Raw genomic sequence first — 144179 nt, 5'->3', positions numbered from 1 at the left:
AGTGAAAATGTTACAGTGATTGTTTGACATGGCAAGTGCATCCTTTTTCCACTCGGTTTGCTCCCCAAGTCCCATCTCTGCACTTGCACTCTGAACTGCACGCGTAAACACATCCTTACATGGTACAACACTCATCTAGCTCATTCACTGTCACTCATGTGTATGTTATAAGAGAGAAGTAAGATATGAGTGTGTGTTAGTGCAGGGTAGTGTATGACAGCTGATAGGTGATGGTGAGGCTGTATGAGTGATGAGATTCTCTTGGAAGGCTGGATGAGCTGTGTGATGCTTGGCATTTGGCCTTTGCCAGGTTTGTATTTGAGATGTGTATGCTGCGGTTGCCTGATAAGAAACAAATTAGAAACTGTCATTCAGCCTCTCTGGGTCACACTTGTATAAATGCAAAAGATTTTAGAGGTCAGGGCAGAAACACTATTATGGATACATTAAAATATAAAACAATGTGATCCTCACAAATTTACACTATATGGCCAAAAGTTTGTGGACATCTGACCATGAGCTTGTTGGACATCCTTTACCAAAACCATCATGTCATGTGAAAAAGTTAGGACACCCCATGAGAACCTTTGTCTTTTTGAACATATTTAAACATATGGACATTTGAGCTTCATTTGAACAGTACTGAGAGATGGAGCTTATATAACTAAACAAATAAAACTGAAAAAATTACTTTTAAACTCAAGTTGTAAAATGTAATAAACAAAAATGGAAATTTATTTAGGACACACAATGCCCTAATAGCTGGTATTTCCCCCATATAATAACCTCAATTAGACCTTTTTCTGTAACCATCTACGTCTCTGACATTGACTGGGAGTACGTTTTTCCCACTCCTCCATGCAGAATGTCTTCAGCTGTGTAAGGTTTGAGGGGTTTCTTGCATGCACAGCTTGTTTCACTAATGCACTAATGCTGGACAAGAACATCTGACTTTTAGTTGACACTTATTATTCCACACAAACTTTATAAACCATGTATTCATGGACCTAGCTTTGTGCACAGGGTTGCAGCCATGCTGAAACAGTAAAGAGCTTTTTTTTTCCAAACAAATGTGTGCAACACATTTTAGGGCACATTTTGTATAATTGGCCTAATACATCTGTTAGCAATAGGTATGGTTTGAATTTCTGCATTTCACCTATCCAGGGTGTTTATACTTCAATTATAATACATTGATTTATTGAACTAGTTCTCTAATCATTCTCTTAGTTCACAATATACACTTAATGGACAAAAGTAAGAGACATACTTTTAATTATTGAAAAGGGAAATAAATCAGTTATATAAAGGAAATGATATTCCACTTTTGCATCAGCAGTTTTGGAAATGCAATTTCGTGTTCCGTAATGACTGTGCCCCTGTGCACAAAGCAAGGTCTATAATAACAAAGAAAAGCTTGATTTAAAGAAACTCCAGTGACCTGCACAGAACCACTGAATATATTTAGAATGAACTGGAACATCAATTGAGGCTTTTTTGACCAACATCAGTGCCCAGCCATACGGATGTTTTTTTGGCTGAATGGTCACATATTCCCACAGAAATACTTAAAATTGTGTGAGGAGTCATTTCAGGAGAGTGGCTGTTGTTATCTGAAAGATCACATAGAGGTCTGAAAAGATCACATGGAGGTCTGAAAAGATCACATAGAGGTCATTCTATTTAATACCATTTGTTTATTAAACTGAATGTCTAGCAAACTTATGGTCAGGGGTCCAGTCCCTTTTGGTCATATAGTAAACTTTAATCAAATAATCATTTAAGTATACTAAAACTATTAAAAGGTCTAAAATCAACTTAAAGATGTGGAGAAAATCACAGTGGTAAAGCAGATAGAGTGGATGTGCCACAACCCATCTGTTCAATTACTGGGTCCATTTCTTGCTTTCAGTCACTGTTATTTACTCGCAGTAAGACATTAACACAATGGGTTTATTTGTATTTAATTTAGGCACGTGTGAACTAAGGAAATTTAGCAAAACTACATTTCTTTATTTACAATAAAGCACATAGTGTGTAGAAACCAATAGGTTGTTCCTTATGTAGTGTACAGTGGGGGAAATAAGTATTTGATCCCCTGCTGATTTTGATCCCCTTACAAAGACTTGAACAGTCTATAATTTTTATGGAAGGTTTACTTTAACAGAGAGAGACAGAATATCAACAAAAAATCCAGAAAAAAAAAACATTAAATAAAGGTTATAAATTAATTTGTATTTAATTAAGGGAAATAAGTATTTGATCCCCTACCAACCAGCAAGAATTCTGACCCCCACAGACCGGTTATGTGCCCATGAGGCACACAAATTAGTCCTGTCCCTGTATAAAAGACTCCTGTCACAGAATCAGTTTCTTCCGTTCAAATCTCTCGACCACCATGGACAAGACCAAAGAGCTATCAAAGGACATCATTGACAAGATTGTAGACCTGCACAAGGCTGGAATGGGCTACAAGACCATCAGCAAGAAGCTTGTTGAGAAAGAGACCACTGTTGGTGCGATAATTCGAAAATGGAAGAAATACAAGATCACAGTCAATCACCCTCACTCTGGAGCTCCATGCAAGATCTCACCTGGTGGGGAAAGAATGATTCTGAGAAAGGTGAGGTCAGTCCAGAATTACACGGGAGGAGCTTGTCAATGATCTCAAGGGAGCTGGGAGCACAGTCACCAAGAAAACCATTAGTAACACACTTCGCCGTAATGGATTGAGATCCTGCAGTGCCCGCAAAGTCCCTTTGCTCAAGAAGGCTTATGTACAGGCCCGTCTGAAGTTTGCCAATGAACACCTGAATGATTCAGAGAAAGCTTGGGAGAATGTGATATGGTCAGATGAAACCAAAATTGAGCTCTTTGGCATCAACTCCACTCGCCGTGTTTGGAGACAAAGAAATGCCCAGTGGGAGTGGTGTTCTTGGGGTCATATCCAGCATTTCTCTGCTCCCAGCTCCCTTGAGATCATTGACAAGCTCCTCCCGTGTAATTCTGGACTGACCTCACCTTTCTCAGAATCATTCTTACCCCACCAGGTGAGATCTTGCATGGAGCTCCAGAGTGAGGGTGATTGACTGTGATCTTGTATTTCTTCCATTTTCGAATTATCGCACCAACAGTGGTCTCTTTCTCACCAAGCTTCTTGCTGATGGTCTTGTAGCCCATTCCAGCCTTGTGCAGGTCTACAATCTTGTCCCTGACGTCCTTTGATAGCTTTTTGGTCTTGCCCATGGTGGTCGAGAGACTTGAACGGAAGAAACTGATTCTGTGACAGGAGTCTTTTATACAGGGACAGGACTAATTTGTGTGCCTCATGGGCACATAACCGGTCTGTGGGGGTCAGAATTCTTGCTGGTTGGTAGGGGATCAAATACTTATTTCCCTTAATTAAATACAAATTAATTTATAACTTTTATTTAATGTTTTTTTTCTGGATTTTTTGTTGATATTCTGTCTCTCTCTGTTAAAATAAACCTTCCATAAAAAATATAGACTGTTCAAGTCTTTGTAAGGGAGTAAACTTACAAAATCAGCAGGGGATCAAATACTTATTTCCCCCACTGTATACATGCTAGTGTGAATGTATCTATGTTAGTGTGGATTATGCCTAGTCAAGTCAAGTCAGTCAAATTTATTTATATAGCACTTTTTACAATAAACATTGTCTCAAAGCAACTTTACAGAATCCAGAACCAACAGACCAAAAAACCCCTGTTGAGCAAGCCGAGGGCGACAGTGGCAAGGAAAAACTCCCTTAAAATTACAGGAAGAAATCTTGAGAGGAACCAGACTCACAGACTCAGCAGGAACCCATCCTCTTTGGGTGGCCTGGAGGATACTTTAAATAAATAGGATTTACACAAATCATACAAACACAAAATTAAATTGAACTGAAAACAAAAAATAATTGGAGTTCTTTGTTGTTCAGTCCAGTCTGCGATAAAATCCGTTGTAAGTTCTAGACATTTTTGGTGCAAACACGCCCATCCCATCTAGTAGGAGCAGCATTGTTGGAACTGCAGTCTCGACTTGCAGTCTTTAACCTCGAGAGAGTAAACAGGTTTTCGTCAGAACCAAGCTCGGGGTAACACAACAGAAAATGTAGTTACAATGTGAAATTTTACATAAGTAGGGAAGTTTTACATAGAGTAGCTTTAGACTCCGGCTAATTATTAGAGCATAACTAAAAGGGAGAGCGAGCAGGTAACAAGGTCATCAAGGCTTTTTTATAGGACATCAGCGTCCACCTCCCCCACCGTCATCAAACCTGAGTGATCGGACAAGAGAGATAGAACGACAGTTCTACGAAGTTTCTATGACCATGAACCCCCAAGCTTTGTGCCTTTGTCTATATTTGGGGTGGGCAGCTCCGCTCCTAGATGTGTGAAGCCAGATGCAGCCAGAAGCCAACATGCAGCATCTAGTGTGCTCCTGTCTGCAGGATGCCCTGTCCAGGCTGTATTGTTGCCTTGCATTGAGTGTTTTCTAATTGCACCAGATTCACCTCAAACCTGATTTGAATGAAATGGTTAATAAAATGTGTGAATGACTTGTGTTTGGGTATGTTAACTTTGAGAACTTACTAAGAAGCACAGGATCCTTTTATCTAAACATATCCCCTGCTCACTTTCAGTCCATTGGAGTTACATAAGTATTCTACAATACACTATCTCTGGAGGTCTAAAGCTTTATTAGTATTTTCAGTTGTGAACTGGGTGAAAGGAATGAGATTTTGGTTTGGTGTGTATGAGTGAGAATATGTATGAGTTGTGCTGTGTTACTGTGTGTATGAGTAAGTTTAATTAAGATAAAAATAAAGACTTTATAATGTAAGATATTTCAGACATATGGCAGTTAGACAAACATAATGTTGATTGTTCTGATATTTATCAGCACAGAAAGGAAACTAAAATGGGTGCAAAAGACACACTGCAAGAGATGAGCCAATGTGTCAACAAAGAAGATAAATGAGCATTCTTTAAACATGAATTGCATAAATATATTGTATTGTATTGTATGTAATTTACAAAAAAAAATCACACTTTTGTACAAGGTTTTATAAATGTCTACCTATTCTGTATAGATGTGTTGTATATACAGTAAAGCATGCGTTTATTGCTAGACTGAACAACTGACACTTCTCACTTTTATTGATTTTGGAGTAGGAGCGTTTGTCAATGGAAACAAGGGATAATTGGACTCTAAATCAAGATGCTGAGCACCCTAAACCATCATAGATAACCTTAGTGTTCTATTTATGAGCGAGGGAGAGAGTCATAGGAACTGACAGAAAATCATAAAGAGTATAATTGTGGTGTGGAGTTATTGCAAATAGAAGCCAGTTGAACTTATATGTACAAATAGACTGTTTCATTTAAAATAGACAGTGGGTATTAAAGTGCAGTCATACATATAAAATGTGTTGATTGGTTTGTGCTGGACAAACTGAACAAAGAGTTCTTTTTTTTCCTAGAACAGTGATTCTCAAATTGTGGCATGGGTATGTGAAGCACCTCTAGTTGTTCTTTACTTGATCAAAATCACGTGTGCCACTTCCCAAACCCAAACGAGAATTGTAATGTCTGATGTTAATCTAGACACAAACTAGTACTGCTATTATAAGCATACATCAAAGAAATGTCTGCATGATTGTCTATATAACTTGACATCAAAATCTATCTCATTTATTCAGGTTAAGGTTCTTTCCATTGGAACAGAGAAAGCATTGATTAAACCCTTAAATGAAGTTTTCACTGTATGTACAGTATGTCAATGTTGGGTGTGTTCAAAAACCTACTGAGCTCTCTACATAGACGGCATTTTATGTCATCCTATGCCCACTCTCCCGAGAAGAAGGCTGGTCAAATTCTTAGATGCCTTAAAGTGCTGCCTAGTAAGGCACCTTAAATTTGTCTCTTTCATCAGGCAAGTGTGCAGTATGCTTGCAACATCAAACGTACTACGTCCGCTATCTTACCAACGTCACATGACGCATGACGTCTTATCGCCACAGTTATAACTATTTAAAAATCAGACTAAATTAATTTTGTCATTCTCCACAAAGCTACTCATAACGTTTGTCTTACTCCGCTTTCCACTACGAACGCTTTGCAGCTTCAGTTGAATTATGGGATAGATTATCGGACAGTAAGTGTGGATCATTTGCATACTCAGAGATGGCTGCCCATGCATTAGGTCATCCGGCTACTGTATACTACGTATTCGGACATACTAACCGCTCTCGCATACTGCTTTCGCGTACGGTAGTATGTACGGAAGTATGCGATTTCGGACACAGCCGATGACTTAGAATCCTCTCTACTAGTCAGCTGCCTATATAGGCAGTAGACAGTAAGGTAGCATACTAGGTTTTCGAACAGACCCGTTGTCATGTGTCGTCCATTTGGAGGATTTATATGCAGTACCTAAAAATTTTACTTTGATCAGGTGTGATACTTGATTCAAACAGTTTGAGAACCACTGTTCTAAATTACATTCTAAAGTAATTACAGGATTGCATGTTACTGAGACAGGAAATAAATGAAACAAGAAAATGCTCAAAGGTATGAATAAGCACAGACTCCTTTTAACCCAAGCGGGTAAGGACTTATGAACCAAAAATAGAAAACAAAACAGGAGACCTGCTTCAGGCTGTATTAACAGTGCTTAAGTGGATGAGCTCTGAATGAGCACACACGGACAGATAACGTGGAAATGCACTTCCAATGTTCGATGTACATACCAAAATGTTTATTTTCTAGGTATGTAGATATTAATCATGCTTTCTTATTATTGCAAGTTGTAATTTTATCCAGTATAAAAGTCATTTGTTAAGTGCTCCTAGCCTTGCATCGTATTTATCATGAACTTCCAATGTGATTTGATCAAGGTAATGTGTAAATATATGTGCTTAATATTCATATAAATGTTTTTGCCAATGCCCCATTCCTTCTTGCCCCTTTTCCTCTTCACTACCCACTCCTAATGGTACAAAATACTTTAAGGAAATTGCTGGAAAATAATTACAGATGTTCAAAAAATCATGAATAGAACTGAAACATGTAAAATATTTACTATATATATTTCTTTGGAGAAGACTTCTATTCAATAAAGATACCAGTTTAAGTCAACAAATGTCTTCCTATGTTTGTTTGAAAAACAATACACACTATATTTCAAAAAAACAAAAAAAAACAAATAAAAAAATACCCAGGTGGCGCAGCGGGATATTTAGCTAGCACACCAGCACTAAGTTTCTGAACTCCTCGATTGGAAACTCGGTGTTGCCTCCGGTTCGGCTGGGCGCCATCGAGCGGGCATAATTGGCAGTGCCTGGAGCAGATACTAATTGGCCACCGTATCTGCAGGGCGGGGGCCAGACTATGTGTGGGTGGGTCTTCATACGCTGTATAAGGACCCTGATTGGTGGAAGAGACGCTTGTGCAGGATGCAGAGGTGAGAAGAGGAGGGCGGTGCACGTGTCGGAATTGCTCTCCTTGGATACAATCTGGTATCTCTATCTGGTAGCAGCGGAAGACAAAATTGAGTGCGCTAAATTGGGAGGAAAATGGGGAGAAAATGCATTAAAAATATTTGTAATAATAATAAAAAAATTAATTAATTCGGGTGGCACGGTAGCTCGGTGGGTTGCACTGTTGTCTCACAGCAAGAAGGTCCTGGGTTCGATCCCCAGACGGGGTGGTCCGGGTCCTTTCTGTGCGGAGTTTGCATGTTCTCCCCACGTCTGCGTCGGTTTCCTCCCTCAGTCCAAAAACATGCAGTCAGGTTGGAGACTGGAGACACTAAATTGCTCTATAGGTGAATGGGTGTGTATGTGTCTGCCCTGCGATGGACTGGCGCCCCATCCAGGGTGTTACTGTGTGCCTTGTGCCCATTGAAAAGCTGGGATAGGCTCAAGCACACACCCCCTCCTCCTGCGACCCTGATTGGATAAGCGTTTAAGAAGGTGAGTGAGTAATTAATTAATTCTGCCAGCAACACAAAATATTAAAATAAAGTTTATGGAATATTCAATTTGAGACATTCCACAATAAAAAAGGGTGAATTGCTAACAGGAGAGGGTATTATAATTGGGTATTAATGGAGGATCCACCAAAAGCTTTGCAAGCATCACTCACCACTTTGTGCCAAAATTTATAAAAAAAAATGGTCAATTAATCAGTTTTCAGTCAATCAATTTCCAATCCAAGATGATTTTGGTGTTTCACCATCTGCTGTTCATATATTGTGGAAAAAATTTGGGTATTCAGACAAATTCCACTGCGTTGGACTGGTGCTCCGTCCAGGGTGTTACTGTGTGTGCCGTGCCCCAGCACTAATTACTACCAATCAGACACACCTGCAGGGTGCTGCATAAAAGCTCACACAAACCATTCCTCAGTGCTGCACCTTTGTAGAGGGGCAGACAGTATGGTATGTAGCAAAGTGGTGAAAAGAAAAAGGAAAGCTACAACAAACAAGTAAAAGAAAAGAGAGGAAAAGAACAGAAAGCCAAAACAAAGAAAAAATATAGTAGATTAACTGAGATATAAACTCGGAAAGAAAATCTGTGTGAGCTGAACTTAAAGGGTTCAGCTCACTGTCTAAGTTTATTTCTAAGAAAGCAAAATTTAAGTTAAAGGAATGTTTCCAGCCCTAAGGCTGAGGATAATTTTGTGTTGGATTATTTATTATTGTCTTCCTTTGGTTGAGTATGCCATTTTCGACGTCTCCTTCGTTTGTCGTTTCCCGCCTTTTTCACCACCACCTTTTTGAGTGCTTTTCCCACTCAAAGCACTACTCTTCGGTTCAGAGAGTTGCTGGTTCGAATCCAGCCTCAAGTACTCCACAGTAAAAGCATTTTTTTTTTAAATAAAGTAAAAAAAATGTCTTTGTTCTATCAGTTCACTTTCACGGTTTACCCTAAAATAAATAAACTAGAAGCTCTGCTCTTGGGTCCACCACCCCCCATCCTGTAACAATCATAAAATTTAGTTAGTTAGATATACACCTCAGGGCAAACCTAATATGGACCAAACCTGAAATTGCACTGCCCTTTTAAGAAAAAACAACAACATTTTTAAAACATGCTAGTGACATGTTAGTATATAATATTTTAATGTTTTCAGGAATTTTATTTCCTTACAAGAAGACTCTAAGGGTGTGTTCGAAAACCTAGGGAGCTGCCTTGCTGTCTTACTGTCTACATAGGCAGCTGACTTAGTAGAGAGGATTCTAATAAGTTAGTGACTTAAAAGGCAGGTTATTCGAACGCACTACTTAGACAGCGATTCCATCGGGTTTAGCATTTCGCGTTTAGCATTTAGCATCTCGCCATTAAAACCAATAAACTGAGGTAGCATAGCACGCTAACGTCAATAACATCTCCCTTCATGTACCGATAACAGTTAAATTTCCTGACAAGCCCGAACTTGCAAATAAAAACACTCGGTACAAGTTTATACAAGTTAAAAATCAGTAATATTTTATTTACGTTTGAAAATAACTCCATTCGTTTCTCCGCCCCGTCAGCCATGAATGCTGGGATTGTCTTGATCACTTAAGGCAGCGTTCGATGCTCACTCGTTCTTGAGCCAAAATAACATTGAAATATTAAGATGCCTCAGAAGTGTGGATTTTAAGGCATCTAGGTTTTCGAACAGCCTCCTTCTCGGGAGCGTGCACAGGATGACGTAAAATGCTGCCTATGTAGACAGCACACTAGCTTTTCGAACACACCCTAAGTTTCTATGTTTCCAGCTTTCCCCCCCAGCTCAAACAAATGGTGACGCAGGTTTCCCACACCATAATCCCCCCTCCACCAAACTTTACAGTTGGCACAATACAGTCAGACAAGTACCGTTCTCCTGGCAACCACCAAACATCGGATCGCCAAACGGAGAAGCGTGATTCATCACTCCAGAGAACACGTCTCCACTGCTCTAGAGTCCAGTGGCAGCGTGCTTTACACCACTGCATCCGACACTTTTTTTGGCGACCTCTGCGCACTATGCTCCACCCCGCTCTGTCATTTTATGTGGCCTACCACTACTACATGTGGCAGAGTTGCTGTTGTTCCCATTTGCTTCCACTTTGTTATAATACCACTGACAGTCGACTGTGGAATATTTAGTAGTGAGGAAATTTCACGACTGGACTTGTTGCACAGGTGGCATTCTATCAATGTACCACGCTGGAATTCACTGAGCTCCTGAGAGCGACCCATTCTTTCACTAATGTTTGTAGAAGCAGTCTGCATGTCTAGGTGCTTGGTTTTATACACCCGTGGCCATGGAAGTAATTGGAACACCTGAATTCAATGATTTGGGTGGGTGAGTGAATACTTTTGGCAATCTAGTTTATGTGTGTGTGTGTGTGTATGTATGTATATATACAGTATGTGTATATATATATATATATATATATATATATATATATACAGTATATATTATATATATATATACAGTGTATATATTATATATATATACAGTATATACAGTATATATATATATATATATATACAGTGTATCACAAAAGTGAGTACACCCCTCACATTTCTGCAGATATTTAAGTATATCTTTTCATGGGACAACACTGACAAAATGACACTTTGACACAATGAAAAGTAGTCTGTGTGCAGCTTATATAACAGTGTAAATTTATTCTTCCCTCAAAAAAACTCAATATACAGCCATTAATGTCTAAACCACCAGCAACAAAAGTGAGTACACCCCTTAGTGAAGGTTCCAGAAGTGTCAATATTTTGTGTGGCCACCATTATTTCCCAGAACTGCCTTAACTCTCCTGGGCATGGAGTTTACCAGAGCTTCACAGGTTGCCACTGGAATGCTTTTCCACTCCTCCATGACGACATCACGGAGCTGGCGGATATTCGAGACTTTGCGCTCCTCCACCTTCCGCTTGAGGATGCCCCAAAGATGTTCTATTGGGTTTAGGTCTGGAGACATGCTTGGCCAGTCCATCACCTTTACCCTCAGCCTCTTCAATAAAGCAGTGGTCGTCTTAGAGGTGTGTTTGGGGTCATAATAATGCTGAAACACTGCCCTGCGACCCAGTTTCCGGAGGGAGGGGATCATGCTCTGCTTCAGTATTTCACAGTACATATTGGAGTTCATGGTTCCCTCAATGAAATGTTACTCCCCAACACCTGCTGCACTCATGCAGCCCCAGACCATGGCATTCCCACCACCATGCTTGACTGTAGGCATGACACACTTATCTTTGTACTCCTCACCTGATTGCCGCCACACATGCTTGAGACCATCTGAACCAAATAAATTAATCTTGGTCTCATCAGACCATAGGACATGGTTCCAGTAATCCATGTCCTTTGTTGACATGTCTTCAGCAAACTGTTTGCGGGCTTTTTTGTGTAGAGACTTCAGAAGAGGCTTCCTTCTGGGGTGATAGCCATGCAGACCAATTTGATGTAGTGTGCGGCGTATGGTCTGAGCACTGACAGGCTGACCCCCCACCTTTTCAATCTCTGCAGCAATGCTGACAGCACTCCTGCGCCTATCTTTCAAAGACAGCAGTTGGATGTGATGCTGAGCACGTGCACTCAGCTTCTTTGGACAACCAACGCGAGGTCTGTTTTGAGTGGACCCTGCTCTTTTAAAACGCTGGATGATCTTGGCCACTGTGCTGCAGCTCAGTTTCAGGGTGTTGGCAATCTTCTTGTAGCCTTGGCCATCTTCATGTAGCACAACAATTCGTCTTTTAAGATCCTCAGAGAGTTTTTTGCCATGAGGTGCCATGTTGGAACTTTCAGTGACCAGTATGAGAGAGTTTGAGAGCTGTACTACTAAATTGAACACACCTGCTCCCTATGCACACCTGAGACCTAGTAACACTAACAAATCACATGACATTTTGGAGGGAAAATGACAAGCAGTGCTCAATTTGGACATTTAGGGGTGTAGTCTCTTAGGGGTGTACTCACTTTTGTTGCCGGCTGTTTAGACATTAATGGCTGTATATTGAGTTATTTTGAGGGAAGAATAAATTTACACTGTTATATAAGCTGCACACAGACTACTTTTCATTGTGTCAAAGTGTCATTTTGTCAGTGTTGTCCCATGAAAAGATATACTTAAATATCTGCAGAAATGTGAGGGGTGTACTCACTTTTGTGATACACTGTATATATATATATATATATATATACATATATACAGTGTATCACAAAAGTGAGTACACCCCTCACATTTCTGCAGATATTTAAGTATATCTTTTCATGGGACAACACTGACAAAATGACACTTTGACACAATGAAAAGTAGTCTGTGTGCAGCTTATATAACAGTGTAAATTTATTCTTCCCTCAAAATAACTCAATATACAGCCATTAATGTCTAAACCACCGGCAACAAAAGTGAGTACACCCCTAAGAGACTACACCCCTAAATGTCCAAATTGAGCACTGCTTGTCATTTTCCCTCCAAAATGTCATGTGATTTGTTAGTGTTACTAGGTCTCAGGTGTGCATAGGGAGCAGGTGTGTTCAATTTAGTAGTACAGCTCTCACACTCTCTCATACTGGTCACTGAAAGTTCCAACATGGCACCTCATGGCAAAGAACTCTCTGAGGATCCTAAAAGACGAATTGTTGCGCTACATGAAGATGGCCAAGGCTACAAGAAGATTGCCAACACCCTGAAACTGGGCTGCAGCACAGTGGCCAAGATCATCCAGCGTTTTAAAAGAACAGGGTCCACTCAGAACAGACCTCGAGTTGGTCGTCCAAAGAAGCTGAGTGCACGTGCTCAGCGTCACATCCAACTGCTGTCTTTGAAAGATAGGCGCAGGAGTGCTGTCAGCATTGCTGCAGAGTTTGAAAAGGTGGGGGGTCAGCCTGTCAGTGCTCGGACCATACGCCGCACACTACATCAAATTGGTCTGCATGGCTGTCACCCCAGAAGGAAGCCTCTTCTGAAGTCTCTACACAAGAAAGCCCGCAAACAGTTTGCTGAAGACATGTCAACAAAGGACATGGATTACTGGAACCATGTCCTATGGTCTGATGAGACCAAGATTAATTTGTTTGGTTCAGATGGTCTCAAGCATGTGTGGCGGCAATCAGGTGAGGAGTACAAAGATAAGTGTGTCATGCCTACAGTCAAGCATGGTGGTGGGAATGCCATGGTCTGGGGCTGCATGAGTGCAGCAGGTGTTGGGGAGTTACATTTCATTGAGGGACACATGAACTCCAATATGTACTGTGAAATACTGAAGCAGAGCATGATCCCCTCCCTCCGGAAACTGGGTCGCAGGGCAGTGTTCCAGCATGATAATGACCCCAAACACACCTCTAAGACGACCACTGCTTTATTGAAGAGGCTGAGGGTAAAGGTGATGGACTGGCCAAGCATGTCTCCAAACCTAAACCCAATAGAACATCTTTGGGGCATCCTCAAGTGGAAGGTGGAGGAGCGCAAAGTCTCGAATATCCGCCAGCTCCGTGATGTCGTCATGGAGGAGTGGAAAAGCATTCCAGTGGCAACCTGTGAAGCTCTGGTAAACTCCATGCCCAGGAGAGTTAAGGCAGTTCTGGGAAATAATGATGGCCACACAAAATATTGACACTTCAGGAACTTTCACTAAGGGGTGTACTCACTTTTGTTGCCGGTGGTTTAGACATTAATGGCTGTATATTGAGTTATTTTGAGGGAAGAATAAATTTACACTGTTATATAAGCTGCACACAGACTACTTTTCATTGTGTCAAAGTGTCATTTTGTCAGTGTTGTCCCATGAAAAGATATACTTAAATATCTGCAGAAATGTGAGGGGTGTACTCACTTTTGTGATACACTGTATATGTGTGTGTGTGTATATACTGTATATATGTATATATATATATATATATGCCAAAAAGTATTTAGTCAGCCACTGATTGTCCAAGTTCTCCTACTTAGAAAGATGAGAGGTCTGTAATTTTCATCATAGGTGCACTTCAACTATGAGAGACAAAATGAGAAAAAAAAATCCAGCAAATCACATTGTAGGATTTTTAAATAATTGATTTGTAAATTATGGTGGAAAATAAGTATTTGGTCAATAACAAAAGTTCAACTCAATACTTTGTAACATAACCTTTGTTTGCAATGACAGAGGTCAAACGTTTCCTGTAAGTCTTCACCAGGTTTGCACACACTGTAGCTGGTATTTTGGCCCATTCCTCCATGCAGATCTCCTCTAGAGCAGTGATGTTTTGGGGCTGTCGCTGGGCAACACGGACTTTCAACTCCCTCCTCAAATTTTCTATGGGGTTGAGGTCTGGAGACTGGCTAGGCCACTCCAGGACCTTGAAATGCTTTTTTTGGAGCTCCTTCGTTGCCCGAGCGGTGTGTTTTGGATCATTGTCATGCTGGAAGACCCAGCCACGTTCCATCTTCAATGCTCTCACTGATGGAAGGAGGTTTTGGCTTAAAATCTCACGATACATGGCCCCGTTCATTCTTCCCTTAACACGGATCAGTCGTCCTGTCCCCTTTGCAGAAAAACAGCCCCAAAGCATGATGTTTCCACCCCCATGCTTCACAGTAGGTATGGTGTTCTTGAAATGCAACTCAGCATTCTTCTTCCTCCAAACACGACGAGTTGAGTTTTTACCAAAAAGTTCCATTTTGACCACATGATATTCTCCCAATCCTCTTCTGGATCATCCATATGCTCTCTGGCAAACTTCAGACGGGCCTGGACATGCACTGGCTTAAGCAGGGGGACACGCCTGGCACTGCAGGATTTGAGTCCCTCTCGGCGTAGTGTGTTACTGATGGTAGCCTTTGTTACTTTGGTCCCAGCTCTCTGCAGGTCATTCATCAGGTCCCTCCGTGTAGTTCTGGGATTTTTGCTCACCGTTCTCATGATCATTTTGACCTCACGGGATGAGATCTTGCGTGGGGCCCCAGATCGAGGGAGATTATCAATGGTCTTGTATGTCTTCCATTTTCTTACAATTGCTCCCACAGTTGATTTATTCACACCAACCTGCTTGTCTGTTGTAGATTTACTCTTTCCAGCCTGGTGCAGGTCTACAATTTTCTTCCTGGTGTCCTTCGACAGCTCTTTGGTCTTGGCCATGGTTGAGTTTGGAGTCTGACTGTTTGAGGCTGTGGACAGGTGTCTTTTATACAGATAACGAGGTCAAACAGGTGCCATTAATACAGGTAACGAGTGGAGGACAGAAGAGCTTCTTAAAGAAGAAGTTACAGGTCTGTGAGAGCCAGAAATCTTGCTTGTTTGTGGGTGACCAAATACTTATTTTCCACCATAATTTACAAATAAATTCTTTAAAAATCCTACAATGTGATTTCCTGGATTTTTTTTTCTCATTTTGTCTCTCATAGTTGAAGTGTACCTATGATGAAAATTACAGACCTCTCTCATCTTTCTAAGTAGGAGAACTTGTACAATCAGTGGCTGACTAAATACTTTTTGGCCCCACTGTATATGTTGGTCAGTACTAGAAGCCATAGCCTTTATGTCATTATGCATCAATGAGTCTTGGCTGCCCAAGAACCAGTTAGCAGTTTGTGGCTTTTTCCTCCTTAGACCACTATTTTCTGGTAATTACCGCAGCAGCCTGTAAGCACCTCTTGCTGTTACAGAGATGCACCCACCCAGTCGTCTGGCCATAATGATTTGGCCCTTATCAAAGTCACTCAGGTCTTTATGCCTTATCATATATGCTGCATTCAAAATGTGTACTATGAGTAACTAACATCAGCCCAACATTTAATATATTCACTGTATGTGCTATGCAAATTTTGGAAGGGAATCATAAACAATAGGAACCAAAAGTGGTCTGAAACCACTAGTGAAAATGCTTTTTTTATGTTTCTGGAATGTAATATGTTGATTTTATCACAAATATTATAATCAACATAACAATTTAATCTAAATGTTAACATATTAGAAAATGCATAAATTACAACATTTCCTAGTATCATGTAAAGTCCAGTGTCACAAATGCAGCCCTTCTGCACCCCTCTACAGAGCATGTTCAGTGTGTAGGTGCCTCGCCCCTCTCTCCGGGAGCACTCTCAGTCTTGAGCCAACGCTCCTTTTTTGATTGGCCACCCTGCTAATCACCCACAGGGACTGTTGATGCATGCTCAATAATCCAGGTACACAAATCCACAAAGTTTGTTGTAGAGCTACGTTTCGTCACTCAATCCGAATGACTTCTTCAGTCTGAGCTGGTGTTGAATACCCCAACCTTATATGCAGTTGATTTGCATAACAACTGATCACTGCCCATTGCATAACAATGGAACGGTGATCAGGTCCATATGAAATTCACAATGACCATTAATTACAATGGTCATGTGTGTCTTTCACACATGATTGGGGTAAAGCTCCAATGACGGCGTTGTAAGATGGTGAGAGATGTACTCTCAGGCCCCCTCCCCGGTTCAGAGATGGTCGTTCCCTCTTCACATAGATGGCCTCTTCGACTCCACGTTCAAACCAGCGTTCCTCCTTGTCAAGGATCTGCACATCTTCATCATTAAATGAGTGGCCGCTGGCTTGCAGGTGGGTGTAAACCGCAGAGTCCTGGCCAGAGGAGGTCGATCTTCTATGTTGGACCATCCATTTTGCCAGTGGCTGTTTAGTTTTCCCGATGTACAGTTCCCGACAATCCTCCCGGCACCTAACAGCATACACTATGTTACTCTGTTTGTGTCGAGGAACCCGGTCCTTAGGGTGAACTAATTTCTGGCGTAGCGTGTTCTGGGGTTTGAAAGCAACTGAAACACGGTGTTTGGAGAATATCCGGCTTAATTGTTCCGATACTCCCGCCACATACGGAATCACCACTGGTTTGCGCTTAGACCGCGGTTGTTCTTCTCCTCCCTTTGATCCACTGGAGCTGTGTTTGGGCATTTTCCACGCTTTTACGAATGCCCAGTTGGGATAACCACATTCACCCAGGGTCTTCTTGACATGAGATTTCTCTCTATCCTTGGCCGTAGTGTCTGTGGGGATGCTGTTCGCCCGGTGGTGCAGCGTCCTGATGACTCCTAGTTTGTGCTCCAAAGGATGATGGGAGTAACACCTTAAGTACTGGTCCGTGTGCGTTGGTTTGCGGTAAACATTTACTTTCAACTGTCCCCCATCTTTACTAGCAATTTCACAGTCTACGAAGGCTAAAACGTTGACACCCACAGGGATTTAAGAGGGCAGCTGTGCATACTCCAGTGGGGAGAGTTTTGGTTGGATTTTGGGTTTAGGTTAGTTTAGGTTAATGTGTTTAATGATTAGCGTCAACATAGCATTTAGATTAGCTTTAGCATTGTTCATGTGTTCATGTGTGGGTTAGCTTAGCATAGGTCACGTGTTCATATGTCTTGTCTTGTGTGTTTTGTTATTATTCAAACGTCTTGTTAATACATCTCTGCATGTGTGTCCGCCTTCTCTTGTCCAGTCTAGCCCAACTCGTTACATCCAGATTCCAATCCTTTTCAATAAAGCACATGCTCAGTTGACTTTAAGCAAGTATTTGATTTAAATTTAACCTTTTATATGTATAAGCAAACAAAGATACTAAAAGAAATTTGTTGTCTTGATTTAACTTCTTACTTAAATTGCTAAGCTGATTAAATGATCTGTAATGAGAAATATTGCAAAAAACAAAAAATTTTTGTAGTGGTCTTACACATTTAGTCCCAGATGTATACATTTCAAATTCAGTTAAATGTCTGTGTAAAAACATATTTGCATATTTTCATTTAATGTTGTTACAAACCAAGCCTCTTTGTGCTCCAGGATTGTGTGCCACACCCCTCCCTGGGAGCACATGGTGGAGTGTTTGTTTTCAGTGTTAAGCCAACGTCTCATCATCATCATTGGTCTACTGCTAATTATCCACAGCTGCACCTTGTTGTAGGTGTAATGCTCAGAGCATTTAAGCAAGCAGCTGGAAATTCTACAGCTGAGGCTATTTTGGGTTAGTCATGATTTTGGTTTGTTGATTAGAAGTCTTGTTTAGTCTTGTTTAGTCTTGTTCATGTCTTGTGTTAGTCTAGGTTCATGTTTAGCATTAGCATAGGATTCATGGTTAGTGTTAGCATTGTTCATGTGTGTTTTAGATTAGCATTAACGCTTACCTTAGTGTTTAGCATAAGTCATGTGTTGGTCTGGTCGTGTGTACCCCTGTCTTGTCTTTAGTTATTTTTAAAGCCTTTGTGAATCATCTCTGCATGTGTGTCCGCCCCCTCTTGTCTCATCTAGCCCATTCGTTACAAATGTACTGTACACTGATGAGCTTAGTTTAATCTGTTTTGTTCATTTTCACAAAGACTGTTAGGCATAAGCTTTTTTTACCCAAACTCTCAAAAAATACTGTAAAGGTGGGCTGTGTTTCAGACCATTTACTACGTGCATGAAGTACTATATCAAAATAAATGTCCTTTAAAAAAATACAGTATACAGAATAAAGTGCTAATGCCCATAAATAACAGTAAATCCAGTAAATCCTAAAAACGCAGCATAATTGTAACGTTTTATGTCTACACATGAAATACACTGATCAGCCATAATATTAAAACCACCTCCTTGTTTCTACACTCACTGTCCATTTTATCAGCTCCACTTACCATATAGAAGCATTTTGTAGTTCTACAATTACTGACTGTAGTCTATCTGTTTCTCTACATGCTTTGTTAGCCCCCTTTCATGCTGTCCTTCAATGGTCAGGACCCCCACAGGACAACCATAGAGTAGGTATTATGGTGACATGGTGGTGGTGTGTTAGTGTTTGTTGTGCTGGTATGAGTGGATGAGACACAGCAATGCTGATGGAGTTTTTAAACACCTCACTATCATTGCTGGTCTGAGAATAGTTCACCAACCTAAAATATCCAACCAACAGTGGCAGTGTCCTGTGATTACTGATGAAGGTCTAGAAGATGACCAACTCAAACAGCAACAATAGATGAGTGATCGTCTCAGACTTTACATCTACAAGGTGGACCAACCAGGTAGGAGTGTCTAATAGAGTGGACGTGGACATGGTATTTAAAAACTCCAGCAGCGCTGCTGTGTCTGATCCACTCATACCAGCACAACACACACTAACACACACCACCATGTCAGTGTCACTGCAGTGCTGAGAATAATCCACCACCTAAATAATACCTGCTCTGTGGTGGTCCTGACCATTTAAGAAAAGGGTGAAAGCAGGTAAAAAAGTATGTAGATAAACAGATGGACTACAGTCAGTAATTGTAGAACTACAAAGTGCTTCTATATGGTAAGTGGAGCTGATAAAATGGACAGTGAGTGTAGAAACAAAGAGGTGGTTTTAATGTTATGTCCCTTTAAGGATCTACACTACCTGGCCAAAAGTATGTGGAAAGTATGTATATGATAACAAAAAATGTGTATGTATTAATCAATTACATAAAACAGGGGTGTAAAACTAATTTTCACCAAGGGCCACACCTGCATTATGGTGCCTCTCAAAGGGCCGATTGTAAAGTATCCTGCTGTGATTGCAGTCTGCCTTTTAAGTCTTGGACAATTTGTTGTTTTTCTTGAAGGCTAAATTCTGTGTCAAAATGCTAAATGTATACTGTATATTTATAATGTATATCTACATTCATATTGTACTTCTTTACCACAGACACGGCCTCATAACACAAGAGATGTACCGTTTCTTTCTTTTTGAAGCACAAACTTGTATTCACTTTCCCATCTTTTCATTAAATTATCTTACTTCTGCTTCAATTTTCTCTTCTTGTACATTTTAGGATTATTTGTAAATATTTCTCAACATGGGTGGCTCGGTGGGTAGCACTGTTGCCTTACAGCAAGAAGGTCCTTGGTTCGATCCCCAGGCGGGACGGTCCGGGTCCTTTCTGTGCTGAGTTTGCATGTTCACCCAGTGTCTGCATGGGTTTCCTCCGGGAGCTCTGGTTTCCTCCCACAGTCAAAAAACATGCAGTCAGGTTAATTGGAGACACTGAATTGCCCTGTAGGTGAATGGCTGTGTGTATATTTGTGTGTATGTGTGTCTGCCCTGCGATGGACTGGCGCCCCATCCAGGGTGTTACTGTGTGCCTTGCACCCATTGAAAAGCTGGGATAGGCTTCAGCAAACCGCGACCCTAATTGGATAAGCAGTTAAGGAAGTCGGAGTCAGAGTCAGAGAGGTTTTATTGTCATTTCAGCTACATACAAGTACATATTGAAACAAAACAGCGTTCCTCTAGGATCACGGTGTAACACGGTACAAAAAGTGCAAGACAAAAACAGAGTAAATACAAAACAATGTAAATACAACAATAAATCCAAAAAAAATCCTATAATAAGTAACTACAAAAGATATTCCTAATTATCCCTAATCTAAACAAGTAATTAGAAGACAGGACTAAAGACAAGTGTTAGTACATGATGGTGAATAGATGGTACAATGGTTCATGAGGTAGTGACATGTTGTACATTAGCAGCGTAAAATTGGCAATGGAGATAAGGTGCCTAAAAAGTAAATAAGGTGCAAAAATACAAAAAGACTTTTCAATATTTGAATAAACAGTTAAAAACAGTTTAACATAGTCAATACAATTCAGCAGAAAAATTCCGGAGGAAATTGTTATAGTACTGAGTTGAGGAGTCTGATTGCTTGTGGGATAAAACTGTTACACAGTCTGGTTGTGTTAGTCCGGATGCTGCGGTATCGTCTCCCAGACGGGAGCAAAGTAAAAAGTCCATGTGATGGATGGGTTGGATCGTCCACAATGCTTAGAGCTTTGCGGATGCAGCGGGTGTTAAAAATGTCCGTGAGAGATGGAAGAGCGACCCCAATGATCTTTTCAGCTGTCTTCACTACTCGCTGGAGAGTCCTGCGGTCCGACGCAGTACAATTTCCGAACCAGACAGTGATGCAGCCGCTCAGGATGCTCTCAATTGTTCCTCTGTAGAACGTGGTGAGAATGGGGGGTGGCAGATGAGCTTTCCTCAGTCCTCTCAAAAAGTAGAGACGCTGCTGGGCTTTCTTGGTGATGGAACTGGTGTTGAGGGTCCAGGTGAGATTCTCCTCCAAATGAACACCGAGAAATTTGGTGCTCTTGACGATCTCAACAGATGAGCCGTCGATGTGCAGTGGGGAGTGGTCCCTCTGTCTTTCTAAAGTCAATGACCATCTCTTTGGTTTTATCCACATTCAGAGACAGGTTGTTGACTTGGCACCAGTCCGTTAGATGTTGTATCTCCTCTCTGTACGCCGACTCATCGTTGTTGCTGATGAGTCCCACCACAGTTTTGTCGTCTGCAAACTTAACGATGGAATTCGAGCTGTGCATTGCTGTACAGTCGTGCGTAAGCAGAGTAAACAGCAGTGGACTGAGCACACAGCCTTGGGGAGCGCCGGTGCTCAGTGTGGTGGTGCTGGAGGTGTTCTTACCGATCCGGACGGACTGAGGTCTCTCAGTCAAGAAATCCAGGGATCCAGTTGCAGAGAGAGGTGTTCAGGCCCAGCGTGCTCAGCTTTCCAATTAGATGCTGAGGAATGATGGTGTTGAATGCTGAGCTAAAGTCTATGAACAGCATCCTGACGTAAGTGTGGATGTGTAGAAGCCAGGTGAAATGTAGTGGATATGGCGTCATCCGTTGAGCGGTTAGGACGGTACGCAAACTGCAGTGGGTCCATGGTGGGAGGCAGTAGGGTCTTAATATGCCTCATGACTAGTTTCTCGAAGCACTTCATGATGATAGGCGTGAGTGCTATGGGACAATAGTCGTTGAAGCATGACACAGATGACTTCTTTGGCACGGGTACGATGGTGGTCGTCTTGAGGCACGTTGGAACGATGGCGCTGCTCAGGGAGATGTTGAAGATGTCAGTGAATACATCTGCCAGTTGGTCTGCACATCCTTTGAGCACTCGGCCAGGAATGTTGTCTGGTCCAGAAGCCTTCCGTGGGTTGACTCCGTGCAGAGTTCTCCTCACGTCCGCTGTGGTGAGACGAAGCACCTGGTCGTCACAAGGTGGGATCATCTTCCACGCCAACATGTTGTTCTGAGCCTCGAACCGAGCGTAGAAGTCATTCAGCGTATCTGGAATGGAGGCATCACTGTCACAGATGGGTGGAGTCGTCCTGTAGTTGGTGATGGCCTGGATGCCCTGCCACAAGCACCGTGTGTCACCGCTGTTCTGGAAGTGGCTGTGGATGTTCTGGCCATGTGCGCGCTTTGCTTCTCGGCTCGCCCGGGACAGTCTGGCTCTCGCTGTTCTCAGAGCCGGCTGGTCACCTGCTTTAAAAGCGGAGTCTCGGGCCCTCAGCAGTGCACGCACCTCTGGAGTCATCCACGGCTTCTGGTTGGGTCTGGAAGTGATGGTTCTAGTGGTAGTGACGTCCTCAATGCATTTGCTGATGTAGCAGGTCACTGAAGTTGTGTACTCCTCTAGATCAGTGTAATCGCCGTATGTTGCAGCCTCCCTAAACATGTCCCAGTCAGTGCACTCAAAACAGTCCTTAAGAGCAGAGATGGATCCTTCTGGCCAGGTTTTCACCTGTTTCTGTACAGGTCTGGAGCGCCTGACGAGTGCTCTGTATGCTGGAATTAGCATTACAGAGATGTGGTCTGAGTATCCGAGGTGGGGGCGGGGCTCCGCCTGGTACGCACCGGCAATGTTCGTGTAAACATTATCCAGCGTGTTCGCTCCTCTCGTAGCAAAGTTGACATGCTGATGGAATTTAGGAAGAACAGACTTGAGATTTGCATGATTAAAATCTCCAACGATAATAAACAGTCCGTCTGGATGAATGTTCTGCAGTTCGCTGATGGCTCTGTAAAGTTTGCTCAATGCTTCCTTCGTGTTCGCGCTGGGCGGAAGATACACCGCGACAATAAGCACACTGGTGAATTCCCGTGGTAAATAAAAAGGTCTGCATCTAACAATAGCAAATTTCACCATCGGAGAACAGTACGCCACAACAAGCACAGAGTCCTTGCACCATTCGGTGTGTAAACACAAACGCCTCCTCCTCGTGTTTTACCGGACTGAGCTGCATTTCTATCGGCGCGATACGATGCTAGCCCGTCTAGCTGAATGGCACTGTCTGGAATGTTGTCGCTAAGCCATGTTTCAGTGAAAATTAAAACACAACAGTCCCTGTACTCACATTGGGTAGTTCGTTGAAGTCTGATACAGTCCAGTTTATTCTCCAGAGAGCATGCATTTGCGAGGAATAACGATGGTAGAGCCGGCCGGCTTGGGTTAGCTTTTAGCCTAGCACGGACCCTGGCTCGCTTTCCACGCTTCTGCTTCCTCGAGCACCGCTTGCGGAGCCCCCTTCCCCGGTCACCTGCTTCAGGTAACACCGAGGACTGCAGGCCTGGTTCGCGAAGTAGGAAGAGTTCATGCAGAGTTCGCAGCAGATCATTCTGCAGGTTGGTTTCTGACTGTTTTCTCAATTGTGGCAGTGTATGGCAGTTGTAAACTGAGTCAAAAGTGGTTTCCATACGTTTATAAACAAAACTGTCCTAAACAAACTTACAACCTTTTCTGAAAACAACAAAAAAACACCGTTTTTCGACCCCAGAGCTGCCGCTGCGTGTTAACGCGCCGCCATCTTGGATCGGGAGTGAGTGAGTAATTCTTAATATCACTTGTTGGAAAAATGCCTCAGTTAAACCCTGATGTGGAAACACTGCCTTGTAGTGGTGGGATGCGATCACTTTGTGGGTCACAAATCGGCATGCATTGTGGGAGATGCAGTTTATGTACGATTTTACAGTGTATTTGTAAAATGTATAAAATGATGTGGTGGGCTGGATTTGGCCCATGGGCCTTGAGTTTCACACGTGACATAAAATAACAAATGCTCTCTACTTATAAGCCATAAGGTTCCATCATAACTGTGCCCCTGTGCATAAGTAAGGTCCATAAAGAAATGGTTTAACAAGTTTGTTTGCTTGTTTGTTTGTAAAATCCCTCAACATCTGTATAGCCATTACTTTAGACAGAATCTAGTGTGTTCATACCTACAGAAAAGATGGTTAAATCATTAATGAATTGCAAGTATAACTTTATTTCATGTCAGGCTGAGCAACAGGAATATAAGTTTTATATTTCTAAACATTATAACATTTTGCCATATGTAATATACAGTATCAATATACACTGATTAGCCATAACATTAAAACCACCTCCTTGTTTCTACACTCACTGTCCATTTTATCAGCTCCACTTACCATAAAGAAGCACTTTGTAGTTCTACAATTACTGACTGTCATCCATCTGTTTCTCTACATGCTTTGTTAGCCCCCTTTCATGCTGTCCTTCAATGGCCAGGACTCCCACAGAACCACTACAAAGTAGGTATTATTTGGGTGGTGGATCATTCTCAGCACTGCAGTGACACTGACATGGTGGTGGTCTGTTAGTGTGTGTTGTGCTGGTATGAGTGGATCAGATACAGCAGCGCTGCTGGAGTTTTTAAACACCTCATTGTCACTGCTGGACTGAGAATAGTCCACCAACCAAAAACATCCAGCCAACAGCGCCCTGTGGGCAGCGTGCTGTGAACACTGATGAAGGTCTAGAAGATGACCAACTCAAACAGCAGTAATAGATTAGTGATTGTCTCTGACCTTTCATCTACAAGGTGAAACAACTAGGTAGGAGTGTCTAATAGAGTGGACAATGAGTGGACATGGTATTTAAAAACTCCAGCAGTGCTGCTGTGTCTGATCCATTCATACCAGCACAACACACACTAACACACCACCATGTCAGTGTCACTGCAGTGCTGAGAATGATCCACCACCTAAATAATACCTGCTCCGTGGTGGTCCGGTTGGGGTCTTGACCATTGAAGAACAGGGTGAAAGCAGGCTAAAAAAGTATTTAGATAAACAGATGGATTACAGTCAATAATTGTAGAACTACAAAGTGCTTCTATATGGTAAGTGGAGCTGATGAAATGGACAGTGTGTTTAGAAACCAGGAGGTGGTTTTAATGTTATGGCTGATCGGTGTATAATATACAATGAATTGTGGAAATACTGCTTAACTTATAAACTACTGCATTCACATCTAATTAGACATTTTTCTCGGATCGTCCTGGCTTCATCATTAACATGGGTCACATAAGTATATGTTTTCCTTTAGTACATATCTATTATATTTTCAGAACTAATAGGCATTGCAGTTAATTAAACAGCTCAGTACTATACTATATATTATATAGTACTATATATCCATGGTTAAAAAGGCTAAAATAAGCTACAAGTTCTACCCAAAAGAAACACATCTTTTCTTCTTTGCTCTCCATCCATCCATGTGCTACTACTGCCATCTCTGTTTGTTCCATCAGAGAGCAAAAGGAGGAGGAGGAAGATGACTGCTCTACTCTTTTCCCCTCTAGTCTGATGGGGCTTGCTCTTTCTTCTTCCCGTCGCGCTTTAGCTTCTGCGTGTCTGTGGGGACACACAACACTGCATTAGTCACCGACAATACACACACACAATGAGATCCTGGCACATCTGAAGTGGCAGGACAGAAAAGAGGAATCTGCGTGGCCTACCCAGCGCAGTTAAAGAATGTTATTTTTCAAAGCTTCGGGTTCATTGGATGCAGAAAAAGCACTTTGGTTCCTCTCACAGATGCTTAGAGGAGGTCAAACTGTGTGAATGGGGTGTGAATGATAAAAGTGCAGTAAAAAAAGAATGTGAGGCAGTAAAATAGAGAAGAATAATTGATGTATTCAGCATGACCCATATTTATTTAAATAACCTAAATAAATATTTATTTAATTAGCCATATTTAGTTGTAGCCTAGTGGTTAAGGTACTGGACTAGTAATTGAAAGGTTGCTGGTTCAAGCCCCACCACTGCCAGGTTGTCACTGCTGGGCCCTTGAGCAAGGCCTTTTACCATCAATTGCTTAGACAGTATACTGTGACAGTACTGTAAGTCGCTTTGGATAAAAGCGTCTGCTAAATGCTGAAAATGTAAATGTAAATAATTTTGATGTTTTACTACCACTTTATTTAGGTCAGGGTCACAGTGGGTCCAGTTTCCTCAGAGTCACAGGAAACAATGAAGTAACACACCCCAATCAATCGCAGGGCCTCTGCGACCCTTCTCAGACATAGCCAATAATGTCTGTAATTACACACCTGGCCAGCTGATAGCACTAATAAGGATTCAAACCCTGGATCCCAGCGGTAGTGGACTAGTGTAATTTACTGCTGCACCACCCAAACACCTGCAGTGACCCATATCTGATAGCAAAATATCCAATCAACACCTATTATGTACCTAATCTTCTGCAGGTTCCCACTTGCCTCTAATCTAAAAACTAATTTAAACCTCTGACTTTTGGATCTTTTAATAATTATTATAATTTGTGAAGTTTTATACTTTTAGCATCCTTAACTAAACACAAAAAGACTGTAGGAGTCCTAGAAAATAGCATTTGTAGGAAGAGCCAGAATACCGTAGGTGAACAAATGAAATTAGTTCACCCTAAGGACCGGGTCCCTTCACACAGAGTAATGTAGTGTATGCTGTTAGGTGTCACTCAATTAATGATGACAATGTGCAGATTCTTGACAAGGAGGAACGCTGGTTTGAACGGGAAGTCAAAGAGGCCATCTATGTGAAGAGGGAACGACCATCCCTGAACCGAGAAGGAGGCCTGAGAGTATATCTCTCACCATCTTACAATGCCGTAATAGGAGCTATGCCCCAATCATGTGTGAAAGGCACATATGACCATTGTAATTAATGGTCATTGTGATTTGCATGTAGACCTGATCACCGGTTTCATTGTTAAGCAATGGGTGGTGATCAGTCGTTATGCATATCGGCTGCATATAAGGTTGGGGTATTCACCACCAGCTCAGACTGAAGTCGTCACTTGGATGAGTGACGAAACGTATCTCTACAACAAACTTGTGTCCAGATGAACTGATTCAACTTTGTGCATTCATTTGAACAGTACTGAGAGATGGAGCTTATATAACTAAACAAATAAAACTGAAAATACTTTTAAACTGTTGTAAATGTACAACAAAGTTGTAAAATGTAATGAACAAAAATGAAAACTAATTGTGAGGAAAAAGTTAGGACACCCTATGCTTTAATAGCTGGTATTTTCCTCTTTGGCTGAAATAACCTCAATTAGACGTTTCCTATAACCATCTACCAGTCTCTGACATCGACTGGGAGAAAGTTTTTCCCACTCCTGTATGCAGAATTTCTTCAGCTGTGTGAGGTTTGAGGGGTTTCTTGCATGCACAGCCCATTTCAAATCACCCCACAGCATATCAGTAGGATTAAGATCTGCGCTTTGAGTTGGCCATTCCAGGACTCTCCATTTTTTTCTTTTGAGCCATTCCTTGGTGGATTTACTGGAATGTTTTGGGTCGTTGTCATGTTGCATGGTCCACCTCCGCTTCAGTTTTTGGACAGATGGTCATACATTTTCTTCAAGCAACCTCTGATACAGTGAAGAATTCATCGTGGATTCTATAATGGAGAGCTTGCCAGGAAATCACAAAAAGTAAAATAAGACAAGATGAGCTTAACTTGAATTGCACAATCCCTCACAAACTGGATTTGGTGCTTGTTTGTTGCTATCTCTCTGTATGTCACCAATATGATGTTTATAGACACTTTTATTATGTCCTTACTCTCCATAGTCTAGGTAATGTATTTCATATACTGTATGTGTATAACATATTTCTTGATGATCTGACATAAACCTGCACTGAAAATGCATGAGGTAAGGCACCCAGTACCTCTGACTCACTAAAGGGGGCATGCGTAGGTTAAGTGCACCGCAGTAGTTTGCTATTTATTTTTTTCTAAGAGCAAATAAAGGAAGGTATTACATATATCACACTGGACCTTCCTTTAAAACAGAAGGTAATAAAGACTAAAAAAGATGTACTCATATTTTTGTCACGGACTGTAGATAATTTGATTTTAAATTTAGAACACACGGAGGGTGCAGAACAAATGCACTCTCTCTGAGCCGCTATAAATATAACGTTCTTCCTTGGCCAAGTGTGTACCTTACCTATATGTGTGTGTAAAGAATGCTGATATAGGATATGAAACATATTCAGTTATTAATGTGCAAGCAGCCAATTACATGGTGGATTTAAGCTACTCTAATTAATATACTGTATTTGTGAATCTGGCTCTAAAAGAGTCAGTGCCTCACCAGCCACAAACCTCACCGCAAGTCACTGATCAGGATCACTGTCAATTTGGGAGAAGAAAAAGCTCCAACCAAAAGTATAATGCCTTGCTTAAGGACCTAACAGTGGCAACCTGAGGGTGGTGGGGCTTGACACATTAACTTTATAATTAATATTTCAGTACACTGGCATGTGGACACTTTATTGTTAGCTTGTTAGACATATGATTCCAAAACGAGAGCTACTATGAGCTTTTATATTGGTTTGTATCCTGTCCTCCACTCATCTGGGAAAGCTTTCCACTAGATTGTTGAGTGTCTTAATGAATTTGTGCCTATTAAGACAAAACAGCAATTGTAAAGTCACTGTCAGCATTTGTGAGGCACTGTTTTTGTAGAAGATTTTATTATTATTGTATGACATAATACTGCAATATACGTATCTATAGGTGAATTAACACAGGCATTACTCACACATGTCTGACTGGGCTCAGATTAATGAAACCTGTGGGTGTTTATTTAAAATGAAAATGTTGCTGTGTGGAGCCCACATACATTTTACTATAGCTTTTTCACACTCACATTCACGCATACTTTAGCCATGGAATGGTCACGTCCTTCACGTTGTGTGTCTGTTAAATTTGGTTCTTTTACTTTGCAGTCGCCCCACAACTTTGTAATAATCTCCCTGCCCCTGTATATTATTCAGTCTAAATTTTCAAGTCCGTATTAAAAACATATGTTTTTACTCAGGCTTTTGATTAGTATTTTTGGGTAACTCTGGGTTGTCTGGTGCCCTCGTTTATGTTTATCGTATTTGTTGGCCGCTACGTGTTGGCTGCACCTGGTTTCTAACCCCTAGGACCTGAACTGCCCACCCCAACTATAGACAAGGTGCAGAGCTTGGGGTTCTAGGTTATAAAAAATTTGTGGTGATCAGGATGTTGGGTTGCTGTAGTTCTGCCTCTCTTGTCCAATCACTCAGGTTTGTTGACCGAGGAGGTGGGGGCTGAAGTCCTGTGAAAGGTAATAATCAGAGTCTCATGCTACTCTCTGCAAAACTAACATTTTACTCTTAATGATTTCACATTTTGACTATGCTTTCTGTTGTTTACCCAGAGGTGGTTCAGATGGTAACCCAAGATTGAAGCCTGCAAGTCGAGACTGCTGTGCCAACAATGCAGCTCCTTCTAGATGTGACGAAATGAACTCTGGTTCTTGAATTGATTTTGTTTGGGTGTCTTTGAACCTTGGTGTTTTTCAGAGAACCGGCCCAAGTTTCCACCAGTTTTTGGGAGCAGAGCATGCATCATCAACAGTGGGCATTGAGCAACGAAAGTCTTCTTTTCCTAGGCCTTTGTCCCGTTCGGTTACGGGGTCGGCTCTTGGTGGATCACGGTCCGCACATCAATTTGGCACAATTTTTACGCCGAATGCCCTTCCTGACACAACCCTCCCTATTTTTATCCGGGCTTGGGACTGGCACTACAATGCACTGGTTTTGTGCATCTAGTGGCTAGGTATCTATAGGACAATTCAGTGTTTCCAATTAGCCTGGTGGCATGTTTTTTTTTTTTTTTTGGACTGTGGGAGGAAACCGGAAACCGGAAACCAGAATGGACCCTGTTCTGCATTGGTGAAAAAGGGGTAACTATGGACTTTATCACAGACTGGACTGAAAAATGAAGAACTCCAATTGCTTGTTTATTCTTTTTGCTAATTATAACTTATAGTTTCAATTACTTTTGTGCATGTATTTGTGTAGGTCTAATTAATTTAACTTTAACAAGGAGGATGGGTCCCTGCTGAGTCTGGTTCCTTTCAAGGTTTCTTCCTGTAATTTAAGAGAGTTTTACTGTCACCATGGGCTTGCTCAACAGGGGGTTTTTGGTCTGTTGGTCCTGGATTCTGAAAAGGTGCTTTGAGACAATGTATATTGTAAAAATTTGACTTGACTTAAGTTGTGCGAGCTTAATTATGTGTGAAAACCTAGACTGATTTATTGCAGTTCTGCAAAGTATGTGAAGAAGTGTTGAACTAAGCTTGGTAAATGCATTCATTTTGCTGAAAGTTAGGGTGAATTGTTTATGGTGTATATGTATGGTTTTGTCTTTAGAGGTATATTTGGTGCATTTGCGGGGTATTTGCCTGTTAAGTATTATTATTATTATTATTGAGAGTCATTTGGTTCTGAAGGATATTTATGGTTGAGTGAGATTTATCTGCTTGGCTTGTTGATGGTTGAGGGATATTTAGCTCTGTGTGGTACTTATAACTGAGATGCATTGAGCTGTTGGGGGAGTTTGTTGTTAGGGATGGTTTTATGGTTGAGGGGCATTTGTGTCATATGGTATTAATAATTGAGCAGCATTTGTTTGTTGGGGTATTTATGGTGTTTCCACTCACTATTTGTATAATATAATGTCTTGGTCATCAATCTGGGGTTATTTAGTGAGACAAATATCTAGGCAATCAGAATGAGGCAATTACTGTTACATGTCACTTTATATTCATTATTAAACCGAAATGACTCCCTGGATGTCACAAAGTACACATTTCTTTTATACCCACAAGCAGCCAGCCTATTCAAACATCTTATCATGACTTGAAAGCTCCCAGTAGTTGCTTTTATTCCAGAAACTGCTTTTTTATGAACTTAAAGGCATTCAAATGGTTTAGGGGTCTAATGATCCTGCATCTCAAAAATGTTCATTAGCATGCAGCACCTGTGCTGTGTTAAGCTCTGCATGTCTTAATGGTATTATTCCTTAGCCTTAGGCTGTCCTGCCCCACATCTGTACATGATGATTGTGATTCTCATGACAAATGTAGCCTGCAGCCTGCCAGACTAAAATGGTATGTGCATTGATTTCTTCATGAGGAGTGATGTAGCTATGGGGCAGGTAATGTGGCTCTGAGTGTGAATGTATATGTGTGAGTGTGAACATGCATTTGTTTGCCTGTTTACTGGAACTCTGTTTATCCACCATGGAAGCACCATCCTCTCCCCATCAAATCTTTAGTAATCCTTTCTACTTTTCTCAGCACACAGAGCTTGACACACATCATACAGTGTGTATGCATATCCATGGGCTTGCATTGATATGTTTACTTACGTGCACAGTAATACAACTGTCTGAATGTTTTTATTGACCACAAATGTTTATATATATGGTTACAGGAGGGCCTATTCTGTAGTATTTCATAATTTAACATTTATTTTGTGTGACCAATTTATCATGGTCAAGGAAACACTGTCAGCAGGTCAGATAAAATACCCTGGACATGATGCTAAGCCATTGTGAAGCAACACACACCCACACATTTACTCACACATTCTTTAGTCTTGTGTATGATAATATAGATAATACCAACATGGATGTGGGGAACTCATGCCAAACTTCTTACAGACAGTAACCAAAGGATCATACTGTGGGGCTGCCACTTCATAGAAGTACAAATGCATAAAATAAAATGAATGTTTTTAGGATCAGGACTTTATAAATCTAGTCTAAATGGGCCAGCAGTCATCTCTGGCAACCCTCCTCTCTTTAAACACCAATAGAGTTTGATCTATAACAGCAGATAAACAACTTTTCTAACCTTAGTTAACTAGCTGAATGTTTTACAAATAACCTTACTGTCTGATTCAGTTCTCTTTGTGGTGTTTTACATACACTACTAAACTGTTTTTAAGCATTGGGGTCCACCCTTAAGATTATATTTCAACATTTTAACCAAAATCACTGATCAGTTAGCCCGCACCGGTGGCGCAGCGGTAAAAACACACGCTGGAACCAGATTGGACGCGCTACAAGGGAGAAAATGCATAAACAAACAAACAAAAAAAACAAACAAACAAAAAAAATATATATATATACAGGTCCTTCTCAAAAAATTAGCATATTGTGATAAAGTTCATTATTTTCCATAATGTAATGATAAAAATTAAACTTTCATATATTTTAGATTCATTGCACACCAACTGAAATATTTCAGGTCTTTTATTGTTTTAATACTGATGATTTTGGCATACAGCTCATGAAAACCCAAAATTCTCAAAAAATTAGCATATCATGAAAAGGTTCTCTAAACGAGCAATTAACCTAATCATCTGAATCAACGAATTAACTCTAAACACCTGCAAAAGATTCCTGAGGCTTTTAAAAACTCCCAGCCTGGTTCATTACTCAAAACTGCAATCATGGGTAAGACTGCCGACCTGACTGCTGTCCAGAAGGCCATCATTGACACCTTCAAGCAAGAGGGTAAGACACAGAAAGAAATTTCTGAACGAATAGGCTGTTCCCAGAGTGCTGTATCAAGGCACCTCAGTGGGAAGTCTGTGGGAAGGAAAAAGTGTGGCAGAAAACGCTGCACAACGAGAAGAGGTGACCGGACCCTGAGGAAGATTGTGGAGAAGGGCCGATTCCAGACCTTGGGGGACCTGCGGAAGCAGTGGACTGAGTCTGGAGTAGAAACATCCAGAGCCACCGTGCACAGGCGTGTGCAGGAAATGGGCTACAGGTGCCGCATTCCCCAGGTCAAGCCACTTTTGAACCAGAAACAGCGGCAGAAGCGCCTGACCTGGGCTACAGAGAAGCAGCACTGGACTGTTGCTCAGTGGTCCAAAGTACTGTTTTCGGATGAAAGCAAATTTTGCATGTCATTCGGAAATCAAGGTGCCAGAGTCTGGAGGAAGACTGGGGAGAAGGAAATGCCAAAATGCCTGAAGTCCAGTGTCAAGTACCCACAGTCAGTGATGGTCTGGGGTGCCATGTCAGCTGCTGGTGTTGGTCCACTGTGTTTTATCAAGGGCAGGGTCAATGCAGCTAGCTATCAGGAGATTTTGGAGCACTTCATGCTTCCATCTGCTGAAAAGCTTTATGGAGATGAAGATTTCATTTTTCACTGGTGAATGGTTTATTGACCATGGTATTACTGTGCTCAATTGGCCTGCCAACTCTCCTGACCTGAACCCCATAGAGAATCTGTGGGATATTGTGAAGAGAAAGTTGAGAGACACAAGACCCAACACTCTGGATGAGCTTAAGGCCGCTATCGAAGCATCCTGGGCCTCCATAACACCTCAGCAGTGCCACAGGCTGATTGCCTCCATGCCACGCCGCATTGAAGCAGTCATTTCTGCAAAAGGATTCCCGACCAAGTATTGAGTGCATAACTGAACATAATTATTTGAAGGTTGACTTTTTTTTGTATTAAAAACACTTTTCTTTTATTGGTCGGATGAAATATGCTAATTTTTTGAGATAAAAGACCTGAAATATTTCAGTTGGTGTGCAATGAATCTAAAATATATGAAAGTTTAATTTTTATCATTACATTATGGAAAATAATTAACTTTATCACAATATGCTAATTTTTTTAGAAGGACCTGTATACAGTATCTCACAAAAGTGAGTACACTCCTCACATTTCTGCAAATATTTTATTATATCTTTTCATGGGACAACACTATAGAAATGAAACTTGGATATAACTTAGAGTAGTCAGTGTACAGCTTGTATAGCAGTGTAGATTTACTCTCTTCTGAAAATAACTCAACACACAGCCATTAATGTCTAAATGGCTGGCAACATAAGTGAGTACATCCCACAGTGAACATGTCCAAATTGTGCTCAAAGTGTCTATATTTTGTGTGACCACCATTATTAGCACTGCCTTAACACTCTTGGGCATGGAATTCACCAGAGCTGCACAGGTTGCTACTGGAATCCTCTTCCACTCCTCCATGATGACGTCACGGAGCTGGTGGATGTTAGACACCTTGAACTCCTCCACCTTCCACTTCAGGATGCCCCACAGGTGCTCAATTGGGTTTAGTTCATCGCCTTTACCTTCAGCTTCCTCAGCAAGGCAGTTGTCATCTTGGAGGTTGTGTTTGGGGTCGTTATCGTGTTGGAAAACTGCCATGCGGCCCAGTTTTCGAAGGGAGGGGATCATGCTCTGTTTCAGAATGTCACAGTACATGTTGGAATTCATGTTTCCCTCAATGAACCGCAGCTCCTCAGTGCCGGCAGCACTCATGCAGCCCAAGACCATGATGCTACCACCACCATGCTTGACTGTAAGCAAGAGACAGGTGTCTTGGTACTTCTCACCAGGGCGCCACCACACATGCTGGACACCATCTGAGCCAAACAAGTTTATCTTGGTCTCGTCAAACCACAGGGCATTCCAGTAATCCATGTTCTTGGACTGCTTGTCTTCAGCAAACTGTTTGCTGGCTTTCTTGTGTGTCAGCTTCCTTCTGGGATGACGACCATGCAGACCGAGTTGATGCAGTGTGCGGCATATGGTCTGAGCACTGACAGGCTGACCTCCCATGTCTTCAACCTCTGCAGCAATGCTGGCAGCACTCATGTGTCTATTTCTTTAAAGCCAACCTCTGGATATGATGCTGAACACGTGGACTCAACTTCTTTGGTCGACCCTGGCGAAGCCTGTTTAGAGTGGAACCTGTCCTGAAGAACCGCTGTATGACCTTGGCCACCGTGCTGTAGCTCAGTTTTAGGGTGTTGGCAATCTTCTTATAGCCCAGGTCATCTTTGTGGAGAGCAACAGTTCTATTTCTCACATCCTCAGAGAGTTCTTTGCCATGAGGTGCCATGTTGAATATCCAGTGGTCAGTATGAGAAAATTGTACCCAAAACACCAAATATAACAGCCCTGCTCCCCATTCACACCTGGGACCTTGACACATGACACCAGGGAGGGACAACGACACATTTGGGCACAATATGGACATGTTCACTGTGGGGTGTACTCACTTATGTTGCCAGCTATTTAGACATTAATGGCTGTGTGTTGAGTTATTCTCAGGAGACAAAAAATCTACACTGCTAAACAAGCTGTACACTGACTACTCCAGTTATATCCAAGTTTCATTTCTATAGTGTTGTCCCATGAAAAGATATAATAAAATATTTGCAAAAATGTGAGGGGTGTACTCACTTTTGTGAGATACTGTATGTATATACTGTATATATATATATATATATATATATATATATATATATATATATACATATAAAAGAAATCACTGATCAGTTTCGCTAGACCATCTTGTTGTTTGACTGGACTTTAATGTGGTGCCACACAGGGGTTGTGGGGACCTGGGTTTGGTCCTTACCTAAACAGTGCCGGCAAAGGGTTTAGGATGTTCTGCCTGTGTCTGGATTTTGTCCAATATAAAACGGTATGGAAAATACAAATAAAAAAACAGTGTTTCTTACATTTACTTTGACTTTTATTCCAAAAAAGTTGGGATTATTTTTTTGTAATGTTGCCATTCCTTTTTACATCACTTAAAAGATGTTTTGGCACCAAGGATATGAAGCAATAAAATGTGTTAGGTGTTTTGTTTTCTTCTTCCTATAAACATGTCTTATGGTGTGCAACAGCACAGAGTTGTTGTTGTCACATTTTTCATTAAAAAAAATTTCACACACTTTCTTTCTAGTAATTGTGCCCCCTTCTTCCACTTTGTATAGTGTGCAGTATTTGGTTGAAAAATGCTTGTTGAAAAATGCATGGACGTCCCTGGAAAACATGTCGTCTTGAAGGCAGCATATGTTGCTCTAACATCTCTTTTTCGCCATTAATGCTGCCATCACAGAAGTGTAAATGACCTTTGCCAAGAGCACTGACATAGCCCCATACCATGACAGACCCTGGCTTTTAGACTTGTTGCTAATAACAGTCTGGATGGTTCTTTTCATCTTTGGTCCAGAGATCTTTCAAAAAAGATCTGAAATACGGATTTGTCCGACCCCAATACACGTTCGCACCGAGTGATGGTCCATCTCAAATGCTTCCGAGCACATACATAACATAAGAACATAAGGCTTCTTTTTGCACAGTACTGTCACACTACTGCCAAAGTGTAAGTAACTGCCGTATTGCCAAAGTAATCTCCTGCTCATGTGGTTATATCAGCTAGTAATGAGGGATGGTTCTTGATGCAGTGCTGTCTGAGAGATCAGGGATCATCGATGTTTAGCTTGCCCTTTATGCACTGAAATTCCTTCAGATTCCCAAAATTGTTTGAAGATACATTATATTGCCAAAAGTATTCACTTACCCAACCAAATCATTCCATGGCCACAGGTGTATAAAAACCAAGCACCTAGGCATGCAGACTGCTTCTACAAACATTTGTGAAAGAATGGGTCGCTCTCAGGAGCTCAGTGAATTCCAATGTGGTACCGTGATAGGATGCCACCTGTGCAACAAGTCTAGTCATGAAATTTCATTGCTACTAAATATTCCACAGTCAACTGTCAGTGGTATTATAAAAGTGGAAGCGATTGGGAATGACAGCAACTCAGCCACAAAGTGGTAGCCACGTAAAATGACAGAGCGGGGTCAGCGGATACTGAGGCGTACAGTGCGCAGAGGTCACCAACTTTCTGCAGAGTCAATCTCTACAGACCTCCAAACTTCATGTGGCCTTCAGATTAGCTCAAGAACAGTGCGTAGAGAGCTTCATAGAGCTGCATCCAAGCCTTACATCATCAAGCGCAATGCAAAGCACTGGATGCAGTGGTGTAAAGCATGCCGCCACTGGACTCTAGAGCAGTGGAGACATGTTCTCTGGAGTGACGAATCACGCTTCTCCATCTGGCAACCTGATGGACGAGTCTGAGTTTGGTGGTTGCCAGTAGAACAGTACTGACTGCATTTCCCATACTGTCCCAACTTTTTGGAGTTGTATGCAGAAGGTGGATTGACTCAAGTGTAAATTAGTTAGTGTTAATGTACTGTATATTACCTTGCAATTAATTGCCGCCCTGTCTATAATGATTTAATGTCCTATATTGCAGTTTACTGTAATTACAGTATATAAAGAACATGATATGATTTAACCTTTATATCAATGCCCATCCATACAAATGGGCACAAATTCCCACAGACTTGCGAAAAGTCTTGCTAGAGGCCTTCTTAGAAGAATGGCTTTTGCTATAATTCAGATATCACATAGACATAACTCTATTTTAATACTTATTTAATGTCATGTCCAACAAGCTTATGATCAGGTATCCAAATACTTTCAACCATATACTGGCATATCAGGCATACTACAGAGAGAGGCTGAAATAAAAAAGTACTTTCAACCATATACTGTATGAGGCATACTACAGGGAGAGGCTGAAATAAAAAATAAAATAAAAATTTAATTACCTGAGGTAAAATTCAATACCACTCTGTAGAGAGTCAGGAACAAGTGCTGCTCTACAGCATAACCTGACTGGCGAGGCAACATAAAAAAGAAAATAAGGGCTAAGCCTTTTGAAGTGGTGGACGTGGTTCCTCAAACACACTTATCAGTAAGTGAGAAACTAAAGCACAGTTAATAGATTTATTAGTGAACTAAGAAAGTGAGAGTGCTTGGTTTTAACTGCAATTGAACATGACATGCCAGCTACTAAATCCACCAACATGCCATGACACGATTGCAGACAACCCTAATTGGGGAATTGACTCAGAAGATTCAGATCCTTGATCATTTTTACAATGATAATTCATTTAGATTAATTAAGCTCTCTCTACAATGATTGAAGGCAAACACAACATTGGCCGTCTACCTTACCGGCTGTGTCATGCAAAATCCAAAGCCCGCAGTAATCAGAAATTGCAGGTTTGTAATGCTGAGCTCAGGTGTGATATATTAGCACTAATTGGATGTTTGTCTATTTGGAACTACTGCACATTAATCTGCACTTCCTACTTCCACTGACGTAAACATGCCTCTGTCCCAATGTTTGCCCAATGAGTGCACCACCAACTAAACAGTTACACACTATTTAGCACATAAATGCCCTATAAATTGCAGCCAGGAAGTAACTTTTCTGTGCTGTGTTAACGACATACACCGATCAGCCATAACCTTAAAACCTCCTGGTTTCTACACTCACTGTTCATTTTATCAGCTCCACTCACCATATACAGTGGGGTCAAAAAGTATTTAGTCAGCCACTGATTGTGCAAGTTCTCCTACTTAGAAAGATGAGAGAGGTCTGTAATTTTCATCATAGGTACACTTCAACTATGAGAGACAAAATGAGAAAAAAATCCAGGAAATCACATTGTAGGATTTTTAAAGAATTTATTTGTAAATTATGGTGGAAAATAAGTATTTGGTCACCCACAAACAAGCAAGATTTCTGGCTCTCACAGAGCTGTAACTTCTTCTTTAAGAAGCTCTTCTGTCCTCCACTTGTTACCTGTATTAATGGCACCTGTTTGAGGCTGTGGACAGGTGTCTTTTATACAGATAACGAGGTCAAACAGTCAGACTCCAAACTCAACCATGGCCAAGACCAAAGAGCTGTCGAAGGACACCAGGAAGAAAATTGTAGACCTGCACCAGGCTGGGAAGAGTGAATCTACAATAGGCAAGCAGGTTGGTGTGAATAAATCAACTGTGGGAGCAATTGTAAGAAAATGGAAGACATACAAGACCATTGATAATCTCCCTTGGGGTCAAGATCTCATCCCGTGGGGTCAAAATGACCATGAGAACGGTAAGCAAAAATCCCAGAACTACAAGGAGGGACCTGATGAATGACCTGCAGAGAGCTGGGACCAAAGTAACAAAGGCTACCATCAGTATACACACTACGCCGAGAGGGACTCGAATCCTGCAGTGCCAGGCGTGTCCCCCTGCTTAAGCCAGTACATGTCCAGGCCCGTCTGAAGTTTGCCAGAGAGCATATGGATGATCCAGAAGAGGATTGGGAGAATATCATGTGGTCAGATGAAACCAAAATGAACTCGTCGTGTTTGGAGGAAGAAGAACATCCCAAGAACACCATACCTACTGTGAAGCATGGGGGTGGAAACATCATGCTTTGGGGCTATTTTTCTGCAAAGTGGACAGGACGACTGATCCGGGTTAAGGGAAGAATGAACGGGGCCATGTATCGTGAGATTTTAAGCCAAAACCTCCTTCCATCAGTGAGAGCATTGAAGATGGAACGTGGCTGGGTCTTCCAGCATGACAATGATCCCAAACACATCGCTCGGGCAACGAAGGAGTGGCTTCGTAAAAAGCATTTCAAGGTCCTGGAGTGGCCTAGCCAGTCTCCAGACCTCAACCCCATAGAAAATTTGTGGAGTCCGTGTTGCCCAGCGACAGCCCCAAATCATCACTTCTCTAGAGGAGATCTGCATGGAGGAATGGGCCAAAATACCAGCTACAGTGTGTGCAAACCTGGTGAAGACTTACAGGAAACGTTTGACCTCTGTCATTGCCAACAAAGGTTATGTTACAAAGTATTGAGTTGAACTTTTGTTATTGACCAAATAGTTATTTTTCACCATAATTTACAAAAAAATTCTTTAAAAATCCTACAATGTGATTTCCTGGATTTTTTTTTCTCATTTTGTCTCTCATAGTTGAAGTGTACCTATGATGACAATTACAGACCTCTCTCATCTTTCTAAGTAGGAGAACTTGCACAATCAGTGGCTGACTAAATACTTTTTGACCCCACTGTAGAAGTACTTTGTAGTTCTATAATTACTGACTGTAGTCCATCTGTTTTTCTGCATGCTTTGTTAGCCCTCTTTCATGCTGTTCTTCAATGGTCAAGACTCTCCCAGGACCACCACAGAGTAGGTATTATTTGGGTGATGGATCATTCTCAGCACTGCAGTGACACTGACATGGTGGTGGTGTGTTATTGTGTGTTGTGCTGGTATGAGTGGATCAGACACAGCACCACTGCTAGAGTTTTTAAACACCTCACTGTCACTGCTGGACTAAGAATAGTCCACCAACCAAAAAGATCCGGCCAACAGCGCCCTGTGGGCAGCGTCCTTCCACTGATGAAGGTCTAGAAGATGACCAACTCAAACTGCAGCTATAGATTAGGGATCGTCTCTGACTTTATATCTACAGGGTGGACCAACTAGGTAGGAGTGGAGCTGATAAAATGGACAGTGTGTGTAGAGGTGGTTTTAATGTTATGGCTGATCAGTGTATATACTGTATATAGTGTGTGTGTGTGTGTGTGTGTGTGTGTGTGTGTGTGTGTGTGTTTGTGTGTGTATTTATTTATTTACAAAATTGACCAAGATGTATGTAAAGTTTAGCATACCAGACAGTTGGTAGGATGGTGAGTAATAGCATCTACAGTGATCTGGAGTGGCAGCTTTACAGCATGACAACAGTGAGATTAGATGGTTTAAATAATACAATTGCAGCTGCACCAGTTTAAGTCACAGTGGTGATGAACATTATGTCTCTTACAATAATTTTTGATTACATTTTCCAAATAATCTTCACACGTGCTGCGTTGAGAGATCATGATATAAAAGTAATGTATAATGATGCGTAATTAAACACTTACTACAATTACAATTACAATTATTACTGTTTAGTATAACAGCTACAAAAGACTATGCATATCAACTGAAAATTATGGAGGACTGTAAAGCATGCAAGCCCACTAGTGCATCTTGAGCTTGTGAGTTTGAATCTCAGCTCCTGATCTCAACCCTATTGAGATGATAAAACAAGCCGCTCAGGTGGCGCAGCAGTAAAAACACACACTGGGACTAGAGCTGGGATCTTGAATACATCGTATCGAATCTCAGCTCTGCCTACCGGCTAAGGCTGAGCGGCCACATGAACAACGATTGGCCTGACTGGTGAAATTACGACCTCTGATGGCTGATTGATGGCGCCTGCACAGAGATGAGAAAAGAGTGCTCTCAGGGTGTGTCCTCTCCGTACACAACGCTGAGCTGCACTGCACTCGTCAAAGTGCAGGTGATAAAATGCATACGGCATGCTTCCCACGTGTCGGAGGGGGCATGGGTTAGCTTCGTTCTCCTCAATCAGAGCAGGGATCGGTATTGGTGGAGAGGTTGCATGACACAATCGGGCAACTGGACGCGCTAGAAAGGGAGAAAAAGGGGAGAAAATGCATAAAGAAAATATGTATATAAAAAAAAAAGATAAACAACGACGATGATGATTGTGATTGCAAATCAGGCCTTCTTGTCCGATATTAGGATCTGACCTCACAAATGCTGTTGTGACTGAATTGGTTTACAGCAGGACTCTGATAGTGGAATGGTTTCCCTCAGCTCAGTTCATAGCTTCCCTAGTAGTTGGCTTGACCTTGCTGTTGAGGGGTCTGTAGGCTGTCTTAAGAACTAGGTACAGATTGTCCCAGGCAAGGCAAGGTAAAAACCCTGTTAGCATCTTTAATACTGGTGTGTTGCCTCTTGTGACAGTTAAATGATAACTCTCAGAGCATATAAACGGCACTGCATTTGGGCATTAAATATTTAGTAGTTTTGAATAATTCAGGAATCTGTGAATGAGCCATTATTGAACTCTATAGACTACAAAGATCATTACCTCTTCTCCTAAAGAGCTGTTTGTTTGATTAGGATGATGAACAGAACAGACTGCTACTCAGTGCTTGTTTGTGTTGGGCACTGAGATGTTACTACAAGTTGATAATTTATCACTTTTATTTCTCAGTAATTAGGTCAATGTGCCATTATTTTCAGAATAAGTAGATGGTAAGTGGTTAATTAACTCTAATAACAATGTTGCCAGATTTTAGATTGTTTTCTTCCAAATGTTCAAAACACTTGTGTCATCCTTGAGTAATGTTTCTTCAGTGTAAGCATTAGAACAACTTAGAACAGTGCTAAAACTTTTCAAAAAATCTATCTGCATTATTAAGCAATGTGGTTGATTAATGATAGACTTAATCAACAGCCTTAAATGATTAATGAACAGCCTATATTGTAAGCACTCACAAACACTTCAACCACTATTTTTTTAATATTTTCCGACCTGGCAAAGTGGTTTATCAATAGATGCAGCTTTAATGCAGTTAAATTTGTCATGTTGTAGCAAGTACCCTGCACAATACTGCTGCTAGCATCAGCTGCTAGTTTACTGCAAAACCTTGACAGAGAACTTTTTTCCCACAATTTATTCCCTAATCTAGTTGTATCCAATCCCCCTGATTGCACCTGTCTCCCCTCTACCGATACTACCCTCCACTGCTGAGGAGCGCCACAGCTGACACATGCCCCCTCCGCCACGTGTTCAGTACCGACTGCATCTATTCACCTGCATGAGGCGAGTTCATATGCGGATCAGCTTTGTATACGGAGAGCCACACCCTGATCAACGCATTATTCCTCTACTCTATGCAGGCACCATCAATCAGCCAGTAGAGGCCGTAATTGCATCAGTTATGAGGAGGCTCTGGTCCGACTTTCCACCCTTTATGAACAATTGTTGTTCATGTAGGCGCCCAGCCAGCCGGATGGCAGAGCTGAGATTTGAAACGATGTGTTCGAAATCTCAGCTCTGGTGTTCTAGCATGTTTTACCGCTGCACCATATGAGCGCCCTGGCAGAGAACTTTTAAATTTACTTTCTTTGTGATAGTATAAATCACAATTATTCTGACAACCTGTATGAGTCACTATATGACAAAGATTGACATATACAGGGGTTGGACAAAATAACTGAAACACCTGTCATTTTAGTGTGGGAGGTTTCATGGCTAAATTGGACCAGTCTGGTGGCCAATCTTCATTAATTGCACATTGCACCAGTAAGAGCAGAGTGTGAAGGTTCAATTAGCAGGGTAAGAGCACAGTTTTGCTCAAAATATTGCAATGCACACAACATTATGGGTGACATACCAGAGTTCAAAAGAGGACCAATTGTTGGTGCACGTCTTGCTGGCGCATCTGTGACCAAGACAGCAAGTCTTTGTGATGTATCAAGAGCCACGGTATCCAGGGTAATGTCAGCATACCACCAAGAAGGACAAACCACATCCAACAGGATTAACTGTGGACGCAAGAGGAAGCTGTCTGAAAGGGATGTTCGGGTGCTAACCCGGATTGTATCCAAAAAACATAAAACCACGGCTGCCCAAATCACGGCAGAATTAAATGTGCACCTCAACTCTCCTGTTTCCACCAGAACTGTCCGTCGGGAGCTCCACAGGGTCAATATACACGGCCGGGCTGCTATAGCCAAACCTTTGGTCACTCGTGCCAATGCCAAACGTCGGTTTCAATGGTGCAAGGAGCGCAAATCTTGGGCTGTGGACAATGTGAAACATGTATTGTTCTCTGATGAGTCCACCTTTACTGTTTTCCCCACATCCGGGAGAGTTACGGTGTGGAGAAGCCCCAAAGAAGCGTACCACCCAGACTGTTGCATGCCCAGAGTGAAGCATGGGGTGGATCAGTGATGGTTTGGGCTGCCATATCATGGCATTCCCTTGGCCCAATACTTGTGCTAGATGGGCGCGTCACTGCCAAGGACTACCGAACCATTCTGGAGGACCATGTGCATCCAATGGCGGTGCCGTGTATCAGGATGACAATGCACCAATACACACAGCAAGACTGGTGAAAGATTGGTTTGATGAACATGAAAGTGAAGTTGAACATCTCCCATGGCCTGCACAGTCACCAGATCTAAATATTATTGAGCCACTTTGGGGTGTTTTGGAGAAGCGAGTCAGGAAACGTTTTCCTCCACCAGCATCACGTAGTGACCTGGCCACTATCCTGCAAGAAGAATGGCTTAAAATCCTTCTGACCACTGTGCAGGACTTGTATATGTCATTTCCAAGATGAATTGACGCTGTATTGGCCGCAAAAGGAGGCCCTACACCATACTAATAAATTATTGTGGTCTAAAACCAGGTGTTTCAGTTATTTTGTCCAACCCCTGTATATGTTACATGTAAATAATGCCAATTCATGATATTTAAACTTTCCTTTACAGGTATTGAATTAAAATTGCCATTAATATTATATATTAAAATATATAATATACTACCCCAAATTAGGAAAAGTTGGGACAGTAAAGAAAAATGCAAATAAAATAAGAATGCAGTGTTCCTTACATTTACTTTGACTTTAATTTGATTGCAGACAGTTAGAACCCAAGATATTTCATGTTTTATCTGCTCAACTTCATTTCATTTGTTAATATTCCTCCATTCCTGCATTTCAGGCCTGCAACACATCTGCTAAATAAGTCTTGTGACACACTACAAAAATGTTGGACAATTTATCAAGATAAAATACGGCTGGGGGAGTTGTGAAATTATTAAAAACACATGTTTTGTAGCGCTTGGGTAAAGCAGTGGTATAATGCGCTAACATACCCCTTCTGAGATCTTGAGTTTGAATCTTAGCTGTGCTTTTGCAATTATTAATGTGAGCAAATAATTGAATATGTTCATCAATGCATAGGATCCTCAACTGTAGCCTTATCTGGCCTGTCAAGGTTTAGGGAAGGATGGGAGGTAAAAGATGTAGAAAGAAATGATTTTCAATGTTTTCACTGATCAACTTCATTGTATTTTGTAAATAGAAACACATTTAGAATTTGATGCCTGAAACACACTTTAAAAGCCTTAGACAGAGATAAATAAGAGTGAAAAGTCATATAGTCATATAAAAATAGCCATATAAATATAGCTTGAAAGTACTTCAAAAAACAGTCTACCTCATCAAGAAATGCAACCTGAAACTCTATTACACAAAGACAACGCCATACATCAATTCTATACAAAAAGGCCTATAAGGAGGGCGGCATGGTGGCTCAGTGGGTAGCACTATTACCTCACAGCAAGAAGGTCCTAGGTTTGTTCCCTAGGTGAGGCGGTCCGGGTCCTTTCTGTGTGGAATTTGCATGTTCTCCCTGTGTCCACGTGGGTTTCCTCTAAAAGCTCCGGTTTCCTCCCACAGTCCAAAAACATGCAAGTGAGGTGAATTGGAGATACAAAATTGTCCATGACTGTGTTTGACAGTAAACTTGTGAACTGTTGAATCTTGTGTAACGAGTGACTACAGAGTGTGTAAAACATGACATTAAAATCCTAATAAATAAATAACTAAGTTCTCTAGGCCCAAGCTCATCCCAGACTAATTGAAAGACAGTGGAAACATGTGCTGTGGTCAAATGAGTCTATGGTTCTCCGTGCAAAAGATGAAAGGGACCATCCAGACTGTTATTAGTGAAAGGTGCAAAAGGTAAAAATATGTATTTATACATATATGCATATATAATTATAATTATATAGAATTATATGATTTATTTATCACACCTGTTAGCATATTGTCCATATAGTGTATGGTAGTGTATGGTTCTGTTAGACGGACTACTATCTATGTAGTTTATTAATCAGGCCTTGGCAAGACAGAAGCCAATATTAAGACAGCCCTCTTAGAGGCTAATAAGCTAAACAGCAGCTAAGGAAATGCAATACATTTAAAATTGATGTCTTTGGGCCATGTCTGGCAAAAAAACGGACACTGCACCTGGCTAATACCATCCCTACAGTGAAACATGGTGGTGGTAGCATCATACTGTGGGGCTGCTTCCCAGTGGCATGGATAGGTAAATTAGTAAGAATTGTGGGATCAATTCATGCAGCCAAATATAAGAACATCCTAAAGATTGATGTGTAGATTGATGGGGAAATGTTCAGTTCTATCTATTCAAAATCAGATCCTCAGTACAATTATATGCAAAAGGTCAAGATGCCTGAATACTTTTTTTCCCATTGTATAAAGATTAAGATCCCTTTTATTACAACCACCACCCCAACACACTTACACACACATTGCAGGATGTGAGCACAGTAATGTACAGAAGGGCTGGGAATCACATAATTGGTGCTATTTAAAAGCTGTGGAATTAGCTAACCTCTTAAATGATTATAATTAGACAGAGAGGAGTTAAAAGAGGATTATAGGAAACAGATGCAGAGATTGAAAAGAGACAGAGAGACAAATGTCTACCATCCAGCATGTTTCATTCAGTTCAAAATAATCATAGGACAGCCTTTGTGGGGGAAAAAACTGAATGAATGACCTTTCTGGTATTATAATTGGTATAATTTCTGGCAAAAACCAATTACAGCACACATAGCTCTCTCTTATGTCTAAGACCCTACACACACCTTGTGATCTGCATGATCGTGAAATGACAGTGAGCATGCACATCTTTTTAAGTTTAACCAGTACCATGTTTGAGCATTCCAGCAGCATGACCAGCAGTAACTAGTATTTTATTGTTTGTGTTATTTAATGTACAAAACCAATTTCAAAAAAGTTAGGATGGTACAAATGTCAATAAATTTAGAAATTAACAAGTTTCAAATTATCAACCTGTATTCATTCTCGTGATGTAATGGGGCGGGTTATGACTCATTACTGAACACAAGGTGTAGTCCTGCACCTCAAACTACCAAGGATTTAAATTAACCCAATTTTCAGGATGCTTGACCAAGGTAGATCAATACTATAGCTATAAGAAACAAACAAAAAAGGGATAAAAATAAATGAACAAGGCAAGCAAAGTAACAAAACAAGTGGTAAATGAATGATGCAAAAACAAAAAGGGATAGCGAAGAACTGCCAAGTGGTTGTCACTATATGACAAGTTACTCAGTTTTCAGAAAAAAAGAGAAAGAGGGAACCCTAAAAATGCAAATAAAAAAAAAAACCTGCAATGCTTTCACTGAATAACATAATTGTATTTTGTAAATCTAAACTAATTAATAATTAAAAGCCTGGAAAATATAGAATAGAAGACAGATATACTGTATGGACTGTTACCATTAAATCTGTTTTAATTGTTTACATTTTTAATTGTGTTAAATCTTTAAATGTTGCTGTAAATCCCTTCACATATCTCATATTATGTTGATTATGTACACACCCTCTTTCTGTTTGGAAGCACTGTTGAAACAGTGTGTCTTACCTTATTGCTATAGTAATTTTAAGTGAATTATAACAGCATTATAATTATAACACCTGAGCGTGTAGGTCTTTCCTATAGGGAAATTGTAAAAAGGTCACAGTGTCAGTGAGTACAGTTTCCTATGCCATTAAGCACTTAAAAACTAATGGCACATCTTAACATTGAGCAAAGAAAGCAAGATTCAGTTTCAAATGTATGTAAACTTCAAGCTGGCAGGTTTAGTGGCAGAAAAAAAGCATTGATAAGATACCAAAATGAGAAAATAATACCTGAGTAGGTCATGCATGCAGTTCTGCACTAGTGACAGGTGGACGATGGTCTTATAAACATATTAGGCAAAATGATGAGTAGGCAAAATGATGGTTTCCCAGTGTGTGAAACTAAACTATGAAATGTAGAAGAAGCATGGTAATCTGCAGCTCTTTTGCAAGATCAAGAGTTGGCATCCGGGATACCCACATTGTCTGTCAAGTAGGCCAGCGCATGTTGACAAAGGGTAGTTTTTTTAACTACATTTTAAGAATTCCATGTGCCTTATTAAACATTACATGTTAAACCTAAGTTGTACCAAAGCGCCCTTTTGTTTCATTTTGAGTTTGTTCCTTTGTTTTTGTTTTTCCTGGTGGTTGTGTTTACTATATTTGATTTTGTTTATTTAATTATCTAATTTTAACAAAACATATTTATGATTTCTTTATAACAGACATAAATGTGAGACATTAAAAAAATGGTCTAAAATGATCAGTGGTGTCCTTGAAAATAACTTCATCAAATTATGTATGTACCCCTCAGCATTACTGGTGCCCAGTTATCTATGCGATTGGCACTAACACAAAGAACAAACATCCATTATTTCCAAAAACAATTTCCAACACCACACATTTTCACATTAATTCATCTCAGATAAGCTGGAGCCCAGAGATATGTCTGAATTTGGTTAGAATAAAGCTTCCGCTTCACAAAGTACAGTTTTAAACTGTATTTACTGACATTTTTGAAATATTCTTAAGTCTGTGTGGTTATATTCATGTGCCAGGGAGAAACAGATGATTTGTGTTTATTCCTTTTACTACTAGAAATGCTGCACTCCGGTCATTTGACCTCTGTGACGTCTTACTAAAAGTGCCACTGCTATTTGGTATTCTTATATCCAGAAACGCTAAGCGCTGGTCATTGTCCCCTGCCCCTTGTCAGCATTATTTCCTTCAAGTTGGAGATGTTTCTATTTATCACAGTTTCTTTCTTTTAGATTTGTCAGCTCCTCTGTTGGGAAACCAGTTTTCATAGAACTGTGTTTTCTACTGGTCAGCACACTTTTATTTCTTTCTGGGAATTCAGCTGCTGTTGTGACCATTTTTTGGGTTATTTTGGCCACCCCTTGTATTTTTGTTTGTGATGTTTTAGCCACATTAATAATTTACCTTGGCTAAGCACTGTGCAAATCGGATTCAGTTTCAATTCTTGCAGGTCAACACCTGCTGCCTCAGTGGCAAGGAGCATTCTGCTTCATTGGTCTTTTCAAAACCACAGGTAAAATAAACTCCCACTTGTGTTTATTTTTTAACCACAGGTGCTGGTTGATATTATTGCTATAAATGTACATTTAAAGCAGTAAATAAAAGTGTTGTGTTACCAGTGCCAGTCAATGGTCATGACAGCTTTTATAGGTGATTTTACAATGCTAAAGATCTGTCAAAACCCATTACCAGATCTACAATGTGTTTTTATTTACAGAGAAAGAAACATAGTATAGACATGCTAAACCAATCTTCTAGCTGATACCTTCTTTATTAAATGGCTTCTTTAAGAGCATCTTTGAAAGAAGAGAAAAACAAAAGCGCAATGCTTTCATTCATTGTCCAATTTACCACCGCTTTTTCTTATTCAGGGTCTCAGTGGGTCTAATTCAATGGGCAAACACCCCAGAAAGGTCACCAGTCTGTCATAGGGGGAACACATATACTGTACATTCAGGGCAATTTAAGTAGCTCCAATTAACTTGTTTGCATGTCTTTGAACATGTATGAGGACAATAGAGCACCCGGAGGAAACCCATGCAGACAGATATTGTCTTTCTACCTTGCTTATTCTCTTTTGAATCAGAATACACGTGCTGGTCATAAAATTAGAATATCATGAAAAAGTTTATTTATTTCAGTAATTCCATTCAAAAAGTGAAACTTGTATATTGTATTCATTTATTACACACAGACTGATATATTTCAAATGTTTATTTATTTTAATGTTGATGATTATAACTGACAACTAATGAAAACGCCAAATTCAGTATCTCAGAAAATTAAAATATTAATTAAGACCAATACAAAAAAAGGATTTTTAGAAATGTTGGCCAACTGAAAAGTATGAACATGAAAAGTATGAGCATGTACAGCACTCAATACTTAGCTGGGGCTCCTTTTGCCTGGATTACTGCAACAATGCGGCATGGCATGGAGTCCATCAGTCTGTGGCACTGCTCAGGTGTTATGAGAGCCCAGGTTGCTCTGATAGTGGCCTTCAGCTCTTCTGAATTGTTGGGTCTGGCGTATCGCATCTTCCTCTTCACAATACCCCATAGATTTTCTATGGGGTTAAGGTCAGGCGAGTTTGCTGGCCAATTAAGAACAGGGATACCATGGTCCTTAAACCAGGTACTGGTAGCTTTGGCACTGTGTGCAGGTGCCAAGTCCTGTTGGAAAATGAAATCGGCATCTCCATAAAGTTGGTCAGCAGCAGGAAGCATGAAGTGCTCTAAAACTTCCTGGTAGACGGCTGCATTGACCTTGGACCTCAGAAAACACAGTGGACCAACACCAGCAGATGACATGGCACTCCAAACCATCACTGACTGTGGAAACTTTACACTGGACCTCAAGCAACGTGGATTCTGTGCCTCTCCTCTCTTCCTCCAGACTCTGGGACCTTGATTTCCAAAGGTAATGCAAAATTTACTTTAATCAGAGAACATAACTTTGGACCACTCAGCAGCAGTCCTTTTTGTCTTTAGCCCAGGCGAGACGCTTCTGACGCTGTCTCTTGTTCAAGAGTGGCTTGACACAAGGAATGCGACAGCTGAAACCCATGTCTTGCATACGTCTGTGCGTGGTGGTTCTTGAAGCACTGACTCCAGCTGCAGTCCACTCTTTGTGAATCTCCCCCACATTTTTGAATGGGTTTTGTTTCACAATCCTCTCCAGGGTGCGGTTATCCCTATTGCTTGTACACTTTTTTCTACCACATCTTTTCCTTCCCTTCGCCTCTCTATTAATGTGCTTGGACACAGAGCTCTGTGAACAGCCAGCCTCTTTAGCAATGACCTTTTGTGTCTTGCCCTCCTTGTGCAAGGTGTCAACGGTCGTCTTTTGGACAACTGTCAAGTCAGCAGTCTTCCCCATTGATTAGAGTGTGGCACCAGGTGTCTTCAATATTGTACCTTGTCACAATATTCTAATTTTCTGAGATACTGAATTTGGGGTTTTCATTAGTTGTCAGTTATAATCATCAACATTAAAAGAAATAAACATTTGAAATATATCAGTCTGTGTGTAATGAATGAATATAATATACAAGTTTCACTTTTTGAATGGAATTACTGAAATAAATCAACTTTTTCATGATATTCTAATTTTATGACCAGCACCTGTATAGTGATATACTGTAGATTATGTTGGTATTTAGAGTATTTGATTGTATGTCAGCTTGTGTTAGAAATCAACCTTTACTGACCACAAGTGCTTAATCTTTGTAGTGGGTCAAGGAACAGCATTAGGGATCTAAAGTTACTTCTCATTGACTTCATCCACTGAAAACCACACCTCCCTAATTAGTTAAAAAGGGCAGGACAGTTGTTTTAAATAGTTAAGGGCAGAGTTCAGAGAGTTTAGCTTATGTGAAGCCTTGAGAAGTTCAGACACAAAGTTCCAGTTTTGGAAGGTTTCCAAGTTCACATGTTTCCCATTATTCACAATTATAGTACCTGGTCAAGTTAGTGAGCTGGTTGCATTGAACTAACTAAGTTTGGAGTCGGATAACATAGTCAGCATTTAGACACTACCACTGGCCAGGGTAAAGTTTTTGAATCTACAATTTTGATTTTATTGTGCACAAAGAATCTAACATCTTCACCTGATTGCACATTGTGAGTCTGACCTCTGTGCACCCTGTTCCACCCTGTTCCAACAAACAAAAAGAGAAGAAGAACAAGAGAGCAATCATCTGAGACACATTCTGTCAGATGTCAAGTCACTGCTTGACATTTGGAAACAAGTTAGAAGCTAGCGCACAGTCAGCCGCCACAAACTAAGGGCATTAAGGACCTTGCTCAGGGGCCCAACAGCGGCTAAATTGCAAACCTGGGATTCAAACCCACAACCTGACAATTGATAGCCTAAAGCTCTACCCACTAGGTTACTAGTGTTTCTGTACATTAACATATTATTATTTATAGTAATTGTTGCATTTACACTTATTGAAATGTGTTTGGAGCATTGGTTTATAAGCAGTGTGTGTTTGTGTGTATATATGTGGTTTAAATTACCCTGTTTTTTTATCTTGATCTTGCCACAGGGTTTGGTAGCAATGACAGGTGAGGGGCAGTCAGCGTCTGGGAGGGCACGTTTTAGTGTTCCAGTTCGGTTCTTCAACCCCGTTGCTACATCACACTCGCCCCAGTAATTAAATTCATACTTGCATTCACCTGTACAATGACAATAATTATCATGTGTTAGTAACAGATACACACAACAACTATAAAACATTAAACACATGTAGTTACATTAAATTTACCTGAATTAAATGTGTCCAAAATTTTTACATGAATAAAATACATTTTATTAAAACATACAATGGTTGTTTCCACAATTTATATTACGTTTAAAATATTATAATATTATATGTATAATATTATATTATGTTGTAAATAACTTCAGGATGGATTAGTATATTGTCAAGAATGTAGTCCTGCAATGCACCCATTGTTTCATGGTGGCTCAGACTACAATAGCCCTGATCAGGTTTAGATTGAAGCTTAAAATAAACATAGGAATAATTTGGAGGTCTTTTTGAACCTTTTAACGATTGCCAACCATCTAAATATATATTTTTTAAATATTTAAAATCTTAATCAGAAGTTTTTGTAATTGGTCAGATTTCAAAATATAAAAGTTGATTCTTATTGTAACGCTGGGCAGACAATAGAGTCAGGACACTTGTGCATGAAATCAACAAACTCTTTATTTAGATAAAATCCATACTCAAACTCTATAATCTGGCAAGGGTTGAGACCGGGTAATCAATACAAAAGGTAAACGGTGGCAGGTCTGGAGAGCTGGCTGGAACTGATGATAGGCCAGGAGGGCTGGCTAGGACTGGCAATAGGTGAAGCGATGTCCACAGTGGGCAGAGGAGGCAGCACAATGCCTTTAGCAGGTATAGAGGCAGAGTGATGCTCTATGGGGCATGTTTTTTGAGATCCCTATGCAGCCATTGACTGCCCAGGACTTGGAGCCCTTGTTTTGGGGGTTTATCACATTTAAGGACCCGAAATCTGTTGAAGAGAAGGGTTTTAAAGTCCTCAATCGAGTTAAATCCTGGCTGTCCATCCAGGATTAAACCATCTTGCCAGTAGTGTGGTTTGCCAGTAAGCTGTCATAGTAAAAGACTATAATATGTTACACCAAACTTCACAGTACAAGGAGTGTTGGCAAAATGCCCGGTTGGCCATACAGCATTAAGAGCAGGAAATAAGGCCAGTTGCTGCACAGTTCGCCGACCTGCTGCATCTTTTAGAGGCTGAGTATCCTGTAACACTAGACGGATAGAGGAGAAGAGTGCATGCAATGGGTAAACTCTTTATGTACGCAGAATCCATACTTGAAATCCATAATCTGTGAAGGATCAGTACTGGGAAATCGAAACAGGGCATGAATCAGGACCATGAATCACAGACAGGATAATCAGGACTAGGACCAGAAACATTAACTAGAATTATAACTAGAAACGAAAACAATCAATGAAAAGCAAAATACAGTGAGCAAAGACAAGGCATTGGAAATAAACATTAAAACCATCAGGGTGCTTAAGGAGCATCATCACAGGCATGGCAATGTTGAAGAGAGACCAGGGAGAACATTACACTTGAAACTGGTCTGCATAATTAAGAGAAGTGGTGTTTTTTTGTTGTTGTTTTTTTTACCCTAAATGATGCTTCCAAAACCTTTTTAAGAACATCCAGCTTATTTGCCTTCATGCTGCAACTGCTTTCTATAAATTCTACCAAAAATATTGGGATTTAAATATAGAGACTGAGAAGACCACTCCAGGATATTCCAGGACTGATTACTTGTGTGTTTGAGATCATTGTCTTGTTGAAAAGGCAAATTATCACCAAGGTTTAATCTCACCATAGAGGGCAAAACATTCCCCTTAAAATGCCTTATTTCTGTGAATCCATGATGCCAGTCTCACTGTCAAGGCTGCCAGTTCCTGGAGCAGAATAACATGCTTGACTGACAAAATAACATGCCTCAATGCTTGACTGTGGGGACAATGTTCTTTATCTTATAAGCTTTGACTGTTTGCATTTGACAAAATACTGATCCATACAGCTAAACAGTTCAAGTTTTGATTCTTCACTGCATCGAACCTTTTGGCATTTGTCAGCTGACCCATTACAGACTCATTCTATAATAGATTGAGTTCATTTTTTGTCACAAAATTCTACACAAAATCACCCACAATAACAAAGTGAAAGCAGGTTTTTAGACATTTGTGCTAATTTATTAAAAATCTAATTGTAAAATATCATATGTACACAAGTGTGAAACACCCTTTAATATGAGATATGACACCCAAAAGTGAGCTGAGGTGCATTTTGTTTTCACTGATTCTGCTTGAGATGTTTCTACAGTTTAATTGGAGTCCACCTGTGGTAAATTCAATTGATTGGACATGATTGGGGATTGCCAACACCTGCCTATATAAGGTCTCACAGTTGACAGTGCATATCAGAGCAAACTCCAAGCCATGGGGTCAAAGGAATTATCTGCAGACCTTAAAAACAGGATTGTGCCAAGCCATAGATCTGGAGAAGGGTACAGAAAAATTGCTGCAGCTTTACAGGTTCCAAAGAGCACAGTGGCCACCATCATTCGTAAATGGAAGAAGTTTAGAACCACCAAAAATCTTCCTAGACCTGACCGCCCGGCCAATCTGAGTGATCGGGGACGACGGGCCTTGACCAGGGAGGTGAGAATGAACCCAAGGGTTACTCTGACAGAGCTTCAGCGTATCCTTGTGGAGATGGGAGAACCTATCAGTAGATCAACAATCCAGGCAGCACTCCACAAATCACACCTTTATGGTAGAGAGGCCAGACGGAAGCCACTCCTTAGTAAAAGGCACATGACGGCCCGCTTGGAGTTGGAAACTCTCAAACCATGAGAAATAAGATTCTCTGGTCTGATTAAACCAAAATTTAACATTTTAGCCTGAATACCAAGCGTCACGTCTGGAGGAAACCAGGCACCACTCATCACCTGGCTAAATGCCATCCCTACAGTGAAGCATGGTGGTGGCAGCATCATGATGTTTTACACCAGTGGGACCGGGGCGACTAGTCCTGATAGAGGGAAAGATAAATGCAGCTAAGTACATTGAGATCCTTGAAGAAAACCTGCTCCAGAGCGCTCTGGACCTCAGACTGGGGTGAAGGTTCATCTTCCAACATGACAACCTGAAGCAAAGAAGTGGCTTTGGAGAAAGTCTGTGAATGTCCTTGAGTGGCCCAGCCAGAGCTCAGACCTGAATCCAATCAAACATCTGTGGAAGGATCTGAAAATGGCTGTGTACAGACGCTCCTCATCCAACCTGACGGAGCTTGCAAGGATATGCCAAGAGGAATGGGCAAAAATGTCCAGAAACAAGTGTGCCAAGCTCATAGCTTTTTTCCTGACACGCCTTGAAGCTGTAATTGCTGCCAAAGGTGCATCAACCAAGTATCAGGCTGTGGGTATCAAGGGTGTGTACAGATATGTAATCCCTAAATAAAGGATTTTTGTCAGTAAAACAGAATAGCACATTTTCTAAACCCTGTTTTCACTGTAATTATTGGTAGTTGTGTGTAGATGTTTGAGGCAAAAAAGAACTCAATCTATTATACAGTAGAATGTACTGAGTAGAGTCTGTAGTAGAGTCTGTAATGTAATAAAATGTGGAGAAGGTGAAAGGGGTGTGCAGACTTTCTGTAATGTTGACTGTAATGTTGGCCTAAACTGAAACTGCTTAGTCTGCCATCAAGTTGAGATCAAGTTAAAGAAAAATACAAAATGGTCTCATACTGTTCACAGAAAATGTAGGGTCATCTAGTGTTTGAATGGTGTTATGCATTTGTCTATTGAAAAATTAGACCGGCACAAACCGGTCCACCAAAAAAACCACTTTTTTTTCTCCTCCACTTTCTAAATGATAACGCCCACTGTTGCATCTAACCTTTCACATCACCATTCATTTTGTTTACCTGAGCAAATAGAGCAGTGTACAGTGCAAACAGCATGAAAGCAGCTTCAGGCTTTAACCGCCCACACTCAGTAAGAACCTGCCCAGCCTAAAATTAACCTCTGGTGCAACCTTTCCTTTCCGGTCTCAAACATTCATTTACACTGTACAGACTTCTTGGCAGTGACTGATCTTAACTTGATCTGTCTCACCCGGATCTAACCTACCATGGATTGCCATTTTATCCATTAATTTACACTTAATCACGCATGGGAAGGTAAAAATGTGAACTTTTTGCTGTTGCACTCCTGTTTGCTTTATCATTGAGTCTAGGTGTAAAATACAGTTCAACAGGACAATGTCATGATTGTATACGGCCAAACCAATACTGGAGTGGCTTTGGGGCAAGTCTCTAAATGTCCTTGAGTGGCTTAACCAACTCTCTGCAGTGATGTGCTAGTGCATTAGACCACAGCGCCACACGAGTGCTGTAAGTGTGTTTCTTGCCCTATGCCATCCTTCAAATTCTTTTTTCTACACTTTCATTTCAGCATCTATTAGTTGCCTTTTGCAAATATCTCATGCCAAAAGGGCTTATATTTACAGCTGTATTATTGCTGATACATACTGCTAATATGCAATATGCTGCCAAAACAGCCCTGACCTGTCGAGGCATGGACTCCACTAGACCCCTGAAGGTGTGATGTGGTATCTGGCACGAATATGTTAGCAGCAGATCCTTTAACTCCTGTAAGTTGCGAGATGGGGTCTCCATGGATCTCACACTGCCTCCGCCGGTTTGCCTACTTTTTTTCATAGTGCATCCTGGTGCCATGTGTTCACATTTTTCCTACCTCTAACATTTCCTGCTTCTAACAACTTTGAGGATAAAATGTTCACTTGCTGCCTAATATATTCCACCCACTAACAGGTGCCATGATGAAAAGATAATCAGTGTTATTCACTTCACCTGTCAGTGGTCATAATGTTATGCCTAGTTATGCCTGTTATGCCTGCCCGGTTTGACAGGAGACTCCTACAGGTTGGTGTATCATCACACTATCATACCATGTTTAACTTTTTGTGTTATATTCCTTTTATGGTACAGCGTGTTCACCTTAAGGGGAAATTGTCTGATTCATCAAACTGTTTAGTTATTGCAGAATTATCTAAGAACATGATCCAAAAGTCTTGTTGGTTATCAATGTGTTTTTCGGCAAATATGAGAGGAGACTTTATGGTAATTTTAAATTTGAATGAAATGTAATACTTATTATTTGTTTTCATTAAAAGCTTTATCCAGGTCAGGGTTGGGGCAGGTCCATTTACACCAGAAAACACTAGGCATAAGGCAGAAATACCCTGGCGCCAATACATCGCAAAACTTTGGCCATCCCACCTCTTAGACATAGGTAATCATGTCCATGTGAAGACTAGGCTGTATTATTATTATTATTATTATTATTATTGATGTTGTTGTTGCTGGCTTAAAAAAATACAAATATTCACTACACTCGTGGCATTATGTCACGAATTCTGCCCCTCTGTGCTCCTGGAGAGTGCCTATGTGCCACGCCCCTCTCTCCAGGAGCACTCACAGTCTAATGATAACACCCCTTTTTGGATTGGTCCCCAGCTAATCACCCTCAGGAATAAAAGGAGGCAGCTGGGGTAGGCTCATCAAAGACTTTAAGACTTTAAGATTTTAATTTCCTTTGATTTGACAGGAGACTCCTACAGGAGAAGGTTCGGTTTGCTTTTCACTATTTTGACTTTTTGTCTGTCTGTCTGTCTGTCTGTCTGTCTGTCTGTCTGTCTGTCTGTCTGTCTGTCTGTCTGTCTGTCTGTCTGTCTGTCTGTCTGCTTGCCTTAGCCTGTTTGCCTTAGCCTGTTGGTCTTAGTTTGTTTGCCTTTGCCTTGTTTTGGTTTGTTTGTTTAGTTTGTTTTTTTCGTCCTGTTAGCTCCTGTCTGTTTGTTAATGTTCATGCCTTGTTTGGTCTTGTTTCTGTTTAGTCTAGTTTTTGTTTAGCATTAGTGTTAGCATTTAGCTTAGCTTTGTTAATGCATGTTTAGATTAGCATTTAGCTTAGCATAGGTCATTTGTTTGTCTTATCTTGTTCTAACCCGTCTTGTGTAAAACCCTGTGTCTTGTTGTTATTAAGTACTTTTGTTTACTGTCTAGCCCAGCATTACACATTAAAACATTCATAACATTTACAACAAGTATCACATAAATAACACATGATAATTGTATCACATAATGACAAGACTAGGAATTCACGATTTCTACTGGATTTGGTAAAAAAAAGACCTTTAATATATTTGCCTTTGGCTGCCTGTACTGCCTGTCAGGTAGTAATTACTCAAATTGTGAATTAAGAGGATGCAGTATGTCCTTTATTATGTTCATTGTCTTTTTATAAGTACAGCCCTTGCACAAATCTTTTATATGTCTTTGATTTCTTCCTAGTAATTTACTACCAATTCTCACTATTCTTATAAGCTTTCCTCTACCATTGCAGCTGTCATGTCATGACATAAAACACCTTGAAACAGGGAATGATATGCTAGCTCTACAGTACTTTAACTAACCTCATACTCACATCAATTTTAATGAAATATAGCCACTGTAGGGCTTTTTTGTAGATGACAGCACGGTTTCCCTCAAAGCTTAGTCAGGTGTCTAGAGCTGTACAGTGATATTTGAAGTTGCTAACTATCCCTGTTGGCAAAGTCAATCTCAACTGGTGGCTGCTTGATATGCTAAACATCATCTACTTTTTCCTTCCTACATTGATTTCCAGTTTGCTAATTTGACACCACTTTTACAAGGCAGTGACATGCTTTAAGTATTGTTCCCTTAGTGTTCACATCCTTTTCATTTAATAAAACATCTAGAACCGTGTCATCTGCATATTTAAATAGATGAAAACTGGCATTTTAAAACAGTTTGATTATGCCTAGTTCACACAACACGATTTTTGCCCTGATTTTCACTCGCTGACTAGTCAGCGCTAGATTTGCCGGCTCGGGAGCAACTCTGCGTTCGCTCGGCGATTGAAACTCGGCTCTCAAACACTATGTGTGAACAACTCAACAACTCGATCCGAGCGGCTCGCCGAGCACTCGGCGACCAAAGCGAGATTTCTGGCATGTCAGATATCTGAATCTGAGTTGCCCGACTGGCAATGAGTGCTATGTTGAATAGCCAATGAGAACGCAAGATACGGTGTGAGCGGAAACACAGGGGAGGTGTTGTAAAAAGGTGAGACAGGGGCATAATATTGTTTATATCAGAATACATTGACACACAAGTTTTACAGTATTTCTGACCTGATTGTTCTCTACAAAACATAACACCAATGTTGCATTGCAAGAATATTTATTAATATTAATATGAATAAATTATATTATTAATGTCCATGCTGTTCGCGTAGCCAAATCCACTCAGATTGATGTGCATTTTTGGACGTGGTGTCATTAAACCTTCCGATACTTCTCGCGTTTGTTTTCGTGACAGAACGTAGTTTGGGAGACCAGAGAGCTCGTCTGCGATTCCAATTGGTGATAGATCATGTAGTGTGATACCCCCTATCGCCGATAAGTCGTGTAGTGTGAAATACACACCAACTTGAAAGACTTCCGATTACAAGAGATCCAGTTATGTAGTGTGAACTGTACAGCAACCTGAAAACAACCTGAGAACAATCTAACAGAAGTTTTTTGAACCAAAGAACAACTGATTAATTTACCTCTAAATTCATTATGCAATGTGCATTTTTATTTTATTAAATGTGACACTAAATTCTATAAAAAAACACTGTGGCATAAGCTTTGGGCTGCTGATGATGGCAATTTACTCTATCACAGAGTGTAACTATGACATCTTCAGTGACCGTGCGAGTCTTGTATGCAAACTGAAGCAAATCTAGCTCACCAGCTATACTAGACATAAATTGCTTTCAGATAATCCCTTCCTTTGTTTTACACAGCACAGAAGTCAGGGCCGTTGGTGTGAAAATGAAAATCATTTTAAGCTGATGCTCCCAGTTTTTTTGGAAGAAGAATTGTGTCTGAGACTTAATTTTCTCTTACCCTTATGTGTGAATAAGAGCAGATGTGGCTAGAAAGCCTCTTGCATTGTATTTTGAAATCTCCTGTATCAAGCCTATTATGAAATTTGTTAATATCCTCCAGCACTTGTGAACAATTTGTAAGGTTAAAAGATGCCTTCCTTGCTTCCCTGCTTGTTCTATTCATCATTTGATCCAGACCAGCTCATGCTTGCTTGACATTGCCTGAACAGAACTGGTTTTCAATCTTTCTTTACATACCAATTTCACGTTTTGGTTTTCTCTGCACATTACTTCTTCTCATAACATTATGACCACCTTCCTAATATTGTGTTGGTCCCCCTTCTGCTGCCAAAACAGCCCTGACATTTTCGAGGCATGGACTCGACTAGACTCCTTTAACTCCTGTATGTTGTGAGGTGGGGCCTCCATGGATCTGACTTGTTTGTCCAGCACATCCCACAGATGCTCGATTAGATTGAGATCTGGGGAATTTGGAGGCCAAGTTAACACCTCAAACTCGTTTTTGTGCTCCTCAAACCATTCCTGAACCATGTTTGCTTTGTGGCAGGGCGCATTATTCTGCTGAAAGAGGCCACAGCCATCAGGGAATACCATTTCCATGAAAGGGTGTACATGGTCTGCAACAATGCTTAGGTAGGTGGTACGTGTCAAAGTAACATCCACATAGATGGCAGGACCCAAGGTTTTCCAGCAGAACATTGCCCAAAGCCCATAGTGCATCCTGGTGGCATGCGTTCACCCGGCCATTCACGTGATGTAAAAGAAATATACTTTATATACTTTGGTAAGAGATGCATCACATTATGATCCAACCTGCTGAAAGGGTGGCAACACAGTATTGTATGCTTATGAGATGTTCCCTTAGTACTGATCCAATGTCTGTGTAAGTCATGTACAACCCCAAATCAGAAAAAGTTGGGACATAATGGAAAATGGAAATAAAATAAAAATGCAGTGTTCCTTACATTTACTTTGACTTTCATTTGATTACAGACAGTTTAAACCCAACCCTAAGATTCCCTTTGGGGCAAGCTGGACACCTGCCTGTCAAAACTTCTGAGTTAATTATTGCGAAATTGACATTAGCACCACTCCTAGCACTTGCAGATTCTAGGTTGTCATACATAGTCCATGCAGATGCAAGCACTACAGGGTTGGGAGTAGATTCATATCAAAAACAAGGGGGACATTTGTTGCTTATGCTAGAAACAGTCAAGCAGTGAGGCACAGTATCAATCTTATAAATATGCTGTGAGCCATCATTGGTTAGCTGCCCTGTTTACATTAAATTTTGACATTAGCCATTCAACACAGTCATATGCAGAGGGTCTTTCAAGATGGCCCTATGCGTAGTTTATCAATTACACTGACCCACAGTAAAGTAGTGAAAGAATACAGTAGTTTTCATTACATCACTTAACTCCATCTGCTATACACACAGTCCTTCCTAATAATGCAGTCACAGCTATCTGCAACAAACATCTTATCCCTACCCATAAAGCATCACCTATCACATTGGTTGAGTCTTCTGCACCCAAGAGCTGTACCTGATGACCTTGTCAGTGGGAGTGTAACTTTGCCTACTCTTAGTCAGGATAAAATCATAAGGCATTAGAAGTATGATCCTGTGACAAGATCATTACCATGATTAATGCAGGAAAACAACCTGCCCATTATTCCAACACTGATTGTCCATTTCTCAAGCTGATAGTTAAAGAATGACATTCTTTGTAGAACCTGCCACTGTGACTCTCAGTCTGTTTCCCAGCTAGTGCTGCCTGAAGCATTAAAACCAGCAGTTCTCAAAAGCCTTCATGATGACAAGGTGCATTTGGGAATAGAGCGCACACTTGTCAGATCCAGGTTTTACTGGCAAAAAATGGTTTTTGACATTGAAAAGAAAGTCCTGTGGAAGGTGTGTCAGTAGGAAAAGTCAGCCAGATATCATGCTCTATTCTTGATATTACTAACCATTTTACAAAATAGGCAGTGGCCGTACCTACCAGATGCCAGAGGGCCAGTACAGTTGCAAAATGTTTGTGGAAACAATTTTTCCATACATTATGGGTTTCCAGAAAAAAAACTACACATAAGAATCGTGCTGTCATAGGTATCCTTAAGGTGAGGACCAGTCCATATCACCTAAGGGGAAACCCTGTTGAGCGATATAATAGGAAACTTTGCAGTATGGTAAACACACTCAAAGACAAGAACCAGTGGTGTGACTTTGTGAAACCACTCACCCATGAATTCAATTTCATTAATATGACGTCAGTGGTTACTCGCTCTATGAATTAATGTTTGGTAGACAGCTTAGATTGCCTACTGACATTGCATTTGGGTTACCAGTTCAAGATGGTAGGTCTTTGTCTCATTCACAGTTCAAAAAAGTAAGGGAACACTTAATCATTACAGTATAACACAAAGTCAGGTAAACTTCAGCGACTGTGAATCAAGTTCACCTGCTTTGGTGCATATGAAAATGTCAACAGCAAGACAACCCCCAAAAAGGGAATGGGACCCTAAAATCCCACTTGATGACGATTCGACAAACTTGTCAGAGAGTCTCCTTTAGAGGAAGAAGATTATGTTTTGGTTCACAATGTGTGAATAAGTAACAAACATAAACTGGAAGACCAGTGTGAATCCAATGTGTATAGGGTACTTAGGCAGTTGAGTGATGTCTAAGTAGTACAACCTGAAGGTCAAGAAGGTCCCATGCACTTCATACTTAGCTATCTTCTGCCTCCTTGTAAGGTTCTGACAGAAGAGATGGATGAGCCCATCCAACGTAAGTCAGTTAGTCAACCTTGGACTGAACAAAATCTGTGTACAGTGGGGCCAAAAAGTATTTAGTCAGCCACTGATTGTGCAAGTTCTCCTACTTAGAAAGATGAGAGAGGTCTGTAATTTTCATCATAGGTACACTTCAACTATGAGAGACAAAATGAGGGGAAAAAAATCCAGGAAATCACATTGTAGGATTTTTAAATAATTTATTTGTAAATTATGGTGGAAAATAAGTATTTGGTCACCCACAAACAAGCAAGATTTCTGGCTCACACAGACCTGTAACTTCTTCTTTAAGAAGCTCTTCTGTCCTCCACTCGTTACCTGTATTAATGGCACCTGTTTGACCTCGTTATCTGTATAAAAGACACCTGTCCACAGCCTCAAACAGTCAGACTCCAAATTCAACCATGGCCAAGACCAAAGAGCTGTTGAAGGACACCAGAAAGAAAATTGTAGACCTGCACCAGGCTGGAAAGAGTGAATCTACAATAGACAAGCAGGTTGGTGTGAATAAATCAACTGTGGGAGCAATTGTAAGAAAATGGAAGACATACAAGACCATTGATAATCTCCCTCGATCTGGGGCCCCACGCAAGATCTCATCCCGTGGGGTCAAAGTGATCATGAGAACAGTGAGCAAAAATCCCAGAACTACACGGAGGGACCTGATGAATGACCTGCAAAGAGCTGGGACCAAAGTAACAAAGGCTACCATCAGTAACACACTACACCGAGAGGGACTCAAATCCTGCAGTGCCAGGCGTGCCCCCCTGCTTAAGCCAGTACATGTCCAGGCCCGTCTGAAGTTTGCCAGAGAGCATATGGATGATCCAGAAGAGGATTGGGAGAATATCATGTGGTCAGATGAAACTAAAATGGAACTTTTTGGTAAAAACTCAACTCGTCATGTTTGGAGGAAGAAGAATGCTGAGTTGCATCCCAAGAACACCATACCTACTGTGAAGCATGGGGGTGGAAACATCATGCTTTGGGGCTATTTTTCTGCAAAGGGGACAGGACGACTGATCCGTGTTAAGGGAAGAATGAACGGGGCCATGTATCGTGAGATTTTAAGCCAAAACCTCCTTCCATCAGTGAGAGCATTGAAGATGGAACGTGGCTGGGTCTTCCAGCATGTCAATGATCCCAAACACACCGCTCGGGCAATGAAGGAGTGGCTCCGTAAAAAGCATTTCAAGGTCCTGGAGTGGCCTAGCCAGTCTCCAGACCTCAACCTCATAGAAAATTTGTGGCGGGAGTTGAAAGTCCGTGTTGCCCAGCGACAGCCTCAAAACATTACTGCTCTAGAGGAGATCTGCATGGAGGAATGGACCAAAATACCAGCTACAGTGTGTGCAAACCTGGTGAAGACTTACAGGAAACGTTTGACCTCTGTCATTGCCAACAAAGGTTATGTTACAAAGTATTGAGTTGAACTTTTGTTATTGACCAAATACTTATTTTCCACCATAATTTACAAATAAATTCTTTAAAAATCCTACAATGTGATTTCCTGGATTTTTTTTTCTCATTTTGTCTCTCATAGTTGAAGTGTACCTATGATGAAAATTACAGACCTCTCTCATCTTTCTAAGTAGGAGAACCTGCACAATCAGTGGCTGACTAAATACTTTTTGGCCCCACTGTATATAGTATATTCAGATATCACTTTATGTTCATTAATTACCTGTAAATTTTGAATATTTTTCTCAGAACAAGGATAATGTAATGGTGATACTGGTACAATGCTCTTATGTTGTTTGTACTGCAGACTGGTTTTTCAGTATGGTTCCATTTTAATGGCTAGTCTGTCCCAGTTAATCTTGAAACAGCTCGTCATGTAATCAACAAACCGGAGCTATGCAGCCAGAACTATGTGATGTACAGGTATCCAGATGAATATGAACATCAAACATTCATTTACTGGTTAACACTACCCAGCAATTGCAAGTAGTATTCAAAAATATATTGCCTAGTGTTTCCCCCTCTTCCAAACCTAGGTGACATTGTCGTATTGCTTAACTACAGCTACCCTTAGCTAAGTAACTGCTTCAATATCATTAAATGATTCAAGGAATCTAGAAGAATTTCAGTGTGTAAAAGGCAAGGGTGCCAGCCTAAGCTGATCTTTAATCCCTCAGACGGCACTGCATCAAGAAACGGCATTCATCAATAGTTGATATAACCACATGGGCATGGGATTACTTTAGCAATCCTTTGTCAAGCCTTACAATATGAAGAAACATTTACAAATGTTTAAACTGTTCTGTGGAAAAAAGAAGCCTTATATTAACCAAGCCCAGAAGTGGCATCTATCATGTGGGCTTGGAGGCATCTGGGATAGACATCACACAGTGGAGTATTGTGGTCAGTATTTCAAATCTCTGAACCAAAGACAAAAAGACCATCCAGACTGTTATCAGCAACAAGTCCAAAAACCAGGGTCTGTCATGATATGGATATGTTTTAGTTTCCTTGGCCAAAGTAATTTACACCTCTGTGATGACAACATTAATGCAGAAAAGTACCTTAAAATTTTACAGCAACATATGCTGCCTTCAAAATGACATCTTTTCCATGGATGTCCATGCTGCACTTAATACAAAGACATGGCTGCGAAAGTAAAAAGTACGGGTACTGCACTGACCTACCTGCCTGAAGTCCTGACCTGTCCTCAACAGAGAATGTGTGGAGAATTTTTAAACATAAATATGTGACTTTGATGACCCTGTACTGTTGCACATCTTAAGCACACCTCCCATGAAAATCAAACTTGTGCAGTCTCTTTCTGATGGTAGATGCATGTGCCTTGACATCAACTGTGGCAAGAGCTAGCTGTAGGTCCCGTAATGACATTGTAGGATTACTGGAGACTTCTTTACGCATCCTGTAGTCTGCTCTTGGGCTGCTAGAACGGCCTGACCTGGCCATGTTGGCAGTTGTTTTAAATGTTCACCACTTGTAAATTATTTTCCGGACAGTGGAATGGCTAATTTCTAATTGTTTTGTGTTCTTTTTAAATCCCTTCCCAGACTCATATGCATCTACCACCATCTAACCTTCTTTCTGAAGGCCTCAGAGAGCTCTTTAGATCTCACCATGGTGATACCACTCACTTCAACAATCAAGAGCAAACCAAACTAATGTCTGAGGTTTAAATAAAACTCCAATGTCAATGGAGAATACATAAGGATAATATTATAGTGATACTGGTGCACTGCACTTATGTTGTTTGTACGGCAGACTGGTTTTTCAGTATGGTTCCATTTTAATGGCTAGTCTGTCCTACTAAATCTTGAAACAGATTGAAACTAATCAAACCCCGCTCTGTACCACGCAACCTCCGAGCCTCTAGTCTCGCTCGACTTGAGCCCCCATCCAGGACTAAAGGAAGACAAGCATCAAGGCTGTTCTCTGTTCTAGCGCCGAAGTGGTGGAATGAACTTCCTCTGTCTGTCCGAACATCTGAGTCTCTTGCTGTCTTTAAAAAAACGATTAAAAACCCACCTTTTTACTAAACACTTAGGCTGACTTGTACTTATTTACTAACATTTTGTTCCATTCTTTTCCATTTAAAAAAAAAAAAAAAAAAAAAAAAAAAAAAAAGGCACTTTGGTTCTAACAGGTTTTAGCAGATTTGTGTTCTTTGACTGTTGTTTTCCTGAACTTGAGAAATGAAATGTTCACTATAGAAGCACTTCTGTAAGTCGCTCTGGATAAAAGCGTCTGCTAAATGCTGAAAATTTAAATGTAAATGAAACAGTAATGTAATCAACAAATTGGTTAACACTACCCAGCAATTTCAAGTAGTTATAGGCCCATAATTAAATGTTGTGAAAAGGAATGGCAACATTAAGTGGTAAATAATTTACCGCCCCAATTTTTTTCAGAAATGTGTGCAAGCCTGAATTGCAGGAATGGATGTTTATTACCAAATGAAATGAAGTTGACCAGACAAAACATGAAATGTCTTGGGTTTATACTGCCTGCAATAAAATAAATACAGTAAATATAAGAAGACAATATATTAAACTTTTTATATTCTGTCTAGTGATCGCCGATTAATCGGGCCGATTTTTGGCATTTTTTAGATAATCGGCATCGGCCGATATATGTGCGCACAAGGCCGATATTTAAACATTGCCTCCGTCAGCTCAGTGACTGTATACAGTCATTGGTCTGGCTGTTGTTAGAGCGCCCCGTGTGTCCATTTTGGCACTCTCCAGGCAGACATCAGTGAATGCACAAGAACAAGGATTGTAATCCTCCAGCCTGGAGGTTTAAGCATGTTTGTTCATTCTTAAAAACAAAAAGATACTGCTATCTGCTTGTGTATGTTAAGTGCACTGAAACCTTTGAAATAATTTGTATTTTATTTAAAGTTTTTATTTTTTTAATTTAATTTTTTGAACGGCCAAAAGAGCAAACAAGAATATACAGTGATAAATAAATGTTTATTTAAGATCATTAATTCTGTTTTGTTTTATTATTATTATTATTATTATTATTGTATTTTTTAGTTGTAAAAAAATGGTATTATCGGCTTTATATATCGGCCATCGGCCACTTCTTTCGTCTAAATATCGGTATCGGCATCGGCCATTAAAAAACCCATATCGGTCGATCACTAATTCTGTCCCAACTTTTTTCACATTTAGGAGTTTGTTATTATTATTATTATTATTATTGTAATTTTTATTTTTATTATTGTTTTTCTTAGGTCTGAAATCCTGTCTACGTCTGCATCAAAAAAGCTTGGTGCCTTAGATCTCTTAAAATCTCCTTGAAGTGCAAATATGTGCCTATTTCTGATTAAATAAAAATCTCAAATAAAGAACAGCCATTTGCTTATCCAGTTTAATAAATTGCATGTGTGTGTGATGTGAGGTCATTAACTGTGCAAATGGGAGCACACAAGATGAGGGTTAAGAAAACAATATGTTAATTATGTTTTTGCATATTCTTTTATACTTTTACAGCCATGAATATACAGTATGTCAAAGAGCAGGGTGTCAAAAAAACAGTGCAGGTAAAAACAGGAATAAAAACACCTAAATAAATTGGGTCCTTATGACTAACAAACATTATTTAATTTTATTTTATTTCCTAAAAAAAAAATTTTAATTGTGGCTGTTTTTAAATAATGTACATACATAAGAAGACCCATCCCCTTTGTTGGCTTAGTCAGTATTTGGATAAATTCAATTAAGATAAAACAAAAATGTATAACTAAAAAACAGTCATTCATATATAAATATAAATATAAAGGATGACACTCTTTTGGGAAGGCTTGTAATGACTTGTAATGTATTTCCTCAGTATAAAAATGGATAAAGTATTCATACATAAAAGCACCACTAGTAATTGCAGGGAACATTATATAATATAATAATCATAATAATATGTAGCATAATATAGTGATTGAGACATGATTAAGAGACAGTAAAGAAAGCCGTTTCTTTGTGCTGGACATCTGAACCCCCAAAAGCTCCAGCTGCCAACACCATCCAAAATGAGTACTGACTGTTACCAGCACTATCCATACAGGTTACTATCCAAGGTGAGACCCCAAAGGAGGCAGCGGTGAAAGTGGGCAGAATTTTTGCTGTGATTGTTGGTCCGACAGGGAAGAAAGGAATTGTCAGAGCTCTCCTGTATGAAGCTTTGTAGGCTGTGGTGATGAGTCTTGGCTGTGTATGGGTAAACTTAATGGGATTGTTGGGTTTATTTTAAGAAATTTTGCTAGCATCTATGTCTAAACCCAGGTCTAAGGGCATAGTTGGCAAGAAAAAACATCCTTGAGTGAGTAAGAAGCCTTGAGAGACCAAACTGGGGAACGCAAGAATCATACTCGTTATTTAAATATTTAAATACAGAAGGAAAGAATGGAATGATGGGTAAATATATAGGCAGTCAGTTAGAAGTTCTTTCAAATCTTAGTTACGTATCTCATAACTCCATTAAGAAGTTAAGAGGAGCGAACAGCATCTGCTTTGACCTTTATTTTCTTTACATAAAAACACAATTATATGGGTTCATATGTGTGCCACCTTTTTATTCCTTTCTCTCACTGAATTAATTGTGCATTCTCGCTAGACAGACATGCAAATTGTACCTGTGCTCAGACTGAGGCTCAAGTGCCTTTATCCCACACAGCATGATGATTCAGGCTCATTGTGTGAAGTGAATATAAAGTAGAGGTGAACAGCTCTGAAGTATATATATGTACATGGAAATGCCCATTTAAACCGGCGGTTCATTATGCAGTGCCAGCTTAACATTCTGAGCTCTCACCTCCAAACTGCTTTTTCCAGTTGCAAGGGATTTTGCAGCGCTGAGTTTTGATGGTCTGCTTGCAGTCAGTGCCAGAGCGGGTGCCCTCTCTGGTACCCCAGCCACAGTCTCCCTCATTTGCCACACACACACTCCATTGCCAATATCCACAGTCTGACTTACGTTCCTTTTTGCCTGCAAAATAGTTACAAGATATAGTTTTTATGCTTTAAACCTGTGGACCATTTGCTGATGTTAAGAGGACAGGAGCAGAATGAAGTTTTGCAAAATGTTTATTAGACTTAATGTTATAACATACATTTACACCGATCAGCCATAACATTAAAACCACCTCCTTGTTTCTATACTGACTGTCCATGTTATCAGCTCCACTTACCATATAGAAGCACTTTGTAGTTCTACAATTACTGACTGTAGTCCATCTATTTCTCTGCATGCTTTGTAAGCCCCATTTCATGCTGTTCTTCAATGGTCAGAACTCTCCCAGGACCACCACAGAGTAGGTATTATTTGGGTGGTGGATCATTCTCAGCACTGCAGTGACACTGACATGGTGGTGGTGTGTTAGTGTGTGTTGTGCTGGTATGAGTGGATCAGACACAGCAATGTTGCTGGAGTTTTTAAACACCTCGCTGTCCCCGCTGGACTGAGAAGAGTCAAAAATATATCCATCCAACAGTGCCCTGTGAGCAGCGTCCTGTGACCACTGATGAAGGCCTAGAAGATGACCAACTCAAACAGCAGCAATAGATGAGTGATCGTCTCTGACTTTACATCGACATGGTGGACCAACTAGATAGGAGTGGACAGTGAGTGGACACGGTATTTAAAAACTCCAGCAGCGCTGCTGTGTCTTATCCACTCATACCAGCACAACACACACTAACACACCACCACCATGTCATTGTCACTGCACTCTGCACTCTGTGGTGGTCCTCCTGACCATTGAAGAACAGGGTGAAAACAGGCTAAAAAGGTATGTAGAAAAACAGATGGACTACAGTCAGTAATTGTAGAACTACAAAGTGCTTCTATATGGTAGGTGGAGCTGATAAAATGGACAGTGAGTGTAGAAACAAGGAGGTGGTTTTAATGTTATGGCTGATCGGTGTATATTATTTATTGTGTAGACACATTAGTCAGTGCCTATTCTGTGGCCTGAATTCTTAAAGAAACAACACTTCAGCTGGCGTTGGTGTAAAATGAATAGTGCTGTGGAAAAAAACCTACTTCCTTCCCAATGTTAGGTATGGTTGAAACCTCAGAATCAGGCTTGTGCAATGGCAATACCAGTCTTTTGTTCAAAACGGGCCACTCAGGTGGAGCAGCGGTAAAGTCAGCTAGCACACCAGAGCCGGGATTTCGAATACATCGTATTGAATCTCAGCTCTGCCATCCGGCTGGGCTTGGTGCCTACATGAACAACGATTGGCTGTTGTTCATAGGGTGGGATGAGCCGGATGGGGACTCCTCATGACTGAGCAAATTATGACCTCTGCTGGCTGGTTCATGGCGTCTGCACAGAGTCAAGGAATAATGCTGATTAGGGTGTGGCTCTTTGTGCACAAAGCTTGTCGGCATCATGCAGGTGAAAAGATGCATTCGGCTACTGCACGGCTACTGTGTCGGAGGGGGTGTGTGTCAGTTTACTCTCCTTAATCGCGCTAAAAATCTAGAGAAATTGAGTCATTTGTTTCTTTATTCCACATAACACCTGTGACAAGGAACAGAGAAGGACATTATTGGATTCATTATTGGACTCATTTTGGGTGGAAGGGATATTTTCCTTGTATCCCCAGTAGTTCCAAGTGAACCTAGTCAGGTCTCTATGAAGTCATGTGAAATGAACAAGTAAGACCACCTTCCAAATGCATTAATTGGCTGAGTGCCATTACATTATATGTACTTAAAAAAGATGTGATTATGGCTTGCTTCAGGCATCTCAGAGGGCACTCAGCCAGGCTGGTAGCTGATAAATAGGAATTGACAGTATCATTCGAGTGGTCTTAATTATTTTAAAATGAAAGAAGCTTGGCACAACCACAAGCCATCCAGTAAAGAAGGTCCCTCATGAGCGATTTGAGAGCAAAGCCAACGGTCACTCTAAAAGATAATCTGTCCTGTTAAGAGATGGGAGAATTTGTAGGACAGGCAACCATCTGCAACATGCCATGAATCCAGATTTTATGGCAGAGATGTAGAAGCCACCATAGTGTGGAGAATCACGGCAGGTGTAAGTTATTAGCACCTGTTGGTATATTGGTATGGCAGCAGGCTTGGTGTTTGAGCTCATGCTCCCACCGTTATGGGGCTTGTCCTCCAGGACTTTGCTGCTGTGGGACGTTTTCTCCGGTTCGCCACGTCGTTAGTTATTAGCGCCAGCATATACCTAGTACACTGGTTTTGGAGCTGCTGTTGGGTGTCATCGAGGGCAGTACTGGCTTTAAGGTGTGCATGCTGGCGTGCCGGATAACGGGTGGGTTTAGGAATCTGTGTTGGCTCCGCATTGGAGCATCATCTGGCTGGTCTACGTGGCATTCCAGGTGCAAAGGATGGAGCCTCCTATTGAATCACTGCTGTTTTGCCTATACCGGATACAAAAACAGGCCCTGCACATCAACTGGCTAATACCATCCTACAGTGAAACATGACGGTGGAAGCATCATACTATTAAAAGGCTTCTTAGCAGCAGAGACCGGGAGACTCACAAGAATTGTACCGAAGCGTCATTGAACTGATTGAAGTGAGAGTTCACTTTTCAACATGACAGTCATACTAGGGGGTTCTAAATATCCTTGAATAGCCCTGCAAAACCACATATAAGTCCATTCAGCAGTTGACAGATGCTTGCTCAAATCTGATGGAGCTTGAGATAATCTACAGTAAAAAAATGGACTGCCCAAATCCAGATGTGCAAAGCTTATAAAAACTTATCCAAGATGACTTGCAGCTGTAATTGCTGCCAAAGGGGTTAATACTTTTTGTGAATAAAAGATCCGAGTTTTTGATTTCAGTTAATTCCGTTTAAAAAAAACGTAACATATTTTTACTTTGTCATTATGGGTAATTAGTTGTAGAAGTGTACAAAACACACTTAATAAAAGTCAAGGGGTCTGAATACTTTCTGAAGCATGTACGTGTTACAAAAGACATTTCAAACGAAAGGCTGGAGGACCTGGAGGCATTAAGTATTAAAACCCGCTCTCAGATTCCTTGGTCTGCAAATGCTAAATTCCAGTAGGAAAAGAAGAGCTGATGAGAGTATGATATTTTTTATGTTATTATATTTTATGTTATTGATGTAGTATAAGGAATCTCCCAAATATATCTAAATCCCACTGGATTATAGAATTATACTCACCTGCCTTCTCTGCCTTTCCACCTTCTGCCAGCACAACTGTGACCATTAGGAGGCCCAAAAAAGCCACACACAGCCACTGTTGCTGCATTCTGAGAAAAAAAAACATTATAAACAAGATATTAGATAAAAAGTTGTTGATTTATTCTTATTTATGGATTTATTTAAACATTCAGAGTATTCATGCACCTACAGTACTTTATTTAGTACATAATTATGAGGGTTCTTCAAAAAGATTACATAGTAGATTACATAGATTACATAGACTCTACATAGTAACCTTTCTATGCGATGCATTTTTTTCCAGCTTTTTAATGCCATCAAGTGTCCCAAGGTTTTAACACCACCAGCAAAAAAACTGATGCACTGCTGCTTTCACATCACATGAAAATCTTCTTCTCCTTAAAGCCTCTTTGATTGTCCAAAAAGGTGGAAATCAGATGGCGCTAAAACTATAAGCGTCTCTCAGACATGACCAATTACTACTCCTTCCGTCCTCACTGTTTCCAACCAAAATATAAAAGTGCAGAAACTTTTTGAAGATCCCTCATAAAAGCGGTAACATACACAATTGTAACTTCACAGCAGAAAATAGAAGCAAGCTACTATTTATTTAAAGTATGATTCTAGCAATTAGTTAATACATTTGACTTGTATCATTTAATGCTGGGCAAGATAAGGTTAACATCTTGTACAGAACAACATATAAGTGAACACAGCAACAGTTTTTAACACATGCTGTTTATGGTGAAACATTATATTAGATCATAAATTTAGTTCATGCCATTTTAGAAAGAGATTTGTGTCTTTCTTTATTGTGTCACAAAATGCAACTAAGATAATTTACCATAAATAGGTGTTTTTAGTGACACCTGTAATATAAAGCGAGTCAGGACATATACATGCATATACATGGTGTGATATTTATTATCCAGATTACTACACTTAAAATAATCATAGTTTTTAAGAACAGGTTAATATATATGCAGGTAATAGGATTACAAATGCCTATTCATAATCGAATAAAATCAAATCACTTTATTGTCACGTCACATTAACACAGGTGTGAAAGGTGAGTGATAATCTTAGGTGCATAGTCCCTCACAGTTATAATACACATCAAATACAAAAAATCTACACATTAACTTACATAAACTAGCACCATTTGTTCGATATATACAGGTTATTGTTTAAAGACTATTAATAGTAATATTTTAAACTAATAATATTAATGTCTACAAACATTATGAAACGGGAATGAGGAATATAAATATATAAGTATGTGTGCAGGTGTGGTGGATATAGTTCAAGTGAGTGCAGAGTGCAGAATGGGTTAAATAATCATAGTTTGTGTATGGTGGGGTGTGTATGGTGTGGATTGTCTATGGAGATCACTGTACTGATGATGAGGAGCGTGATTGTCCATTACTGTTCAGCAGCCTGATGGCCCAGGGGAAGAAGGTGTCTCAGAACCGGCTGGTTCTGGACATGATGCTCCTGTACCTCTTGCCACTCAGCAGCTGCGAGAACAGACAGTGGCTTGGGTGGGCGGAGTCTTTTATAATCCTCCTGGTCTTCCTAAGGCAGCGGCTGGTGTAAAGATCTAGGAGATTTGGCAGTTGAACCCCGGGTGATGTGCTGGGCTGTCTGTAGGACCCTCTGCAGAGCAGTGCAGCTCCCATATCAGGAGGTGATGCAGCCTGTTAGTACACTTTCCATAGTGCAAGTGTAAAATGTCCTGAGGATGCAGGGATTCATACCAAACCTCTCAAAGAAACTGGACAAAACCAGGGAATACACTGAAGTTTAGAAAAAAGGAAATCTAGGCAGACTAGGAACAAGGACAATAATACAAATGTGACTCAGAATTGACAAACAACTAAACAGATGAGGTAAACATTTAAACTTAATCAAGAAAGAACAAGCACAGACACAAACAGTAACAGGTAGTAATAACAGCAATGCTAAATTTTAAAAGTTCTAACATCAGACTCGAGTAGGTAATTCTCCAACTGTCACTTATTGCACATCTGCAAAAATACAAGCACCCAATGCCTTAGGTCTTAGGGTATTAGGAAGTTAACACCTTTGGGATAAATTTAGACATAAATTTCAAGCCGGGCCTTCTTATATAATACTTCCCAAATGCAATTTCCCCCCCAATTTTCTCCCCTAATCTAGTCGTATCCAATTAACCCGATTGCATTACGCTTCACCTCTACCGATACAACCCTCTACTGCTGACTGAAGCGCTTCGCAACTGACACACGCCCCCCACACACGTGTGCAGCACCGACTGCATCTTTTCACCTGCACGAGGCGAGTTCATATGCGGATCAGCCTTGTGCACGGAGAACCACACCCTAATCAGCATTATTCCTCAATTCTGCGCAGGCGCCATCAATCAGCCAGCAGAGGTCGTAATTGCATCAGTTATGAGAAACTCGGTCCGGCTTTTCTCACCCTACGAACGACAGCCAATCATTGTTCATGTAGCCGCCCAGCCCAGCCAGATGGCAGAGCTGAGATTCGATACAATGTATTCGTAATCCCAGCTCTGGTGCGCTAGCGTATTTTTTACCACTGCGCCACCTGAGCGGCCTGTATTCCCAAATGCTTTTTGACTGAATGGACGCAAATTCCCAAAGACCTGGATTCATCATTCATCATTCATCCTTGATCAGAAAAACCTAGGGCTTTTTTGGATACTTTTTTAAACCCAAGCCTGCATTTAAAAAAAAACATTTTCCATTGTATTTAATCTTAAATTGCTCCTATCTCAACTGTTTTGGAACATGTTGCAGGCATTCATACAGTTCTGCCTATTTTTTATTTGCTTTTCACATACTGACAGAACATCTAAAATTAAACTCTGCTTTGGTTAGTTACCATTAACTCGTTTCATTAAGGGTGATCTCTCTGACCCACTGTCTCACTTTGATCACCATTTCAAAGCAACAGAAAGGCACTTTAGGTGCTCTGAGGAAAGACAAGTAGAAATGTTGGTAATTATTAAGCTTTTGAAGCCCAAGTGCTTCTCTCTGCTTGAATTACTGTGAAGGTGCAGCCTTCTACAGTAGCAAGCATTATTGCCATTTCTGAATTTCAGTTAATCATGATCCTGTATTCCTTTTCCTGTTTGCTATTCCTTAATCTCCTTGCTCCCCTTCTAAAGCTACTCTTTTTACTTATAATTTTAGCTCTTCTTGTCTAGATCTCAGCATAATTGTTGATGCAGTCTGTTCGTTATTGCGAAGCAGGGTGTATGAAATATGCTCTTATTAAAAAAGTTATACTCCTGTACTGTGATTAACCATGCCTATCATTAATATTGTTAATGGGTTTAATACGATGCTACTTACATCTGCTCTCATTAAGTTGAGAGAGGAAAGGTATGTCCTGAACAGATGCTACTGGCTATATGTCGCTCACAATAAAAACAAAACACACACACACACACATTCAGTTTAGATTGTTGGAAGATAACATAGTGGCTCGTGTCAACAGAAAATGGATGTGGCATTGAGCTAATGGATGTTTTCTCTGAGGCAGGTGACAGAATACTGACCTGCACCTTAGTGGAAAAAAGAAGGAAAAAGAGAGCTCCATGAAGACAAGGTTTAACAAATTTGGTGTGTGAAGTATTCCCTGTGGTCTGCAAAGAGCTCTGACCTTAATCACATGACCAAAAGTAAGTGGACCTCTACATAGTAGAAACTACACTGATCAGCCATAACATTAAAACCATTTCCTTGTTTCTCATTGTCCATTTTATCAGCTCCACTTACCATATAGAAGCACTTTGAAGTTCTACAATTACTGACTGTTGTCCATCTGTATCTCTGCATACCTTTTTAGCCTGCTTTCACCCTGTTCTTCAATGGGCAGGACCACTACAGAGCAGGTATTAATTAGGTGGTGGCTCATTCTCAGCACTGCAGTCACACTGACAAGGTGGTGGTGTGTTAGTGTGTGTTGTGCTGGTATGAGTGGATCAGACACAGCAGCAATGCTGGAGTTTTTAAATACTGTGTCCACTCACTGTCCACTCTATTAGACACTCCTACCTAGTTGTTACACCCTGTAGATGTAAAGTCAGAGACGTTCGCTCATCTGCTGCTGTTTGAGTTGGTCATCTTCTAGACCTTTATCAGTGGTCACAGGACGCTGCACACTCCTAACCAGTCTGATAGCTCAGCCGGTTAAGGCACCTGTGTGGTAAGCAGGGGTTTGGTGTTCAAATCCCCCACTGGGCGAGCACCATTATACACTGATCAGCCATAACATTAAAACCACCTCCTGGTTTCTACACTCACTGTCAAAATTAAGTGTTCTCCTAGCATTTGTCAATCCCATATTCAACTATCTTGTAGGTCATGCATTATTTTTTACTATTATCAAGATAAATTATTGCTATCTAGTACTGAATCTTGAATAAACGACAAGCTAAGAATCCGGGGAAAAAAAATCCAAATGTTTATTTGGCTTTTCTATTATTTAAGTCTCCATGTGTCTAAATTACCAATACTTACCATTAGCACATGTTAGAATGTAATATCTTCCTTTGACTCCCCTCTATTGTGGACATCTCTATGCCAACATTCCTTGGGTACCTTGTTTTGTTTTCATGCCTTTGTTTCCATGTCCTGTTTACAACCCTTGTCTGTGATTTGCTCTTGTTGTTGTATACACCGGTGCCCTTCTGGTCTCCTTTAATTAATTTGTTCAAATATACCTTAGTTTGTGGTTTTCTTTATCCTGTTCTCAGGTTTTTGTGCATTGATAATTTTAATTATTTTCTGGTTTTAACCTTTGCATGGATTTTGGCTTAATTAAAGAGTTTGCCAATTATATGCACTTGTGTCCTACGTTATCTGTCTGCCAGGCCTCACACTTGTAAAAGCAGCAGATTTTTTTTAAGAACAGCAGTAGGATCTCAAGCATTGTGTTTTACATTGTTAAAAAGCTTGCTTTAAAATTTAAGGGGAATCATAAAAGTCATTATCACAGTAATGACACTGCATAAGCTATATTGTTTGCTAAAGAAGCAAGAAAGCTCAAAGGATTTTTCCCTATTTTAATATAGTTTGATTGTTTCTGTAGAACAAAACTTTATCACTAGGACCCTACTAAATTTATGGGAAAATTTGCTTAATTGAATTACTTTTTTAATAAAAGTGTCACATTTCATTACAGTCATTGAATAACACTAATAAATTAAATGATAGAATAAATGGATGCTACAATACACAGCACAGTCCACCTTAATGGTTCAATACAAAAATAATTGGTTGGAGTTTTCAAATTGTGATGGCTAGACGACTGGGTCAGAGCATCTCCAAAACTGCAGCTCTTGTGGGGTGTTCCCGGTCTGCAGTGGTCAGTATCTATCAAAAGTGGTTCAAGGAAGGAACAGTGGTAAACCGGTGACAGGGTCATGGGCGACCAAGGCTTACTGATGCACGTGTGGAGCGAAGGCTGGCCCGTGTGGTCCGATCCAACAGGCTTGTTACTGAGCTACTGTAGCTCAAAAAAGTTAATGCTGGTTCTGATAGAAAGGTGTCAGAATGCACAGTGCATCGCAGTTTGTTACATATGGGGCTGCATAGCCACAGACCAGTCAATGGAGCAATGGAAGAAGGTGGCCTGGTCTGATGAATTACGTTTTCTTTTACATCACTTGGATGGCCGGGTGCGCATGCGTCGCTTACCTGGGGAACAAATGGCACCAGGATGCAGGAAGCCGGTGGAGGCAGTGTGATGCTTTGGGCTTTCTGCTGGGAAACCTACCTGCTATCCATGTAGATGTTACTTTGATGCCTTCTTTGTTATTTTAAGGGCTGTTTTGGCAGCAAAAGGGGGACCAACACAATATTAGGAAGGTGGTCATAATGTTATGCCTGATTGGTGTATTTATAATATATAAATATATTAATACTAATAAATCTAGTGTATACATGTATATCAGTTTATATGTCTACTGTATATTGAACTGTTAAAAACAATTAAATTGTAATTGATTTTATGTAGGTCTGTTTAATTCACACACAAACCAATTTGTAAAAAAAATCCCCATGTTATATGCTCTCAAAGTGTGCAGCCCTGCAGCATATGGCAACCTTTTTTAATTAAAAGAGCCATCAAAGCCAACAGAGCTTGTGTGTATGTATAGTCAAAGGATTGGCCTACATCTAATCGTGTAAGACATTTAAATGAATAAATTACAGAAAAATTGTGAAGTGAGTGGACATATAAGATAATTACTGTATTAGAGTAACATCATGTATACCTCACATAATAAATCTCCAGTAACAGACTTTACAGAGGAGTAATATATGCAAGATCACATAATGTGGACTCTAGGGAAAGCCAGTGGGTAAAAAGGTGTTGACTCATCAGGGCCTTTAGCACTCAAAGTCCTGCATCAATGACTAATGATGTATATTTAGGTCCATAATAATGCTATGGAGGCAGTGTGTGTGTGTGTGTGTGTGTGTCTTCACATAATAAGACAAGTTGCAGTACACCACTCAATTAGTTCATCGATTAGTGGCAGATCAACCGTCCCCAACAGACAAGAACGAGGGCATTATCAATCACATCACAAGTCTGTGCCAAAAAAAACAACACACACATACACAGATGCAAATATGTATGCTTACTCTTTTTTTCATCTCTTTTAAGTCCTTTATCCTCATCAAGGTTGCAGCAGGTCCAGAGCCAATCAAAAACCTTGAGTGTACACTAAAAAGGGCTACAATCCTTCAAAGGGCATTACATATATATATATATATATGTATATACAGTATATATATATAGTGTATCACAAAAGTGAGTACACCCCTCACATTTCTGCAGATATTTAAGTATATCTTTTCATGGGACAACACTGACAAAATGACACTTTGACACAATGAAAAGTAGTCTGTGTGCAGCTTATATAACAGTGTAAATTTATTCTTCCCTCAAAATAACTCAATATACAGCCATTAATGTCTAAACCACCGGCAACAAAAGTGAGTACACCCCTTAGTGAAAGTTCCTGAAGTGTCAATATTTTGTGTGGCCACCATTATTTCCCAGAACTGCCTTAACTCTCCTGGGCATGGAGTTTACCAGAGCTTCACAGGTTGCCACTGGAATGCTTTTCCACTCCTCCATGACGACATCACGGAGCTGGCGGATATTCGAGACTTTGCGCTCCTCCACCTTCCGCTTGAGGATGCCCCAAAGATGTTCTATTGGGTTTAGGTCTGGAGACATGCTTGGCCAGTCCATCACCTTTACCCTCAGCCTCTTCAATAAAGCAGTGGTCGTCTTAGAGGTGTGTTTGGGGTCATTATCATGCTGGAACACTGCCCTGCGACCCAGTTTCCGGAGGGAGGGGATCATGCTCTGCCTCAGTATTTCACAGTACATATTGGAGTTCATGTGTCCCTCAATGAAATGTAACTCCCCAACACCTGCTGCACTCATGCAGCCCCAGACCATGGCATTCCCACCACCATGCTTGACTGTAGGCATGACACACTTATCTTTGTACTCCTCACCTGATTGCCGCCACACATGCTTGAGACCATCTGAACCAAACAAATTAATCTTGGTCTCATCAGACCATAGGACATGGTTCCAGTAATCCATGTCCTTTGTTGACATGTCTTCAGCAAACTGTTTGCGGGCTTTCTTGTGTAGAGACTTCAGAAGAGGCTTCCTTCTGGGGTTACAGCCATGCAGACCAATTTGATGTAGTGTGCGGCGTATGGTCTGAGCACTGACAGGCTGACCCCCCACCTTTTCAATCTCTGCAGCAATGCTGACAGCACTCCTGCGCCTATCTTTCAAAGACAGCAGTTGGATGTGACGCTGAGCACGTGCACTCAGCTTCTTTGGACGACCAACGCGAGGTCTGTTCTGAGTGGACCCTGCTCTTTTAAAACGCTGGATGATCTTGGCCACTGTGCTGCAGCTCAGTTTCAGGGTGTTGGCAATCTTCTTGTAGCCTTGGCCATCTTCATGTAGCGCAACAATTCGTCTTTTAAGATCCTCAGAGAGTTCTTTGCCATGAGGTGCCATGTTGGAACTTTCAGTGACCAGTATGAGAGAGTGTGAGAGCTGTACTACTAAATTGAACACACCTGCTCCCTATGCACACCTGAGACCTAGTAACACTAACGAGTCACATGACATTTTGGAGGGAAAATGACAAGCAGTGCTCAATTTGGACATTTAGGGGTGTAGTCTCTTAGGGGTGTACTCACTTTTGTTGCCGGTGGTTTAGACATTAATGGCTGTATATTGAGTTATTTTGAAGGAAGAATAAATTTACACTGTTATATAAGCTGCACACAGACTACTTTTCATTGTGTCAAAGTGTCATTTTGTCAGTGTTGTCCCATGAAAAGATATACTTAAATATCTGCAGAAATGTGAGGGGTGTACTCACTTTTGTGATACACTATATATATATATATATATATATATACAGTATATATACAGTATATATATATATATATATATATATATACATATATAATAGGGGTTTATATTACACATACACCGATCAGCCATAACATTAAAACCACCTCATTGTTTCTACACACATTGTCCATTGTATCAGCTGTAGTCCATCTGATATCAAAAATATCCTGCCAACAGTGCCCTGTGGGCAGCGTCCTGTGACCACTGATGAAGATCTAGAAGATGACCAACTCAAACAGCAGCAATAGATGAACGATCGTCTCGACTTTACGTCTAAAAGGACAGTGAGTGGACACAGTATTTAAAAACTCCAGCAGCGCTGCTGTGTCTTATCCACTCATACCAGCACAACACACACTAACACACCACCACCATGTCAGTGTCACTGCAGTGCTGAGAGTGATCCAACACCGAAATAATACCTGCTCTGTGGTGGTCCTGACAATTGAAGAACAGAGTGAAAGCAGGCTAAAAAGTGTTTAGAGAAAAAGATGGACTACAGTCAGTAATTGTAGAACTACAAAGTGCCACTATATTGTAAGTGGAGCTGATAAAATGGACAGTGAGTGTAGAAACAAGGAGGTGGTTTTAATGTTATGGCTGATCAGTGTATATTACACATAGTCAATCAGCCACTTATACTAATCAGGGTTGTTGTGGGTGCTGGAGCCTATCCCAGCTCTTAATGGGCGCAAGGCACATAAAAACACCCTGGACAGGGTGCCAGTCCATTGCAGGGCAGACACACAAACACATTTACACTTTTACATTCACACATACACATCTAAGGGCAATTTTGTATCTCACCTGGGAACTGAACCCAGGACCTCTCAATTTCACCTGACTGTATGTCTGAGAGGAAACCGGAGCTCTCAGAGGAAACCCATGCAGACATGGACCCAGATCACTGCACCTGGGAAACGAACTCAGGACCTTCTTGCTGGTAGGCAAAAGTGCTACCTACCGAGGCATCGTGCTTGTTAAAGGAAGGGGTGAAAAATGTACAATAGCTAAACGGTAAGACATTTTCAGATAAATTGACTGTGTCATCAGTTTGGGATTAGATAGGCCCTTGGTAAATTGATGAAGTGGCCGGATGGCTGAACACGTTTAGTTGCAGAGGGGTTTGATTTAGTAGAATTTAAACTGTTTGCACGAAGCTACATGTCTGGAATACAAATCACTGGATTACACATCACTCGAAGAAAAAAAAAATCCAGCTAAAAAAATCTGAAAATAGTTGGACATTATGTTCTGACTGTCCAAGGCTAAATCAGAACCGAAGTGTTTGTTTCCACATGTTGAGAAAATTCAGTAATTGTCTCTGATGTATAAGCACTATTTTCTTCTTTTCTGATAAGGAGATTACATTTATTTACATTATTTTGTTTTCAGTGCAAGGAAATAAGTATTCATCCACTTTTGACTTTGTTATTTTATTGATTTGACACCACATTGATTTAACACTGTGACTTTGGTGGAAAGTTACTAAGTGCAATTAGAGTTTCAAAAACTCTAGAGTAAGAAATAATGACTTTTTACAGCATTGTGGTTTACAGTAGTTTAAACTCATTCTTTTGGAAAATTGACTTTAAATCCACAAGGTTACAAGGGTCCCTGTAATTAACTCACAATTTTAAAATACTTTAGAAATGTTAATGGAATGAAGTCAAGAGGCAATGGTTACTGCTCACAATCTGTGAAGGGTTATGGCCATTTTCAAACAATTTACAATTTGTCAATCTACAATGAAGATATAAATGCACAGCCTTAAGACAATCTAGCAAATCGTCCTAGAAGTGGGTTTCCCCGCAAATTTGGTCCAGCGGATTTTAAAAAAACCAAGAGCTACCTAACTACAAGACTGAACAGGTCAGTGTTAGCTCAGTGATTAAGGTAGGTCAAAAGGTCACTGGTTCAAGCCCTACTATTGCCAAGTTGCCACTTTTGGGCCCATGGGTAGGACCCTTAACCATCAATTGCAAATAAGTCGTTTAAATAAAAGCATATGTTAAATGCCATAAATATAAACAATGGAACACTTGCTAGGAAAAGCCCCACTCTAAAGAGAATATGGCAGCACAAATTAGGTTTGCAAAATTACAGCTGAACAAATCACAAAAGTTTCAGAACAATATTCTTTAGACCAGGGGTCACCAACTGAGAGCTACTTCAAGGGTACCGAGTAATACAAAGGGCTACTTGTTTGATATAATAAATATTCATATACTGTATGTGAAGATGTACAAATGATCAGTTATGTAACATTTAAAAAAAAAAAGCTGTGGTGTATTGCTGCTGTCCATGGACTCGTCGCACTGGATGTTAAACCACCTGCATGTAACCAGATCCCGGATATAGCCGACACTCTTCTAACCATCATACTCATTGGAGAGAGTGGAGATGACATCGGGACCATTCATCTCGTGAAAAGTGTTTGCTATTATCATTAATGCTCCCCAATCGAAAACACAAGTGAAACGGATGTTTGTCTTGTGCACAATATAGAACTTCCCACACAATATCAGACTTCATATATAGATAAAACATTTTTGTTTTTAAAATGTTATATTCAGTATTGTCAAATCTACATCAATGCATTAAGTATTAAGGATTCAAAAAGAACAGCAACACAAATACAATTTGAGACCAGAGCCCTATAGTCACTAGTGCAATTTTTAGAACATGCCCTGCGGGTGACTCATGTGGTCCCTGCGGGCGATCACCATGTTGGTGACCCCTGCTTTAGACTAATGAGACCAAAGTGGGGATGTGTGGTTTTCGTGCACAAAGCAATACTGGTGAAAATCTAAATCAGTGTATCACCAGAAACACCTCACACCAACTGTGATGAGTACTGACAGCATGGGTAGTGACTACTGTTTGGTTTGCATGAACAAAACCTGTCATAGAGACAATAATAAACTCTTTGGCTAAAATTGAGTTATGCAACAAGACAACGATCACGAGCACACTAGTGAATCAACATCTAAATTTTCAAATAAGAAAAGGTCAAGGTGTTGTGATCAAGTCCTGACCTTGAACCCATTGAGATGCTGTGGTGGGATCTTAAAATGGGTTGCCTAAACTAATTCCCTTAAATTTAAGTGAACTGAAGCAATGTTGGACCAATGTCCTGAAAGGAATGACTACATACTGATTTTTTTCACTTCCAAGACAGTTACCACAAAGTTGGAAGCATGTCACTGACTTTATAGAACTGATTTTATTGAACTCTGAACTGTTAATCCAAACCTTCAAAAAGCAGAGTTGTAGTAAAGCTTAACACACACTTTAGTGTTAGATGTAGTAGTTTTGGGGTCAAAATGCCACACAGCTGTGCATAGCTTGTTATAAACAGGGCCTAATTAAAGTCTGCATTGATTTGCCTTTCATTTGACTTTTTGCTCATGGGAACGTTCATTAGATGATGGAGAATGAAAAGGTTTTTCTTCCCCCTGTCTGCAAAGGTCAAAGTGCAAGCCACATAAGCCTTGTGTGTCTCTAACACAAATAATTGCCCATGTGAATGTGCTAATGTAATTATCAGACAAATAAAATACTACAGAGCACCTCTTTACCATTCTGATTTACTCTCTTCTACACTGTTATACCCAGAGTAGACAGATGTTATCATTTTTATTATCAATTTTTTACTAATAGGCTTAACATTTGTGTCTGACCTTCTGTGGGGGCTGATATAGCCACAAGCAAACTGCCACTGGAATAAATCCCTTCTGCCGGAGTGGTCTGATCTAATTATATAATAGAACAAAAAGTATGGGCTGCCCAGACACTGACACTGTGCTCCTCTTTCCATTTCCAAAGTCATGTCTGTGTGTAATTTTGTTATTAAATTACAGACCAGAAGATTTCAAGGCTATTATGGCAACCCAATCTGAAAAGCTTAGTTTACTGAGTTTAACTAGTGTACTGAGCACTACCACTGTGAACATTTTTACTTCAAGAACAAAGTTGTAATATTTTGATAAACACAGTTTCTTGCAATGTCATTTCAGCGTTCTTATACTAATATAGTACATATCACTGGTAAGCATTTCTTTATATGTAAAAACAATATAACAATATAAATTTATCCTTATGTCCTTCCACAAAGAAGTTTATTCCTATATTCCTAGTGCACACACGTTAGCAATAACATTCATTCATTAATTTTTCCATTTATTGTTTGTTTTACCACTGCTTTATCCTGGTCAGGGTTATGGTGGATACAATGGTAGGAAAGGTAGAAAACACCTTCACGAATTCAGCCCCTCTGTGCTCCCAGAGCATATTGAGTGTGTAGGTTCTACACACTCAGGTGTGTAGGTGTGTAGTGCTGTTCTCTGTTCTAGCGCCGAAGTGGTGGAATGAACTTCCTCTGTCTGTCCGAACATCTGAGTCTCTTGCTGTCTTTAAAAAAACGATTAAAAACTCACCTTTTTACTAATCACTTAGGCTGACTTGTACTTATTTACTAACATTTTGTTCCATTCTTTTCCATTTCCAAAAAAAAAAAAAAAAAAAAAAAAAAAAAAGGCACTTTGGTTCTAACAGGTTTTAGCAGATTTGTGTTCTTCGACTGTTGTTTACCTAAACTTGAGAAATGAAATGTTCACTATAGAAGCACTTCTGTAAGTCACTCTGGATAAGAGCGTCTGCTAAATGCTGAAAATGTAAATGTAGGTGCCACGCCCATGTCTCTGGAAGCACATGGTTAAGGAGGCTTTTGTTTAGTTTGTCAAGCCTACGCCTCCTCATTCTGATTGGTCAATGATGCTAATGAGCCACAGCTTCCACTGGGCATTTAAGGAAGCAGCTTTAGTGAAGACTATTTTGACTTTGTCATGTTTGTTTGGTATTCATGCTCATGTTATTTTGGTTTGGTTTGGTATGCGCTTGTCTAGTTTGTGCTCTTGTCTAGCTCATGCTCTAGTTTGTTCATTCTAAGAAGACTTGATTAAAGTTTAGTCTTGTTCATGTTTAGCTTTAGCATTGTTAGCTTAGGATTTAGGTTTGATTGGGTCCATTTGATGTTTAGATTAGCATTTAGCTTAGGTCATGTGTTACTGTGTCTTGTTAACCCCTGTCTTGTCTTTTGTTATTATTAAACGTCTTGTAAATCATCTCTGCGACTGTGTCTGCCCCTCTTGTCTCGTCTAGCCCAATTTGTTACAACACCTTTATAGTTATAGTTTTAAAGAATTTCCACTTTGTGCATAGTCATGTTGGAACACAAAGTTAAAACTATATAACTACATAACTACAATCCATTTAAGTCAGCAATGGGTGTGGGCTATAATTGCCAGACTTAGTCATTAGGAGTGCCCACATATTTTTCCATATTTTGTACGTTGTCACATTTCTTCTGTTTAATTACTCCTTAGACAAGTGTACCGAATAAAATTCCACAGAGAAAAATCAGACATTATAAAAGTGTAATTATGGCAGGTAAAGCCTATGGCAAAAGCTTTTATTAATAATTCTGAAGGTTTGTCAGTTGTCATATGTGCTCATCCAGGTAAAGTTTTGTCTTGAGTTTGTATACAGTTGGCACCCAGGTGACACAGCGGTCGCTAGCACACCAGCGCAGACATTCTAAACTCCTCGGTTCAAAACTCAGCGTTGCCACCAGTCGGCTGGGTGCCATCTAGTGGGCATAATTGGCAGTGCCTGCAGCAGACACGGTTCTGCTAGGGTGGGATGACCGGACTATGTGAGTGGGTTCCTCAAGCACTGTGTAAGGACCCTGCAGCCATGTCATTTGCAAATGGTGCCTATAGGCTTAGTTTGTCTACCTCTTGTTTTCAACTAAAACAGCCTTAACAACCAAATGTCTACAGTTTTCCAAAGAAAGTGTTTCTTTTTTTCTGCTCATAAGCAATTAGTGGCACCACAGAGCACTGGTTCATTATTATGAGCTGAAAGAAAATATAGATGTAGTGTTTTTGTTGTTTTTGTTAAAATCATCTATTTTTTATTGCTTGTGTTCATGAATTGCTTTTTTATTTTGTAGTCACATTCTAAAATCAAAAAGCAATTATTAAGTATGTGTGAAAACGTGACCAATCTACATCCTTTTCCAATTTGGCTTCATAATTAATCTATTTGTTTTTTCACAAAAGATAGATTAATTATTTTTTTAACCAGTTCATTTTTTGCTGCAATTTTTCTCATTTTTAACCCCACCACACACACCCCACCATTTCCCTCTAACTGAAGCTGCCAGATGTGTTGTCATGTGCTTACAGACTGTTTTTAAATTACAGCTTCATGCCTTTCATGCTATCATTTATTACAAAGGAGAGTGCTTAGTGGTATGGCTGCTATAAGCAATGTATACAGGCAAAAGAGCACCTTGTAAATCCACTTAATGCAAACATTGCATAAACATTATGTTGTTAAATACAGAGATGCTTTAGCTTTTTTAGGGCATACTACTTTAAGCTGTAAGTAAATACAGTAGACCCTTGAGTTACGAACGGTTTACCATACGAACATTTTGGGTTACGAATGATCTTTTTCAACTTAACGTATGAACAAATTTCGGATTACGAACCGAAATTCGCGAAACATGTGATGTCACGAACGAGTTCACACAGAGTCTCTCTCTCTCTCTCTCTCTCTCTCTCGGATGGTGTTTTTTCGGTGTTTTCTTTATATTTTGTAAAATTCAATGTTAAAATGGCCTTAAAGAATGTGCAGAAAAATCGTTGTGGTGAGAAAATGAAAAAATCTATTACTATTTGTTGTGTTGTATAATTACTCCTGCCAGTAGCTGTCACTGTGTATCAGACAGAGGGGACAATGAGTAAGAGAGAAGGAAGTCGCTGAGTAAAGTATTCTTTCTTTCGTGCAATTACACCTACAAAATACAACACTTGAAATAAAGAAGGAAATAATAGAGAAATATGAGAGTTATTGTTGTTTCTGGTAGATACATTTTATAAAAAAAAAAAGGAAGGAAATGTATTATGGTGTATGGTACAGCACACGTTCTGTACTGAAATGTGATGTTTGATGTGTGATGTCAACATCAATGTGTGATGTTGTTTATTATTGTTTATTACAGTAATGTCTATTCTATAATTTAAGATTTAATGGAAAATATACTTGTATTTATAACAAAAAGACCTTTTAAGACATTAGAAAGGTTATGTAAGGGGGGGTTTGGGAGGTCTTGCACGCATTAATTCTATTTACATTATTTCTTATGGGAAAAATAGGTTTAACTAACGAACATTTTGACTTAAGAACAGCCCTTTGGAACCAATTAAATTTGTAAGTCAAGGGTCTACTGTATATTAATATAGAATATAATATTATTTAATGTGTAATATCTTCTGCATGTACATAATTCTTGTAAAACAAGAGGCTTTTTACAAGTGCTAATAACTTAGTCATACTTTTTTATTATAAGCTGACTAAAACATTGTGTTACAATTAAATTTATCAGAATACGTTCATAGGCTTCATTCTTCTGAGCAATAACTTCATGTTTTTTTTAAGAAAAGTAACCTTAAGTTGACATTGCATTTCTGATACACTATTGGTATTGCCGAGATCTTTTTAGTGACATGTTGGCAATGTGCTGCTATTTCAGCAGCTCTGACAAAATGTCCAATAAATGATGATCTGCAAAATTCTGCAGTGGCGGAGATAAGGTAAGAAAAATGTGACCGTGTTAATATGACCAGTGTTTCATAAATCTATATGTAGATTTAATTTTGCAGATGTCAGCTCCTCTCGCAATGTGTGTCATGACCAGAGCATGTTGCGGGGGATTTTCCTTCTGAAAGATGAACTTTAGTGTGACAAATAGATTAAAAGCATAGATTTTACTCAGTCCTTGTACTGTTTTCTGTCACCCCACTGCCTATAAATGGATCTATCTCTATCTTCCTCATATTTTTTCTTCTGAGCACTTTCTTAATTAGTCAGATTCCAGACTTCCAACAGCATCTCCTCTAAATCATGCAAAGCATGGCAGGTTTATTTAGCTTGCTGTGCCTGCAGGCAGCAGGCAAGATGTTGGCAGCTGTGCAGGGAAACACTGCACGGGTATATCTGTCTTCATTACACATGTCCAAATGGCATATACTTACTTCTAATGCTGCAAGCTTGAAATTAAAGCACAAGTTTGAAGTTAAATAACCAAAAGCCAAACCTGAATTTATTGTGGCTGAAAATAAATGTTTGCTATATATTTGACATATTTGATTAAAAAGGATATTTCATCAAATAACTATATATGTGCAAGTGGAAAACCATTTCTGTTACACAAGGCCCACAATTTTGCTGTTACGCCAAAATATAAAGAATGTTATTCATGTGTAAATTAAATACAAATAAATACATGAATTAAAATAATCATTTTTTATTTTATTTTTCTGTTTCCATATTTAGCAGTCACCACAGTCGCTATGTATGCAGACATAACACTATGTCTGCATACATAGTTTTACACTGGATGCCCTCACTGATGCAACCCTGATACTTATTTTTATCCATTCTTAAGACTGGCACTGCGAGCACATTGACAAGTTCACCTCTCAGTTGCTAATATGATCTCCCATCTATCCCCTTTCCTATCAGACATAGTCAATCATATTAATATACATTCATTTCTGTATTCTAAGCCTGCACCACAAAAAAGTTGGTACAGGGGAAATTAAGGGCCAGTGTGCCTTTAATTCCTTTAGATTCCTTTAAAAGTTTTACTATTTTATTAACTGCAGAGGGTGCAAATCTCTTCCAATCTTCTTTGAGGTTCATTGTTTTTAAACATTTTAATAATTTTTTCACACATTTGTTGACAAACTGGAGATCCTCTGCCTATCTTTGCTCCTCAAAGACTCAGCCTTTCATAAATACTGTATTTGTACCAATCCATGATTACAAACACCTGTTTACATCACCTGTTTAAAGTCACACTATTATAATTTTTTACCTTATTACTAGCTCTAACTAGCCCTGTCCCAACTGTTTTTGGAATGTGTTGCAGTCTTAAAATGCAAGAATGGATGTATATTAACAAATTAAATGAAGTTGACCAGACAGAACATGACATACAGTGGAGCCAAAAAGTATTTAGTCAGCCACTGATTGTGCAAGTTCTCCTACTTAGAAAGATAAGAGAGGTCTGTAATTTTCATCATAGGTACACTTCAACTATGAGAGACAAAATGAGAAAAAAAAATCCAGGAAATCACATTGTAGGATTTTTAAAGAATTTATTTGTAAATTATGGTGAAAAATAAGTATTTGGTCAATAACAAAAGTTCAACTCAATACTTTGTAACATAACCTTTGTTGGCAATGACAGAGGTCAAACGTTTCCTGTAAGTCTTCACCAGGTTTGCACACACTGTAGCTGGTATTTTGGCCCATTCCTCCATGCAGATCTCCTCTAGAGCAGTGATGTTTTGGGGCTGTCGCTGGGCAACACGGACTTTCAACTCCCTCCTCAAATTTTCTATGGGGTTGAGGTCTGGAGACTGGCTAGGCCACTCCAAGACCTTGGAATGCTTTTTACGGAGCCACTCCTTCGTTGCCCGAGCGGTGTGTTTGGGATCATTGTCATGCTGGAAAACCCAGCCACGTTCCATCTTCAATGCTCTCACTGATGGAAGGAGGTTTTGGCTTAAAATCTCACGATACATGGCCCCGTTCATTCTTCGCTTAACACGGATCAGTCGTCCTGTCCACTTTGCAGAAAAACAGCCCCAAAGCATGAGGTTTCCACCCCCATGCTTCACAGTAGGTATGGTGTTCTTGGGATGCAACTCAGCATTCTTCTTCCTCCAAACACGACGAGTTGAGTTTTTACCAAAAAGTTCCATTTTGGTTTCATCTGACCACATGATATTCTCCCAATCCTCTTCTGGATCATCCATATGCTCTCTGGCAAACTTCAGACGGGCCTGGACATGTACTGGCTTAAGCAGGGGGACACGCCTGGCACTGCAGGATTTGAGTCCCTCTCGGCGTAGTGTGTTACTGATGGTAGCCTTTGTACTTTGGTCTTGTATGTCTTCCATTTTCTTACAATTGCTCCCACAGTTGATTTATTCACACCAACCTGCTTGCCTATTGTAGATTCACTCTTCCCAACCTGGTGCAGGTCTACAATTTTCTTCCTGGTGTCCTTCGACAGCTCTTTGGTCTTGGCCATGGTTGAGTATGGAGTCTGACTGTTTGAGGCTGTGGACAGGTGTCTTTTATACAGATAACGAGGTCAAACAGGTGCCATTAATACAGGTAACGAGTGGAGGACAGAAGAGCTTCTTAAAGAAGAAGTTACAGGTCTGTGAGAGCCAGAAATCTTGCTTGTTTGTGGGTGACCAAATACTTATTTTCCACCATAATTTACAAATAAATTCTTTAAAAATCCTACAATGTGATTTCCTGGATTTTTTTTTTCTCATTTTGTCTCTCATAGTTGAAGTGTATCGATGATGAAAATTACAGACCTCTCTCATCTTTCTAAGTAGGAGAACTTGCACAATCAGTGGCTGACTAAATACTTTTTGGCCCCACTGTATCTTGGTTTCCTACTGTCTGCCACAAACTTAAATTCAAAGTAAATATAAGAAACACTTGATTCTTTTTATTTACATTTTCCATACTGTCCCAATTTTGTCTGATTTGGGGTTGTAGGTTTTGTTCTTTTGACAGCTTTTGGGAAAGTCCTTTCTTGTTCCAGCCTCACTCTGCTGCTGTGCACAAGGGTTAGGGCTGCATTCCATAAAGAGATGCTTAGCTCTTCGGTTACTTCATTGACATGCATAGAGCTCAGACCTCAAACCTAATGAACACCGTTGAGATGAATTAAAATGTCGATTGTAAACCAGGTCTTCTCTTTTACCAGTAGTGCCTGATCCCACAAATTTTTTTTATTTTTTTATTGAATAGACACAAATTATTGGTAGGGGACAACTTTCAATAACTTCATGGTCATGTGTTTACAAACTTTTGGCCATATAGGGTGCATAATATTTATTTCACCTCTTCATAAGCTGCATGTTCATATAAACACAGCCTGCTAACTAGGTGCATTTAATTTTGAGAGTAGCTTGTTTTTTTTATTTACATTTCACTGCCCATTTTTTCTATTGACCTGAATCTGTGTAAGGTACAAAGATTAACATATTGTTGTCACACTTGATTGACCCACTTAGTTACTTCTGTTTAATAATGGATAGAAAGCAGCAATATAAATAAACTGAGTTGCATTATTATATTTATATACAGTTATATATACAGTATGTATATATATATATATATATATATATATATATATATATATAGACACTGGCAACTAAAAGGAACACCACAGTAATATACTACCCCAAATCAGAAAAAGTTGGGACAGTATGGAAAATAAAAAAAAAATAAAAATGCAGTGTTCCTTACATTTACTTTGACTTTTATTTGATTGCAGACAGTTTGAACCCCAGATATTTCATGTTTTATCTGCTCAACTTCATTTAATTTGTTAATATACCTCCATTCCTGCATTTCAGGCCTGCAACACATTCCAAAAAAGTTGGGACGGAAGCAATTTAGGGCTAGCAATGAGGTGAAAACACTAAGTAATGCGTGAGAAAATGATTGAAATGTTTAAAAACAATGTACCTCAAAGAAAGATTGGAAGAGATTTGCATATTTCTCCCTCTACAGTGCATAATATCATTAAACCATTCAAGGAATCAGGAGGAATTTCAGTGCGTAAAGGCCAAGGGTGCAAGCTTAAGCTGAACTCCCATGATCTTCGATCCCTCAGACAGCACTGCATCAAGAACCTATTTTCACAGGACTACCTTTATTTTTGCCATGATTTAACAATGTGTACAAAAGATTTCTATGAGATTTTGGTATCATTTCAATTCAGATCTAGATTCCAGTTTATTAACTGGAAAAGTCATTAAAGTACAATACATTGAACTCCTCTTCTGGGTCACTGTTAAAGCCCAATTTTTTGTCCATAACATTTGCATGTCAGAGCAGAAATCTAAATTCATCAGGCCAGGAAAACTTTCTTTTTTACTCTTTAACCATTCTGTTTTGGTGAGCCAGCAGCTACTTATCCAACAGGCACTTCTAACAGAAACATTTAAACAATTACCTGAGAGAACCTAGCAAACAACAAGCATCCATCTAGGATATCATAGAAAATATTTAGCAACACATTTGATACAGCATATCACTACCAGCAACACCCCCTGGAATAACAAATCTGGATCTTATTCCAGATTTGTTTTAACTAATTCTTTCCACACTTTAAGTTATCAACAGTGAGCCAACAGAATGTTTGGACTGATATCAAACATTTTTCATTTGCTTTGCAGCAGCTGCTTAAATTCAGACTATATATTCATAACAAGTAATAACAATAATACTGTTAATTAACTACTTTTTAAAAGCTGGGTTTTGTTTAGCATTAGAGAAATAAAGCTTTTTATATTACCTTTTATTGTTGTGTTGAGCTTTGATGTGCCTATATTTTGATGATGGTATATATACAGTGTATCACAAAAGTGAGTACACCCCTCACATTTCTGCAAATATTTCATTATATCTTTTCATGGGACAACACTATAGACATGAAACTTGGATATAACTTAGAGTAGTCAGTGTACAACTTGTATAGCAGTGTAGATTTACTGTCTTCTGAAAATAACTCAACACACAGCCATTAATGTCTAAATAGCTGGCAACATAAGTGAGTACACCCCACAGTGAACATGTCCAAATTGTGCCCAAATGTGTCGTTGTCCCTCCCTGGTGTCATGTATCAAGATCCCAGGTGTAAATGGGGAGCAGGGCTGTTAAATTTGGTGTTTTGGGTACAATTCTCTCATACTGGCCATTGGATATTCAACATGGCACCTCATGGCAAAGAACTCTCTGAGGATGTGAGAAATAGAATTGTTGCTCTCCACAAAGATGGCCTGGGCTATAAGAAGATTGCTAACACCCTGAAACTGAGCTACAGCATGGTGGCCAAGGTCATACAGCGGTTTTCCAGGACAGGTTCCACTCGAAACAGGCTTCGCCAGGGTCGACCAAAGAAGTTGAGTCCACGTGTTCGGCGTCATATCCAGAGGTTGGCTTTAAAAAATAGACACATGAGTGCTGCCAGCATTGCTGCAGAGGTTGAAGACGTGGGAGGTCAGCCTGTCAGTGCTCAGACCATACGCCGCACACTGCATCAACTCGGTCTGCATGGTCGTCATCCCAGAAGGAAGCTGACGCACAAGAAAGCCCGCAAACAGTTTGCTGAAGACAAGCAGTCCAAGAACATGGATTACTGGAATGCCCTGTGGTCTGACGAGACCAAGATAAACTTGTTTGGCTCAGATGGTGTCCAGCATGTGTGGCGGCGCCCTGGTGAGAAGTACCAAGACAACTGTATCTTGCCTACAGTCAAGCATGGTGGTGGTAGCATCATGGTCTTGGGCTGCATGAGTGTTGCTGGCACTGGGGAGCTGCGGTTCATTGAGGGAAACATGAATTCCAACATGTACTGTGACATTCTGAAACAGAGCATGATCCCCTCCCTTCGAAAACTGGGCCTCATGGCAGTTTTCCAACAGGATAACGACCCCAAACACAACCTCCAAGATGACAACTGCCTTGCTGAGGAAGCTGAAGGTAAAGGTGATGGACTAAACCCAATTGAGCACCTGTGGCGCATCCTCAAGTGGAAGGTGGAGGAGTTCAAGGTGTCTAACATCCACCAGCTCCGTGATGTCATCATGGAGGAGTGGAAGAGGATTCCAGTAGCAACCTGTGCAGCTCTGGTGAATTCCATGCCCAGGAGGGTTAAGGCAGTGCTGGATAATAATGGTGGTCACACAAAATATTGACACTTTGGGCACAATTTGGACATGTTCACTGTGGGGTGTACTCACTTATGTTGCCAGCCATTTAGACATTAATGGCTGTGTGTTGAGTTATTTTCAGAAGACAGTAAATCTACACTGCTATACAAGTTGTACACTGACTACTCTAAGTTATATCCAAGTTTTATTTCTATAGTGTTGTGCCATGAAAAGATATAATAAAATATTTGCAGAAATGTGAGGGGTGTACTCACTTTTGTGATACACTGTATATATATATATATATATATATATATATATAATTGCTCATTTACACTGAATGAACCAATGCTTCATGTCATTTAGCCCTTCTAAACTAAATGTAACTCTGTATTAGTTAATTGAACACAGGAGATCGTTGTATTTGTTGTGTTGCTGCATTAAAAGCACTTAGCTGCCTTCAGTGGAACAAGCTTGGCAACTGGCACATACATGGAGCAAAGCCCTCAGCATCACTGGATGAGATAATGTTTGGAGGCCGAGGAAGTTGTGGTATTTTTGACCTTCACTGTCCTCTGCAACCATTAACTGGTCAAAAAACACACACATATACAAACACACACACACAGGCGCACACACAAAGCACTCAGGTCCTGTTGCTTTAGGGCCTTTCAGCTTTAATCACATGTATAGAACAACAAGAGGGCAGCAGTGCTGATGGGTCTCATTGAACGTACTAGGTTACAACATCCAGGCCACAGTTTGTTATTCTCTCTCTCTTTGTCTGTAACACACACACACACACACACCTATTTTTTGTGGAAAATTAATTATTTAAGTAAATTAATATTTAGAAGCAAAATATATTTTATTTGATTGCATTATAGCTTGGTATAGCTATATAGGTATAGATTTAATAGCTGTACTAATTACCTGACTAATTAGAATAGAAACTACTAGGGTAAAAAATCGCGCATAAGCGTGAGGATTAGTTGTGTCACCTGTAGCACAATGACTGCAGACAAAAACTTCCAATAACTTTAAATCAGTTACATTGCTGGCCAAATTGTAATGATTAGACGACTGGGTCAGAGCATCACCAAAACTGCAGCTGTTGTTGGGTGTTCCCGCTCTGCAGTGGTCAGTATCTATCAAAAGTGGTCCAAGGAAGGAACAGTGGTAAACCGGCGACAGGGTCATCGGCAGCCAAGGCTCATTGATGCACATGGGGAGCGAAGGCTGGTCTGTGTGGTCCGACCCAACAGACGAGCTACTGTAGCTCAAATTGCTGAAGTAGTTAATGCTGGTTCTGATAGAAAGGTGTCAGAATACACAGTGCATCACAGTTTGTTGCGTATGGGGCTGCGTAGCCGCAGACCAGTCAGGGTGCCCATGCTGACCCCTGTCCACCGCCGACCAACCTCACAACTTACAGGAGTTAAAGGATCTGCTGCTAACATCTTGGTGCCAGATGCCACAGAACACTTTCAGGGTTCTAGTGTTGTCCATGCCTCGACGGGTCAGGGCTGTTTTGGCAGCAAAAGGGGGACCAACACAATATTAGGAAGGTGGTCATAATGTTATGCCTAGTCGGTGTATTTGTTTACATATTATTTAACATGAAAGTTTTGCACTTGACAGAATAACAAATTACTTGGTAGTAAGATGTGCTATTTATCTGCATCACTAAAAAAGCAGTTATCAATCCCAAAATATGTATAGCAAACATTGAAAAGCTGGGATGGGCTCCAGCACTCCCAGCTACCCTAATTGGATAAGCGGTTAAGAAAGTGAGTGAGTGAGTGCTAGCAGGTCTGTAAACAGTGAACAAGCAACTTGCTTTATGCTAATTTAAGTCAGTTTTATATTGAGCAAGTCTATAGACTTATCCCCAATCCAATATTAAATGTATTCTGTCTTTATAGCTCTCATGAGAGTGTGACAGATTGTTACTATCTGCCTATAAATTGGATACTTAATGACCATTTGTATATCCAAATCAATTGCTCTTCCAAGTCTTTTTAGCAATTTGCAGCTTTATTTGCTGGTGAAAATGTAAACCCTTGTAATGAACCCTTGATGCCCAATCATTTAAAAGTATTACTTCATCTATTTGTTCATACAGTATGTACTAACCACCTAATCCTGATCAGGCTTAAGGTGAATCTTAAACACAGTCCAGGGCATTAACCTATTGCAAGTATTTTGTCTGGAGGCTCACTTTGTTCTCTCCTTTTCTCTGTGTTTTATTCTCAATTTTTGAAAGTTCTAGAGGTAAGTTTTGAACCAGCACTGCTCCAGTAGCCGCCAGCAGTGTTTCTGACTCAGAATAATGTCCCCATACGATCACGCAAAAAAATAAAAACGTCTCCTCCACCACACAAGGTAAATGAAATTTCTCCCCAATAGTAAAGTACACAAATTTTAATATTTACTTATAGGTTTTACATTACATATGTACATACCTATTTACATTGTTTATTTTACTGTTGATCATATACTGTAAATATATATATATATACAGTATATATATATATGCATTTACTCCCCATTTTCCTCCCAATTTAGTGCACTCAATTTGTCTTCCGCTGCTGAGGGATAACCGATTGCATCCGAGGAGAGCACGTCTCACGCCTCTTCCAACTCATGCACAGCCCTCCTCTTCTCGCCCCTGCATTCTGCACTGGCGTCTCTTCCGCCAATCAGAGTCCTTACACAGCGTATGAAGATCCCACCCACACATAGTCCGCTCCCCACCCTGCTGATACGATGGCCAATTAGTATCTGCTGCAGGCACTGCCAATTATGCCCGCCAGATGACGCCCAGCCCACCGGTGGCAACGCCGAGTTCAGGATCTCGGCGCTGGTGTGCTAGAGGAAGTGTGCGCCACCTGGGTGCCCTGTTGATCATATTGTTTATACTTTTGTGGACCTTAATGCTGTGTTTTCGTATGTTTTCACACACCCCAGGAAAAAAAACCTCTCTGTTTCGGACAATCGCATTTTACGGACCAGTGCTCCCCCCTTAGTCTGTTAAAGGGGGTTCCACTGTATTATATAACCTTGTCTAAGATCAGCTCTTGTTCTTCTTTAAATGTAAAGAATTCCTAACGTACATAATTTTTCTTAATACAACGGCATTACATTTGCTAAAAAGACATGAATTGAAATAAACAATATCATGATGAATTGCAACTGCCTTTTTAATAAAAAAATTTTTTTTACATATTGTTCAGCTTATTAAATTCAAGATGGTAGTCTCTGAAGATAAATTATCCTTTGAAGAGTAATTTGTAACATTTCCAATTAAAAAAATAAATAAAAAATCATTTAAAACACTTCTCTTAATTGTCTAAATCTCTAACTAAATAGGTTCATTATTTGGTTAAAAAAGAAGTTTTAAAAAAGTTAAACATTTCACAGACATTATATGGTCAAAAGTATGTGGACATTCTTTCTAACTGATTTCAGTTGTTTTAGCCACACCCATCGCTAACGTGTATGAAATCAATTACAACCCCAAATCAGAAAAGTTGGAAAATGCAAATAGTAAATAACACAGAGTTTCTTACATTTACTTTGACTTTTATTTCATTTTAGACAGTATTAACCTGAGATATGTCATGTTTTGTCTGCTCCATTTTATTTAATTTATTAATAAACATCCATTCCTGCATTTCAGACCTGCAACACATTCCAAAAACACTGGGACAGTAAAGCATTTACCACTTTGTAATGTTGCCATTCCTTTTCACCCCACTTAAAAGACGTTTTGGCACCGAGGAGACCAAGTGATTTAGTGTTTCAGGTTTTATTTTGTCCCATTCTTCCTGCAAACACGTCTTAAGATGTGCAACAGTACGGGGTCGTCAATGTCGCATTTTTTTGTTTATTCTTCACACATTCTCTCTTGGGGACAGGTCAGGACTGTAGGCAGGCCAGTCCAGTACCCGTACTCTCTTCTTCCGCAGCCATGCCTCTGTAATGTGTGCAGCATGTGGTTTTGCATTGTCTTGTTGAAAATGCATAAACGTCCCTGGAAAATATGATGTCTTGAAGGCAGCACATGTTAATCTAAGATCTCAATGTACTTTTCTGCATTAATGCTGCCATCACAGAAGTGTAAATAACCTTTGCCAAGGGCACTAATACAGACCCATACCATGACAGACCCTGGCTTTTGGACTTGTTGCTTATAACAATCTGGATGGTCCTTTTTGTCTTTGGTCCAAAGCACATGGCGTCCATTTTTTCCAAAAAAAAGACCTGGAATGCTGATTCATCTGACCACAATACACGTTTCCACTGTGTGATGGTCCATCCTAGATGCCTCCGAGCCCAGAGAAGTCAACGTTGCTTCTGGACATGGTTAACATAAGGCTTCTTTTTTGCACAATAAAGGGGCATTTGTGCATGTAACTCCGTATTGTAGTGCTTGACAAAGGTTTGCCAAAGTAATCCCTCACCCATGTGGTTATATCAGCTACTGTTGAGTGGTGGTTTTTGATGCAGTGCTGTCTGAGGGATGGAAGATCACGGGCGTTCAGCTTAAGTTTGCGCCCTTGGGCTTTACGCATTGAAATTCCTCCCAGTTCTTTAAATCGTTTAATGATATTATGCACTGCAGAGGGAGAAATATGCAAATTTCTTCCCATCTTGAAACACAAGGTTTGACAAATTTTAAGTATAGGAACTTCAGTGGCCTGCACAAAGCCATGACCTCAACCACACTAAATGCCATAAAATGGAACGTCGATGGTGAACCTAACCTTTTAATCCAACATCAGTGTGTGACCTCACAAATGTTCTTTTGAGTGAATAGAAACAAATTACTACAACTGAGTGACTGTAATTATGAAGAAATCTTCCCAGAGAAGTGAAGGCTATTACAGCCACAAAAGAGAGGAGGGAGCAACTTCATGTTAATGCCCATGGCTTGGAAATTAGTTGTCCAATCATCTCATGTTCTTGTATCCGCATGATATAGTGTAGCTTCTGAGTGTAATTATTCCTATTATGTTATGTGCTATCAAGTGAACTCCTAGCGACTCTATAAATAGTGTTACTCCAGAGCATCATTCATTCTCTTCAGGTCTTCAGGCTTTTTAATTGCTCTTTCATTATTCTTCTAAATTTATCCATCTTGTTGCTGGTCATTCTCTTACACATTTATCTTCAACTCTTAAAGGCATAATCATTTTTTTTTTTTTTACAGTGAACTGCTTTTTTTCATAATGTGGCCAAACTAAGAGAACTTTCCCATGAATAAAGCACAATGGAGAAGACCATAGTCTAGACAATTCTGATCTTTGTTTGGAGAGACAAATTGTTTCATCCAAAGATCTTTCCAGTTCCTTGATTCTTGTTCTGCCAAGTGCCACTCTGTATCACATTTCCTGACTGCTGGATTCTTTGCTATTAATAATTGATCCAAGCAGGCAAAGACTCTCCACCACAGTGACATAATTTCCATCAGTGGTAAAAGTTAGTCCTATCTATAACTTTCATTATAAGGGTCTTCCGGTCTTCCTGATTTTCTGCTATAGTGTTAACATCAGCATATAAAAGGTTAATAATGTTTGTTCCACCAATCTTAGTCCTGTTTTTTCATTGTAGAGTGTACAGGTTGAACAGAAATGGTGACAGAATGTGGCTTGTTAAGCAGTGTAGAGATTCCTCGTTAGAACAATAAGATGCTCTGGTATTCTTCATGAGGACATTCCATATTTTTGTGTGGTCTACACAGTCAAAAGCTGGGCTGTGATCAATGAAGCACATGTTTCCATTCTTAAATTCCTTCACTCTTTCTATATGTCAGCATATGTCTGCAATGATAGCCATTGCTCCTTTGCCTTTTATGAATCCTGTTTGCACATCTGGAGTTTTCTCTTTCAATTAAAAGCTCTATTCTGTGAGGGAGATCGTACAATAGTATGCACATAGTCTCCTTTCATTGGTACTGGGATATAAACAGACCAGTTTTCCCATCTGTCAACCACTGAGTGTTTTTCCAGATGTGTTGGCATAATTTGGTCATCACTTTAATAAAAACTTCCTCAGAATATTTACATTTTCATTTACATTTTCAGCATTTATCAGACGCTTTTATCCAAAGCGACTTACACAATGAGCGGAACACAATGAGCAATTGAGGGTTAAGGGTCTTGCTCAGGGACCCAACAGTGGCAACTTGGTGGTGGCGGGGCTTGAACCGGCAACCTTCTGTTTACTAGTCCAGTACCTTAACCACTGAGCTATCACTGGCCCCCATATTTTTTTTTTATATAGATAGATAGATGCCTTTAGAATATTAAAACATTTCAGTTGCAATGTTGTTAAATTATGTGGTTTTCCAGGGCCTGTAGCACTGAAGATTGATCTGAAGAAAGGATCTGACAGAAGGTATTTGAAGCAACCAGTTGTGGTTATCAATGGTAATTAGCCACTCTAGTCTTCTTTAAAGATGTAAGATTAAGCTGTTTCAGTCTGAGATAAAGCAGGTTTTTGGAGACATGATGAAATGGACATATTAGGGTGCCCAGGTGGTGCAGCGAGATATTCCGCTAGCACACCAGCGCCGAGATTCTGAACTCGTGGTTCGAAACTTGGCATTGCCACCGGTCGGCTGGGCGTCATCTAGCAGACACAATTGGCAGTGCCTGCAGCAGACATGTCTCTGCTAGGGTGGGATAACCGGACTATATGGGCGGGGTATTCAAGCGCTGTTTGTTTGTTTGTTTATTAGGATTTTAACATCATGTTTTTACAGTTTTGGTTACGTTCATGACAGGAACGGTAGTTACTCATCACACAAGGTTATATCGAACACAGTCTTGGACAATTTAGTATCTCCAATTTACCTCACTTGCATGTCTTTGGACTGTGGGAGGAAACCGGAGCACCCGTAGAAAACCCACGTGGACGCGGGGTTCAAACGCTGTGTAAGGACCCTGATTAGCAGATAGAGAGGCACCTGTGCAGAGTGCATAGGTGGAAAAAGGTTCTGTTAAGAGCTGCGTGTGGGTCAGAGGAGGCGTGAGCAGCAATATACCTAAATCGACAGCAAACAGGGACCCCCAGTAGCAGAAGACAAATTGACTATGCTAAATTGGGAGAACGCCGAGGTTCTGAACTCCTCGATTCGACACTCAGCGTTGCCACCGGTCGACTGGGCACTATCTAGCAGGCACAATTGGCAATGCCTGCAGGGAGGGATGACTGGAATATGTGAGTGGGGTCTTCAAACACTGTGTAAGGACCCTGATTGGCGGATAGAAAATGGGAGAAAAACGCATAAAAATATACAAAAAATAGACATATTGTTATATTTAAGTCTATGTCTAACTAAATGTCTTGTGCCTGTGATTTAGGTTGGCACATGACTCAGGCTTTAACCAGTAAACATAACTTGAACAAAATGAAATGACCAAATCTTTCTCATGAGGACTGTTGTGACATTAATCACAGGACTAGCAGTAGGATAAAAGCCTAAATCTGCACTTGCATTAGTGTAATTAGGGTTGCATAGAGGTTCATTCATTCATTCATTGTCTGTTTTACTACCACTTTATCCTATTCAGGGTCATGGTGGGTATAATTCACTGGGCTGCATGTGTTTGGACAGTGGGAGAAAAGCAGAGCTTCCAGAGGAAACCCACATGGACATGGGAAGAACATGCTGTCCACACAACAAGGACCTGGAGCGCTCCACATTCTACTCGATTGTTCATTGTTCCTGCACTTGCACTTTCTCTTGTAAGCCTCTTAAGCTGTTCTTTGATTTTTAATATACCCTTAGTTATAGTTTTAGTCTCCTAAGGGAGCAATTAGGGACAACTGAACAAGAATTAGTGGGATATCTGAAAGAATAAAACTTGTTAGCTAAATGAAATGGAGTAGCACATTCTTAGTACACTCATGAATATTAAACAGCACAATGTGTTCCAAACCCACAATAAGTCTTTGTTTTCAGGAACTATGCACAAATAGTTCTGTCCTAAAAAAAATACATATTAATCATCTCAACCCACAATGTCACCTGTGCCAGTTCTGCCAAAACAAAAAAAGCCTTCTATTCTTGAGATTTGAGAAAGGCACTGTTTGTGGCACTATCAGCTGTATTATTACCAGGCCTATGAACTTCCTATATTCTTTGGCAGGACTAAAAAAGTTCTGCCACTTTGCCTTGCTTTTCTTCCAGTTGTGTGGGTCTTACTTTTGTGCAATGTCCCTCCAACCCTGTTGTTTATATCTGGTGATGACTGAGCCCTTAAATATGCTGACAAAATATGACTTTTGGCTCTCCATGGAATAAAAGATAATTGATTTTTGTTGTCTGCCTTCTAGCCTTTGTGAGATGTTTGACACATGGCTTCATTGACAAATTAATAATGTCAGCAAATTTGTAAACACCATATTTTTAACTCTATTTATTTAAAAAAAATTCACTTTTCTACCCTCTGATTCATTTTTTTCCTGCGTCATACCAACTTTTTAATGCCATCATCTGACCTCTGGTTTTGGGCAGCACAGTGGCACAGTGGGTAGCACTGTCACCTCACAAAAAGAAATTCCTGGGTAAGATTAACATACCAGGGCCGCTCAGGTGGCGCAGCGGTAAAGTACGCGGGCTCACCAGAGTTGGGGTTTCAAATACATCATATCGAATCTCAGCTCTGCCTTTCTGACTGGGCTGGGCGGCTGTATGAACAACGATTGGCTGTTGTTCAGGGATTAGAGGGTAAGAAAGTCGGATCATAGGTCCTCATAACTGGTGCGACTGCGGCCCCTGCTGGCTGACTGATGGCGCCTGCACAGGGCTGAGGAATAATGCTGATGGGGGTGTGCATGCACAGTGCCCATCAAGTGTATGAACTCGACTATCTGTACTGACTGTGCATACCGGAGAAGGCGCAAGTCAAATGAGAGGCGTCCTCAGTCAGCGGTGAAGGGTCGAATCAGTATAGAGGACGCATTCAGGGTAATTGGACACGACTAGACTGGGGGATAAAAATTGGGGGGAAAAAATAAATAAAAAGATTTACATACCAGGTGGTCAAAGTCCTTTATATGTGGAGTTTGCATGTTCTCCCTGTGTCTGCGTGAGTTTCCTCTGGGTGCTCCGGCTTCCTCCCACAAGCCCAAAGACATGCAGTCAAGAGCTACTAGAAAGTGTGAGTGTGTGTGTGTGTCTGCCCTGTGATGGACTGGCAACCTATCTGTGGCATTTCCTTTGTTTTGCCCAATGAATGAGAACCACAGAGACCCTGACCAAGATAAAGAAGCGGTATAGCTGACAATGATTGAATAATTCTTTTTCTTTACTCCGGATAAATCTCACCAGCCTTAACAAAAACACCACTGTACAGATGGTAATGGGAACCGCAGTTTCTTAGGTGGGAGAGACTTCTCACTTAGTTTAATAGGTTAGGTTTTTAATAGGATTAATAGGTTTTTAGGTGTACAGACATTTATATGAATGCTGTAGTCACCCATAATCACCAACAGCAAATTAAAGGGCTGTGCTCAAAGTTAAATTACATCAAAAAAATTTTACACCAACAAATCAATAACCTAAGTTGTTGTATCTCCACCGACCAGGCATAACATTATGACCACTGACAGGTGAAGTGAATAACACTGATTATCTCTTATATACAGTGTATCACAAAAGTGAGTACACCCCTCACATTTCTGCAAATATTTTATTATATCTTTTCATGGGACAACACGATAGAACTAAAACTTGGATATAACTTAGAGTAGTCAGTGTACAACTTGTATAGCAGTGTAGATTTACTGTCTTCTGAAAATAACTCAACACACAGCCATTAATGTCTAAATAGCTGGCAACATAAGTGAGTACACCCGACAGTGAACATGTCCAAATTGTGCCCAAAGTGTCAATATTTTGTGTGACCACCATTATTATCCAGCACTGCCTTAACCCTCCTGGGCATGGAATTCACCAGAGCTGCACAGGTTGCTACTGAAATCCTCTTCCACTCCTCCATGATGACATCACGGAGCTGGTGGATGTTAGACACCTTGAACTCCTCCACCTACCACTTGAGGATGTGCCACAGGTGCTCAATTGGGTTTAGTCCATCACCTTTACCTTCAGCTTCCTCAGCAAGGCAGTTGTCATCTTGGAGGTTGTGTTTGGGGTCGTTATCCTGTTGGAAAACTGCCATGAGGCCCAGTTTTCGAAGGGAGGGGATCATGCTCTGTTTCAGAATGTCACAGTACATGTTGGAATTCATGTTTCCCTCAATGAACTGCAGCTCCCCAGTGCCAGCAACACTCATGCAGCCCAAGACCATGATGCTACCACCACCATGCTTGACTGTAGGCAAGATACAGTTGTCTTGGTACTTCTCACCAGGGCGCCGCCACACATGCTGGACACCATCTGAGCCAAACAAGTTTATCTTGGTCTCGTCAGACCACAGGGCATTCCAGTAATCCATGTTCTTGGACTGCTTGTCTTCAGCAAACTGTTTGCGGGCTTTCTTGTGCGTCAGCTTTCTTCTGGGATGACGACCATGCAGACCGAGTTGATGCAGTGTGCGGCGTATGGTCTGAGCACTGACAGGCTGACCTCCCACGTCTTCAACCTCTGCAGCAATGCTGGCAGCACTCATGTGACTATTTTTTAAAGCCAACCTCTGGATATGACGCCGAACACATGGACTCAACTTCTTTGGTCGACCCTGGCGAAGCCTGTTCCGAGTGGAACCTGTCCTGGAAAACCGCTGTATGACCTTGGCCACCATGCTGTAGCTCAGTTTCAGGGTGTTAGCAATCTTCTTATAGCCCAGGCCATCTTTGTGGAGAGCAACAATTCTATTTCTCACATCCTCAGAGAGTTCTTTGCCATGAGGTGCCATGTTGAATATCCAGTGGCCAGTATGAGAGAATTGTACCCAAAACACCAAATTTAACAGCCCTGCTCCCCATTTACACCTGGGACCTTGACACATGACACCAGGGAGGGACAACGACACATTTGGGCACAATTTGGACATGTTCACTGTGGGGTGTACTCACTTATGTTGCCAGCTATTTAGACATTAATGGCTGTGTGTTGAGTTATTTTCAGAAGACAGTAAATCTACACTGCTATACAAGCTGTACACTGACTACTCTAAGTTATATCCAAGTTTCATGTCTATAGTGTTGTCCCATGAAAAGATATAATGAAATATTTGCAGAAATGTGAGGGGTGTACTCACTTTTGTGATACACTGTATATACAGTGTATCACAAAAGTGAGTACACCCCTCACATTTCTGCAAATATTTCATTATATCTTTTTGATATAGACATGAAACTTGGCATGACACTATAGACATGAAACTTGGATATAACTTAGAGTAGTCAGTGTACAGCTTGTATAGCAGTGTAGATTTACTGTCTTCTGAAAATAACTCAACACACAGCCATTAATGTCTAAATAGCTGGCAACATAAGTGAGTACACCCCACAGTGAACATGTCCAAATTGTGCCCAAATGTGTCGTTGTCCCTCCCTGGTGTCATGTGTCAAGGTTCCAGGTGTAAATGGGGAGCAGGGCTGTTAAATTTGGTGTTTTGGGTACAATTCTCTCATACTGGCCACTGGATATTCAACATGGCACCTCATGGCAAAGAACTCTCTGAGGATGTGAGAAATAGAATTGTTGCTCTCCACAAAGATGGCCTGGGCTATAAGAAGATTGCTAACACCCTGAAACTGAGCTACAGCATGGTGGCCAAGGTCATACAGCGGTTTTCCAGGACAGGTTCCACTCGGAACAGGCTTCGCCAGGGTCGACCAAAGAAGTTGAAGTCCACGTGTTCGGCGTCATATCCAGAGGTTGGCTTTAAAAAATAGACACATGAGTGCTGCCAGCATTGCTGCAGAGGTTGAAGACGTGGGAGGTCAGCCTGTCAGTGCTCAGACCATACGCCGCACACTGCATCAACTCGGTCTGCATGGTCGTCATCCCAGAAGGAAGCTGACGCACAAGAAAGCCCGCAAACAGTTGCTGAAGACAAGCAGTCCAAGAACATGGATTACTGGAATGCCCTGTGGTCTGACGAGACCAAGATAAACTTGTTTGGCTCAGATGGTGTCCAGCATGTGTGGTGGCGCCCTGGTGAGAAGTACCAAGACAACTGTATCTTGCCTACAGTCAAGCATGGTGGTGGTAGCATCATGGTCTTGGGCTGCATGAGTGTTGCTGGCTCTGGGGAGCTGCAGTTCATTGAGGGAAACATGAATTCCAACATGTACTGTGACATTCTGAAACAGAGCATGATCCCCTCCCTTCGAAAACTGGGCCTCATGGCAGTTTTCCAACAGGATAACGACCCCAAACACAACCTCCAAGATGACAACTGCCTTGCTGAGGAAGCTGAAGGTAAAGGTGATGGACTAAACCCAATTGAGCACCTGTGGCGCATCCTCAAGTGGAAGGTGGAGGAGTTCAAGGTGTCTAACATCCACCAGCTCCGTGATGTCATCATGGAGGAGTGGAAGAGGATTCCAGTAGCAACCTGTGCAGCTCTGGTGAATTCCATGCCCAGGAGGGTTAAGGCAGTGCTGGATAATAATGGTGGTCACACAAAATATTGACACTTTGGGCACAATTTGGACATGTTCACTGTGGGGTGTACTCACTTATGTTGCCAGCTATTTAGACATTAATGGCTGTGTGTTGAGTTATTTTCAGAAGACAGTAAATCTACACTGCTATACAAGTTGTACACTGACTACTCTAAGTTATATCCAAGTTTTATTTCTATAGTGTTGTCCCATGAAAAGATATAATAAAATATTTGCAGAAATGTGAGGGGTGTACTCACTTTTGTGATACACTGTATATACAGTGGGGAAAATAAGTATTTGATCCCCTGCTGATTTTGTAAGTTTACCCCCTTACAAAGACTTGAACAGTCTATAATTTTTATGGAAGGTTTATTTTAACAGAGAGAGACAGAATATCAACAAAAAAAAACATTAAATAAAAGTTATAAATTAATTTGTATTTAATTAAGGGAAATAAGTATTTGATCCCCTACCAACCAGCAAGAATTCTGACCCCCAAAGACAATGTCTTTAATAGCTCCCTTGAGATCATTGACAAGCTCCTCCCGTGTAATTCTGGGCTGACCTCACCTTTCTCAGAATCATTCTTACCCCACCAGGTGAGATCTTGCATGGAGCTCCAGAGCGAGGGCGATTGACTGTGATTCAAGTCTATAGACAGTTCCAAGGGTAAACTTACAAAATCAGCAGGGGATCAAATACTTATTTTCCCCACTGTATATATATATAAAGTCAAAATGTCTTTTAAAATATCTCAAATTATGTCACTGGATTCGTAATTTGCAGATTCACAAATACCAAAATATAATTTAAGCCATCTCTATTTTGATTATGTCAAAATCACATTTTTAGATATATGAATATATATTGTTGTTTTAACTGTAGACTACAGAATTTAGGGTGGCTAGAATAGCTGCAGCTTTAAAAGGCATGTTAAAAACACGAGAATGTGAATGAAACTATCCTGGCACTGCATACCAGACCACTGATTTGGAATCACAATCAATGCCAAGTGCTTACTTTAATAATCTTGGTGAGAAAATAATATGCTTGGCTTTGTCTCAACCCTGAGTTAACAGGTTAGCATTTTTCTCCCCAAATTTGGCTTGTTTAAAAATTGCAGTCGTATATGAAAATGTAAAAGTCGTGAGGTGCGATTTTCGGGCTACCACAGCTGCCAAAAAGCTTTCATAACAAATAGTACAAAATGAACAGTTAGTTGGCAGCTTATCGCAAACTGCTAATATGCCAGGTAAATAGGGGAAGTATGGAAGACATTGCAAGAAAAAGGTTTGATTTACTGGATAAAAAGTGTTCTGAATGACAAGAAAAGGGCACTTTGCTAATGCTATAAATGTGAAACAAGAGCTCACCACGGCTCAGAAAAAAAAACTAAAAAATGCTGCTCTTTTCTCAAATGCTAGAACATATTGACACGGGCAGTTCATTTCCTAGTATTGTAATATTCCAGGAAGGAGGCAGAGTTGCAGCTGTTTTTTTATGTTTTATGACAGGGGCAATTTAGGGCTAGTAATGAGGTGAAAACAAATAATGATGAAACTAAATAATGATGTGATTCCAAACAGGTGATGTCAACAGGTGATTGTAATCATGGTTTGGTACAAAAGCAGCATCCAGGAAAGGCTGAGTCTTTGATGAGCAAAGATGATCAGAGGATCTCCAGTTTGTCAACAAAAGTGTGAGGAAATGATTGAAATATTTAAAAACAATGTACCTCAAAGAAAGATTGGAAGGGATTTGCATATTTCTCCCTCTACAGTGCATAATATCATTAAATGTTTCAAGGAATCAGGAGGAATTTCAATGCGTAGAGGCCAAGGGCACAAGCTTAAGCCTAATACCTTTGATCTTCGATCCATCAGACAGCACTGCATCAAGAACCGCCACTCAACAATAGCTGATATAACCACATGGGCAAGGAATTACTTTGGCAAACCTTTGTCAAGCACTACAATACAGAGTTACATGCACAAATACCACTTAAAACTTTACTGTGCAAAAAAGAAGACTAATGTTAACCATGTCCAGAAGCTGCGTCGACTTTTCTGGGCTCGGAGGAATCTAGTATGGACCATCACACAGTGGAAACATGTATTGTGGTCAGATAAATCAGCATTCCAGGTCTTTTTTGGACAAAAATGGACGCGGTGTGCTCTGGACCAAAGACGAAAAGGACCAACCAGACTGTTATCAGCAGGTACAAAAGCCAGGGTCTGTCATGGTATGGGGCTGTGTCAGTGCACTTGGCAAAGGTCATTTACACTTCTGTGATGGCAGCATTAATGCAGAAAAGTACATTGAGATCTTAGAGCAACATATGCTGCCTTCAAGACGTCATATTTTCCAGGGACGTCCATGCATTTTTCAACAAGACAATGCTAAACCACATGCTGCACACATTACAAAGGCATGGCTGTGGAAGAAGAGGGTGAGGGTACTGGACTGGCCTGCCTACAGTCCTGACCTGTCCCCAATAGAGAATGTGTGGAGAATTTTGAAACGAAAAATGCGACAGCGACGACAGCTACAAGTGGAAACGTCCATTTATTTATATATTTTTTTTAAGTTGTCGGTTTTGATAAAACTGCAGTCAGTCACATCTCTGTGGGTACAGCGGCTTAGTGTGTGTTTAAAACGCAAATGCTAGGCTTCAATATTCCTGCACGGTTAATTTGACATTAATGAAACCTTTCTTCTCCCTCCCACTAGGCTGAAGCTGCTGTCTGATCACTTTGATACCAGCCAACACTACTTGATTGATACGTCCTGATTAAAAGCTAAATCAGATATTATTACATCCTACAATTATAATAAAAATGCAATAATTTAGCTTCCTCTTTCACACTTTTTATGCTTACATTTATGGTTTACTTTTTAAAATGTATCAACAAACTTAAAAAAAATATTATGCAGTGAGGGTATTCAACCACTGGGTATTCAGGGTATTCATTAGTATTCAACCACTGTTGTTTTGTTATTTAATGCACTCCCACTGCACATATTCACTTTAAAAGTACACACATTCTGTAACACTAAGAGATAATTAGATTTAATGTGCTTTAATTACAGAGTGCCCAGTAAGAGGGCCCACAATATTTAAATGATCAGTTCTATTTTTTACCTATTCACAATTTGACAATTAATATTTAAATAATACAGCCCAAAATCAGAAAAAGCTGGAACAGTATGGAAAATGCAAATTAAATAAAAATGCAGTGTTCCTTACATTTATTTGATTGCAGACAGCATGAATCTGAGATATTCCATTTTTTGTCTGCTTAAATTAATTTAATGTATTAATAAACATCCATTCCTGTATTTCAGGCCTGTAACACATTCCAAAAAACGTTGGGACAGTGAAGCATTTACCCGTCCCTGGAAAAGATGACGTCTTGAAGGCAGCATATGTTGCTCTAAGAGCTCAATGTACTTTTCTGCATTAATGCTGCCATCACAGAAGTATAAATGACCTTTGCCAAGAGCACTGACACAGCCCCATACCATGAAAGACCCTGGCTTTTGTACTTGCTGCTGATAACAGTCTGGATGGTCCTTTTCTTCTTTGGTCTGGAGCACACGGTGTCTATTTTTCCCAAAAAAGACCTGGAATGCTGATTCATCTGACCACAATACATGTTTCCACTGTTTGATAGTCCATCCTAGATGCCTCCGAGCCCAGAGAAGTCGATGCCGCTTCTGGACATGGTTAACATAGGGCTTCTTTTTTGCACAGTAAAGTTTTACTGCACAAATACAAGTGGTATTTGTGCATGTAACTCTGTATTGTAGTGCTTGACAAAGGTTTGTCAAAGTAATCCCTCACCCATGTGGTTATATCAGCTATTGTTGAGTGGCGGTTCTTGATGCCGTGCCGTCTGAGGGATGGAAGATCACGGGCATTCAGCTTTCTGCACTGAAATTCCTCCCGATTCCTTGAAACATTTGTGGATTCCTTGAAACAGTTGTGGATTCACCTCATTACTAGCCCTAAAATGCCCCCGTCCCCACTTTTTTTGGAATGTGTTCAATTCAATGAGAGACCTATTTTAAATGACAGTAAAATTGATCAATTACATCGTCTTTTTAAATGGGTGGAGTTCGTTATCGTTAAATAGGTGGGCTTTGCCCTTGCTATTATTGCTAATGCTAATAATGTTTTATCTTGCGAAATGTCATATAAAAGCAATAGAACACAATATATATATATTAGGGCTGTCAAACGATTAAAAAACTTTATCGCGATTAATCTCAGAATTTCATATAGTTAATCGCGATTAATCGCCTTTTTTTTTAAAGGAGGTGGTTTTAATGTTGTGGCTGATCGGTGTACATACACTAACATACACAAAAACTCATTCACAACCAACACAGTCTTGTTCCCTGGGTTCTGACAACTCATACTAGTGACTATATTACTTGCATCTTTGCACAATATTGCATTGTTTTTGCACCTTATTCTCACCTTATTCTACCTGCTGCTATATAAACCCTACGCTGCTAACTGGATATCAGAATACGTTTTTATTAGGGCTGTCGAAGTTAACGCGATAATAATAACGCGTTCCAGTGTTGCCAGATTGGGCGGTTATCCGCCAAATTGAGCGGATTTTGTTGGAAAACAATTTAATAGCATTTAAATAACACTTCTGTTTAAAAGAAAATATTCAGTTTTAAGAAGCACCAGCATTGTAGAAGGCTATTAAAAGTTGCTGATTTGGCTTAATAGTGTTGGTCAGTTTGTATCATATTCTTGAAATGATAAAGTATTGCAAAGGAATATCTTTGAAATTCTTCCTCATAATGTTAAGGTTGCTATATTTTGGTTTTTCACTTGTCAGGGAAAATTAAGAGAGAAAAAAGCTTATTATTATCATGCGTGTGATATATATCATTTACGTGATCTGCGTATCACGTTACCACTGTGTTGTATGTCATTGAGCTGATATGTGTATCAGGTGACCAGCGGGTAACGGCGTGTTATGTTTAAGTATGATGCTCCAAGTTGTGGATTAAGCAATAAAGACAACACGTTCTCCACATAACTAGTGTCATTTGTATTTCGTGGTTAAGTACAAAACATAACAATGCGGGTCTTCGTGATGTAATTCTACATGGCACTCACTGCCTGTATAGGTAAATTTTTCCTGTATAGAATTTGCGTTAACGGCACTTTTTTTTTAATCGCCTTAAAATGAGATCGCGTTAATGCGTTATTATCGCGTTAACTTCGACAGCCCTAATATACAGTATATATATATATATATATATACAGTGTATCACAAAAGTGAGTACACCCCTCACATTTCTGCAGATATTTAAGTATATCTTTTCATGGGACAACACTGACAAAATGACACTTTGACACAATGAAAAGTAGTCTGTGTGCAGCTTATATAACAGTGTAAATTTATTCTTCCCTCAAAATAACTCAATATACAGCCATTAATGTCTAAACCACCGGCAACAAAAGTGAGTACACCCCTAAGAGACTACACCCCTAAATGTCCAAATTGAGCACTGCTTGTCATTTTCCCTCCAAAATGTCATGTGATTTGTTAGTGTTACTAGGTCTCAGGTGTGCATAGGGAGCAGGTGTGTTCAGTTTAGTAGTACAGCTCTCACACTCTCTCATACTGGTCACTGAAAGTTCCAACATGGCATCTCATGGCAAAGAACTCTCTGAGGATCTTAAAAGACGAATTGTTGCGCTACATGAAGATGGCCAAGGCTACAAGAAGATTGCCAACACCCTGAAACTGAGCTGCAGCACAGTGGCCAAGATCATTCAGCGTTTTAAAAGAGCAGGGTCCACTCAGAACAGACCTCGCGTTGGTCGTCCAAAGAAGCTGAGTGCACATGCTCAGCGTCACAACCAACTGCTGTCTTTGAAAGATAGGCGCAGGAGTGCTGTCAGCATTGCTGCAGAGATTGAAAAGGTGGGGGGTCAGCCTGTCAGTGCTCAGACCATACGCCGCACACTACATCAAATTGGTCTGCATGGCTGTCACCCCAGAAGGAAGCCTCTTCTGAAGTCTCTACACAAGAAAGCCCGCAAACAGTTTGCTGAAGACATGTCAACAAAGGACATGGATTACTGGAACCATGTCCTATGGTCTGATGAGACCAAGATTAATTTGTTTGGTTCAGATGGTCTCAAGCATGTGTGGCGGCAATCAGGTGAGGAGTACAAAGATAAGTGTGTCATGCCTACAGTCAAGCATGGTGGTGGGAATGCCATGGTCTGGGGCTGCATGAGTGCAGCAGGTGTTGGGGAGTTACATTTCATTGAGGGACACATGAACTCCAATATGTACTGTGAAATACTGAAGCAGAGCATGATCCCCTCCCTCCGGAAACTGGGTTGCAGGGCAGTGTTTCAGCATGATAATGACCCCAAACACACCTCTAAGACGACCACTGCTTTATTGAAGAGGCTGAGGGTAAAGGTGATGGACTGGCCAAGCATGTCTCCAGACCTAAACCCAATAGAACATCTTTGGGGCATCCTCAAGCGGAAGGTGGAGGAGCGCAAAGTCTCGAATATCCGCCAGCTCCGTGATGTCGTCATGGAGGAGTGGAAAAGCATTCCAGTGGCAACCTGTGAAGCTCTGGTAAACTCCATGCCCAGGAGAGTTAAGGCAGTTCTGGGAAATAATGGTGGCCACACAAAATATTGACACTTCAGGAACTTTCACTAAGGGGTGTACTCACTTTTGTTGCCGGTGGTTTAGACATTAATGGCTGTATATTGAGTTATTTTGAGGGAAGAATAAATTTACACTGTTATATAAGCTGCACACAGACTACTTTTCATTGTGTCAAAGTGTCATTTTGTCAGTGTTGTCCCATGAAAAGATATACTTAAATATCTGCAGAAATGTGAGGGGTGTACTTACTTTTGTGATACACTGTATATATATACTGTATATATACAGTATATATATACAGTATATATATTGTATTTTTGTTCCTAAATACAAACAGCCTACAAACAAGTCCAGTAAAATCTGTATTTTAATTTGGGAAAAACTACCTCAGTATTTCAGATTATTTCAGGCCATAAAGATAAAGCCCTGGAGATCCACAGAAAAGGCCTGTAGCCATATGGGACACAATAAGAAATTAATGTTATCCTCACTGCTGGCACGTTTTACCTGTGTTGTCATCTGTTCCCAATATGTAACTGTTTATGATTCAGTGAGGATTAGGCAGTTTTCCAACATAGGTAAATGGTGCTTGGCTCTTTATCAGCATGCTACTCCATTAGGCTGTTATTCCAACCCATTAAACGCTCTTATTAGTTCACAAAAGCCTATTAAAGTGCAGAAGACCACTCACAGGTGCATATCGCGCCTCACTGCTCTCATTCCAATCACATTTCAATTCCAGTTGTCATGAGCTCTGCAATGAAAATACAACAAAAAAAAATTTCTCTGGCCATGCTGTCAGAAAATCCACTGGAACTTGACCCTACTGACAATCTGCCGAGTGGAAAATCTGCATTGCATTTAATTTCAGAGTGAACAGGTAAATGGGTCACAGTGGCACAGCAGGTAAAATTGGTGCTGAGTAGCTTCAGGGTCTTGAGGACTGCTTCTGGTTCTTTTGTAAGTGTTTTGACCACACATTTGTTAAGGCCTCTGATAACATTGTATTATCTCACCCTGGTATTAAATCTTTTTTTTTTTTTTGGAATATCAAGGACATTGATTCTCACACCTTTCTGTTCTCCCTCAGTCCTCTCCCCTCTCCTCCATTCCTCAACTCTTTTGTCCTGCTGCCATTCTATCTTTGTTTAATAAAAAAGGTGGCCAAATTAATAGAAACAAAGTAACAAATGAAAGACACAAAAACATCCACAGCCAAGCGCTCAGGTGGTGCAGCGGTAAAGCACTCTAGCACACCAGAGCTGACAAGTGGCAATCCACTTTCCCAGGGCAGTTTCATTTGGAGCCATTATGCAATTTCCAGCATATGATTATTCTTGATGCAGTAGTCGAGTCGAGGAAGCAGTAACTTTCTATCTTATATTAACTACATAGGGTAAAACAATAATGATTTCTTTACACTGTGTAGCCCCTTAAAAGGAAAGATGGGAACCCTCAGAGCCTACTGGATAAGCCATGCAGAAGCTGAACCCCTTTCCCCACCAGTTGGCGCTTCCCTTGCATAATGTGGATCTGCAAAAGGGATGTCATGTCATCGTGGTGAGACCCAAAATGCCACAAAACTGCCAGGTTGGACCGAGCAACCCAGCATCACTGTTTTAGAGAAGTGCAAGTGTGCAAACAAAGGAGCTGGTGAGACTGAGAGGGAGAAACTGTGATATATAAAAGAACCTCCACCTGGAAGCACAGGTGATTGTCAATCAAGAGAGACTGACACATCTGGTTTATCACTGCTGGGCTATAGCACTCTTCCACACACTAGCACAACTACGCAGTTTTGCCTTTCAGTTATAATATTTCGCCTCGACTGATACATGTCAGTCACTTAACACCTCTTGTTGCCCTCTTGTCATTCTTGCTTCTACAGAAACTCATTCACTGTCTATTATGCATCTGAATCTATCACTGCTATCCCTGCTATCTGGACAAATGGATGGGCCCAATAAAGTACTGTCCCTTCCAGCACTTGACCAAGCAACTTGATGTACTTCACTCTCTTCACACTCCAAATAACTCTGGATCCTCTAACAGACTCAAACTTGTATAGCTCAACTTGCTAAAATGACCTTACTGCCCAGAACAGCTTTAACAAGCTTTAACAAGGTCCCAGGGTAAAGGTGGTGGCCTGTTACTTGGCCATTTCCAATGTCCTGACCATTGTTTATTATAGGACACTCAAAATTGATTTGATAAGGTTACATCTTTTGATGATGCTGAAATTGGTTGGTTTATTTCCTGTGCTGTTTCTGTTAAGCTAACACCCACCAAAATCTTCTATAAACCTTCTGTCAGAGTTTAGTCAATTACTTATTTCAATATCCACGTTGACGCTGTTTTATTTCCCACTGATTCACATGGTCACACATTGGATTTAATATGTTCTACTGGTTTGCTTGTCACCTCTGCTTCTGGTTCTTTTGTAGGTGTTTTTGACCACACATTTGTTATGGCCCCTGATAACACTGTATTATCTCACCCTAGTATTAACTTTTGTTATAATATCAAGGCCATTGATCCTTACACCTTTCTGCTCTTCTTCAGTCTTCTCCCCTCTCCTCTTTTTGCTCAACTCTCTCATCCTGCTGCCATTCTATCTTTGTTTAATTTCTTTTCTGCTATACATGAGCAGTTGCCCCTTCTAGTCATTCCTCTCCATGGTTTATTCCTGAACTCTGTGTTTTGAAAACCACAGGGAAATAAAGCTTTATTAGGCTTACTGTTCATTAATTAGCAGACTCAGATCACATGCGATACAGAGCTGCTTTAACTGCTGCCCGTTCATCTGTCATTAATGGTACTAGATATAAGCCCAAGACATTTTTTTTTGTTCACTTTTATGTGTGAAGCAGGGCCGGCGCTAGGGGGGGGCTGAGGGGGGCATTGCCACCCCCAAATTGTGTCTTTGCCCCCCCAAGCAGGGGCGTATCACCAAATTCTGGGCCTTATTCACAAGAAGTGACCCCTTCGAACCGCGGCCGCCCTTGGTGAACCAGCGCTCGGTCGCGTTTGCCACGCCCCCCTCCCCTTGGTGAACCTGCACTCAGTTGCATGTACCAGGCGCGTCTGCCGATCCACATCGGGTGCTCTATTTCTACGTTTCTTTTCTCATTGTGCCCTCTGGGGCCCTCCCCCGATTTGGGGCCCTGGTGACTCTGTCCCACTTTGCCCCCCACTACGACGCACCTGGGTTTTACTGCCCCCCCCAAGCAAAGCGGTCCAGAACCGGGGCTGGTGTGAAGTCCTTCATAGATTTTTTTACAGACACAATTACTGTCTAAAACATTTCCCTACAAGCTCTTAACATCTGTCAGCCCTCTTAACCTAGTTGTCAAACCTGTGTTTCTTCTCTTATTGAACCTGCTCTTATTTCTTTGAGTTAATTGCAAGATCAAATGTATGTACCTGTCAGCTCAATTTAAGAAGTGTAGTTTACTGATGTAACAAACTACACTCTCCACCACTATTATCAAAAACATCATTAAAGAGAATCCTGGTTTCTAATTGGATGAAAGTTGTGTATTGATTTGTTCTAACATGGCAGCTCTAAAGTAGTTCAATAACAATTCGGAAACAATATGCCTGACAGGACAGAACAATGTCTGAATGTACTCATTACAATCAGCATAATGGTTTTTGGTAGATTTATATTTCTACCTTGTTTTGGTGCTGCTAAAAGGGCGAAGGAAAAATGTACGTAAGCAATATTATAGAAGATATTAAACGTTAAAGAAATCAAATCTAACCATATACACATAAGCCACCATATAAAAGATTGTGAAGGTGAGGGTCTAGAACATTTTATGAATAAATCAAGGTTACTCTTTTTATATAATTCATTACAGGGAAGCAAGGACTTTAAAAGAAGCCACAGCATAAATAAGATAACAGCTGTCTTCTTATACAATTACATACACTTCGTTATTATACAGATTGCCAGTGTGAAGTCTACATCTACAAGGTTGTCAGGTTTTTTATTAACAACACTTAGAAATACATGTTTTTATTAAGTGAAAGGTCTGGAAAACTTTATTTTAGTAGATGAAAAGATGAACTTTGTGTTCCTGGTATGAATATGAGATTGGTTCAAAGAGAAAACAAATCGCCTCAGTGTTTAGTTTATTTCAGTTAGTTTGTGACAGATCTCAGCCAGTGTCATGTGTTCATGATTGTAATTTCATCCCCAACCTCTGGTGGTCAATAGGGAAGAAATTGCTATAAATAGCAGGTGAAGAAGGAAGCAGGTAGAGTTGATGGAGAAATGAGCATACACAGTGAAGGTGGCAGTTTGCTCCTGGTTATTGCTCTGGCATTTGCCCTGGCATTTGCCCTTATCAAGGAACTTCCTTGTTCTATGGCTTGATGTAAGTGTTTCTACATTTTATGTTATGGGCGCACCCCACAGGTTGAAAACCCCTGTTATAGATCACTGAAAGAAGTGTGTTTTGGTAGTGGTATGAAACATCATTCTGTCATATGATGAATGTCCTTGACATTGACCATTATTTATTATACAATCAAAAGTGGAAGTGCTTGTGCAACCAGGCTATGCAATATTAATTACACATTAACACATACAATTGATCAGTTTCAAAACAGCATGATGAAATGAAACCTTTTCTGGGACAGTCACATGACTTTCATTTTGATACAGACTTCAAAGCAACGTTTCAAAACACTGAGCTTCAAATGAATCGATTCAGTTTCAAGGTTGACATCACTACTAATTACTAATGGCTTTGCACATGGCTAATTGTTTCTTTTGTGTGTTTTACACAGAAGGGTTTTTGTTTCGGCATCCTCTAGAGCTGCTTTTTCTACTGCATCGGTGCTTCTTTGCGTTGTGTTACTATAAGAAGTCAATACCGTGGCTACTCTATGGACTGAGGTGGTATCCAAAGCACTATCTACAAACCAACTGCTTTTTCTACTACATTGGTGCTTCTTTGACTTGTGTTCCTGAGCCAGGTTCAATACCCAGCCTACTCTATGGATAGACGGTGCATCCTAGTCACCATCTACAGACCATTTGCTCGTATTTCAACATAAGAACTCTAAATTGAATAAAGCACATGGTATTGTGTTTAGATATGGACATTGTATATATTTGATGTGTGTGTGTGAATTGTGGGCACTGGGTAAACTGTTTTTCTAACTGGGTGTGCTGTATAGTAAATCTGGGTTACATGGTTAAATGGTTGGTGTCCCTTCCCTCATTTTTTTAACACATACCACAAAGCCTGGGAGTGTTACAAGTTTTTACTTTGCAACCACTAGTGCTTCAAAGCTAATTAAAACCTTTTCAGATAATGTCAGCGATTTGCATAAAGTTATTATAAAATTCAAGTATTGTAGTCTTCCGGTGCCAGCTGTAAGTATTAACCAGATTACATCTGAATAAAGTACCAGCAAAGGTTGCTAATAAACTGTTCTAAAAAGTGTGAGGAGAATGTTACCATAATACAAACAAAACAATAATCCTCAATTATTTTTCATTTAAAATCTAATTATAGTCAGAATCACAATCAAGCCAGTGCAAACTGCTTCAGATTAAGTTAAGAACCCAGATTTTATGAATAATAAAATAAATAAATTGAAAATGCAAATGTGACATTTTGTAACTATTGGCGAAGTACTAATTAAATTACTACTACTATTTACTGCTAAAGCCTGTTTTATTTATCGCCATATCTTTGAGTTCCACATTTAAAAGCAAAGGGCTTACAGTAGTGGTGTGCGATACTGCAAAATTTGGTATCGATCCTATACCAAGTAAATACAGGGCCAGTATAGCCGATACCAATACCGATACCAATACTTTTTAAGGTAGATGCATCATCAAATTGCTAAATCTGAATACATTTTTCATGACCTTTAAGTATATTATTGTAATACATAAATTTTTTTGTAAGTAGCTGCTCTCAGTAGGGTTGTAATTAAATTCAGTTGTTTGAAGTGGTCTGATTTCTTGTTTCTCGTGCTTTACTTTCTCACAACGTTACCATCATGGTGTATCACGTAGTTGTGTCTGCTGAGTGATAAATTTGTACATTTTCAATAAGGACCGAATATACAGTATGTGTCCTTGTTAATTTAAAATAAAAAATCGATGCTATTCTGTTTACATTTATAAGCACAAAGTCAAAAGAAAAGAGCTCTCATTCACCAAAACACAAACGCACGGAGTAAGAGCCTCACTACATGCTCCGATTCATTTGCGTACGCAAAGTGCGTAAGGTACGTCCATACTTTACATACATATAAGCTGCGTCCGGAATCGCATACTTAGAGAGTACGTACTAGATTGGAGGAAGTATGCACTACTCTGCCGGTAAAAAAGTACATACTTCCAGTACAGAAGTATGCAGTATGCACACAACACTGCTATGCACTACATCCACCATCTTTCCAACGTCAAGTGATGACGTGGGACGTGATGACGTAATATCACCATGGTTACAGACTCATTACAAACGCCCCTCGCTAAACTTTTGGATATTTATCGTGTTTTTGTTATTTATTCGTCTTTAAAATGTTTTATTTTATTTATCTTACTTACACTTGTAAACAGAGGACCGCTATCTTTCTTGTTTCTTATTACGCTTCGAACGCCTACGCAGCTCCAGTTGCATTATGGGATACATTAACGGACCGCAAGTTTGCATCGCTTGCATACTCAAACATGGCTGCACAATAAGTAGGTCATCCGGGTACTTCTCGCGTACCTCTTTGTGTATACTGTGTATTCGGACATACTAACCGCTCTCGCGTCCTCATTTAGCGTACTATTGAGTATGGAAGTATGCGATTCCGGACGCAGCAATAGTTTACACTATTATTTCCATAAATTTGACCCTATTTCTGTATCTGCAAAACAAAGTATTCAAAAACTTACAATCTTCCAATGCCTGCCAATGTACTGATGTCTGTTAGGATTTTAACAACATAACGTGGTACCACAACAAAACACAGCAGAGCAGGAGGGGAGGAGCGAGGTGAGCATGTAAGATGTAAGAGGAGCGGAGTCTGTACAGACATGGTCTTTACTTTCTGATGAGACGGGAGAAACATGTAGCGGAAAAAAAAATGTAAAGTATCTATCCCATCACACTAGTATCGATCCGATACCAATACCAACATTGGTATCGATAATATCGATATTTGGATTGTTCCACCCACCACTAGCTTACAGTATAAAACACAAAGTTTATCAATGCCCTAGTAGGACTACTTTTCCCTCCTTTAGATCCTTAACACATTTTTTCTGACCTTTTTTCAGTTAAGCCATGCATGATGGAAAGTATTAATAGAAAAGGATTTTGTTATGTTTTTACTTCATTTTAAAGAGGTTTGTTTGTATTAATGAAAAACAGATTAAATACACACTACTAGTTTTTGCTGATGGATAATTTCTTCAACACCCTTAATTGTTATCTGACCCAGTTGTGAAATTACTCCTGCATTCTTGCTTCCATTTGTCTCTTTAATCATTTGGTGGTAAGCACAAAAACAACCAATAACTAACCTCCCTGTGGTGTCCAAAAGCTTAGTCATAAATCTTTTCATCTTTGACAGGTTATAATGCATCTAGGTTAGATTTTTGTTCACATTGGAACATTGGTATTTTACATCATCAGAGACATCATCACTTAACCCCTTCTACAACAGCCTGGCTTAAAAGCTCAGGTAGACTATCTAAAACCTTTTTTGAATGTCAAGCACAGCTACAGTTTGTCTAAACTAAACAGCATGACAGTTTTGACTGGTGGGGAGACTTCTTCTTCCTGATCAGGGTTGTGGTGGGTTGGGTTTTACTGGGACACACTGGGCTCAAGGCAGGAATACTCTGTACTAGGTGTCAATCCATCTCTGGGCTATACAGTACAGCTGAGATCTAGAGTCGCAAAAGCACTGGATGAGGATGTTTTTAGTCAGATTTTAAATGCCATAACTATATTCAGTGCTTATTTTGAGGGGTGGTATGAGAGGATTCCAATTCTCTGGTATAAAAAATGTTTTAAAATCTTGTCAAACTTATTTCCCCTTCCACCCAATTTGGATTAATTTGTGATGTCTAATAAGCCAATTAAATGCTCATTTGGAACATAATTACAGAATAAAGAGAGATTCTCAACATCGCACCTGTCTCAAGTAACATCTCTTTAAAAAAAAAAAAAGCCTGCTGTGTCGTATTTATGCACCAAGCTTGCTTTGCAAATGTCACATGCAAATAGTAGCTCTTATTAAGACACGTTTATAAGGTAAGCAACAAAAGTCTAAAGTAAATTTACTTAGAAATGTGAATGGAATTGAATATCAAGCAATAAAGCACCAAATTAAGCTAAGCATACATGCGGATGTGAACTTAAACTTGTAAAGCTGGGCTCGTAAAACAAGGCTGATGAGTGTTACAATTTCGGCATACAGGAGTCAGGAGACCGGGTCTTTAGGGTAGAGTAGTTTATTAACACATACAGATGTATGGGCACAGCATGGAAGACCAACAGAATCTAACTAGACATATTTTTGGGGACATTTTATCTACACAAGAAATGAGGCAAGGAATTAAGGAAAAGAGGAGGACATTAAGGGGGAAATGAAATGGGAATAGAGGGGGGTACTAGAACAAAGATTGGGGAAGTGTGATAAAAGGGTGTTGGTTTTATAGTGGGTAATACAGGATACAAGATGGGGGAATTAGAATACAAGTGTCCTTTTAATATATACATAAAGGTGTGGAGACAGGATTTAGGGGTTTGTAGGAGACGGGAAAAGGGAGTAGGTGAGGGGTGAATCTCTCACCAGGGCAGTTCTATCAAAGAAGATGATCAACCAATGATTTTTGAATTATTAAAACGTAAATATGCAGTGGTATACAGTGGTTCATTGTGAAGGTGGTCATTTACATATAGCTTGGACTCCCTTCCTGTGTGAACGAGGACAACAGACATTAATTGACATATTTCTACATAAACATTTTAGCTTCTTGCCTTCCAGATCGAGCACCATTTAAATAAATCAATAACAGCTCTTATAAAGAAGAAGTACGATATGTCAAATTTGTTAGTAGCGTTAACGTAAATACAATTTTTCAGCACCACAGTCAGCGACTGTAGTGTTAACTAGCACTATCCAGACCTGGGTTTCTTTTAAAAGGCCTTTGCTATATACATATTTGGTAGATGATGCTTCAGCTACACTCTAATATGTCACAACAGTTGAGGTAAAGAGGGCGGCACGGTGGCTTGGTGGGTAGCATGGTCACCTCACAGCAAGAAGGTCCTGGGTTCGATCCCCAGGCGGGGCGGTCCGGGTCCTTTCTGTGTGGAGTTTGCATGTTCTCCCCGTGTCTGTGTGGGTTTCCTCCGGGAGCTTTGGTTTCCTCCCACAGTCCAAAAACATGCAGTCAGGTTAATTGGAGACCCTGAATTGCCCGTCCAGGGTGGTACTGTGTGCCTCGCGCCAATTGAAAAGCTGGGATAGGCTCCAGCAATCGACCCCCCCCCCTTCCCCCACGACCCTAATTGGATAAGCGGTTAAGAAAGTGAGTGAGTAAGTGAGTGAGTGAGTGAGTGAGTGAGTTGAGGTAAAGCCCCTTCTTGTTCCAGCATGACTGTGCCTCTATACGCAAACTGAGGTGCATAAAGTTTGTGTGGGGGAACTTCACAAAGCTTTGACCTTAACCCTACTTAACACCTTTAGGACAAATTGGAACACTGATTTCAAGCCGGGTCCTCTCATCCAACATCAGTGCCTGACCTTTCAAATGCTTTTTTACTGAATGGCCACAAATTTCCAAAGACACACTGCAAATTCTTGTGGAAAGCATTTACAAAGGGATGAAAACTATTATACCCCAAAAAAAATGGGAGAGGTGCATAGCGCAAAGTAACTGAAAACCTACCCATGAGCTTGTTGTACATCCCAATCCAAAACTCTGGCCATTAATATAAAATTGCTTTCCCCTTTGCTGCTATAACAGCATGAGAAAACATGCAATGTTTTTCATTCTAATTACCATTTTGCATTTTAGCATATAGTTAAATTGCCCATTGCAGGTTAGATTTTGTCTTGTGCTGTGCTGAAATATTTAAAAAGTTACTCTCCACTACTTTTGTATGTACATTGTGTATATATTGGTATAAAAATGCTGTTTATAGAGGTCTAATACTTTACTTCACTATATCTTACAATACTTTTCTACTAGACACATCAGTATTGGTGTTAAACAAAAAATAGTATATTGATTGTAGTAAGGGTCAATATTGACCCCCTAAGCAGCTTACCTGAATTCTTAAAATTCTTAATTTTGCATGTAAAAACATTATTCATTACAAACGTGAAGTGCTAGGGTCACTCTAGGAAAAGTCTTTATAAGTATTTTAAGCTATTTAGAATATTTAATAAATATAATAATTAATAAAAATAATAATTCTTTAATTGGGTGGCACAATGGCTTTTTGGGTACCAATGTTGCCTCACGTCAAGAAGGTCCTGGGTTCAATTCCCAGGTCAAGTGGTTCTGGTCCTTTCTGTGTGGCATTTGCATGTTCTCTTCATGTCTAAATGGGTTTCCACTGGGAGCTCTGCTTTCCCCCCATAGTCCAAAGACATGCAAGTTAGGTGAAGATATAGAATGAATGTGTTGATTTCAAATGTCCAGACTGTTCTCTATGTTCTCGCTAGATGCTATTTCATTTGTAACACATACTGTTTACTCAATATACAAGCTCATTTTCACATGTAGTCCATGAGCAGGACAAACACTATCTCAAACCAAGACAATACACAAGATTTTAACCCCAATTCCAAACTCATGTTAGTCAAACATCCACACTACTACTACCATTCATACTTACAAACATATAAAAGGATAGGGGAGAATAGGGTGGGGTAGAGTAGGTAGGGTTTATTAATTCCTATTTGATTAAGTACATTTTACAAAAAATATACATTGATACAGTAGGAAAATGATCAAGCCCACACAGTGCCATGATGCCACTGTCAGAAACGTAGGTATTAAACCAATAAGTCAAGTCAAATTTATTTGTATAGCACTTTTTACAACAGACACTGTTTCAAAGCAACTTTACAGAATCCAGGACTGACAGATACAAAGGGCACTATATAGAATATAAATCTCATGAACATTAATCTGAACAAGGCCCCTAACCCTCAATTGCTTGAATAGTATTGTCATAATTATAAGTTGTGTTGGATAACAGCTTCTGCTAAATGCCACTATTGTTTCTCAACTATCAAGCCACCTCTTGCATATAAACAACTGAGTCTTTTGTTAATGCTCCTTTTACACCCAGTCATGATATCATGACTGTGTCACGAATGCAGCCTCTGTGTGCAAACTCATGTGCACCTGCCACGCCCACCTCTCCAGGAGCACATGTTAGAGGTGGTTTGTCTTCTGTGTTAAGCCAACACCCTCCTCATTGTGATTGTGATTGGTCTCTGTTTAACTAGCCACAGCTGCACCTCATCTCAGGTAATGTGCTCATGGCATATTAGAAGGCAGCTGTGGATCAGTCAGTAGAGAGTATTTTGCCTTTGTCATGTTGGTTTGCTTCCTAGCTCTGCTCTGCTCTGCTCTGCTCTGCTCTGCTCTGCTCTGCTCTGCTCTGCTCTGCTCTGCTCTGCTCTGCTCTGCTCTGCTCTGCTCTGCTCTGCTCTCTCTAGTTCATGCCCTTGTTAGTTTGATCATGCTTCGTGTTTAAATATTGTTTCGTTCATGTCTTGTCTTAGTCTAGCTCATGTGTGTTTAGCGTTAGCATTTAGTTTAGCTTTAGATTTGTTCTTGTGTTTAGATTAGTGTTAGCTTAGCAATTAGCATTTAGGTTAACTTTAGCATAGGTCATGTTTTAGTGTCTTGTTCAATCCTGTTTTGTTTTTTGTCTATTGTTTAAAACAAATCTTAGAAACATCTCTGCGTGTGTGTCTGCCCCTCTTGTCATGTCTTAGCCCAAATCATTACAGACTGGTTACCTTTTCCTCTTTCACCTGTGAAGAGGTGTTTTTGATCATTCTGCAGAAATAACTTATGCAATATACAATAACATAATTAACTATTTACAATTATTTCAAGTTCTACAATGAACAGGTATTGCTAGGAGTGTAAATGTAGCTCATAGGAGGACTGTAAATCTGAAAAAAAATTTTAGCAGGCAGTCCTAAAAATGCATTTAAAAATCATTGATGCACAGTGGCTGTATACATCCTTGACCACCACCCAATGTTGTCAGACACATTTGAACTCTTTTACACCTGTGTTGAGCTCTTGTGATCGGATTTCCCAAGGCTTGTCTCAAAATCAGGCGCAAACAAAGCCAATGTATTGGTTTTAAAGGCTATTTCAAGCACAACTCCAGCAACACATTACTGAAAGCCCAAGAGCATAGCTTTGCTAAGGAGCCTTCACCATCACTCATCTAAATCAGGTCAATGTTTATCCCATTAAAAATATATGGCAGTCTCAGGACTCTCCTTAGGGTCTTTCAGTGTAACTGCCCTATATCTAGCATCCTGTTACCTCTGTTGAGAGCTTTGCTGTTAGACCCACAGGTATGCCTAAATTTAATCCATCATATGAGATTTTTAGCTTTGTTTTCAACTGTCACATAGCATGATAATGTTTGCTAAGCTCATTTGATAGGAGCCATATAACAGAGCATAAGGCGGATAAAAAAGCAATTCCATGCTGTGTCAAAAACATACTATGTATTCTACTCATGCTGCGTCTAGTTCAAAACGTATATGCAGTATGCAATGTGCAATAAAATAGCCATTTCCAATATGTCAGAGATACCTAAAATTGGAACTAGGTAACTAGAACATCCTATATTCCTCACTATATTAACACAATGCAACACTCATGCTTCATTTATAAAATAAAGTAACAGTACGTTTAGTAACAGTAAGTTTACATACACTTTTAGGAGTCATATACACTGATCAGCCATTACATTAAAACCACCTCCTTGTTTCTACAATCACTGTCCATATAGAAGCACTTTGTAGTTCTACAATTACTGACTGTAGTCCATCTGTTTCTCTACATGCTTTGTTAGCCTGTTTTCACCCTGTTCTTCAATGGTCAGGACCACCATAGAGCTGGTATTATTTAGGTGGTGGATCATTCTCAGCACTGCAGTGACACTGACATGGTGGTGGTGTGTTAGTGTGTGTTGTGCTGGTATGGGTGGATCAGACACAGCAGCGCTGCTGGAGTTTTTTAAATACCGTGACACTCCTACCTAGTTGGTTCACCTTGTAGATGTAAAGTCAGAGACGATTGTTCATCTATTGCTGCTGTTTGAGTTGGTCATCTTCTAGACCTTCATCAGTGGTCACAGGACGATACCTACGGGGCACTGTTGGCTGGATATTTTTGGTTGGTGGACTATTCTCAGTCCAGCAGTGACGGTGAGGTGTTTTAAAACTCCATCAGCGCTGCTGTGTCTGATCCACTCATACCAGCACGACATACACTAACACACCACCACCATGTCAGTGTCACTGCAGTGCTAAGAATGATCCACCACCTAAATAATACCTGTTCTCTAGTGGTCCTGGGAGAGACCTGACCATTGAAGAACAGCATAAAAGGGGGCTAACAAAGCATGCAGAGAAACAGATGGACTACAGTCAGTAATTGTAGAATTACAAAGTGCTTCTATATGGTAAGTGGAGCTGATAAAATGGACAGTGTGTGTAGAAACAAGGGGGTGGTTTTAATGTTATGGCTAAACTGTGTATATTTCAATATGTATTTTATATGTTACACCATTTGTGTAATTATTGCAAAATATTGGTATGATATGTATGTTTTTTACTGTATTACAATGGTTGCTACTCTACAAAATAATTTACTGGATAATATTTTTTTTAATTAAATTGTCAACCTGTCTTGGTGCTTAAGAAGAAATAAAGCGACTTCCTTTTAAAGCAGGCCTCATTGTAGTCTCTTTTGTGTGCAGATGAATGGAGCAAAGTTTGCTTTGGCAGAAAAGACTGGCAAGATAGAGAATAACTATAGCAACAGCATGAGCATAGAGGCCCCACACTTGGTTTACAGGTCGACTCTGTATCCCCTTTATTCACATTCCAGTCAGGGATAGCCCACTTTATAGCCCTTAAACCAGGGGCACATAGCTACTAGTCCTGTAGGACTCAGTTGATATTTTCTGATCCATCACACCTGCTAAACCTGGTAATTGACTGGTGAGTGAAATCAGTTGTCTTTGAGGAGGAAAATCAATCACTAAACACTGCTAGACACCAGCACTTCAGTAATGAGCCCTTGGTCTAATCCTCCTTATCAGGTCAATGCAACACGTTCACTCATAAAGGGGCATGTGTGTCATGAGAGTCAAGAGATTTCAGCAATAATTGAAATACATGATACAGTGATCCTGGTAATGACATTCATTTAATTCATTATTGTACTCATAATTAGTAACCAAGAAACCATTATATCATGTACTCATAATAGGTGCAGTTAACCTAGCCTCATTTATATGGGTACAGAGAAGTCACCAGCTAGTGAACATTCACAATCATAATCGCTAACAAGCAACTACAAGAACATGCCATGAACATAAATAATGATATAGAACCTCCTAAACTACAAAATTACTCATCTAAGTTTTATGGTGTTTGTTTTTCATGTATTAAATACAAATGTACATAAACATTTAGCTTCAGCTTTACCTAATATGTTATAAAAATAAATTACACATCACAAATTAAAGTTTCAGACCAAATCACAAACATATACAGTGGTACCTAGAAACTCAATGTCAGTTGGTTGAGTTTCAAAGTATTTCTTCCCATGAGGATGTATGGGAAAGCTGTTAAAGCATTCCATGGTCCAGTGGAACTGCATATATTTTGGGCTTATGTAAAATAATGGGGTTGTATTTGACACTTATACACTGAAAATAACAACACAAATATAAAAACATTGAAATGAAAAGCTGATTCTCACAATATCTCAGAACCTCGAGCTGTAACACAAGTTTAAAAGTGAAACAGGAGCAAAATCCAGATAAACACAGATACATGTGGAGCTTTCAGAGTGAATCAGAATCATATTTATTGGCCAAGTATGTGGATACACACAAGGAATCTGGTTCCGGCTGATGGTATCTCTCTAGTATAAATACAGTATACAAGCAATGTACAAGTTGCAGACAATGCACAAGAACATTAAACACAAAAATATACAAACGATAAGACTATATACAGGCAATATATAGAAAATGTATGGACGCATGCATGTATGTATGTACAGTATTCAGTGACCAATGTATGTAGGTACATATAAGCAGACGGTTATTCCACACAAATGCAGATTCAACTCATATTCACACTTTGATGACGTATTACCGCACAGCTCAAGCCGTTTAAGCAAGTTTTAAAAGCAAACTGAACACGTTGAGTTTAAGGGAAATGTTGAGTTTAAGGGTACAAATTTCAAAGATTTTGAGTTTAAAGGATGTTGAGTAACAAGGTACCACTGTACTACATGGATATGAAAGTTGATGCTACAATTTATGCTGAAACATTTTTCACAATAAAAATACCAACACATTTGTAGTGGGCCATGATGAGCAGTAATAAAAAGGAAAAAAGACATTTCAATATTACATATACTCTGCTTTTAATCCCTCAGGCATAAAATAACAAATCTATGCCTTTTTCTGGCAATGGCATTCCATACTAAATGCTTTAAAGTAAACATAGTCAAACTCCTCGTCAGTGAATGTAATTTTCCTTCTTACAAACTGACCTAAATACATTTAAAAATACACATTTTTTTCCTACAATTAAAACGCTCAAATCCACTACTAAATAAAAAATGACATCCCTTTTTCATAGGTCTACAGTTATAGTAGTATCTTCGAAGCCACAGTGGCAACTCCATGACTTCCAATAGTAATTTAACTTTGTAGCTGGTTCACAAACATTGTTTAACTACTTACAGTTTGCTAAATTACTAAAGTACTAATGTTACCAAATCATCATTGAAGAATGTACTAAAACTTGTACTGCTTGTAGTCATGCTACTGCCCAACATAGACAGATAATAATGCAACAATCAAGTTCATCAACCCCAGACCTTACATTTACCAGACCAGACTTAACCATTACAATAAAGCACATATTTGCAGGTTTTTTCAAAATATCGTGCCACCAGTCATAAAAATGCAGGCTTCTTGCATTGAGACATAAGCTTACCCTTCATATTTTTTGTTTGGGTTAAATAGTAACCAGATTTGCAGTGCTCAAAAGCTGAGCCACCAGGGACACTATGTCAAATTTTGCCTTCACATACTTGCAAGAGCCTAGAGATTCCCTCTGACCACAAATCTCCTCTAAACTTCTCAGACTGTCTCCTACAGACTTACAGACAACTTAAAGTGATGTATTCCGAGCACACAGCTTCCCACAGGCTATGTACTAAGTCAAAAATCACTTTTTCCTGTTTTTTTCCCTTCGTCTTCGAGTGCTCCTCCTTCTTTTATGTTTATCTTATGCAAAGTACTTACTTTTAGCTGAAGTTATAGTTTGGTGCTTTGTCACTCAGAGCAGTTTATCCCTTTATCTTCTCATCCACTTTCTGCTGCTGTTGGCTCTCTGTCACTCTGTCCTTGTTACACGTTCACTGCCAATTTCAAACCCCTACCCTCTACCTCGTGGTTATTTGTGTGTGTGTGGAGAGAGAGAAAGAGAGAGAGAGAGAGAGAGAGAGAGGGCAGTGGAGTTGTATTTGGAGTGATGCTCTGGGAGGTTATATATATATACGTATATGTTAAAATAGTATGAAACATACAAATGAAACTGCAGTGTTTCTTACATTTACTTTGACTTTTATTTGATTGCAGACAGTATGAACCCAAGATATTTCATGTTTTGTCGCTCAACTTCATTTCATTTGTTAATATACCGTACATCCATTCATGCATATAAGGCCTGTAACACATTACAAAAGTTGGGACGGGGCAATTTTTGGGTAGTAAAGAGGTTAATTAACTATGTCAACAGGTGATTATAATCATAATTTAGAATAAAAGCAATATTCACAAAAGTCTGTGAGGAGCAGAGATGGGCAGAGAATCTCCAGTTTGTCAACAAATGTGTAAGAAAACTATTGACATGTTTTAAGTTCTCAAGACTGAAAGAGATTCAAAAAATATGAATGAATTTCAGTGCAAAAAACGGCAAGAGCGCAAACCCTATGCTGAACATCCGTGATCTTCGATCCCTCAGACAGCACTGCATTATTTACCATCATTCATCAATAGCTGATATAACCGCATAGGTGAGGGATTGCTTTGGCAAACCACTGTCAAGCACTGCAGTATTGAGTTATATTCACAAATGCCCCTTAAAGCTTTACTATACAAAAAAAAACAGATTATGTTAACCATGACCTGAGTTCTCTGGGCTTATTTGGAAGAAATGGAAAATATGTTCTCTGGACCAAAGACAAAATGACCATCTAGACTAGGGTCTGTCATAGTATAGGGATGGGAACTAGACTTGCCTGCCTTCAGACCCATACTGTCCCAACATTTTCTGATTTGAGATTGTACATTGGTTCAAGAAAATCAACAAAGTTTTTTATTTGTATTGCATACAAGCTGATTATTCCACAGTACCAGTCAATACACATAGATTATAAAAAAGTCAGTCCAAATATAGATTTTTCTAGGTATTAGAATCCTGCTAAGTTCACGCCAAGAGCACAAGAGCATCTGCAAAAAACTGCAGAAATCGAAAAAGCTTTTAATGATAATACACTGCAAGGTAGTGGTCCATCACCTAAAGCTTAATAGAAGTTGAATGATGCAACAATGCATGTGAGGAATGTGAGGCTTTTTGTTTAATTTGTTAGTTGTTGCGTTAAGCTCTTTTTGTTCATCTCTGTTGAACTCATGATTGTTATAATTGAGATTTGACTGACCCTCTGTGAGATTAAGTGAGATTGAACTAGCCCCAAACCTCCTTATCCTCTTGGGTTTGACCTGACTGACTTGAGATTACATCGCAGGTTTTTTTCCTCACGGCACATACAAGCTGTTACTAGAGATTTGATGCAGTTCAGCAGCCATGGCTGGGGCAAAATTATAGTGGATTCAGCTGCTGTAGTCATACTGGGGCCCACAACCAAGGAGGGCCAGGCTGGCTCAACACTGGGTATTGAGTGACTTATTTTAAAATGAGTAAGGAGTAGTACTGCATACAAGGGCATAAGAACAGGGTTTCTCATATCAAATGTTGTCTACTAACTAAAATAACTATAAATGCAAGTCCTTGAAAATCATTTTAAGAAATACTTCTATTTAAATAATTGCAGCCATTTTTATAGTCATGTCAATAAGCTATTACTAAAATTGATTTGTTTGGTAAGCAGTTGGCAGACATCCCTTAGTTTATGGTAATACAAGTGTGCATTTGTTTATTAATCTTTGATCATTTTGCAATCCCAAATCAGAAAAAGTTGGGACAGGATGAAAAATGCAAATAATAATAAAAAACCACAGAGTTTCTTACATTTACTTTGACTTTTATTTGATTGCAGACAGGATGAACCTGAGATATTTCATGTTTTGTCTGGTCAACTTTCATTCATTTATTTCATTTATTAATAAACATCCATTCTTGCATTTCAGGCCTGCAACACATTCCAAAAAAAGTTGGGACAGTAAAGCATTTACCACATTGTAATGTTGCCATTCCTTTTCACCACAGTTAAAAAAAGTTTTGGCACTGAGGAGACCAAGTGATTTAGTGTTTCAGCTTTTATTTTGTTCCATTATTCCTGCAAATATGTCTTAAGATGTGTAACAGTACGGGGTCGTTGTTGTTTCATTTTTCCATTTTAAAATTCTCCACACATTCACCTAGTGGAGACAGGTCAGGCAGGCCAGTCCAGTACCCGTACCCTCTTCTTCTGCAGCCATGCCTTTGTCATGTGTGCAGCATGTGGTTTTGCATTGTCTTGTTGAAAAATGCATGGACGTCCCTGGAAAAGATGACGTCTTGAAGGCAGCACATGTTGCTCTAAGATCTCAATGTACTTTTCTGCATTAATGCTGCCATCACAGAAGTGTAAATGACCTTTGCCACGAGCACTGACACAGCCCCATACCATGACAGACCCTGACTTTTGAACTTGTTGCTGATAACAGTCTGGTTGGTCCTTTTCGTCTTTGGTCCGGAACACATGGTGTCCATTTTTTTCAAAAAAGACCTGGAATGCTGATTCATCTGACCACAATACACATTTCCACTGTGTGATGGTCCATCCTAGATGCCTCACAGCCCGGAGAAGTCGACACCGCTTCTGGACATGGTTAACATAAGGCTTCTTTTTTGCACAGTAAAGGTTTAAGTGGCATTTGTGCATGTAACTCCGTATTGTAGTGCTTGACAAAGGTTTGCCAAAGTAATCCCCTGCCCATGTGGTTATATCAGCTGTTGTTGAGTGGTGGTTCTTGATGCAGTTTTAGTTTTTTTACCTCATTGCTAGTACTAAATTGCCCCCGTCCCAATTTTTTTTTGAATGTGTTGCAGGCCTAAAATGCAGGAATGGAGGTATATTAACAAATGAAATGAAGTCGAGCAGAAAAAACATAAAATATCTTGGATTCAAACTGTCGGCAATCAAATAAAAGTCAAAGTAAATATAAGGAACACTGCATTTTTATTTTATTTGCAGTTTCCATACTGTCCCAACTTTTTCTGATTTGGGGTTGTATTTTTCCATTGATTCTTGCTTTCTTTAAGTCAAGTCATTTTTTAAAGATTTGGTTACACCAATGGATGTAAAATTTAATCATAATCACTGAATAAACATTTAAGTTACTTACTAACACCAGATATACGTAAATTGCTATCCATGTCCGCTGTCCACTTTCGGACATATACTTAATCTCATCGTGCCCAAGCTTGTATAACATCACATAAATGATATGTGAGACAGCACAGCCATACCTTCCACCCTGAGAGCCATTCATCTCAAACATTTAATGGTTTTTGGCAGTCAGCACTTCAACTCACTATCTCTAGATGAATCTAAAGCCTTTGTCTGGTGGCACGGGCAGGAGCCATTATTAAAACTTTTACAGCTTTTTTTTCGATGCCCTGCCCCAAAGAAAAATAAAAAACACTGCAAAATCAGGCATTTTCATCTCAGTAACAAAAAGGTCACAGGATGCTTGGGGGTTTAAGTAATATAGATAGCTACTGGTGTTAAATAAAAGTAAGCCCAATGCAGGAGTGCCACTACAGTCTTACTTAGAAGAGTGTGACACACACACACACAGAGGAAAAATAGAGAACAATTTTACTGTGAAATTTTAATGCACAGTGTCTCCAGCCATTTTCCCTATTGCCCCATCACCATCTTTTTCATTGTATTTTCATGAATTATACACTCCATGCATCTGCATCTCTCTATCCTCTTTCCCTCTACTGCCCACCTCACTTGCCATAGCCACCATAACTATGGTTCACAGCCATTGATATTTAGTGACTACATAAGTGTATTCAGCTTTAAAGCAAAGGTAGATTAAAATATTTACTGATGCCACTCATGTGGTGCAGGGGTAAAACACTAGCACACCAGAGCTGATATTTCAAACTCATCATTCGGCTGGGCTGGGCGGCTATATGAACAACAATAGGCTTCTTGTTCATACAGGGTGGGAGCCGTATCAGGGACCTTATAGCTGATGCAATTACGACCTCTGCTGGCTGATTGATGGCGAGTTAATCAGGGTGTGTCTGTCCATACACAAAGCTGATCCACATATGAACTCACCTTGCGCAGGTGAAAAAGATGCACACATGTCGCTCTCCTCAAGCGGGACGGGGTCAGCACCAATAGAGAGAAAACATAACGCAATTGGGTAAAAATTGGACTCACTAAAGATGGGGAGAACAACAGAAAAATGCATTATACAGTGTATCACAAAAGTGAGTACACCCCTCACATTTCTGCAGATATTTAAGTATATCTTTTCATGGGACAACACTGACAAAATGACACTTTGACACAATGAAAAGTAGTCTGTGTGCAGCTTATATAACAGTGTAAATTTATTCTTCCCTCAAAATAACTCAATATACAGCCATTAATGTCTAAACCACCGGCAACAAAAGTGAGTACACCCCTTAGTGAAAGTTCCTGAAGTGTCAATATTTTGTGTGGCCACCATTATTTCCCAGCTGGCGGATATTCGAGACTTTGCGCTCCTCCACCTTCCGCTTGAGGATGCCCCAAAGATGTTCTATTGGGTTTAGGTCTGGAGACATGCTTGGCCAGTCCATCACCTTTACCCTCAGCCTCTTCAATAAAGCAGTGGTCGTCTTAGAGGTGTGTTTGGGGTCATTATCATGCTGGAACACTGCCCTGCGACCCAGTTTCCGGAGGGAGGGGATCATGCTCTGCTTCAGTATTTCACAGTACATATTGGAGTTCATGTGTCCCTCAATGAAATGTAACTCCCCAACACCTGCTGCACTCATGCAGCCCCAGACCATGGCATTCCCACCACCATGCTTGACTGTAGGCATGACACACTTATCTTTGTACTCCTCACCTGATTGCCGCCACACATGCTTGAGACCATCTGAACCAAACAAATTAATCTTGGTCTCATCAGACCATAGGACATGGTTCCAGTAATCCATGTCCTTTGTTGACATGTCTTCAGCAAACTGTTTGTGGGCTTTCTTGTGTAGAAACTTCAGAAGAGGCTTCCTTCTGGGGTGACAGCCATGCAGACCAATTTGATGTAGTGTGCGGCGTATGGTCTGAGCACTGACAGGCTGACCCCCCACCTTTTCAATCTCTGCAGCAATGCTGACAGCACTCCTGTGCCTATCTTTCAAAGACAGCAGTTGGATGTGACGCTGAGCACGTGCACTCAGCTTCTTTGGACGACCAACGCGAGGTCTGTTCTGAGTGGACCCTGCTCTTTTAAAACGCTGGATGATCTTGGCCACTGTGCTGCAGCTCAGTTTCAGGGTGTTGGCAATCTTCTTGTAGCCTTGGCCATCTTCATGTAGCGCAACAATTCGTCTTTTAAGATCCTCAGAGAGTTCTTTGCCATGAGGTGCCATGTTGGAACTTTCAGTGACCAGTATGAGAGAGTGTGAGAGCTGTACTACTAAATTGAACACACCTGCTCCCTATGCACACCTGAGACCTAGTAACACTAACAAATCACATGACATTTTGGAGGGAAAATGACAAGCAGTGCTCAATTTGGACATTTAGGGGTGTAGTCTCTTAGGGGTGTACTCACTTTTGTTGCCGGTGGTTTAGTTATTAATGGCTGTATATTGAGTTATTTTGAGGGAAGAATAAATTTACACTGTTATGTAAGCTGCACACAGACTACTTTTCATTGTGTCAAAGTGTAATTTTGTCAGTGTTGTCCCATGAAAAGATATACTTAAATATCTGCAGAAATGTGAGGGGTGTACTCACTTTTGTGATACACTGTATATATAGATACAGTGGGGAAAATAAGTATTTGATCCCCTGCTGATTTTGTAAGTTTACCCCCTTACAAAGACTTGAACAGTCTGTAATTTTATGGAGGGTTTATTTTAACAGAAAGAGACAGAATATGAACAAAAAATCCAGAAAAAAACCATTAAATAAAAGTTATAAATTAATTTGTATTTAATTAAGGGAAATAAGTATTTGATCCCCTACCAACCAGCAAGAATTCTGACCCCCACAGACAAATTAGCCCTGTCCCAGAATCAGTTTTTTCCATTCAAATCTCTCGATCACCATGGGCAAGACCAAAGAGCTATCAAAGGATGTCAGGGACAAGATTGTAGACCTGCACAAGGCTGGAATGGGCTACAAGACCATCAGCAAGAAGCTTGGTGAGAAAGAGACCACTGTTGGTGCGATAAATCGAAAATGGAAGAAATACAAGATCACAGTCAATTGGCCTCGCTCTGGAGCTCCATCTCACCTCGTGGGGTAAGAATGATTCTGAGAAAGGTGAGGTCAGCCCAGAATTACACGGGAGGAGCTTGTCAAGGATCTCAAGGGAGCTGGGAGCACAGTCACCAAGAAAACCATTAGTAACACACTTCGCCATAATGGACTGAGATCTTGCAGTGCCCGCAAAGTCCCTTTGCTCAAGAAGGCTCATGTACAGGCCCGTCTGAAGTTTGCCAATGAACACCTGAATGATTCTGAGAAAGCTTGGGAGGATGTGATATGGTCAGATGAGACCAAAATTGAGCTCTTTGGCATCAACTCCACTCGCCGTGTTTGGAGGCAGAGAAATGCCCTGTGTGGATGGTGTTCTTGGGGTCATATCCAGCATTTCTCTGCTCCCAGCTCCCTTGAGATCATTGACAAGCTCCTCCCATGTAATTCTGGGCTGACCTCACCTTTCTCAGAATCATTCTTACCCCACGAGGCAAGATCTTGCATGGAGCTCCAGAGCGAGGGTGATTGACTGTGATCTTGTATTTCTTCCATTTTCGAATTATCGTGCCAACAGTGGTCTCTTTCTCACCAAGCTTCTTGCTGATGGTCTTGTAGCCCATTCCAGCCTTGTGAAGGTCTACAATCTTGTCCCTGACGTCCTTTGATAGCTCTTTGGTCTTGCCCATGGTGGTCGAGAGATTTGAACAGAAGAAACTGATTCTGTGACAGGTGTCTTTTATACAGGGACAGGACTAATTTGTGTGCCTTTTGTGCACATAACCGGTCTGTGGGGGTCAGAATTCTTGCTGGTTGGTAGGGGATCAAATACTTATTTCCCTTAATTAAATATAAATTAATTAATAACTTTTATTTAATGTTTTTTTTCTGGATTTTTTGTTCATATTCTGTCTCTCTCTGTTAAAATAAACCTTCCATAAAAATTATAGACTGTTCAAGTATTTGTAAGGGGGTAAACTTACAAAATCAGCAGGGTATCAAATACTTATTTCCCCCACTGTATCTGTATATACAGTATATACATACAGTGTATCACAAAGGTGAGTACACCCCTCACATTTCTGCAAATATTTTATTATATCTTTTCATGGGACAACACTATAGAAATAAAACTTGGATATAACTTAGAGTAGTCAGTGTACAACTTGTATAGTAGTGTAGATTTACTGTCTTCTGAAAATAACTCAACACACAGCCATTAATGTCTAAATGGCTGGCAACATAAGTGAGTACACCCCACAGTGAACATGTCCAAATTGTGCCCAAAGTGTCAATATTTTGTGTGACCACCATTATTATCCAGCACTGCCTTAACCCTCCTGGGCATGGAATTCACCAGAGCCGCACAGGTTGCTACTGGAATCCTCTTCCACTCCTCCATGATGACATCACGGAGCTGGTGGATGTTAGACACCTGGAACTCCTCCACCTTCCACTTGAGGATGCGCCACAGGTGCTCAATTGGGTTTAGTCCATCACCTTTACCTTCAGCTTCCTCAGCAAGGCAGTTGTCATCTTGGAGGTTGTGTTTGGGGTCGTTATCCTGTTGGAAAACTGCCATGAGGCCCAGTTTTCGAAGGGAGGGGATCATGCTCTGTTTCAGAATGTCACAGTACATGTTGGAATTCATGTTTCCCTCAATGAACTGCAGCTCCCCAGTGCCAGCAACACTCATGCAGCCCAAGACCATGATGCTACCACCACCATGCTTGACTGTAGGCAAGATACAGTTGTCTTGGTATTTCTCACCAGGGCGCCGCCACACATGCTGGACACCATCTGAGCCAAACAAGTTTATCTTGGTCTCATCAGACCACAGGGCATTCCAGTAATCCATGTTCTTGGACTGCTTGTCTTCAGCAAACTGTTTGCAGGCTTTCTTGTGCGTCAGCTTCCTTCTAGGATGAAGACCATGCAGACCGAGTTGATGCAGTGTGCGGCGTATGGTCTGAGCACTGACAGGCTGACCTCCCACGTCTTCAACCTCTGCAGCAATGCTGGAAGCACTCATGTGTCTATTTTTTAAAGCCAACCTCTGGATATGACGCAGAACACGTGGACTCAACTTCTTTGGTCGACCCTGGCGAAGCCTGTTCCGAGTGGAACCTGTCCTGGAAAACCGCTGTATGACCTTGGCCACCATGCTGTAGCTCAGTTTCAGGGTGTTAGCAATCTTCTTATAGCCCAGGCCATCTTTGTGGAGAGCAACAATTCTATTTCTCACATCCTCAGAGAGTTCTTTGCCATGAGGTGCCATGTTGAATATCCAGTGGCCAGTATGAGAGAATTGTACCCAAAACACCAAATTTAACAGCCCTGCTCCCCATTTACACCTGGGACCTTGACACATGACACCAGGGAGGGACAACGACACATTTGGGCACAATTTGGACATGTTCACTGTGGGGTGTACTCACTTATGTTGCCAGCTATTTAGACATTAATGGCTGTGTGTTGAGTTATTTTCAGAAGACAGTAAATCTACACTGCTATACAAGCTGTACACTGACTACTCTAAGTTATATCCAAGTTTCATGTCTATAGTGTTGTCTCATGAAAAGATATAATGAAATATTTGCAGAAATGTGAGGGGTGTACTCACTTTTGTGATACACTGTATATATATACAGTATATATATATACATATATATATATATATATATATATATATATATATATACTGTATATATATATATATATATATATATATACAGTATATATACAGTGTATCACAAAAGTGAGTACACCCCTCACATTTCTGCAGATATTTAAGTATATCTTTTCATGGGACAACACTGACAAAATGACACTTTGACACAATGAAAAGTAGTCTGTGTGCAGCTTATATAACAGTGTAAATTTATTCTTCCCTCAAAATAACTCAATATACAGCCATTAATGTCTAAACCACCGGCAACAAAAGTGAGTACACCCCTAAGAGACTACACCCCTAAATGTCCAAATTGAGCACTGCTTGTCATTTTCCCTCCAAAATGTCATGTGATTTGTTAGTGTTACTAGGTCTCAGGTGTGCATAGGGAGCAGGTGTGTTCAATTTAGTAGTACAGCTCTCACACTCTCTCATACTGGTCACTGAAAGTTCCAACATGGCACCTCATGGCAAAGAACTCTCTGAGGATCTTAAAAGACGAATTGTCGCGCTACATGAAGATGGCCAAGGCTACAAGAAGATGCCAACACCCTGAAACTGAGCTGCAGCACAGTGGCCAAGATCATCCAGCGTTTTAAAAGAGCAGGGTCCACTCAGAACAGACCTCGCGTCGGTCGTCCAAAGAAGCTGAGTGCACGTGCTCAGCGTCACATCCAACTGCTGTCTTTGAAAGATAGGCGCAGGAGTGCTGTCAGCATTGCTGCAGAGATTGAAAAGGTGGGGGTTCAGCCTGTCAGTGCTCAGACCATACGCCGCACACTACATCAAATTGGTCTGCATGGCTGTCACCCCAGAAGGAAGCCTCTTCTGAAGTCTCTACACAAGAAAGCCTGCAAACAGTTTGCTGAAGACATGTCAACAAAGGACATGGATTACTGGAACCATGTCCTATGGTCTGATGAGACCAAGATTAATTTGTTTGGTTCAGATGGTCTCAAGCATGTGTGGCGGCAATCAGGTGAGGAGTACAAAGATAAGTGTGTCATGCCTACAGTCAAGCATGGTGGTGGGAATGCCATGGTCTGGGGCTGCATGAGTGCAGCAGGTGTTGGGGAGTTACATTTCATTGAGGGACACATGAACTCCAATATGTACTGTGAAATACTGAAGCAGAGCATGATCCCCTCCCTCCGGAAACTGGGTCGCAGGGCAGTGTTCCAGCATGATAATGACCCCAAACACACCTCTAAGACGACCACTGCTTTACTGAAGAGGCTGAGGGTAAAGGTGATGGACTGGCCAAGCATGTCTCCAGACCTAAACCCAATAGAACATCTTTGGGGCATCCTCAAGCGGAAGGTGGAGGAGCGCAAAGTCTCGAATATCCGCCAGCTCCGTGATGTCGTCATGGAGGAGTGGAAAAGCATTCCAGTGGCAACCTGTGAAGCTCTGGTAAACTCCATGCCCAGGAGAGTTAAGGCAGTTCTGGGAAATAATGGTGGCCACACAAAATATTGACACTTCAGGAACTTTCACTAAGGGGTGTACTCACTTTTGTTGCCGGTGGTTTAGACATTAATGGCTGTATATTGAGTTATTTTGAGGGAAGAATAAATTTACACTGTTATATAAGCTGCACACAGACTACTTTTCATTGTGTCAAAGTGTCATTTTGTCAGTGTTGTCCCATGAAAAGATATACTTAAATATCTGCAGAAATGTGAGGGGTGTACTCACTTTTGTGATACACTGTATGTTTAGTCTAGGTGTTAGGGTGCTGGTGTATGGAGACTCACCAGCGAAGAACAAAGAAGCTGAAAAGCTAACATTGAAAACAAAACTGAATAAACCAAATCAGTTCAAGAGCCAAGTCTGCCAGTGATTCCAAAAGTTACCTAATGTGAGCCGAGAGCTGCGAGTTGCTACAAAAACCAAACCTGACACACCAGCTACTCGATCCACCATAATAACAGGAACAATGCAAAAGGATGCTTTTATTTATTTATGCTTAATAAAGTACAATAACAATCTATTTATTTATTTTCATATTTAATCACTTCACTTACTTTCTAAGCTGCTTGTCCTAATCAAGGTCGTGGGGGATGCTGGAGCCTGTCCCAGGCTCTCAACAGGTCCATCACAGTGCATTTACACCTTAATACTGTTATGGAAAAATTAGATATTATGTTTGATATCACCTGAATATCAGTATGCTGCTTGTGCATTAAATACTTATAGCTGTTAAATTCTTATGTGGCTGCTTGATATATAGCTGAGAGTCTAAAGTACAGAGATAAGCAACATGTCTGCCGTTAAGCTGTTGTAAAATGTTGTAAGCAGATAAGAAATAACAGTCAGAACAGAATGGAGATTTCAAAGTCCAACACCCAATGTGATGTGACTAGAGCAGTATCAAGGGAGGCCCAAAGTTCTGTTTCTTGTTCTTCAGCTAAAAACCCACAATCATGCCAATAAATTCTCCAATTCAGTCAACTGTAATCTTTTTGTATATATTCTGACCTTATTCCACTATAATACAGACAAATACACACACAACTAAGAGCAATTTTAATATCTCCAGTTTACCTGATTGTGTGTCTTTGGACTAGGATCTAGGATCTTCTTACTGTGAGGCGACTAAGCCATCGTGCAACCCTGATTTTATATTTAACTGTATATTAAGAGATGATTATTAAAGCAATATATTTAAGTACAAGATCTATGTTGTGAAAAGCTCAATGTAAAGTGTTTTTCATTGATACAAGGTGTCAAGATTACTTCCACCCCACAAAAATGCCCTAATCTGTGTTTTTGGAATTAGTGTAATATGACAATCAATTGAATTGGTGCTACATATGGAAGTGTAGTGGGAATAATGAAGTGGGAATAATTTATTTATTTAAGCATTGCAAATTTTTACTGTGGTAAACCTCAAATCCACAGAGGTTAAGCACACAGATAGTAAAATGTGTGTGTGTGGTGTTTGTGTGTCATCTGATGAAACTGAATGAAATCTTCCAACCCAGCTACGGGTAATGCCTTCTATATGACAGTCACATGGGAACCTGGTCTCACACACATACCCAAACCACAAACATAAATGCACTCCAGCAGTAGGCTGGGTGAGTTGCACAGTTCACAGAGTGAAAAAAAGACTGACATTGGTTTGCCGCGTCCTTCACGTGTTCACAGTATGGTATATTAGGGTAAGGGAGGTGCTAGACTCTTTTTCTTCTCTTTCACAAACCATTACACTGAGTTCATATTGTTTGAATTGAAATATGACTCCAAATAGAATCTTGTTGAAGCTAGAGGGAGAAGTTCAACAGTTCAACAATATGTGAGAACATATCAGCTTTCACTTCTTCCAGCCCTGAACATGAAACTGAGCAACAGTGGGTAAACATTTGTGTATATTTAAATGTCTGGCTAGAATAACTCAAAGTTATGTCTTTATTAGCAGTATTTCTGTTGTTTCTACCCCAGCTACAACCCCAAATCAGAAAAAATTGGGACAGTATGGAATGCAAATAAAATAAAAATGCAGTGTTCCTTATATTGACTTTGACTTTTATTTGATTGCAGGCAGTTTGAACCCAAGATATTTAATGTTTTATCTGCTCAACTTAATTTTATTTGTTAATAAAATTCCATTCCTGCATTTCAGGTCTGCAACACATTCCAAAAAAGTTGGGACGGGGCATTTTAGGGCTAGAAATGAAGTGAAAAAACTAAATAATGATGTGATTCCAAACAGATGTCAACAGGTGATTGTAATCATGGTTTGGTCTGAGAAAATGATTGAAATGTTTAAAAGCAATGTACCTCAAAGAAAGATTGGAAGGGATTTGCATATCTCTCCCTCTACAGTGCATAATATCATTAAACCATTCAAGGAAACGGGAGGAATTTTAGTGTATAAAGACAAACTTAAGCTGAATACCCATGATCTTTGTTCCCTCAGACGGCACTGCATCAGGAACTGTCACTCAATAATAGCTGATATAACCACATGAGCAAGGGATTACTTTAGCAAACCTTTGTTAAGCACTACAATACAGAGTTACATGCACAAATGCCACTTAAAACTTTACTGTGCAAAAAAGAAGCCTTATGTTAACCATGTCCAAAAGCGGCTTCGACTTCTCTGGGCTTGGAGGCCTCTAGGATGGACCATCACACAGTGGAAACCTGTATTGTGGTCAGATGAATCAGCATTCCAGGTCTTTTTTGAAAAAAAAATGGACGTTGTTTGCTCCAGACCAAAGATGAAAAGGACCATCCAGACTGTTATCAGCAACAAGTCCAAAAGCCAGGGTCTGTCATGGTATGGAGCTGTGTCAGTGCCCTTGGCAAAGGTCATTTACACTTCTGTGATGGCAGCATTAATGCAGAAAAGTACATTGAGATCTTAGAGCAACATATGCTACCTTCAATACGTCGTCTTTTCCAGGGACGTCCATGCATTTATTTCAACAAGACAATGCAAAACCACATGCTGCACACATTACAAAGGCATGGCTGCGGAAGAAGAGGGTACGGGTACTGGACTGGCCTGCCTGCAGTCCTGACCTGTCCCCAATAAAGACTATGTGGAGAATTTTAAAACAAAAAATGTGACAACAACGACCCCGTACTGTTGCACATCTTAAGACGTGTTTGCAGGAAAAATGGGACAAAATAAAAGCTGAAACACTAAATCACTTGGTATCCTCGGTGCCAAAACGTCTTTTAAGTGTGGTGAAATAGCAACATTACAAAGTGGTAAATGCTTTACTGTCCCAACTTTTTTTGGAATGTGTTGCAGGCCTGAAATGCAGGAATGGATGTTTATTAATAAATGAAATGAAGTTGAGCAGATAAAACATGAAATATCTTGGGTTTAAACTGTCTGCATTCAAATTAAAGTCAAAATAAATGTAAGGAACACTGCATTTTTATTTTATTTGTAT

At 40.2% G+C, this 144179-nt stretch overlaps 1 protein-coding gene across 1 annotated transcript; it reads right to left on the bottom strand.

The window, feature by feature from the left end:
* Nucleotides 1-24996: 24996 nt before the first annotated feature.
* On the bottom strand, nucleotides 24997-130275 carry ptn (pleiotrophin). The gene is made up of 5 exons (XM_063003962.1): nucleotides 130177-130275; nucleotides 72037-72125; nucleotides 68676-68849; nucleotides 51536-51694; nucleotides 24997-25466 (listed from the first exon to the last, which is right to left on the bottom strand). Exons 2-5 carry the CDS (start codon nucleotides 72122-72124, stop codon nucleotides 25411-25413), a joined length of 477 nt encoding a protein of 158 aa, XP_062860032.1. The 5' UTR covers nucleotide 72125; nucleotides 130177-130275; the 3' UTR covers nucleotides 24997-25410.
* Between the last annotated feature and the right edge of the window lie 13904 nt (nucleotides 130276-144179).

Source organism: Trichomycterus rosablanca, chromosome 1 (genome assembly GCF_030014385.1).
Source record: "Trichomycterus rosablanca isolate fTriRos1 chromosome 1, fTriRos1.hap1, whole genome shotgun sequence".
Taxonomy (NCBI): Eukaryota; Metazoa; Chordata; class Actinopteri; order Siluriformes; family Trichomycteridae; genus Trichomycterus; species Trichomycterus rosablanca.
This window is presented reverse-complemented; position numbering and strand designations above follow the sequence as displayed.

What these genes read in the sequence shown, in the direction of transcription:
- ptn (XM_063003962.1), bottom strand. Translation starts at nt 72,124, where the DNA reads ATGCAGCAACAGTGGCTGTGTGTGGCTTTTTTGGGCCTCCTAATGGTC. An exon ending in TGGAAAGGCAGAGAAGGCAG is followed by an intron (nt 68,850 to 72,036) that starts GTGAGTATAATT and finishes ACTATTTTGCAG; the next exon opens with GCAAAAAGGAACGTAAGTCA. An exon ending in CTGGAAAAAGCAGTTTGGAG is followed by an intron (nt 51,695 to 68,675) that starts GTGAGAGCTCAG and finishes GTCATTGTACAG; the next exon opens with GTGAATGCAAGTATGAATTT.